Source organism: Megalobrama amblycephala, linkage group LG21 (assembly GCF_018812025.1).
Source record: "Megalobrama amblycephala isolate DHTTF-2021 linkage group LG21, ASM1881202v1, whole genome shotgun sequence".
Taxonomy (NCBI): Eukaryota; Metazoa; Chordata; class Actinopteri; order Cypriniformes; family Xenocyprididae; genus Megalobrama; species Megalobrama amblycephala.
The window spans coordinates 20109900-20254078 of NC_063064.1; the positions used below are offsets into that span (position 1 = coordinate 20109900).

The 144179-nt window shown below is 36.2% G+C and overlaps 6 protein-coding genes and 2 long non-coding RNA genes across 17 annotated transcripts in view; 2 read left to right on the top strand and 6 right to left on the bottom strand.

Annotated features, from left to right (window-relative positions):
* Positions 1-5342: 5342 nt before the first annotated feature.
* Positions 5343-22787, bottom strand: ppef1 (protein phosphatase, EF-hand calcium binding domain 1). Of its 4 annotated transcripts, none has more exons than XM_048173083.1 (23): positions 22061-22787; positions 21711-21782; positions 21221-21351; positions 20942-20974; positions 18640-18767; positions 18474-18534; positions 15452-15621; positions 13567-13681; positions 13100-13146; positions 12764-12930; positions 12530-12566; positions 10962-11111; positions 10341-10715; positions 9597-9782; positions 9125-9267; positions 8911-9017; positions 8651-8814; positions 8466-8550; positions 8024-8373; positions 6282-6447; positions 6021-6194; positions 5660-5824; positions 5343-5484 (listed from the first exon to the last, which is right to left on the bottom strand). In XM_048173083.1, exons 3-19 carry the CDS (start codon positions 21273-21275, stop codon positions 8174-8176), a joined length of 2223 nt encoding a protein of 740 aa, XP_048029040.1. In that variant the 5' UTR covers positions 21276-21351; positions 21711-21782; positions 22061-22787; the 3' UTR covers positions 5343-5484; positions 5660-5824; positions 6021-6194; positions 6282-6447; positions 8024-8173. The 4 variants fall into 4 exon arrangements, with proteins under 4 accessions (XP_048029040.1, XP_048029042.1, XP_048029043.1 ...); XM_048173085.1 differs by having other exon boundaries at positions 21711-21827; XM_048173086.1 differs by lacking the exon at positions 21711-21782.
* A 2929-nt stretch (positions 22788-25716) lies between these two features.
* LOC125256513 lies at positions 25717-26487 on the bottom strand. The gene is made up of 2 exons (XR_007182124.1): positions 26085-26487; positions 25717-25997 (listed from the first exon to the last, which is right to left on the bottom strand). It is a non-coding gene; the product is annotated as an uncharacterized LOC125256513 (long non-coding RNA).
* Positions 25897-50924, top strand: LOC125256514. Its single transcript, XR_007182125.1, has 7 exons — positions 25897-26032; positions 26867-26939; positions 27470-27609; positions 27763-27946; positions 28941-29104; positions 31547-31653; positions 50736-50924. It is a non-coding gene; the product is annotated as an uncharacterized LOC125256514 (long non-coding RNA).
* On the bottom strand, positions 26898-34440 carry rs1a (retinoschisin 1a). Its single transcript, XM_048172570.1, has 6 exons — positions 32039-34440; positions 31766-31791; positions 31565-31688; positions 28974-29115; positions 27785-27980; positions 26898-27595 (listed from the first exon to the last, which is right to left on the bottom strand). The coding sequence occupies exons 1-6, from the start codon at positions 32091-32093 to the stop codon at positions 27443-27445; spliced, it is 696 nt and encodes a 231-aa protein (XP_048028527.1). The 5' UTR covers positions 32094-34440; the 3' UTR covers positions 26898-27442.
* On the bottom strand, positions 36598-70592 carry cdkl5 (cyclin-dependent kinase-like 5). 3 transcript variants are annotated; one of them, XM_048172567.1, is made up of 19 exons: positions 70054-70591; positions 68738-69012; positions 68574-68608; positions 52362-52407; positions 51565-51701; positions 51333-51453; positions 50851-50910; positions 49767-49857; positions 47505-47694; positions 45729-45809; positions 45377-45543; positions 43992-45093; positions 43506-43607; positions 42684-42789; positions 41853-41976; positions 41133-41238; positions 40386-40508; positions 38146-38361; positions 36598-37558 (listed from the first exon to the last, which is right to left on the bottom strand). In XM_048172567.1, the coding sequence occupies exons 2-19, from the start codon at positions 68799-68801 to the stop codon at positions 37181-37183; spliced, it is 3249 nt and encodes a 1082-aa protein (XP_048028524.1). In that variant the 5' UTR covers positions 68802-69012; positions 70054-70591; the 3' UTR covers positions 36598-37180. The 3 variants fall into 3 exon arrangements, with proteins under 3 accessions (XP_048028524.1, XP_048028525.1, XP_048028526.1); XM_048172568.1 differs by lacking the exon at positions 43506-43607 and having other exon boundaries at positions 70054-70592; XM_048172569.1 differs by lacking the exon at positions 40386-40508 and having other exon boundaries at positions 70054-70589.
* A 658-nt stretch (positions 70593-71250) lies between these two features.
* On the top strand, positions 71251-104376 carry scml2 (Scm polycomb group protein like 2). 2 transcript variants are annotated; one of them, XM_048173079.1, is made up of 15 exons: positions 71251-72198; positions 75980-76058; positions 76158-76229; positions 76337-76407; positions 77822-78056; positions 79115-79203; positions 79479-79722; positions 91097-91395; positions 93254-93365; positions 93610-93813; positions 94628-94804; positions 97186-97311; positions 99461-99703; positions 102545-102708; positions 102846-104376. In XM_048173079.1, the coding sequence occupies exons 2-15, from the start codon at positions 76037-76039 to the stop codon at positions 102966-102968; spliced, it is 2181 nt and encodes a 726-aa protein (XP_048029036.1). In that variant the 5' UTR covers positions 71251-72198; positions 75980-76036; the 3' UTR covers positions 102969-104376. The 2 variants fall into 2 exon arrangements, with proteins under 2 accessions (XP_048029036.1, XP_048029037.1); XM_048173080.1 differs by having other exon boundaries at positions 71253-72198; positions 99461-99694.
* A 4301-nt stretch (positions 104377-108677) lies between these two features.
* Positions 108678-114631, bottom strand: si:ch211-161f7.2 (retinoic acid-induced protein 2). The gene is made up of 2 exons (XM_048173245.1): positions 114438-114631; positions 108678-110199 (listed from the first exon to the last, which is right to left on the bottom strand). Exon 2 carries the CDS (start codon positions 109842-109844, stop codon positions 108786-108788), a length of 1059 nt encoding a protein of 352 aa, XP_048029202.1. The 5' UTR covers positions 109845-110199; positions 114438-114631; the 3' UTR covers positions 108678-108785.
* Positions 114632-121913: 7282 nt separating this feature from the next.
* The window catches only part of nhsb (Nance-Horan syndrome b (congenital cataracts and dental anomalies)), a 73018-nt gene continuing 50752 nt past the window's right edge, over positions 121914-144179 (bottom strand). The window contains exons 2-11 of one of the 4 annotated variants that reach the window (XM_048172562.1): positions 136458-136610; positions 134319-134458; positions 133734-133778; positions 132795-132839; positions 132303-132365; positions 130015-130210; positions 129784-129915; positions 126595-129621; positions 125860-125983; positions 121914-125681 (exon numbers count right to left, since the gene is read on the bottom strand). In XM_048172562.1, the coding sequence (XP_048028519.1) occupies positions 125078-125681; positions 125860-125983; positions 126595-129621; positions 129784-129915; positions 130015-130210; positions 132303-132365; positions 132795-132839; positions 133734-133778; positions 134319-134458; positions 136458-136610 (4529 nt within the window). In that variant the 3' untranslated portion in view covers positions 121914-125077. Of the gene's footprint in view, positions 125682-125859; positions 125984-126594; positions 129622-129783; positions 129916-130014; positions 130211-132302; positions 132366-132794; positions 133605-133733; positions 133779-134318; positions 134459-136457; positions 136611-144179 lie in introns of those variants that run through there. The other 3 variants (XM_048172564.1, XM_048172565.1, XM_048172566.1) reach the window with 3 other exon arrangements.

The following is a 144179-nucleotide window of genomic DNA, read 5'->3' on the forward strand; positions in this document are numbered from 1 at the left end:
ACTTTTTTCTCGTAATTTAATGAGTCTATTCTCGTAATTTAATGACTTTATTCTCAACATTTTATCTCGACTTTTTTCTCGAAATTTAACATTTTTCTCATAATTTAATGAATTTATTCTCGTAATTTAACGACTTTTTTCTTGTAATTTAATGACTTTATTCTCAACATTTTATCTCGACTTTTTTCTCGAAATTTAATGAGTTTGTTCTCATAATTTAACGACTTTTTTCTCGTAATTTAATGACTTTATTCTCAACATTTTATCTCGACTTTTTTCTCGAAATTTAATGAGTTTGTTCTCGTAATTTAACGACTTTTTTCTCGTAAGTTAAGGAGTCTATTCTCGTAATTTAATGACTTTATTCTCAACATTTTATCTCGACTTTTTTCTCGAAATTTAACATTTTTCTCATAATTTAATGAATTTATTCTCGTAATTTAACGACTTTTTTCTTGTAATTTAATGACTTTATTCTCAACATTTTATCTCGACTTTTTTCTTGTAATTTAATGACTTTATTCTCAACATTTTATCTCGACTTTTTTCTCGAAATTTAACAACATTTTTCTCATAATTTAATGAATTTATTCTCGTAATTTAACGACTTTTTTCTCGTAATTTAATGACTTTATTCTCAACATTTTATCTCGACTTTTTTCTCGAAATTTAATGAGTTTGTTCTCGTAATTTAACGACTTTTTTCTCGTAATTAATGACTTTATTCTCAACATTTTATCTCGACTTTTTTCTCGAAATTTAATGAGTTTGTTCTCGTAATTTAACGACTTTTTTCTCGTAATTTAATGACTTTATTCTCAACATTTTATCTCGACTTTTTTCTCGAAATGTAACATTTTTCTCATAATTTAATGAATTTATTCTCGTAATTTAACAACTTTTTTCTCGTAATTTAATGACTTTATTCTCAACATTTTATCTCGACTTTTTTCTCGAAATTTAATGAGTTTGTTCTCGTAATTTAACGACTTTTTTCTCGTAATTTAATGAGTCTATTCTCGTAATTTAATGACTTTATTCTCAACATTTTATCTCGACTTTTTTCTCGAAATTTAACATTTTTCTCATAATTTAATGAATTTATTCTCGTAATTTAACGACTTTTTTCTCGTAATTTAATGAATTTATTCTCGTAATTTAACGACTTTTTTCTCGTAATTTAATGACTTTATTCTCAACATTTTATCTCAACTTTTTTCTCGAAATTTAACATTTTTCTCATAATTTAATGAATTTATTCTCGTAATTTAACGACTTTTTTCTTGTAATTTAATGACTTTATTCTCAACATTTTATCTCGACTTTTTTCTCGAAATTTAATGAGTTTGTTCTCGTAATTTAACGACTTTTTTCTCGTAATTTAATGACTTTATTCTCAACATTTTATCTCAACTTTTTTCTCGAAATTTAATGAGTTTGTTCTCGTAATTTAACGACTTTTTTCTCGTAAGTTAAGGAGTCTATTCTCGTAATTTAATGACTTTATTCTCAACATTTTATCTCGACTTTTTTCTCGAAATTTAACATTTTTCTCATAATTTAATGAATTTTTTCTCGTAATTTAATGACTTTATTCTCAACATTTTATCTCGACTTTTTTCTCGAAATTTAATGAGTTTGTTCTCGTAATTTAACGACTTTTTTCTCGTAATTAATGACTTTATTCTCAACATTTTATCTCGACTTTTTTTCTCGAAATTTAATGAGTTTGTTCTCGTAATTTAACGACTTTTTTCTCGTAATTTAATGACTTTATTCTCAACATTTTATCTCGACTTTCTCGAAATTTAACATTTTTCTCATAATTTAATGAATTTATTCTCGTAATTTAACGACTTTTTTCTTGTAATTTAATGACTTTATTCTCAACATTTTATCTCGACTTTTTTCTTGTAATTTAATTACTTTATTCTCAACATTTTATCTCGACTTTTTTCTCGAAATTTAACAACATTTTTCTCATAATTTAATGAATTTATTCTCGTAATTTAACGACTTTTTTCTCGTAATTTAATGACTTTATTCTCAACATTTTATCTCGACTTTTTTCTCGAAATTTAATGAGTTTGTTCTCGTAATTTAACGACTTTTTTCTCGTAATTAATGACTTTATTCTCAACATTTTATCTCGACTTTTTTCTCGAAATTTAATGAGTTTGTTCTCGTAATTTAACGACTTTATTCTCAACATTTTATCTCGACTTTTTTCTCGAAATTTAACGACATTTTTCTCATAATTTAATGAATTTGTTCTTGTAATTTAATGAGTTTATTCTCAACATTTTATTTCGACTTTTTTTCTTGAGTTTTTTCTCGAAATTTAACAATTTTAATCTCGAGATGGTTTTATTTTTTTTTATTATTGCTTGGCCGTAATCCTCTTCCATAAGACTTTCACAAATCTTACCCTGTGCATGCAAATCTTTTAGGCATCATTTTACAGTCATACTGATATGGGTCAAGAATTCAATACCCTGGGGTGACACCAGGGGGTGATGTTGAGTCTTGTAGGCATTCAGGGCTGAATCAACACCACAGCTGGTTTGCAACTAAAACCATAAATCTAAGACACACAGGTCAAGGATGCATAAACAAGCTTTTAACCTGGTGTCAAGACCACCTCATAACAGAAAAAAAAAAAAAAAAAAAAAAAGTAAACAGCATTCCAAAAGTGGAAGACCTATAATCACTGGAGTCTGGCTGTCGAAAGAATGCTATTCCGTGGTCGTATTGCAGACGTAATAACAGTCAATAGATAACCAGATTAAATGTGCATGTGGTTCCTCTCTCACCTCGACAGGTGCGGTGGTCCTCCAGAAGCAGAAACCCTGGTTTACAGAGACACTGGGCGCGATTCTGTTTGTTGACATGACAGATCTGAGAGCATCCTCCATTGTTTAGGTTGCAAGGAGTTAATTCTGCAATTAAAATAAACATATGAGGAATTTAAGATCCAGCTAGTTAAAAAAAAAAGGATGATCCAAGCCATTGAACATGGAAAAAATTATGTTAAAAAGTATAAAGTATTGCTTATGGAACAGAAAGTGACAGACTAAGTGGTCCCTTTCAAATAATATAATTTAATTTGCATGCTATGGATTAAGTTTAAAGAACAGGACATGATTTGCTCACTGCTGAGAATGAAATCCCACATCCGCAGTGGTTTACAGATTCTCAGACCTAATGAATTTACCTTGTGTAGACAGGAAACGCTTTTGACAATTACATGATTTTAAAAATTACTTTTTGTTTAACAGAAAGAGCCCACTAAAGCACAGTGGTAAACTTAATCCGATTCAACAAGATACATTTATGTGCATTTTTAAAATAAGATAATGTGTTTAACAGAACACATGGTTAAAACAGTAATATCCACAAGTATAAACATATTTCCAGATGTGTCTGATGACATTTAAAGCCATTCTGAGGCCATCTGCCTGTCACCTGTTTAGAGGAATGATGAGCAGGATATTACACAGATGTCAGATATCTACGGGCATATAAGACTGGAGTGTGTCAGTGTCAGTATGAGGAAAAAAAGAGCCAATACAATAAATAAAAAAAATCAAATAAAAAAAAATCAGCTAAACAGGCTTATGAACAATAAATCTTCCCATCAATTTTCATGCCTTCAGTGAACATGCGATACAAACCTATTAAATGAACCCTTTCTCATTAAATCTATAAATAAATAAATGAAGCATTCTCTCCTTAGGATGAATCGTTGGACATATTCCTGATAAATACACAAGACCATGCTTTGGTAAATCAAAATTATGACATAAAAAGTCATAATTAGTACATAAAAGTCAAAATTATGAGATACTAAGTCATAATTATGGGATAAAAAGTTCATAATTATGACATGGCCAAATTATGAGAAAAAATCATGACAAAAAATTTGATTACAAAAATTTAAATTGTCAATTACGACTTTTAATCTCACAATTATGTGACTTTTTATCTTACAAGAATGACTAAGTATGCCATAATTTCAACTTTACCAAATCATGATTTATTTCTATGTGGTGGAAATGGGTTCCTTAGATAAAAGAATACATGTAAAAATGTTAAAATTATGTTTTGCGCACTATATGTTGCACTTTCACTGTCTAACGTTCGAAATTAATTCTCAGTTTTATCCTAAAAAAATAACTTTATACAATAGTTGCAATATGTTTCACATCTTACCCAAGCAGAGAGGTGTTTGGCCACTCCATTGTCCATTGTGTTGGCAATAGCTGTAAACATCACCACTGGTCAAGGTGTATCCAGGGTAACAGGCATATTGAATGTAATGTTTATACTGAAGTGGGCCGGGATTCTTTATCGACCGAAAGTAGAATGTTCCGTGAGAAGGAAACGGAGGGTAGGGACACACTGGACGTTTCCTGGTTGGCAATCTTGGAAGATCTTGCCATGCTGGAGGATTAAATGTTTGTTTGGGGTCACTCTGATTGATTCTTTCTTTTACTTGATGATCATCAGTAATGCCAGTGAAGCGGTGAACGCCTGTTGGAGCCTTCAGAAGCCGGCCAGACGTTAGGTGGGAAGCTGTCGTCAAGACCGCCATGCTAGATGATGTATGTTCAATGGGATCTAGTGTTGGAGATGATTCCTGATGGTCTGGTCTTTGTTCACAGAGTTCTCTGCAGGTAGATGTTGACTCTAGATGAGGCGTAGAGGAAACAGACTCATGTTTAGACACCATAAAAACAGGAAAGCTTGTTGTTGGAGGTGCAAAACTCTCAGTGGTGGCTGCATATGGATCTTCTGTGATGAAAGTCCTTGACTGTAGAAGGTCATTTGTGCCCAGTGTGTTGATGTTTGGTGCAGGTGTAGTTGATGTCCAATGTGAATGATTTTTAATGTATTCTGGTACATTTTCAGCAGCTAAAGTGACTGAGGCTCTTTGAAATAGTTTGTCTGTACCAAGCGTGGACTGATAACCTTCTATATTTCTTCTGTATGGTGTGGCACTAATTGACTGATCCATGATCTTGATTTGTTGAGTGTCCATCACTGGAGTAATGAAGCTGGTTGGAGTGGAGGTCAAAAATGAGGATTCATGAAAAGAACTGGCTAATGAGATTGTGTTGACATCAGTAGGTACAGGTTTCTGAAGATCGGAGTTCCTGATTGGATCCTTGAAGTTCTCAGGGTTGATGATTGGCTCAGCCCTTCTGCTATCTTGTGTTTTGTCAAACAATAGACTCTTTGAGGGCTTTTTCTCAACTGGTTTTCTAATATTTTTCTGCTTGTCATCTGTAAAGTCAAGTCTGATGTGAGGGACCCCAAGCAATGTTGATTTGAGAAAAGCATCCTTGGGAGCAGTGATTGCGAGGGTGTTTAAATGGCTATGCAAGCGAACTTTTAGATTTTTAGGAACATCACGGCCCTGCGCTGAGACAGGACCATGTAATGGTTCTTGATTCGAATGAAGAACACTCATGATATCAGCCACTGTAAGAACCAAGAAACAAACCATAAGGAGAAAAATGAAGGAGCCAATGCAAACAGATGGTCAGTTGTACAGGAAGTCACTGCAGCAGTGATTTAAAAGCAGTAAGGCATAAAAAAGGTATGTAGTAACAGATCAAACAGTTTTGGAATTATACGCTTGATTCAGATGACATACCTTTGCAGACAGGCTTAGTGCCGTTCCAGTTTTTCCCTTTGCAGTAAAGCAGCGCATATCCAAACAAACTAAATCCAGCATCACAGCTAAAGAAGGCCAGAGATCCGTCTTCAGACACCTTAGTACTGCCATGCAGGAGATCACCAGGGCTGGGGCATCCTGATGCTGGGGTACAAAACAAATTTTGGTATGGCTGTAAGTATCAGTATTATATTAGAGACCCTATAAAATGCACTTCAAAATCAGCTTATTTTTACCTAGCTTCAGCTCTTGACAAATCTCATCTGCTTCATTGATAAATGTCATAGAAAAGAATTTGTGTATAGTCACAAATATCTACAAAATACATGATTTCACTAACCCACACACAGCGGAGGGTCTCTGGCCCACTGTCCAGACACACAACTGCTCGTACGGTAACCGTGGATCCGGAATCCTGGATTACAGGTGAAGGTAACATACAGTCCTCCATACCGGAAAAACATACGGCCATTTTCCAAGTGCCCGAAACCACTGCAGCCTTTATCAGCAATGCCTACGCGAAAACCATCATAAAACCTCCATCTCAATCAATATAAAATGTTAATTGCAAAACATAAGTGCCTAAATCATGATACTTTACCTGGAGTTAGTATCCAGAACTGGGACAAAAATACACACAGCAGTGGACCTCTCCAACCTAGCATGATTGAGCAAATTCCACTGTATAAAAGAGGCTGTTGAAATCCTGAGAGTGTCAGACTGTAGATGAAGATCACTCAGGAAAACTGAACTCTAGAGAGTCGAGTCTTGAGCACATGGAGTAAAAAGATGAGGGGAAGGGAGAGGAAAGGGGAGGAGACATGAAACAGAATAACAAGACTTTAAAACCTCCTGGACACTCCTCTTCGAAACAGGATAAAAACAGAAACAGACAGTGTTTTTTTCTTGTTAAGGGGAGTAACAAGAAGTCAGCTCAGATGACTTCAGATGAAAACACAGCATAAAACCCAAGATTTTTATTTTAATTTTACCTGTGTGAATAGTATTAATAATATGTAATATATAATATAGTAATATATAATAATGTTTTTAGTATTAATAATATACTAATATAGTATTTATTTCTATTTTGAATTAGTTTAGTTTTTATTTGTATATTTTCATTTTAATTTAAGTTTTATTTTATTGTGTTTGTCATTTTTATTAGTTTTTGTTTTTTATATTTATATTTAGTTCTTATTTCTTTTTTATTCCGTTTTAATTTGAGCAATTTTAGTATTTCAGCTTATTTAAGTTAGATGCCAATGCAACATATTTTTTAGTTTTTGTTAATGATAGTTAAAGGTGCTATAGAGGATGTTTTGTTTTATACATTTTTGCAATATTACTTGAAACTGTCTTTACTAACTGATAAAAGACTATTTATTAGGTGCACTGAAAGGAATAATATTAATATACATCATCTGTGCACGAGGTAGGGCCTTAAAAACATCAGCCAATCGTTTACGTGATCATCACATAAACAATTGGCCCTCTGGCTTGTCCAATCACTGCCATTACGTTCCTTGTGAGAGACGTGCGCTCCAGTAACTTTCTACAGGCGCCGCATGCAATATTTTTGTCAGGAGTAACAACTGCAGATTATGAGTTACCTGCGGTGAGTCCGACATAATGAATCCACTAACACGACACAGCGAAAGCCGGTGGTAAACAAACACTCGTGTTCCAATACTCGTGCACGAGATTTGGGAGGCGTTCCCTCGAAATGAGCTGTGAAGGAGGGGGGTTGTTCTTATGCATGCGCTCATTTAAAAAAAACTCACTAACAGTCTCTGGTTTCTCAGTCGTCGAAAACATCCTCTAACACTAAATGTGAAAGGATATTAAATGTGGTCAGATTTATGTCATCAACATCTACATGTTAAAAGAAAACTGACCATCTTTTGGAATTTTGCTAATTTACAGTATAAATACTTTTATTTTGAAAAATTGTTATATAGTTAATCTATAAAGCAGGATACAGGTGGTTTAGTCTTTATATAACCAATTTAAATGAAGTATGCGGCATTACTAGCAATTCAAGCAGTGGAAGAGAAAACTAAAATTCCCCACAGAGTCTGATAATAATAGATGTTACGTTGTAAACTACGCACAAGATGAAAACAGAGTGGTTAATATCAGAGAAATATCTACAACAGAAATGACTCATGACTCAAAGTGAAGTCACAATTATAGGGTTATGCACTACCAAACAATTATTCTGCACTTGTGAATTATAGTGCTACACAATAGCTGTGACTGCATTTAATCTGTGTATTTTTCAGTATATTTTAACATTTTACTTCAAATTTATTTTAGTAAAGTAAGCTTGAAACCTCTTACCTTTATGAAAAATGCAAATCCTGGAAAATGATGTAAAATGATGTACTATGAGTAACTGCTTATTGCATCCATGAGATGTTAAAAAAAATAAAGATGAAGTGCCAAAAATGATTTGGAATTCTGTCTTGTCTGTGATCGGATCATGCAGAATTAACCCTGCTGCTGCTCTTTGACATCTAGTTTGTGCACCACCCTGAAAGCCTCCAGGAACTCATTAAAATCAATGCTGCCATCTTTGTTAAAGTCTATGCTTCGAGCCATGTCGTCTATCGCCTGGTCATTCACAGCGACGCCCAAATGAGAACTGAAGAGCTTCCAGGTCTGACGAAACTCCTCGATGGAAATCTGACCTGTGTGTAAGCGTGGAGAAGTGGGTTATAATTAGCATACAATAACCAGCATTACAATTTCATTAAACAGACAGGAAAAGTGTGACACCAACCTGAGTGATCCTTATCAATGATGTTAAATATTATCTCTAGGTCAGTTCTGTACCTATAAAGAGTTTCAGCCAAATTTGGTGTTACCTAAAATCAAACACAAAAAATCCAGTTCAAATGCTGAAAAAAGATTTTGGTCATACTGTCAAACCTTACAGAAATAAAAAATATAGATTAAGATGGTGACCGGAGGGATGGGCTCTCCAGGGCTGATGTCTTCAAAACAGGATGCATACTCCACGTTGCCATCTGCACCAAGACGGGCCAGGCGTTGGCGCAGAGTTCTCCACGGCAAATCCAATCGCAGAACAGACTCCACCACCTGAGCCCACTCGCTAGTGGAGATGCGGCCTGTGAAAGAGAGAAAACATCATTTTATTTTAGTAACATTTTAATTATAATATAAAATAACATAATATATTATAATGTAATATAATACAATACAACCTGTGTTGTCTATGTCATACTGCTGAAAGGCAGCCATCAGCTCAGATCGGTGAGCATACAGCTTCTCTTTCAGAGCCCTGAGTGCTGAACCTTCTGCTACACGAACCCTAAAACAAATATGTTTGTTAAAAGGGACACTTCCTCAGAACCTGACACACATATTCATATACTCAACACCTATTTGTTATTGAAGGAGGTGAGTGAGTGAGAGTACCTCTGATGGAGGGTGAGTTTTCTGGTGCTTCGACTGACTTGATACTGGAAGAAGCGTGGGACAAGTTCAGGCCCCAGTTTGACATACGCTCCACGGTTACTGCCCTCTTCATAGTAGTTAGACGCAGAGAAAATTGTGATAACCTTTAATAAAAGGAAGACAACTGCTGAAAAAAAGGCTAATACTAAAAATATAAGAGTTTAAAGACCACATGAGATCAAAACTGAAGTGTTGTGGTGTTTCATCCATGTCTGTTTGCTTTGAGGTCATCCATTTGCAAATGTACTGTTAAAAGAATATATTCGCAAATAGAAACATTACCACCATTTAACAGGACTGTAACAGATCTCTTTTATAGGAAAATTGGACGCATGCAAATATATGTATTTATAAAGAGAAATGCAGTACAAAAATATAAAAAGTGATGTTGGCATAATGACAAAATGGATCATGTTTCAATGACCATGTTCACCTGACCATTGTGGCAGAGCTCATATCCCTCCTGTTTGCACTCATGTGACCTGATAAGCAGACAGAGGCCGTGTTTCTGCAGCAGCGTCTGAGTAACGTCCGGCCCAAAGTAAGAGCCTCCACCACGAAAAGAGTTCGGACTGCAGCCGTTCTGATTTTTAGGGTCACTCCAAAGGATATCGACAACCTGTATCAGACAAATTATAACCACTGTTCAAAAATGCTATATAGTATAAAAATAAAACTCAAAGAAGAGCATTTCTAGTCAAATAAACAATTTAGAATTGAGCATAACTAGAACATTCTATATATACACACACTATAGAAATACTACAGACATTTCCATAACTTTCTATGACTTTTCCAGACCCGCAGAGCACCATTTTGAAATTCCCTGATTTTCCAGGTTTTCCAGGACAGTGGAAACCCTGTATGATACAAGTTAACTTTATATTCCTTGGCTATGTGGTTCTTGATTTATGATTTCTAAGCACAAATCCCAGGCACCATGCTTTTATAATTCATAAACAACTTATTTTGTGGAAGTTCAATAGGTTGGTGTAAAATTCTTATATCTCAGAACAGTTTTAAATGACTGTTTTGACAAAGTGAGTCATATTATGTACCGGAGCTTTAAGCCAAATGGAGTTCCAAGGCAGAACGTTTTCACATTCAAGATAGAAGCTATTTGTCACTCACTCTCACCAACAAAAACACTCATTTGTTGGGAACCATTTCAACTCACTTGCTGCCATTCCAGTTCTTCTCGGGGTGGCTCGGGGGGCTCTAGGGAGACAAAGGAGTCCAAGAAGGGCACCTGGAGCACATCCGTGGGGCTCGGCAGACTGGGGGAAGGAGGAGGTCGACGTGGAGTGTTTCGCGACGAGACACGGGGGGAGCACTTGGATGATGAGGAAGAAGAAGATGAGGATGAAGATGAGGAGCAGCTGCCCTGCTTGGTGAAATTCTTCTTCTTCCTGCGGGAGGCGCGGCTGGTGCGGCCTGAGGAGCGAGGGCTGTCCAACCTGGATCTGCCGCTGTGTCTGCTGCTGCTGCGACTGCAGGCGCGAATGTTGAGATGATCAATGCTGCGTTTGGGCAACCTGAGAGCAGACTTCACCTGCAAAGTAGACATACATGAAAGAGACATTCTGCTTATTAAAAGAATACTTACCAAATAAATAAATACATACTGAAATTATTTTATTATATAAGAAAGCCTATAATCAGAAGATGATTTATGGGTCTCAACTGTGCTCAAAAGGTTCATAAATAAATGGATGTGAGCTATAGATTTAAACCTAAATAATTTTATTACGCAAGAAGAAAGACTATAAATCGATCAAAGACAATAAAAAAAACCTACTTTATGCCTTTCAACAGTGCTCAGAAAGTCCAGATCAGTTTTGTCTGATATGCCACCATGAACAATAAGGACTTTGTTGTCGATGACAGTTGCAAGAGGAAGCAGGCTGAACACATCCTGTAGAAGTTGAAGGATTTCTCTGCCATGAGTCTATTGAAAGAGCAGGAAAAATTAATTAACATTCATTTAAATGTCCAGTAGGTGGCAGTAATGTATAATATTCAGAAGTGAACCTCACACTAATCTTTAAGCAATAAATCTATTAATATTAATATCTATAAATGTTTTGATTATAGGTAAGTATTTGTAAGTAATTAAGTAATTTAATTTAAAAGAATTATATATATATATACATACATATATATATATATACATATACATATATATACACATATATACATATACATATATGTATATATATATATATATATATATACACACATACACATACACACAGTACAGTCCAAAAGTTTGGAACCACTAAGATTTTTAATGTTTTTAAAAGAAGTTTCGTCTGCTCACCAAGGCTACATTTATTTAATTAAAAATACAGTAAAAAACAGTAATATTGTGAAATATTATTACAATTTAAAATAACTGTGTACTATTTAAATATATTTGACGAAGTAATTTACTCCTGTGATGCAAAGCTGAATTTTCAACATCGTTACTCCAGTCTTCCGTGTCACATGATCCTTCAGAAATCATTCTAATATGCTGATTTGCTGCTCAATAAACATTTATGATTATTTTCAATGTTGAAAACAGTTGTGTACTTTTTTTTTTTCAGGATTCCTTGATGAATAGAAAGTTCAAAAGAACAGCATTTATCTGAAATACAAAGCTTCTGTAGCATTATACATTACCGTTCAAAAGTTTGGGGTCAGTAAGAATTTTTATTTTTATTTTTTTGAAAAGAAATGAAAGAAATGAATACTTTTATTCAGCAAGGATGCATTAAATCAATCAAAAGTGGCAGTAAAGACATTTATAATGTTACAAAAGATTAATTTCAGATAAACACTGTTCTTTTGAACTTTCTATTCATCAAATAATCCTGAAAAAAAATATTGTACACAAATATTTTGTACAATTGTACACATTAAATGTTTCTTGAGCAGCAGATCAGCATATTAGAATGATTTCTGAAGGATCATGTGACACTGAAGACTGGAGTAATGATGCTGAAAATTCAGCTTTGCCATCACAGGAATAAATTACTTTGTGAAATATATTCAAATAGAAAACAGTTATTTTAAATTGTAATAATATTTCACAATATTACTGTTTTTACTGTATTTTTAATTAAATAAATGTAGCCTTGGTGAGCAGACGAAACTTCTTTTAAAAACATTAAAAATCTTAGTGGTTCCAAACTTTTGGACTGTACTGTGTGTGTGTATATATATATATATATATATATATATATATATATATATATATATATATATATATATATATATATAAGCAATTACTTACAAATACTTACCTATAATCAAAATTCTATTACACATTCAACCTCTTTGTTTTGCATAAAACATCAAACTTAAGCACACATAAAAATCTACCTTGTACTTCTGCATGACTTCTCTTGTGAATCCGTATCTGCAAGAAACAAATGCTTTTTTTTTTTTAATTCAGTTTGAAAAAAGAAAAACTGAGGGCATCTAACTCACAGTATACCATTTGGAGAACATTATGTTTTTCCCCACCAGAATGTATTGACCATGGAAGAGCTTTTAATTAGTTCATTAAAAGTCATGCCTTCAGTAATCCTTTGAATGGGTGATCTAGCATGTTACCTGAGGTTCATGATGTGGTCCTCATGGTTGCCTCTGTTCAGATGCATGTGGTCGGGGTAGAGCAGTAGGAAGGCAAACAGAATGATGATAATCTCTGTAGATTTTTTTCCTCGATCCACAAAGTCTCCATTGAATACGTAGGGGTTCTCAGCAGAGGGCAGACCGTTCTGAGTAATAAGGCAATACATCTTGATGTAATAAGTCACCAGTGATGCCCAAGTGGCTTTAATGAACTCATTCTCTGGCTTTGCTTAGGTGCATTACCCCTGCACCAATATGCTGAAATGCAATCACTAGAAATGATATTCTACGTCTAAACAATCAATCTGCATTTACCTTGTAAAATATAAGCAGTAAGTCATCCAGGCTACCATGCAGATCGCCTGTGTGAAAAAGAAAAGTCGGCATATAAAAGATGTTTATCATTCCAGGAAATAAAAATATGCAAAACAGAAACACTTTAAGTGGAATAACGTGATCTCTTTTAGAGTATTCCAAGATGGGAATTCAGTTATTCATGCATGCTTTTCTGTACTAATTGAATCTGGAGCGCTGTTGAGTATGAAATGGTGCAGGATGGCTGTGATGAGCCCATTGAGGTACAGTGAAGTGCTTTATGAAGTGCAAAATAAATAAGCACTCATTCATTCATGCTGTTATCACTTTCTTCCAAGCAAGAAATCAGAAAAATATTGCACATATCTCAAATGCACTGCTGCAACTTATCAGAGATGGATTCTATAGAAATATCAACTATATTGAAATGACTATTCTAGTATTTTACTAAACACATAGCGTCTCACCACAGATAGTTATTTCTTTGGCATAAGATGTCGACAGGTATATGACATTTGGCATCTGTTTCAAGAACTTCTTTGTTTCATATAGTAACTGCAGCACATATTTCCCATGAAGAGTCTGAAATGAGATGTAATCATATATTTACATGTTAATGCATTATTAACTTGGTTTGCAGTTCCTAAAATAAACATCCGGATGTTTAGAATAGCAGACAAAGTTTTGAAGCTTTAGTTAAGCTTATGTTTATCAAAATATATTTTTAAAAATCATCTTGGAAAATAAGTTAATAAATATACACTTCCATTTAAAAGTTTGGGGTCAGTGTAAACATTTTTCTCAAAAGATTTAAAGGTGCCCTAGAACTTTTTTTTAAAAAAGGATGTAATATAAGTCTAAGGTGTCCCCTGAATGTGTCTGTGAAGTTTCAGCTCAAAATACCCCATTGATTTTTTTAAATTCATTTTTTTAACTGCCTATTTTGGGGCATCATTATAAATGAGCCGATTCAGGGCTACTGGCCCTTTAATTCTTGTGCTCCACACCCACAGAGCTCGCGCTTGCCTTGAACAGTGCATAAACAAAGTTTACACAGCTAATATAACCCTCAAATGGATCTTTACAAAGTGTTTGTCATGCCTGCGGCATGCATGCGTTGGATTATGTGAGTATTGTATACTGTTATATTGTTTACATTTGATTCTGAATAAATTTGAGGCTGTGCTCCGTGGCTAACGGCTAATGCTACACTGTTGGAGAGATTTATAAAGAATGAAGTTGTGTTTATGCATTATACAGTCTGCAAGTGTTTAAAAATGAAAATAGCGACGGCTCTTGTCTCTGTGAATACAGTAAGAAACGATGGTAACTTTAACCACATTTAACAGTACATTAGCAACATGCTAACAAAACATTTAGAAAGACAATTTACAAATATCACTAAAAATATCATGATATCATGGATCATGTCAGTTATTATTGCTCCATCTGCCATTTTTCGCTATTGTTCTTGCTTGATTACCTAGTCTGTTGATTCACCTGTGCAGATCCAGACGTTACTGCCTGCCCTTGTCTAATGCCTTTTATAATGTTGGGAACATGGGCTGGCATATGCAAATATTGGGGGCGTACACCCCGACTGTTACGTAACAGTCTGTGTTATGTTGAGATTCGCCTGTTCTTCGGAGGTCTTTTAAACAAATGAGATTTGTATAAGGAGGAGGAAACAATGGGGTTTGAGACTCACTGTATGTCATTTCCATGTACTGAACTCTTGTTATTTGACTATGCCAAGATAAATTCAATTTTTCATTCGAGGGCACCTTTAATCATTTAATTCAGCAAGGATGCATGATATTGATCAAAAGTGACAGTAAAGACATTTATAATATTACAAAAAATATAAATATTTAAAAATAAATCTATGAATTGATAAAAAAAAAAAAAAAAAAAAAAAAAAAAATCTACCACTGTTTCCGCAAAAATATTAAGCAGTACAACTTTTTTCAACATTGATAATAATTTAAAAAAATTCTCTTGAGCACCAAATCAGCATATTAGAATGATTTCTGAAGGGTCATGTGACACTGAAGACTGGAGTAATGACTGCTGAAAATTCATGAAAATTAATAAATTACATTTTAAAATACTCAAACAGAAAACTATTATTTTTATTATTTTAAATATACACCATCTGCCTTGCACATACTGCAATGACCATTCAGTGTTAACATTAAAAAAAAGCATTCTGAGAAAATAAGGTACAATATAGCATATATAATTTAGCACAATTTGGAAACCATTTAATGCTCGCTAGACAGAGATAAATAATGCACAAGATGATGGCTCATATTTTATCAGACGATTAGTGAAAGTTTTATGGTGTTGTACCTGCTCCTCTTTAAAGGCACTGAGCAGGGCATTGGTATCAGTCACGCTCAGGGGGAAGGAGAGACGAGGGCCGCTGTACGACTCCGGCACGACAATCTGCTCATGCTTCAACTGCCTGACCTCCTCAGTTAAAGGGTCAACCACAGAGTCCAGGAGGTGAGAGATCAAGTCTGGAGGAAACAGAACATGACCATATGGGAAGTATAAAAGAAGAATCATATTAAACCAGTATCACGTACAACTTATTTAGTACGAATTGGTGTAACAGCAAAGCAATACATTTTGTGGCACTTGGATAGTGGAAAGTGCTATGGAAAAAGCATTATCTCTGGAATTACAGTCTTTTAGACAGATTCAGTGATAAAATTATTCCAACCAACCATTTAAAATTAAGTAGAAAAGGCAAAATGCCATTAAAAATAATGAAAAACCATGAAGAAATAGTCATTGTTGGTTACAGGACCCGAATCAACACACTTTCCTATATAAAGTCATAAAAATTTTAACCATTAACATGTCATGTGAGAACTATCCATTAGTATAATGTGTTAAAACATAACACTGATAAATTAATGTAAATGTGAATCACGAAACACTCTGAAACATCAAAAGGTTTGTGTTATTGTTAAGCATGGCTGAGCACGTGGCAAAATGAGCACACAGGAACATCAATACAGGCGGACAGGCAATATATGTTTCAGTTTTCAGTTATTAAATAAATGATTAATTCTCAACCTAGAGTCTATTATGAAAGGCCTATTTTGATTGCCCATCAAAATACCCAGCACACAGTGCCATAACACAATGTACCATACTTCAATTTGCATAGCGTCTGGCCCTGCACAGGGATTTGAGGACTGCTGACCCATTGTGTCATTCTTCAAAATGTAAATTTGCAGTGTTTCCCATGAATTTATGCAGCGAGACTTGAATTTCAGGAACAGATGTTTGTATTGAAGAGAGAGCAAATGCAGCATTATTTTTTCTAGCCTTGATTTAGCCAAAATCTCCAGGAAATCATTCACTGCTTCCTTAGATTGCTACTGATAAATAAGCAATATTAAGCTCTATTTGGTTCCACATAAGGAGCTCTAGTACACTCCTGAGCAAAAAAATGGGTCAAGCCTAAAATGGCTAAACACTAAGCTTTTTATTGTCTTAACCACAAATTATTGGTAAAAAAAAAAAAAAAAAAAAAAAAAATTAGGAAATTAGCTAAACTTAAGCAAATACAAGAAGCCATTATGGTCTCAGAAAACCTCAAAGACAGAATGAAGTTTTTAGCAGAATATGGGAAGTTGTGTGTAGAGTGATGAATCACATTGAAACACGAGTTACATGGTCATGCTCCAGAGCGGTGTCTTTAAAAATTTGGTGAGAAATTTGCATCTCTACCACAGTGAAGCATGGATGAAAAGGAGTCATTGTGTGAGGATCCTTTTTAGCTGCTGGTATTGGTGAGCTTCACTGTGAAAAAATCATTTAATGCTTTGGAGTACCGGAGAATACTGCAGAATTACTTGCTTCCCACAACTGAAAAGTTATCCAAAGAAGACTGATCAGTTATTTTTCACAAAGACAATTCTCCTGCCCAAACTGCAAAGACAACTAAGAAGTGGCTTGAGAACAAGTCCATCAGGCTCATGTTTTGGCCTGTTCAGAGTCCAGATTTGAACCCTATAGTGAATATTTGGTCTCACATTAAACTAACTGGTAGACATTTTTCAGCTACTGTTTGAAGCCATTAACACTGAATGGAAAAACACTGACTCTTCTTCCTATAAAAAGCTGTATGCAGGTTGGGGAAGATGCAGGTTTCAGTATTTTTGTGCAATTCTTGCTAATTTCCTGTCCAGTGATTTGTGATTAAAATGGTTAACACCATTGAAAGACTGCTAAATATTTTGCCATTTTGGCCCAATCTTTTTTTCTTTCTTTTTTTTGCCGTCCAGGAGTGTACTATCTGCTAAAATCAGAAAGATATTTACATTTTGTAGTCTGTAATGCTGTGAAAACGCATTTAATTGATCAAAAGATATTTCTTACAAAATGCAAAATGAGATTACAAATGATTTCTGAAGGATCATGTGACACTTTACTATAGCTGTGATTGCAGACCTTTCGATATTTAACCTGAGATACTGTACACTTTAACATACTTCCTAATTGACAACAGCCAAAGATTCTGGAGCCACAGAAACAAGAAGCTGAACATGAAAACCATCAACTCCATGATATCCATGGATACATGATTACCTGACATGACTAGTCATGTGCACTCTCAGCCCACTCAATGGGAACTGATTAAATGCAGTTTTCTCCAAGGAAAGCCAATTTAGCATCATAACAGGCTGAAGCAAAGAACCCCCATGTGAAGAATATACAACAGTGAAAAGAACATTCAGTTGGTCAAAACAACTCAATGTACCCATGTTTTCAGTACTATTACGGCTCTTCAAAACATTGTAAGAACATTCTATTCAGAGTTTCTCTTAAGCTTTTCCTACTGTATTCTCGGTGATCTCATTTGGGATCTCTGTGATCTAAAGATGGGACTAATTGTCTTCTGTAATTCGGACAGCTGCCTGTGGAGGCTGGTTGCTGCATTTCTGGCTCTCTCTGCATTACCACAACTCAAAATGGGATCTCCCAAGGTTGCTAAGCAACTGTGTTTCCATATAGTGTGGTTTTGGAATCACTGAAAGGATAGGTGTGCAATCCTCAAGAGGGAGACTGTTTGATGCTAAGAGTACAAGGGGCTTTCCAAAGGTGTGTCGAGGGACTGCCAAATTCAGATGATAATGAAGTAAAAATCACTAAATATAATTCTATTTGGCAATATCAAACCAATATAGCCTGACAAACCACCATGGCTCAACCAATAGTGAGTTCAGGGGACCGTTTGTCCGACCAATAACTAATGGGAGAGTTTGAACTGGTGATGCAAAAATGACACATTTTAGCTTTAAAGAAAGAAGCTTTATATACAAAATTTGTATATACACAACACTTCATTCATTACCTGGTCCATTTCCATTTATTTGTGTGAAGTTGTCCAACATGAAACTGAAGAAACTGGAGAGCTGTAAAAATTAAAAAGATGCAAACTTGTGTCAAAATGAACCATCCAATCATCTTGCAGAAAAGCCGAGTTTTAACGTGGCCATGAGAACGAAGTGGTTTTTTACCTGTAGCTGGTCCTGTTCCCCTGCATACTCAATGGACTGAAAGATGTTCCATGTATAGCGTCTTCTCATCTCCAGGCGAGCAACATAGCGTCTGTACCAACGCTGGATGAGTATGGCAGCTTTTATGGCTAAATATGTAAAGAACACAAAAATGCAAGTGGCTGATATAAACAATCCTTGAAACCATAGTTGTGTAACCACAGTTTTTAGACAAAGACTAATTGGGAAGAGAAATGCCAGCAATGGGGGTTTTCAATGCACCACATGTGCACATTTGTAAAAGCAAATACTTGTAGCTGACTGGTGTGTTCTAATAAGGACAAATCACTCATTTCTACCTGCATCTATGCATACTTCCCTACTTAAAGGGATAATTCACCCAAAATCGATTTACTCACCTTGTTGTATTTTGAACCCCAAAAAAGTGCATCCATCCATCATGAAAGTAATCCACACAGCTCCAGGGACTTAATACAGGCCTTCTGAAGCGAAGTAATAGATTTTGTAAGAAAATATCCATATTTAAACTTTATCACCCAGTTTCACAGGCAAGGCTTAAGTTAGTCCTAGACTAAAATGGATGTTTGAACTGTTTTAACTGTATTTAACTTGCACTGACATACCTTAAAATATGTCAGTGCCATTGATTTGTGTACACCAGAAAGGTTTTTTTCTTTGGTACATTTATAAAAGCTACTTAAATACCCTAATTGAACTAGGCCCTAATCCTGGTTTAGTCTAAGCCCTGTCTGTGAAACTGGGCCTATAAACTATAATAACTAGCTTCCAGCTAACGGCCATACACAAGTCGAGTTGAGGCAAGAGTAACCTCTGAACCAACACATGATGTATTGATGTATGCGAAAGCGCAGAGGATAGAGCAAAACAAAACACCAGACACAAATTAGAAGTCTAAAACATGTCGGAGGATTTCAATATAAGAGAAGAGGAGCTTGAGTCTGTTGCACAGTCCTATTTGTTTCGTTGGGTCATACGTTGGGTCAGAGGTTTCTCTTTTGCCTCAACTCGACTTGCATTCGGCCGTTTGCCGGAAGCTATTTATTATAGTTTATAAAGTTTGAAATATCAATATTTTTCTGACAAAAACCCATCGCTTCACTTCAGAAGACCTTTGTTTACCCCCTGGAGCATAGATTACTTTTATGATGGATGGAAGTTTTTTTGGGCTTCAAAATACAATGCCCCATTCACTACCATTATAAAGCTTGGAAGAGTCAGGATATTTTGTAATATAACTGATTGTGGTCATCTGAAAGAAGATATACACCTAGGATGGCTTGAGGGTGAGTAAATCATGGGATAATTTTCATTTTTGGTTGAACTATCCCTTTAATATGCAAAAAGCGATAATATGTCTACATATGCAGTAGGCATGAGACAAGACCCAGGATCATCTACTACATGCTCTGAGATTTGTAAGTGTGTAACCATTGGACACTTTGCTATCCCATGGGACCATGGGAGCTGAAAAGTTGAAAAATAAAAAAATAATAAAAAATAGCTGTTTGGCTAAATTTTAAGTGCTTTGGTATAAAGAAAAGTGCTCCTCATGGTTAAATTATACTTGTTATATAAATTATTTTTGAGAACATAAAGGTCAAAGGACAACGTCAACAGATGTAGTACGTCCATGAAAGATTTAGAAATTTCTTGATTGCACATATACAGGGAAATTAAAGATGAATGATTAAAACCAGTCCACCATAGCAACCCTGCAAAGATGTACTGTACTGTTGCTACAGCTGATTCTCATTTGTCTTATCAAGTTATTCACGTTACCATGCTAACATCATCCTTTAATGCACATACAGCTCTTGGTACAGGGACACTTGCATCTCTTCCAGAACACTTGAGTGCAAAGACTGTGCTAAAAATAAACCTTGTCTCAGGGGGTCAATATCACAGGTGCTAATTAAAGAAGTGCAAGGAGCAGTTAAGGAGAAAGAACACAATACAGACGTCAGAGACTAGGCTTTGCTCAAGAGTACACATCCATAGAGAAATTATGAGCTGCGTTCGAAAGGGATGGAAGAATTGCTCATTCGTTTATTTAATCTAAATGATCACACTCGTGGGTTTGTGCAAACTGGATTTAAACCTGACAAAAGTCATGCTGGCTATTACTTTACCTCAAAAAAAAAATACGGTAAACCATCTCGTTCTTTTAAAATATGTAAACATTTCTACATTGCCGAATCGTGCTTTCATGCCAACTAGTACTTCTCTATAGCCACAAATGGGACACAGACAGTGATGACAGATGCTGAAGAAAGTGCCTTACTCAGAGCTGGGCTGGGCTGCTTGATGGAGCCATCTGTGTGAGAGGTGATTAAATTAAATTGAGTAATTTGAGTAAAACCTTGGGGGTGGGAAAAAAAAAAAACAGGAAAATATGGATAGAACTGGGGACTAAATGCAATGCAAGCACTGCAATATTTTTCAACAAATAAATAATGCAAACTTGTTGAAACCGGGGTTGTTGCAAAGGGGAGAGGAAAAAGGGGTTAAACTTATATTGCAAATGACTTTAAAGCAATAGGGATAAAGAATCAATATTTACCCGTCTCTGAGGGACGTGTTTGGTTCTCAACGGCAATGGATGTGCCGCATCCCATGATGGTACTGCTTGCTTCTGGTCATGAATCTCTGAAATTCTTGAGGTTCTCTTCTTCATTTAGTATCCAGAAATGCCTGTGCAAAGACATAATACAGAATAATTGTTAATGAAATAGCTTAAACTTCATCTGCACCAAGACTTTAACATATTCAGGTTTGGGGGTAACAAATGAAATAGTTTCAGTTACAACAACAACAAAAAAAAACATACATAAAATACATTTTAGTTGAATACAAATTTGAGTATTGAAAAGATGCATCCTCATGGCTATTGTTACCACTAATAAAAAAAAACAGACTTCATATTTAATTTCAGTGCTGTTTTGATGTTCATAATGAAGTGAAATGGCATTAGAAAAAAGCAGTACTGTTTGAAACTAATCCAGCATCGCAATAATGTGTCTCTGTAGAATAAAGCAACAAAAGATACTTACTGCAAATCATGCTGGACTTTAATCTGTGCCCTGAAGAGCCTTTCAAAAGGCCCTTTTAACACTGATCAATCTCTGGGAGCGGGCACAGGGAGAGAGATGTAGACTGTTGGTTGTCATCTTCACAGCGTTATAATAGATATAATAATAATAATAAAGTAATTATAGTTGACTGAAGTTCTGTCTCACCAAAGATGCTTAATATTTTTAAGTTACGCGAAACTCTTAAATAGGTATTTAAAAACATTATGAACAGAATTTATTCCTTAGCAACAAAAAAGGCAGAACAAAAACGCAGGAATAGGAACACAGGAACATAACACAACGCATAGGAAACGATATGCACTAGTTACCTTTCCGTTGTCCATCATTCAGTACGACACGCATACGTTGAGAAATTAGGGTGGAATAAGACGTTTATGATGAACAGCATTCTTCTTCTTCTAGTGTTTAATGGCGGTTGGCAGACCAACTAAAAAAAAAAAAAAGTCAAACATTCATTTCCGAATGTGGAGGAACAAACACCACAGGTGTCAGATGAGGCTAGCTTGTATGAAACGCCGAGGCGGTTTTGTTTGACGATGTGAGAGCACCTCTCGCTGACTCGGGTGAGTCTAGTGAGGGGGGGTTTGATTCACCCCGGTGACTCGAATCATTTGGATCAGTTCAGTAAAAAGAGTCGTTCACGGATCAGTTGCGACGAACACAGTGTATTTTTGAGTAGTAAATAAATCATTGAATTGACAATAGCTGAATATGTTGTCGAGCCATAGAAAAATACAGCATGTCTAATAATATTATGAAAACATCCTTCTCATTTTAATTATGTATGGTCATCAGTTGTGTTTACAATTTCATAATTCTTTCGCCTTTTTTCCAACCATGCTGTGAACGAGATTGATTCAGGTGACGAAAAAAAAAAAACCGTTCAGTCTGTCTGTACTAGAAGATCTTATTTTTCTCCCGTTCGTTTACCGTCTCCTTCAGTCTCACCTTAAAGTTCACCCAAAAATAAAAATGCCATTAATTACTCATCCTCATGTCGTTCTACACCCGTAAGACCTTCGTTCAAGGTCCAAGGTACTAAAAACATATTTGAAACAGTTCATGTGAGTTCAGTGGTTAATATTATAAAGCGACAAGAATACTTTTTGTGCGGCAAAAAAACAAAATAACTTTAACATTATCTAGTGATGGGCCGATTTCAAAACACTGGTTCAGAACTTTACGAATCGAATCAGAGAGTCAAAATCACGTGATTTCAGCAGGGCTGCGTTACACTCATAGACAGTGTTCCACTCCAGTTTTAGACACGCACTCGCGAACTTCCATACACACTTCCCCTCGGGGGAATCCCTGCCGCCATTTTGAAGTGCGTTCCACTTCGTGAAGTGGACGAGGGAAGTTTACATGGACAGACCCTCGCTCCCTCGATTTTAACCGAGGGAGCGAGTCTACTTCATATGTACACTTCAGGCAGCTCCATAACCCACAATGCAACACGATGACGTCACCGCATATCGCGTTTAACTTACCCTACCACAAACAATTCTGATATATTAATTATTTTTTAAAACATTTAAAACACACATATATACATATAGAATGCTGTATTAAACAAATTTGTAAGGGGAAAAAATAAATAATAAATCAGCTCCATTGCGGATTCCAAGTGATCAAGGGCCAGGGGTCATCAACTATATTTGTCCAAGGGCCAGAATTTTTCTCTGCAGACACTGTAAGGGCCAGATACTCGTAATATAAAATAAAATTCGAATTGTATCCTAATATGTTATTATTTGATATACTAATTCTAATTCCAAATTTATGTTATTTTTTACATATTACCTGTACTGCAGCAAGCCACCAGGGGGCGATAGCGATATTTTAGGCTTCATATTTGTGAGGGTGTCAAGCTGTCCATCACTGTCACGCAATTGTGCGCAAATCCCAGGCAAGGAAAATTTTGACATTTGTGAAAAAATGAGCACGTGAAACAATAAAAGATGTTCAATGAGAGCAATGCGTTTATCGTCATTCTTGACTGAAGGCAGGCTATGGCACAAGCTACTTTTCAGAAGGCTTTTTTTTCTCGTTAGATTTAAAAATAAATAAATATGGAACGGACCCGAATATTCGAATATTCGTTCGGTGGGTATATTTGGTCGATTTGAAAATTTGACATTCGAATATTCGTTTTTGTTTTATTTTTTGCACACCTGGGATCCCCCGCGAAGCGGTTCTCATTCCCCCTTGAATAAGGCCGGCGACACACTGGCTGCGTGAGTGTCTCAGCTGCGTGGAGCCACGCGGAAAACGTGTGCATGCTAGAAATAGAACCGACTCGTGTTCCAGCAACGGGAGTGTTCTCTGGCTAGAGCGCAGAACAGCAGAGTTTGTATGGACCGAAGTGCATGTCTGAGCTTGTGTTTTGTTGCTTTGACATTGTGGAAAATAGAATAATAGAAACAAAATGTATTAGCATTTTTTACCCGTTATTATCAGTCTAAATTAATCTTGTTTTTAATTTAACTTAATTTCGTTTTTGTTTATTTAAATTTTGTTTTTCTTTATTTAAATTTTGTTTTTTCTTTATTTAAATTTTGTTTTTTCTTTATTTAAATTTCGTTTTTCTTTATTTAAATCTACCCTTACTGTGCCAATTTGTTAGTCAGAAAAATATTAGACTACCTTAAAAGTATTGCTTAATTTAACAGACCTGTGTGTGTGCATTTTATATCACTAGTGCAGTGTCCGTTCTCGGAGCATAAGCCCTGCCTGCATGAGGTGCGCCGCTTCCCGCTCGCGCTGTTCTGACTGTAGTTTACTAAAAGTTTATTAATTCTGAATGTGTCGCGTCTCGCGTGTCCATCTATATTGCACCAAATGCGACACTGCACTCCCTTGTGAAGTCGATTGGATGAACGGTTCTCGAAATAATAAAAATGCAAACGGACATACAGACACAGATTCCTGCCTTTATTAGAGAGAAAAATATGTTCAGCCCCTCTCTCCGAAGCTTCAAATAGTCGATGTTCATTTCTACCGAAGCTTCGAAGCTCAAAAAATGGTATTCGGACCAGCCCTAAACTTTTTCCTCTTACAAGGCTATTCCTGAATTCAGTATTATTCTGGGGGCCGGATGGAAATCTCTGGCGGGCCGGATTTGGCCCGCGGGCCACCAGTTGACATTGCATGGCTTAGGACGTTCCAGTTCAGCCCATTGCAAAGGTTCCGCCAGAAGTGGGCACTCGTGCAACGTAAGCAATGACGTACATCCGAGTCAACGAGACCGAGGGAAGTTAGCTAGGGAAGGGCATTTAAAAACCAAACTGGAACGCAGCCCAGTTTTTAACCGTTTGATTGGTGATCCGAATCACTAATTTGAAACAAAAGATTCATAAAGCTCAGAAGCTTCATGAAGCAGTGTTTTGAAATCGGCCATCATTAGATATTGTTGAAGTCATCATTTTGTTTTTTTGGCACACAAAAAGTATATTCTTGTCGCTTTATAATATTTAGAACCACTGAACTCAAATGAACCGTTTCAAATATGTTTTTAGTACCTTTATGGACCTTGAGAGTTTGAATGGCATTGCGGTCTATGGAGGCCTCACTGAGCCATTGGATTTCATCAACAATGTCTTAAAGGGTTAGTTCACCCAAAAACGAAAATTCTGTCATATTACTTACCCTTATGCCGTTCCACACCCGTAAGACCTTCGTTCATCTTCGGAACACAGATTAAGATATTTTAGTTGAAATCCGTTGGCTCCGTGAGGCCTTCATAGGGATTTCAACTAAAACAATCTTAATTTGTGTTCCGAAGATGAACAAAGGTCTTACGGGTGTGAAACGGCATGAGGGCAAGTAATAAGTGACAGAATTTTCATTTTTGGGTGAACTAACCCTAACAGCTCACATTCAAATTCTATTGGTTTGTCAATCTTTGACGACAGGAAGTTAGTCACGCGATTTAAAAAGGTAGATAGAGACTCTACACGTGAAATTAAGCAAAATGATTTTATTATTTCAACAAATAAATATTTACAAAATCAGCTAAAATTGTTATATACATTAAAAGCTTAAACTAAAAAGTTTCAAGGTTCAGGCGCCAGCCAGCGCAGCGGGATTTCTGCGGCGTCTCAGTTGATTCCAGGCCTCCAGAATCTCCCTCCGCGTGACGATTCTGTGGCGGCTGAAACAGGAGAGACGCGCGGCCTCTGACCCCACTCTCTGCAGCAAATATCTGCTTACGCCCCTGGACTCATGGACGCTTCTTACTGCTGACTGGAATTCAGTTGTTTTATGTGCAGCCATTTCAGGTAAATTTTCAACAAATGTTTAGTTATTTATTTGTGGACCTATAAAACACACCTGTTGTCGGGCCGTGTACATGAACGCAGCGTGTCCTCTGGTTCTTGATATGGAGCTTCTAGATGCAGTGCACCGCTTGCTTTTAAGACCAGGCGCTTTCATGACGGATAGGGCAGAGAGTATACAACAGTCGCTGAAGCGAAACTACAATTTAAGGTATTTGTAATCAGTCCCCTAATGACTAACAAGCAGGTGCATGCCTTCTCAATTTGACGTGAGCGCATGCGCACTGGGTCAAATAATAACTAAACTAGAAATGGCTTCCACTGAAAGCGCAATTTACCATTGCAGCCATGAACCTTATCTTAATCTCATTTCAGTACTTTTTTTTTTAAAGTACAAAAGTAAGTATCTAACAAAAGTATTAGACCACTGGGTTTAGATGACACCTTTCGAAAAGGGGCTAAACACTATGAGGGCATGATGTATTTGTTATTATTTTAAAATAATTATTAAATACTATATGAATCCAGTAAAATGGCATTTTAAACATATTTATTTTTCAACATCACTTTTTTATTACAATTAAATTATATGTTTATATTATATAGCAATTAATTAAATTATTATAATAAAAAAAATATTTAAAAATGCATAAAATATGATGCAAATGTTTCATATCAGCAAATGATTATTTCCCCTTATATTGGATGTTGAATCATCCTGTGCATGTACTGATACATTTTGTGCCTCTATCACATTCCCATTCATATACATTTTTATATATTGACAATTTTTATGTATATTTACATATTAATTTTTTAAAAATTATTTTTGTATAGTATCCAAATGAACTGTTGGACATACACAATGTACACAGAGAGACGTTCTTTATTCAAGGGTGTTGTTTCTCAGGTAAGCCACAAATACAATTAATCAATATAGGCTCACAAAAAGGAATTGGACATAACAGTGGGAATAAAATACCCTACATCACCATCACAAACCACATCAGATCACACAATAACAACATTCAGTACAACTCCACAAGATCTCCCCACCTCTCTCCAGATAAGCTAACCTCTGGTTTAGCCATATTACCAAAGTTGCCGCCTCTGGCCTCAGCTTGCACCAGATACCCTCTTTTATATCTGATTTGCCAAAGCAAAAAAACATTTTTGTACATGAATCGAATACAAAATGACAGGGAAAAAAAATGTAAAGAGAAAAGGAAAACATCTTTAACACAAATAAATGTAACTAACACAATTCTACTGATAATTTCCTCCTTGAAAATACCATAAAATAGAAACAAGTGCAGTGAGTTTATGCAGTGATGTTCACTTTGGCATGTTGTGATACAAGAAAGGGGGCAGTACAGGAAATAGTTGGGTATGGCTTTTCTGGAGTGTTCCAGATCAGGTGCATTTATTCGTGCATAGTAGCAGCTCCATACGGATGGCGATGCGAGTGTGCCAGCCAAGAGGGATGATACGGATGTAACGTGCTACGATAGGTGGACGCAGCAGGTTCTGGACTGTGGAAGAACGGTCAGAGTTTCCATAGAACACCTGAGGGAAAACAAGTAAGTGTAGAAAACATAAAACCATGGACTAGACTGAATTAGATACTTCAGTGCCATCTTTACAAGTTGCAATACTATAATTACAGTGACAATGATTATGTAATCCTTCAAATAAATAGGCAAAGTGATTTTTGTCTTGAACCCTTATTCCAGGATGGGCTGTTTGTCTTCTTACCCTGTTGTTTCCAGTTTGGTCCTTATAGTAGATCCAGTTGAGTTTCTCATTGGTGCGGTACTGCACAGAGTACTTGGTTACCCACTCATCAGAGTCACAGCGCCCCTGGGTCAGGATCCCAGAAACCACTTTGACCAACTTCAGGTCAATCTGAAGCCACTGGTTAGTATCCTGGAACTTAGACAGCCAGGCACAGCTGGGACATATAGTCAAAGTCTCTTTAAGACTGAAATCTCTAAAACTGCTGGTCAACAGTATGTTTCAATAAGTATAGCATTCAAAAGTTTGGGGTCAGTAAGATTTTTTTCAAACCAAAGCTTATAATATTGTGAAATATTATTGCAATTTAAAATAACTGTTTTCTGTTTTAATATATTTTAAATGTATTTTAATTCTTTGATGTCAAAGCTGAATTTTCAGCATCATTACTCCAGTCTTCAGTGTCACATGATCCTTCAGAAATCATTCTAATATGATGATTTGGTGCTCAAGAAACATTTATTATTATTATCAATCTTGAAAACAGTTGTGCTGCTTAATATTTATATATAAAGGATTTTTGATCATTAGAAAGTTCATTATATAACAGCATTTATGAAATAGATTTTTTTTTTAAATGTCTTTACTGTCACTTTGGATCAATTTAATGCATACTTGCTGAATAAAAGTATTAATTTCTTTAAAAAAAAATTCTTACTGACTCCAAACTTTTGAACAGTAGTGTAAGTAAACATTTATTTATATAGCACTTTTTAAAACAACTAAATGAATGGAAATAAATTGCCTAAAACATGGCAGGCCATTCACCTAATGTAGTTTGCACTTAGTACACTGAAAAAAATAAATGGTGTAGAAACAATTTTCACTCAGAAATTTCACAAATATTTACAAAGAAACGGCAAGTAACACATTGAATTAAATGTGAAATTTTAAAGTATAAAGACTGAAAAAGTAATCCAATGATCTTTGTTTTATTTACAACCGCAAATAATAAGCATTTAGTATTTAGATTGTTTTTACTTTTATTTTGTAAAATTTTTAACAAAGTTAAATTGTTTGAGGAACATGTGAAATCAGCAGTAACATCTGTCAAAAAAGTTTATTTAACTGTATTTTATTCAATTTAACTGAAAAGACAAGACTTTCTTTCTTACAGTCACCATACTGAGCAGTATTTCAAAGAACTCACCCAAATCCTTGGCTGTTGAGCCTTGCCTTGCTTGCAATCCAGGAGGAGAACCAGCCTGTGTACTGGTCTTCATTAGAGCAGCTCATCTGATCTGAAGTCACAGATCCTGCCTCAAAACCCAGGGGCTTATGGTAGGGACACTCTGGACAGTAAATTAAGAATAGACATTGAGAATAGATTTTCTTTGCATATAATTTGAAGTGAAATTATAAATATGCATCGGTTCAGTTCAGGGTTTCTGACTTTGAATCACTAAAATGTGGACAGGCCCATTCAACAAGAGCCTGCAGGATGTCCGACATGTCTGACAGAGGGCTTAATGAAACATTAGTCATGCGATCAGAGAGATTTCTTTGTCCGGCTGTTATAAAAAGGGAAATGGACAAAGCGCTAATCTGGCAGCTCTGTAATTCTGTGCTTCCACTCGTGACTTTACAATCCCAAAAGCTTTAGTTCCCCATAGTGAAAGATCAACATCCATTAAGACTTTAGGTTGACAGATGGTCACGTTCCACACTTAAGCTCCAGTCCTACATCAATGTTTTTATATAACAGTCCCTCTTTTCAAGGATATAGGATACTCTTTTTGACATACACTCAAAAAAATGAATTGTTGGATTTACTTAAAAAATAAGTGTCAAGTGGTTCCATGCAACAATATTGAGTAATTTTTACAAAAAACTATTTAGTTGAATGAACAAAAGAAATTTAAGTAAGGCTGACAAAATTTCTTTGAGTAAATACAAATCATTTGAATGTCACTGTTACATAATATTTATATGTGCAGTTTACTTAATAATGTTATGTTGATTACGTTATTATTATTTTTTTTTTAATAATAATTTAAATAAAAAGGATACAACATATCAGAATGCAGCCCCTCACCCCAAAATGCATTCAAAAAAATAACTAATTGAACAAACTCAATTGAATTGAGAGCAGGAATTTCATCCTATAAACATGCGTATATGAGTGCGCACAGCCTAAACACAGGCGACACTCTTCTGCATGATGGTAACCACAAAATTCAAAAACATTACAGAAACTACTCTAAATGTCCAACATAACTGAACATTAAACACTAACATAAACTAACAACATCTTTCCCTTTACTGAAAAACACATAAAATAACACTTTAATCCTTAAATTTACTCTCCTAATGCAGTCCCTTGCAAAGCATGCTGGGAACTATGGATCCAGTGCACAGTTAGTTATGTCAACAATAATGTGTGTGTTTCACACAGCAATGTTAAGTTGACTGAACAAACACTTACTAAGTAAAGCTGACAATACTCAATTTTAGTAGAAACAACACAGTTAAATTACGTTCATGTAGTTACATGAGTTTTTTAAGTAATGTGAACAAGGGTGGTTTGAGTGAAACTAACAACAGTGAAAGTTCATTTTTTTGAGTGTACCCTCCTCTGGTTTTGATTTGAATGAAATCAGATGAAAATAAAAGGCATTCTGATTGAGAAATCATGAACTTTGATCTGAATTTCTTCTTTTTTAGAGAAAAAGTGTCTTTAAAAATGTCTGCAAAAGTCAACACTTAAAGGGACAATTCACTCAAAAATCTTTAATCTACTCGCCCTCAAGTTGTTCCAATTTTGTTCAACAAATTTCTTTGTTCTGCTGTACACAAAGGAAGATATTTGGAAGAATGTTTGTAACCAAGCACATCTCGCCCCCCATTGACTACCACAGTAGTAAAAAAAATACTATGGTAATCAATGGAGGGGCGAGTTCTGCTTGGTTACAAACATTCTTCCAAATATCTCCCTTTGTGTACAGCAGAACAAAGAAATTTATACAGGTTTGGAACAACTTGAGGGGGAGTAAATGATGACAGAATTTTCATTTTTGGGTGAACTATCCCTTTAAGGGTCAACATAATGGGACTATGAACCTGCATCCTGTCCATCACTGTGATTCTTAAGCCTTTCATTTATTTTTTCATCTCAACTTTCCTCCCTTTCATTTGATTCTAACACATAATTCTCAGAGGACTCAGAACACAAGCTGGTCTGTGTTAATGGAGCATGTCTGCCCTGTGGTGGTGTGCCAATGGGATGCGGTGATGGCACACATGGCCCAGGTGAAGCTGCAACCAAATGATTAATGACTTTTTGCACCGCTGCAGGCGGGGGCTTGTCCGGGAGCCAGCTCATTCGCACATGTCCTGCCTTCTGTTTCCAAAGGGCACCAGCTAGTGCTAACCAATCCATCCATCTCAATTCCCAAAGAGTAATGTTAGTGCAAAGCCCCATTCAGAAGTTTCACTCTCCTGACAAATCGAGCATAAAGGATTTCAGTGGTATTTGATTCACAATTCACCCTCAGCCAGTGAAAACGGTTAACTGTCCTATTTAGGTAATGAAGGAAAATGATTCATTTATATTTGTTTGACACACGTTTTGAATCAAAACACTTCATAGTGGCAGAGCGGAGATCATCCAAAACTAGGACAAATGATGAGAAGCCTACAAAACACTCACATTAACACTGTCACAATAAGTGCTTATTACATTCTATTAAATGCTTTTTTTTTTCTCTCTCATATTTCATTCAGACCGTTTCTCTTTCTTACCTGGCATGCAGTCCATCTCCTGCGACCAACTTGATGAAGAACCTTTGGAAAGCAGTTTGCTAGAGGATTCATCGCAGTCACACTTGCAGGTTTTCTCAGCCCATGTGTCGTTGCCCTCGCCATCCTAAGCACATATCAACATAGTTATCAATATCTTGTCTTTTAATTGTCTTTATGCCAATATCAAATGTTTTTAATTACCTCTTGCGCTTGTAACCCAACAAAACCTGGGAAAATGTGGAAGAGTAAAAGACTTTTATTATCTCATTAGGCTAAATGAACTGTTAATACAGGTTGAATAGAATTTACTAAGATTTAAATTCACATTATACAACTATAATTCACAATCATATTTAGTTTATCGTTAACATATTTTTCAGTGTTTATTTTATTTAAATCTGATGCACTTTTTAAAAATGTAATCATTTTCTGTGAAATAATTTCTGCTAAATTAGTGAAAATAATGGAACATACCTTCAGACACCAGCAGGATGGCTAACAGTAACGTGTTCTGCAGTCTGTACTCCATGATGGTTTATTTTTCGAGTGGTGGACCACCGCACTGATATTAAAGGGGCTGGATTACTGTAATCCACGGAGCACTAATGGCCTTATCTAATGCCCTTTATCTCAAAGCTCCTCCCTTTACTGCTAAAAGCTAGTTTGAAATTGTTCACATCCTAGTCCGACCCTTGTCTGTTAAAAAAGAGAGAAATAGCCAAACGATCCCAGATTATAAAGCGGGACGATCACCTTCTGTGACCCAGTTAATGGTTCAATGCATACAATTAACTCAATTCAACTTCCCTGGCAATCTGTTGATGCAAATCACTACATACAATATGCCATTTCATGGAGAGACAAGTCGAAGGTTGGTTTCTTTCTTTTCAGTGTCGTTTTTCTTCTGTAATTGCTGCGATAATTATCCATTTATTATTTACCGGCCTCCATCGTTTTGTGTCGGTGTTTGCAATGAAATGATGCATGCTAGAACATAGTTGGGTAGACATTGTTTTAATTGTTATTAATTACAGCGGAATATACATTATAAACGCTGTTGGAGTCAGACATGCCTGGACTTAAATCAAACAACGTTAGGGTGCTGTTTCCCACTTGTACCCTAAAGAGAACACACAGACAAATAGTCTTCACAAAAGACATAGACAAAGTGCTGAGTGAGTGGTGATGATTATGTTTGAGCTAAATGTTGTGCATTGGTGATGAAAAAGTTATAAGCAAATAACTTTCCGTTTACAGACTCAATCGATTGGATAGAAGCAGGCCCAGATGGGAACTGCAGACTTTTTTCACATTATATGTGGTGATTTTAGGATAGGTAAAAGCATGTTACACATAACAAAAAATACAAGACACTTATTGGTAACCGAAAGGAACATTTCAAAATTTTAGCAGTGAGGGACATTGAAAGAACATTGAAGATCTGCGCGGGCCTGATAGATGTATCCAAAGTGATGGCTGTTGTCTAAATGGAAGTCACATTCTGATTGGTTGGTTGTATTGACAACTGTTGTATATTGTTCATGTCAATCCTGTCAAGCAGAAAGGGTAATACAATTTGGGGATGGACCATGTTCTCAATTCAGCAAACAGGATTCAAACAGACTGCGAAAACTCAGCAAAACAGTTCAACGTATAATAGGAACAGTCTTAACATTTAAATAAAACAAAAACAGATGTCTTTCTAAGTACATTCTATGACAGACTCAGAAGTCAGTCCACTAAAATAAAGAGAATGACAGATATACATCTCATGGAACAGACAAATTGAATGCTCACATGACAGAATAAACGCTTTTGTTCCTGATAGATTGTAAACCTTTGGCCTTGCAAGACTTCACAATGGCTTTAATTGGCACAACAACTGCTTTAGACACAAAATGTGGCAGTGATTTCAATACTTAAAGGTGGAATAAACATTATGAAATGTCTAAAGTAGAAAAGAGAGACCTGTTTTCGATAACCATGAAAGATGCAAACTGAGCCTTATTTGCATTAAAGGCTTACATTCTTATGCAGACGTAACTGGTAAACTGATAAAAGAGTTAAATACATTACATTCTAAAAGGACACAGCTTTTACTCATTGCCAAGCCAGAGAGAGAGAGAGAAAAAAAAAAAAGAGAAAACGAACAGCCATACGCAAATGTGAGAGTCAACGAATACTGACTAATTGTCTAATATATTTCATCTATTCTGTGGGATGAACCTGAATGTTTATATCGCTGCATTCAACAGCTGACAATGAAAAGTAAATGGGCATCCTCTTTGGATGATAGATGCTACAAGCCAATATAAGACAAGCTGTCTATGGCTATTAAACCATGACAGATGAGTTGTCAGTACCTGCAGGTATACTTCAGTATGGCAGTGAACCAAGAAACACTCAGAAACACCTTCACAATATCCTTCAGCATACATTTAAGGCAGTCAAAACCCTGCTCATTCAGTCATCTAAGGTGAATGAAGGTAAAGTGGGACACAATTTGTCAGTGTCATTACATTAATATTAGGTTCCAAATGGCTAACAATGTTCAGAAAAATCCACTTCACCTACATTACCGTTCAAAAGTTTGGGGTTTTTGAAAGAAGTCTCTTATGCTTACCAAGGCTGCATTTATTTGATCAAAATACAGTAAAAATAGTAATATTGCAAAATATTATTACAATTTAAAATAAGTTTTCTTTTTTATATATTTTAAAATGTAAGCTGAATTTTCCACAGTTAATTTTTCCATTTCTTATTATTATCAATGTTAAAAACAGTTGTGCTACTTTTTTTATTATTTTTGTGGAAACCATGATACATTTTTTCTTTTCAGGATTCTTTGTTGAATGGAAAGTTCAAAAGCATTTATTTGAAATAGAAAGAGAACATTATAAATGTCTTTAATGTCACATTTGATCAATTGAATCCATCCTTGCTGAATAAAAGTATTCATTTCTTTCAAAAAAACAACAACTGACCCCAAACTTTAAACCGGTACTGTATATTCACCCTGGCTAGATCACACGACTATCAGGCTCCATTTTGACAAAAATGTTGGTAGACGCAGCCCTTGGGAGATCAGTTTGCTATTTGAACACTTAAAACACGCTTTCATAATATTTTAGTACTCTAGTATAGTGGCATGTTTTGCCCTGATCTTCTGTTAGCATGATTCCACACCAGTCAATTTAAAAGTAAAAAAAGAAAAGTGACAGTATATCAAAATCAAAACAAATTCAAATTCAGAATCAGTGACATTCTACATGTTTTGTAGTGGGTTAACAAGGCTGGTCATAGATTACCACTCACAGACGACCTCACCACAGCTGGCGACAACCAAACTGTTTATCTTGGCAGTCCTAACAGCTGGCTGATGGGAGGATTACCTGGCACCGCGGAGACAGACTGTGCCAACGTACTGCAGATTAAAGGATGTCAGAGCATTTATGGACAAGGTGTTAATCCAGTAGTGATGGAATCACATTCTAATACTCGGGAAGGATGAAATACTCTCAAAAGGAAAATCAGCAGACCGCATTACTCAGGAACAAAGTGTTTCATGTCACTAAAAGTAACCTGAAAATACTCAACAAGGAAACAAGAAGTTCCAGAAAGTGACTTTCAAACTTTTTGAACGAGCATAGAAAAGATTCACCATCTCTTCCCACAAAATAAAAATCAACAGTTGCATGGCAGTTTAACCATGAAAGACAACACAGCAGAACATAACTGAACATAACGACTGAACCTGATTGCTGTTGCTGAAAATTATCTACGCATAGCACACTGAAATAGTGCTGAGACAACAGAATCAACAGAGATATAAGAACAGATAAAAAACATGACTTTTTGATGTAAATGCCTATAATCCTAAACAATACTGTATAGACTGTACTTGAATGCGTAACTTGAACATGAATAATCTTAATCCAGTCCTGTGAAAGACAGAGCTCATGTACTGTAGGTAGATAAGGTAGAAGTTTTAATCAAACACCATATCAACACAAACACCTGTGAGAAATGTCTGTTTAAAGTGCACCATTGAAACAATACCATTTCAAAAACCAAAAAGAAACGTTTTCGTAAAAATATTGAAGAACATATTTCACTAGAGTTACTGAAAATGCTCTGTCTCTTTGGGGGGGATTTTATGAGCAACTTCAGTCGTTGAGCAAAGTGCCTGTCATGATAATAAATGTAAATAAATAAAAATGTAATACTCAGAAGCAACTCTATGAAGGATGTTAAATTCACCTCAAAGTCATGCTATATTGCTCTGTTTGCATTGGTATTCAAATGCCAGGAATCCTTAATAATACAGCTATTTTGCATATTTTATATCCATCTAATTTCAAACTGTATTTGTAAAATATAATTTGATGAAATGTAAAGCGAAAGCCTGAATGGAAATGTGCTGCGTTTCAGGGGCCACTCAAAAATCTCACCGCGTCTCCCACCTGCGCTCCCCGCTAACAGATCAATAACTGCATTACGTCTTTGAAACCCTTTTACCAGGTCCCGAGGCAATGCTTTTATCTCTTCAAAAACATGCCGTTAAACGGATTAAAATAAAACCGCCAGTTATTCAGTTTGTTAAATGAATCATGCGCACATGCACCCGAATCCCCGCCAAGCGACCGCTGGAAGTCACGTCAGGACGGAGATACAGACTTAACTCTCACAACCTTGAGCAAAGCTGCTTGTAAACTCTCGCTCGTGCCACAGGCAAAGTCACACTTATTCACCAGCTGGTGGGGTCTGGATCGCAGAGGGAGACACGGAGAGGCCCTAGGGGCCTCTGCTGAAATTCATTATTCACAGGAAATCCAGCTCTTCAGGGATCTGGGCTTTAATGAACTGACGCCAAATACAAGCACTATCTGATCTCAGTGTTTAGGTTAGTATCCTGTTTTGAATGCCAAGCTCATGGGAAACATTGTAAGACACCGGCTACAGGTAAAGTGAGACAAATAGCCATCACGGGACGTTGATTTAATGGTCTCGCATGAAAAGTAACACCGAACCTGTTTAGGAAGCATCAGTTGTATGTTTTATATAGGGATGATTCAATAACCTGCAGTATGAGTGTGAAATATAGACCTAATCTGCACTGAGAATTCATATCAGAAAACAATGCTCGATAAAGAGAGGAAAATAATTCAGAAACAATAAGTACTTTTGTTACAACCATAAAATGCACTCTGTACATTATAACTATTAACACACCAATAATTCATTAAATAATCTCCATGAAATATAGAATTATTACACATTAAATATTTATACATTCTCGTGTATAAACTAAAGCTCTTACAATTCCACAGATTTTTTTTTGTGTCCCCATCCCTAAGTTTCCATATACAAATACATAGATTCATATCATCGTCAATAAGATATATTCAACAGAAAACTGAACCCAGATGTAATGAACAATAATACAAATTCTATCAAATGTGGATGCTTTAAAAAACAAATCTGAGACATAACTATTGCCACCTTCTGGCCAGAAGTGGCATTGTGTACCACTGTATGAACAATAGCATTCCATAGGTAGCCAGGAAGGAAAAGGAGAAACCAAGTACACTAGAGGCCACAAGGGGTCCTCCTCCTCTAAAGAGCCGTTTCTTTCAGATCGTTGAGGTTCGGCATTCTCGCGCGAGCGGCTCTGGTAAAGCCGATACCGTTCTGCCCACCTTTGTTTGCCATTTGGTCTGGGTACGGTGCGCCCTCGGCCCGATTCAGAGCGGAGACGTGCCAGCTGGACTCGATCTGCCCTGGCAAAGGGTAGTTGTGGGGTTTGCGGCTCTTGGTATTGGGGGTGACGCTGCCTGCTGGGTGCCCTCTGACCTCGTTCAGGTTCCCTTTGGTAGGGGGGTTGGGAATGGGCTGGAAGCGCAGTTCTGCCGAGCGATCCGGAGGTGGGGGCTGATTGGACGTAGCAGGAGAGGAGAGGTGTAGGAGCTTCCGCAGGGATTTCAGAGGCTGGTTCTGAAACGGGGAAGCAAGATTAAAAATTCAAGTCTGTGTGTTTGGGTTTGCAATCATAAAAAAAGATCAGGGAAGTTAATGGATACACATATTCAGCAAGGATGCATTAAAGGATTAGTTCACTTCAGAATTAAAATTTCCTTATAATTTACTCACCCCATGTCATCCAAGATGTTTTTGTCTTTCTTTCTTCAGTCGAAAAGAAATTAAGGTTTTTGAGGAAAACATTCCTGGATTTTTCTCCGTATATTTTCTCCAAATTGCAGTTTAAATGCAGCTTCAAAGGGCTTTACGCGATCACAGCTGAGGAATAAGCTAGTGAAAGACGAGCATTTATAGTGAAAAAGTATATAAATTTGTATTTTTTTTTTTTTTTAAGAAAATGACCATCGTTTCGCTAGATAATACCCTTATTCCTTGGCTGGGATCGTGTACAGCCCTTTGAAACTCCAGTTTGAACTGTTGAAGTCCACTATATGGAAAAAATCCTGGAATGTTTTTCTGAAAAACCTTACTGACCCCACACTTTTGAACAGCAAGAACAAACAAACAGATTTTACTATCAGATGGTCTGAAGTTTTTCTTACCTGAGGCTGCACATCTGGCTGCTTTTCAGGCGGCCAAGTGTTGTCCCTATCACGATCGCGATCCCTCTCACGGTTTCGATCCCGATCACGCTCCCTGTCCCTTTCCAGGTCACGTTCCCGGTCGCGATCTCGGTTGCGGTGTCGACTGCTGTGATGAGACGAAGATTTGACTGGTCTCTGTATCACTAGCTGCTCCTGCTGGGCCTCACTAGGAACCTGGCACACAGATCAAACCACAAAACCAGTGAAATCACCTGAACGTTGGGATTTATGTACAATTTCCGCCTCTCTCAACAAAAGTTCACCCATAATCACGTGCATTAGGCCAGAAGACTGGAAACGTTCCAGAATACAGCCCTGCGAACCAGCTCACAGCCTCCATTTGTTTATGACAGAAATAATTTAAGAATTAAAAAAGGATTTAATTCCAATGACCAGCTGTTTCCGGAGAAGATGGATTATTGAAGATATATAAAGAGCTGTTTCGGGACGTGCCCAGTTTCCGACCTTTTGTACCAAAATGTGCAAGTGTTTTTAAGTGTGTGTGTACAGAAGACAGAGTTTGTATGTTTGAAGACATTTTTGACCACTTCTCCTACTCTCTCTCTGGTTCGGAGAATGGTAGATGAGAAAACGTGCATCCTCTTTGAGCAGGCGCTGCTAAAGACGGTCATGAGGTCTAACATGCATCTAACAGAACACATGCTGATGCTTTTGCGATGCTAGCAGTAACCTAAGCGATGATGTGTAAAACACACAGTACCAGATCTGTTACTTCAACAACTAAAAAACTAATTTCTTGACCTAATGTGGTCTGAAATTCATTATCAATGATTTATTATATAAGACAACATGGAATATTAAACTAAGTTTGTCTGTGCCGCCAGCTATTGAGCCCATAAATTAAATGCGTGTGGTGTGTGCAAAGATGAATTAGGCTTATTTAGGTTTTGGCTGTAAATTAAAATTGAATATATTAATTTACACATTAGCACAATTAATTATGTAAAAATAACACGAAATAACTAATTCTTTTTGGTAATTTTCTATGATTTACTCATCTGACACATTAAATGTATTTTCATTCGTATCCTTTGAGGGAAAAAGCCCTAGAATGAAAATATATTTATTGAGGCAGATGTGCATATATATATACACTATATTATACACTTCCCGGCCAAAAAAAAAAGTCACTGTTTGGATTGTAATAGGCAAATACTTAATCGTCTATGAATGGATCATTAACCTCAGTGTAAGTTTTTGGGATGTGCTGGAGTAGACTTTACAGAGTGCTCACCTCTTGCATTGTCAATACAAGATCTTGACCAAAACATGATGCACATCTCTATGGAAATAAACGTTGTGATGTTATTTCTATCAAGAGGTGCATCATTTTTTGATCAAGATCTTGTCTTGACAATGCAAGAGGTGAGCACTCTGTAAAGTCTACTCCAGCACATCCCAAAGACTTTCAGTGAAATTAAGGTCTGGACTCGGAGGTGACAATTCATGTGTGAAAATGATTCTTCATGCTCTCTGAACCATTCTTTCACAATTTTAACCCTATGGCCATGATGTGTCTTCCTACATGGTTGTTTAAGAAATGAAAAGCTACACACTCCATCTTTAAGGGTTAAAAGAACCATTGCTAAACATATAACATGCTAGAAACATAATCATCACTGTAATAATGATCCATTCATAGATTCTTAAGTATTTGCCTATTAAAATCCAAACAGCGACTTTTCACATAAATAAAAATCAGCCTATAGTCTGAACAGGTAATACACATGTGCATGACGTCACAGTTTTCAGAAATTCACGTTTTTGTAGTTTACATGAAGACGATAAAGGTATTGTTTTCAAAAACTTGCACTTTGAATCTTGTTTTCAAAAGTTTGCATTTTCAGACCCCCCAAACGTTGTTGTCATGTAAATGAACGGCCAAAACATATATAAAGTTTTCCGTTTTTAGTTGAAAACAGTGTCGTGTAAACAGCCCCTTAGATTTACCCACAATTTTTGAAACTGCATCTATCTAGCAGTTGCTAGAATGAAAATACACATTAACATAGATCTGGACCTGATGTTTTACTTGTTAAAAAATGGCTCTGGAAAAAAAAAAAATATCTAAAAACGACAAAAAGACATCCAGTCATAGAACACCTATAACATTTAGCATGACATGCAATGGAGATGTGTTTATTTGGTAGAGCGGCACGGTTTTATGAGAGCAATACCATGGGCTGCGGGACAACAGGGAGCACTTTGACAGAAGAGTTATGCTTTAAGCTATTCTTTGAGTTAAAGAGGGGGAAAAGGCTTTTCTTGATGCTCGGGTTCCTTCCCGCGTTGCCGTCCGTCTGCAATATAAGACGCACAAAACCCCAGTAGCTCATTCTATTAACACCAAACATCTTTTGTTGTTGAATACAGCAGATGAACATACGGTCCTCTGGCTCAATATTTGTGGTCAGAGCACAGTAGAGGCAGATTCTGCCACACACATGCTGCTCGGGTCTGTAATGGTCTCCATATGGCTATTATGGGGAAATACTACTGAAGGCACTGAACTGCACTGAGAGTCATGTTGGATTCTGTTGGGCATTAATTGGACAATAAAACAAGTGGACGGCCTACTTTTTGGGATGATACGCCCAATTCACCTTCCTTTTCACACTGAACGCTAAGAGGGTAAAGGTTGTCTATCAATTTAAGCCATAAAGGGAGACAGTATTCCTCTATCTTATACTTCTACCTTGTGTATAACATACATCATTTAAGTTCAATGACTAGCAGACAGACATACACAAACACAGCAGCTAAGCAACACGTATACATGTGAAATAATAATAATTAAAAAAAATGCACACACAAAAAAGGTCTCCTGGCTAAAGCATTACTCTCTCCTTACTGCATTTGATACCATTTTTGACAGTTGAAAAAGAGAAATGTAATGAGTAAATGAATGAATGGGACATTCTTACCGGCTGTGACTTCTTCTTTTTCTTCTTTATGGCTCGAAAGAAACCTTGTTTTTCTTTTTGTTTAGGGACCTCGGGTGGGTTCATGACCATGGCCTCTGAATTATTCCTAGAAATGAAATCATTAAAAGTTGAATCTCACAAAGAAATGCAAAGAGCTCTGGGTCAAACTTCAAAAAAAATAAAAAAATAAAATAAAATAGAAAAGCACATTTCCTGTCTAAATTTTCAAATAAAACATAAAAATGTCATAATACAGACATGAAAATCCAGACTTTTTTTTTTTTTAAAGCATTTTTTGTTCATGTGTTTGATGGTGAAATAGAACAGACATGTTTTTGATGTCTTTTTTAAGACTGACCCTATTACATAAGAAATGAACAGCCATATTATCTGAGAACTGGATTATGAAAGCAAATCAATAAAAACACACTAAAATTATCATACATTTCTGCCTATGACCAGGTTTGTTGAATTTAGAAAGAATGCGAAATGGGCATGCTTTATTATTTTCTGCACCCACTGTTGCCAGACATCTCAATACCGTTGAGAACACTACATATTTTTACCTTGAGTTTCTAGTTTTTCATTTGAAGCCAAATATTTCATGTTGTCACTTCCAGCTTATCAAAGCATTTCATCTAACAGTGGATGTATATGGGCACAGACTGATTTATTTGTCTCGATTGAGGGTGTGCTGCCTCAACAAGCGTGTGTGCTCACCAGGGGTCAAAATTGGTCTGACGTTTAGGGTGGTTCGTCATGGCTGTGCTTTCTGCCGCCACCGCTGGCACTCGGCTCTGTCCGGCGCTTTCATGGAACGAGTTGTCAGGTCGAGGAGAGGGGACTGCACAAAAGGACAGAACAAATAAAAGCTAGAATCAGAGCTTAACTCAAATATTATTACTCCACAAATAAATAAATACATACATACACTAGCGTTCAAAAGTTTGGGGTCAGTTTTTTATTATTATTTATTATTATTAAGAAATTAATACTTTTATTCAGGAAGGACACAATCATTTTAACAAAATGCTGTACTTTTGGAAAAACAAAAAAAAATGTATAATGGTTTTCACAAAAGTACAGCTGTTTTTCAACAATAATATAAAAATGTTTCTTGAGCACCAAACCAGCATATTAGAATGATTTCTGGATGACTGGAATAATAATACTGAAAATTCAGCTTTGCCATCACAGGAATATATTACATTTTAAGAAAACAGTTATTTTAAATTGTCATGATATTTCAAAATATTACTGTTTTTAACTAATCTTTGGTCACATAAATGCAGCCTCAGTGAGCATGAGTCTTCTTTCAAAAACATTAAAAAAAAAAAATCTTACTGACTCCAAACATTTAAACCATTGTGTACATAAAAATTGAAAGTTTTTTAGTTAGGAACAAACCAGCACACCAGAATCCCATCCTAACACCCCAACATATGCTTTTCAAAACAGTAGTCATGCATGGTATTTTAAGAATTATCAAAATGCACAGATTAAAACAACAACTTAGCATCTTGTTTTTCACAGAGTTCATTTTTAGGGTACCTCTGTAAAAACTTCCCACTCTACGAGGCATCGAGTCACTGTAGATGATTCTGTTCTCCTTGGACGAGGTTCCATCCTCCATATGAGTGTCATGGTACATCCCAGCCTGAGTTACAAGAGGATGGTCACACTACAGGACAGTATGAGACTGTAGTTCCTACAACTTTCTGTACATAGTGTTTTACTGTAACTGAATATTTGCTTGGGGAAAAAGGAATGATTAAGAAAAAAGAAACAGAGGTTAAATGGATAGTTCACTCAAAAATGAAATTTCTGTCATCATTTACTCACTTTCGTATCATTCTAAACCTGTGTGACTTTCTTTCTCCAATGGAACACAGAAGCAAAGAATTTTGGCTTTGGAATTTCAGTTTATTCCACTATTGTAAGGCATAGAAAATATGCTGTATATATGCCATATGAATCACTTTTTAATTTTGTTTCCTTTCTGAAGCTTGAAAGATTATTTCCCTACATTGTAATTGCATGGAAAAAGAGTATAATTTATATCACAGAAAAAAGAAAGTCAAATTTAGAACAACATGATGGTGCGTTAATAATGACAAAAAAATTATTTTTTTATGTGTGAACTGTCCCTTTAATTGAGAACCTAGATATTTAATGCTGAAGACAGGAGCTAGCAGTTAATGTAGTGACATGAACATTTACAAAACATCCATATCAATGGTCTGAAAGCTAAATGTGATTTGCTTTTATGATCAATGCATTAAAAAAAAAAAAAAACAAAGCGGCATGAAAAACAATAGCATCTTGTGAGAGTGTGAATGGATGCGTTCTGAGGGTCCTGTTGAGACCTCGGACCTCGTTTTTTGGGCGTTGTGAGTGGAAGGAAGCTGTGTTGTCCCTCGTAGAATCTTTAATCGGGGGGCGAGAATGAGGCTTCTCTTTGGGAGACTGGTCATTCTGCAGACATAAACACACAGCAAAATAAGCAGACACTGGGAGACACTGGGAGTGTGCATGTAATAATCAGATAGAATGAAACAAAATGCATGAATGCAGGATGCAGAAGAGCCATATCTTAAATTAGATCACATCCACACACGCAAGCATATCACAATCGAATCTCCTGAAATTATTATGGCGAACAAGCCCTTTTTGTATTATTGCTGTTTGCGAATGGTAGAGAAAATTTGGGAAAAAACAATATTCGGACAAAGATGGACACATAGATAAGAGAGTATCCTCAAATGCTAATCAAAGGAACCAACAGAGATTAGCATTTTAGCGAGATCACCGCCTAATACACCACAGGACACGGAGATAAAACGAGAGCAGGTCACTGACCCTGCTCAGATCTTGCGTGAGTTCTTCTCGGGAGGAACTGGTGTTGTGGCGTGGGAGTGTGCGATGCTGGAGCTGCGGCGAGAGGAGCTGTAGGCTGCTGGCACGCGTTGGCACTCCCTGCCCGACCACCAAATTCGTCTCCTGGCCGTGCGGCCGGTGTCGCTCTCTACGCACGTACATGGAGTGGCGATGAGGTCGCTGCTGCGAGGAGAACGGGCTGGTGTAGCCGAGACCATAAGGATAGGATTCATGTGGTGAGGGCAGATTGTGTGGATGGCCCCCTGCTCCTGCGGCCCTGCTTGGGTCCAGAGTGTCAGAAGCCTTCGGTTCATCCGGCGTCTTTTTCCGTCCTGAAGAACGTCGCGAGTCTAGAGTGCCCCCTTCTAGGCGCGTGTTTCCTCTGCCACTAGGGCTGTGGCCCTGCCGCTCCGCCCCAGCGTGCCGTTCACCTCTGGGGCTGCCAGGAGCTGCGTTTAGATCTAGACAGCTGGACGGGAAGTAGCGGGAACCTGAGCCCGATCCCACCATGGGATCGTCCAGGTGGAGTCGTGTCTCTGCGAGATTGTTCACGGACTTGGCATCATTCAGCGCCCCATGACTCTTGGACAGGCTGAGGAAAGACGAGGAGCTTTTGGAGGAGGACGTGGAAGGCATGGATCCGTGCGAGGATTCCATGTAGTTATGGCGACTGTGCTTGTCCCCAGACTGCAGCGTGCTGGTCTTCCCTTCCAGGAAGGATGAGTGGCGGCCTGATTTGGACGACTTGAGGTACTTGCCTGTAGAGGTGTCCCCTCCTACAGTGGCACCTCCAACTTTAGGCCCCAGGTTGAAATCAAACTCAGTCTTTCCCTTCGAGTCTTTAGGGCTGAGGAGGTGCGGAAGGTTGTTGTTGGCCAGATCTTTGCTGCAAGAGGCTGAGCGGCTCAGGGTCTGGGCCTGGTAGCTCTTGGGGTGTAGCGTGGGACTCAGGGTGGATGAGGTTGGCATGTTGCTGCCGTTCAAGAAGCTGTCGGTGCTCCGGTGGAGGTCCTCATGGCGCGGGAGAGACGAGCAGTCCTTGCTGTTAGCGCGCCGGTGACCTGAACTCTTACTGCCGTGGCTCCTATAGGGATAAACACGAAATGTTTATATTCTGGACATTCTTTCAACCAAAATCAAGAGTTACATCCTGGGGTGATTTTTAAATGATATTGAAGGAGTGCAGTACCATTGGGTGGTAGGTCTTTCTGTCTTGCCTTCATAATATCTCGTCCCTACTTACTTTCTTACTTGGGAAACATGTTATGAAACAATCATCATTTTGACAATTGCATATGCTGCCTCTATTTGCACGAAAATAACACATCTCACCTTTAACCTAGTATATAGAAGTAGCAATTACTGACCGGCTGGGTATGGTGTTGTCTCCGTGGTATGGTTTTCTCTTCGAGGAGCGAGGTGGGGTGGGTGATGGGGCAGCTGGCCGCTCCGGCCCTCTCAGACCCTGAAACACTGGGTGGTTCAGACACTGTTCTGTCAGAAAGCGTTCGGTGGGGTTCAGGCACAGCAGGTTCTGATACAGTGAAAAGAGAATGAGGAGAGGCATGCCACTGTAGAACAATAAAAACCCATTCAAAGTCAGTCTTAGATAACACTTTGCACTTGGGGGTAATATGACATCTGCAGTTAATTTTAAAATAAATCCACACCAAATAGACCACAACCATGTTCTCTAATGAGTGTTGCAGACTGCTTTACCTTCATTAAATCCAACATGAGTCCATTGATAATGCCAAGGTACCTTCTATCAAGCGTCTGAGGATGACTTACAGAAGGAAACTGTCACAAAAACATATAATACATAGTTAAATGCAGACAGAGGGAGAACTAAAGAATAGAGCAGAAGAATTGCATATTTCATTACGAATATGGAATACTTTGGTTAAATGCATTAAGCGGTGAAATTCTACTAACTATAAGTAACTTCGCAACTGCATGTCAAATAACTCTCATTAGAGTATTAGTAGACTGTAGTAGACTGTTAAGCCCGGGACACACCAAGGTGATGATTGGCCGTCGGGCAATGTCAGACCATTTTTAAGTGTCGGCCGACTAAGTTTTCCCGGTGTGTTCTGCACTGTTGGCTCTAGTCGGAACCCGACAGCCCGAGACCGATTCTATGTGCTGAAAAAACTGACTTTGCTGTTGAAGCATGAGAATAATAGCAAAACAATGAGCAAACAAGTCAAGGTGGTACAGACAGAAGGCTGTTCTAATTTTACACCATGTACCTGAGTGTTCCTGGGCGAATGTTTAATATTAACGTGAGCCGAGTGGAATATAGAAAGTGATCAGAATTAATGTTGTTTACAGTTTGTATATCTGCAGCCTGCAGTGCCGGTGTTGTGCCAAATTTTGACCCCCTGCCAGATTATTACCCCCCTAGTATTGGTAGGTTTAGGAGTAGGGAAAGGGGTTAGGATTAGGGGTGGGATTAAGATTAAGCAATCAGGTAGCAACTTCAATGAGAGGGGTAATAATTTGGCAGGGGGTCGAAATTCAGCACAACACCGGTCTCCCTTTCTGAATTATGAATATAGACAATATACATGAAAAGCGGTCTCCTTACATGCAGACGCAGAACACGCATGCTGGCTGACAGTCGACTGTAGTGCAGTTTTTTTGCCCTGACGCAGGTGATGCAAGATTGACAACAAAGTCTGCGTTTATCGTGCTAGTTCTTTGGCTTCGATTTGGTGTGTCCCTACCCTTAGGTTAAGGTTAGTTGTTAAGGTTCGGGTTAGTAGAATAAGTTGACATGTAATTGGGGGAGCATCAAAATAAAGTGTAAGCAGATATTAAGCAGACAGTATACTAATGCTCTAATGAGAGTTAGTTGATATGTACTTGCAATGTTACTTATAGTTAGTAGAGTGTCTAAAGTGGACCATCAAAATAAAGCCTTACCTTTAAATACACTGTATGGCAACATACCAATTATAGGCTGACTTTCTTTAATGGGCTAGATTTCGTATCTTTAAGCTAATCTACAAGTAAGATAAAAAATGTAAACTTTCATATTCATCTATTTATAAGCAGCAAGGTAATTAGCTAGATAATATATAGTCAGCTAGTCTTTACTGCAAAACGAATGCCTACAGGGTGAAAATTAATTGAAAATATGGCTAAGAAAAGAAAAGGTCTAGCATCATTAATTTTTTTGTAGATGCCACCTATGATAACAAAACATAATTTAAAATGTGTCTTGAGTGTCGAAAATGTCCAAATACTTTTTGAGGGTATGTACTGCATGTGTGAGTCTATGTGCATGTGTGTGAATATTATGTACTGTGATCAGCCCTGTCAAGGCAAAGCCAGTTGTGTTTCACACTGGCACACAGCGATACATGAGTCATAGGCAGCCACTTATTCAGAATACTGGGATCCGTGCCATAGGAAAGGAGAGGAGAGAAGAGGCGAGGAGAGGAAAACGCAGAACAGGACAGAGGAGTGAATCAGAAGACAGGTCCTTACTCTTAGTCCGGCGAAACGAGGGTTGTTGTAGAACAGCTTCATCTGCTCTGGTGGTAAGGGACCCAACACCTTTTGAATAGTGAAGAGCTGGTCGATTTCACTCTCGCCTGGAAACAGGGGCTGCCCATCACTCAGTTCTCCCAAAATACACCCCACTGACCACATGTCCACCGCCTTCCCGTATGGAGCTCTGCGAGAGCCAAGAAGACAAATATAAGTCAAGTAATGACCTTCATTTGAGTTTTCCAATTCCTTATCGATAATTTTTATTTCAAATACATATCGTTTAAACATTCAAGCTGTTTAAACAACTATATTAGTAAAATAGTTTGATTGTTTTTGTCTTTCATTGACAGACACAAGACAAAAAACAGTTTTCCTAAGAAAATGTACAGTGCTTGCCCTTGGAAAAGCTACCGTCACCAGAGTAGAGAGATGAAGATGGTTGCCAGGGTGTTGCTATGCAGTTGTTATGGCATTTAGAGGGGCATTTTTTAGCATGTTGCTTTGTGATTGCTAAGATGTTCTGAGTGATTTCTGAGGATGTTGCTTGGGTGGTTTCTAGGGTATTAAGGTGCTAAGGTGTTCAGGGTTATTTCTAGGGTGTTGCTAGTTTTTTTTTTTTTTTAAGATTCTCTGGGTGGTTTCTATATAGGGTATTGCTAGAGTGTTCAGGGTTGTTTTTATGGTGTTACTAGTATGTTCTGTGTGGTTTCTATAGGGTGTTGCTATTTGGTTGCTTTGATGTTCAGAGGGTTTTTAGCATGTTTTGTGGTTGCTAAGTTGTTCAGAGTGGTTTCAAGGGCACTGCTAGGTTGTTCAGGGCAGTTTCTAAGGTGTTGCTAGGTGGTTGCTGGGGAGGTTTCTAGGGTATTGTTACTCGGTTGCTATGATGTTCAGAGCATTTTTTAAAATGTTGCTTTGTAGTTGTTAAGGTGTTCTGGGTGGTTTCTATGGTGTTGCTATGCAGTTGCTATGATGTTCCAAAGATTTTTTTTTTTTTTTTTTTTTTAGAATAATGCTTTGTGATTGCTAAGGAGATCTGATGGGTTGCTAGAGAGATGATTGCTTACTGGCCAAAGACAAAAGAGCCCACACCAAGTCACTATAATGTTCTCAGCAGGGACATTCTCAGAAATGTCCTATTTTAATTCTTGACTTAAAATTTGAAAAGATTCTGCATCCTAAGTGAAAATACCATGGCTACTAAACAGATAGGATAGCATTCTAACTTGATGTTTCTGTGATACAGTTTCCCTAAATATAGCTCCTTCAAAGTAAAGTACCATTTAGACCAAGAACGATAACCTTAAAGATGACCATAACAGCGTCCGCACCAACACACAATATTGTTCTGTTTATTATAAGCACATGCTGCAGTTATGTTTTCTGGTAACTGAAATGCTTGCACTCTTTAAAGCAGGATGGATTCTGATTGGCTGTCAATGTTTTTATCGTTCATCAGCTGGAAAAAAAATCCTCGTGAAAGTGATTCCAATGATATTGTTTCTCTGTGCCGTTATCGTTATAGTTGTGATGTGAACTCTGCTATTTATAAAATGATATCTTTATCGATATTGTCCTTGGTGTGAAAGGGGCCTTTGGTCTAAGGATTTTTTTTCACCCGTTTTATCATCTGAAGTGCAAAAATCATAAATCTGATTGCTTAGAAAAGTAATAGCAATACTTTTCAAAGCTGCACATTCATGTCTGTAGCGTCTGTAGATTTACACACCAAACTGTCATGCTTAGAGTTAAGGTTTTGTTCAAATCCCTAACTCTAAGTTTGAACAATGGCACCCTTAATAATGAAAGAGGGATGAGGAGAGATGCATGCAGAGACAGAGGCAGATAGATAGACATAACACTGAGACACAGATCTTTGCACTAACAGCAAGAGGGAGGGAGAGAATATTTGTGTGGGTGGAATTTAAATGGTGAGAGTTTCAAAAAATGTTCCACTGCATTCATCTAGTCTAGTGGCACACACTAGAAAATAACGCTTCAATGGAGACAAGGACAAATAATCATGCACCTCACTCCTGATGTCACATCTAATGGATATATCAAATCAACATTTTTAAAAAGGATGTGCCCTCAATGCATATTAGCACTTGTGTTTGAGGAGGATTTGATTTTTTCATGCCTTTTGGCTTTACAGAAAAGATTATTTTTCATTTTTCAGATATTATGTCTCTGGAAACAAGGTGTACTAGAAATCCCCTTGAAAATAGAGCAGGAAGTACATATATCAGGACTTACCCCAGGAGCAGTTCAGGTGAGCGGTACCACCTGGTCGCCACATACTCAGTGTAGTTAGCATCGCTGCCTTCCGAGAGATTGCGGGCAAAGCCTAGGGGGTGACCAGCCCGGATAGACAGATGAAGGGAAAGAGGAAAGCGAAAAGGTATTTTGGCATGAGCAAGACTGCGCACAACATTCAGAGATCTTAATTAATCTTGCCATATTCTTCCCTCTAAAAATAAAAGTCTTAGAGAGAAGCCTGTAGAGTGAGTCATTCTCAATTTCCATGGCATTCAGTGTGGAGGCAAAATTTAACCCTGAGTGAATAATATATACATTCCATCAGGAGCAGAACCTGGAGGCTGGGAAGTACAATATGTGATTTATCAGGTACGGAGATGACAGCCTGTGTTTTGATTGTATCTTCTAGATTCACAATACTACCAGCCAGTGCTGGGGAAGCTACTTTGAAGCCGATTCTCAAGCTACAAGCTACTCATAATTTAAATTACAATTAAGTTATCATTTTGAAAAAACAAAGAGTATTTAACTATATTGAAGCTACTAGGCAAGTTCAAAGTTATTTCAGGAGATAATATTGCTAATACATAAAATATATGATGACATTTATAATTATTCTAAAAATATATTCATATAATGTGTCTATATTGTTAATTAATATAATTATATCACCTTAATTTATAATTCACAATCTGCACTACTCTTTGAAAAAAAAAATGGAAAATGAATAAGTTACTCCCCTACACTGCTAACAATGTCCTTTTCTGTGATAAGAGTGGGTATTTCAGTCGTCTTCCATTTCAGTCTATGAAATCATATATCTGGGACGACCCAAAATCAACTTAAAATTTGCATTACAGAGAATAAGCGCTTTCACTAAAACCTTTCCATACTGTGTGATTTGGACAAAAACTCTTTAATTCCCTTCCACTCAAATCCAATTTCAGATCTTTTTTTTGTTTTAAGACGTCACAGCGGGACTCATGACGCCTGGAAAGGAGACCAAGCATTCAGCGAGAGAGATCAGTGTGAATATGGGGGTGGCGGGTCCTGAATCAGACGAGTGAAAGCCTCTGCTCACCAAAATCACACAGCTTCAGGATATCATTGGCGCTGATGAGGAGATTTTCAGGCTTGATATCTGCAGATTAGATAAAAAGGATGGATATTTTCTTAGTAAGCTCAATTTGTGTTCACGACTCCATTTTGTACGCAAAGATTACACGAGCAATAAATAAGGAATGTTGAAAATGACATAAAATAAAGCCATGACAGATCTTATCATATTTGATTCCTAATGATCTTTAAATCACAACTTCCTTAAATACTTCAATAAATTACAAAGAGAACTTCATAACAGAAAAACCCACATACTAACATTAAAAAACACACACATATACACTACTATTCAAAAGTTTGAGCTTTGTAAATTTTAAAAAATCTATCTATGCTATCTATATATGCATTTTTATGTTTTTAAAAGGTACAAAGTACAAGTTACCTTTAATATAGTGTCAAATAAATGAATATAAGATAAATTAAGAAATCTATAAATTGGCATACCCCTGTGAACGATCTCATTCTTGTGGCACCAGTGAATAGCTTTGATCAGCTGAAAGATGTAGCTTCGTACTTTATCAGGTGGCGCACCATTGGGCAATTCCTCCAACAACTCAAGCATATTCTGAAATATATAGCAAAAGACTATCTGAAACACAACACATGATTATCATCATGTCATTTGAACTACAATTCAGACAAGGTATGAAAGTAAAAAAGTCTGTTTTGAGCTGACCTTCTCCACATATTCAAACACTAGATATAGTTTTCCCCGTCGACGAAAAGCCTCTTTCAGTTCTACGATGTTGTCTTGCTTCAGCGTACGGAGCATCTTGAGCTCTCGTAACGTCGTCTCTTTAACTTCCTCATTCTCTGCGGGAACACACAAGGGGGTTAGGCAAGATTGAGAGGGGGCTAGAGTTTTCTAGAGTAAAATAAATGTGCTATAGAGCTCTCAAAGGAAGGTGACATTATAAAAAGGCACTTCACACAAATAGTGTACACTTTGGGGTGCCATTACCTTTTTAAAGTATTCTCATGTCTTTTTGTTGTGAAAATTAGATAAACTATCATTAAACTAGCCTAGCATGAAAATAGCAAATGTCTATTCCCCTTTAAAATGATGACATCAATTGGATCATTTCTACAGCCTGATGGGAAGACAATCTCATGCCAATTCCTTGAAAGCTCAACAATTATTTCTATAAAATATAAATATCAATTTAATCCAATTCAGTTACTTTTTTAATAAAATTTGTCCATTTAAATTTGATTTTTATTCCATGCTGTTTTCTATAAAATAAAAATCACAGAAATCAGGTTTAAAACTGTATTTATATTTTGTAAATAGAAAAATTTAATCATTGTGTAAAGCGTATATACTGAATAACAGGCACTTGGGGTCTACGATAAATAATGTAAATTACACTTTATGTCATGGTAACCATGAGAGAGTTATAGTTCATTTCAAAGTCTCCAACCAGTAAATTACGTGGATGAAAAAGCAAGCATTTGGTCGTAGCAGTCTTTTACCTTCACTGTCCTTGAACTTCTTAATGGCCACAAGCTCTTTTGTCTCCTGCAAACCAGATATGTAAATCAGTTTGAGCGCTTTCTCAAACACAAGCTTTATTTGCAAGCTGTTAATGGACTCAATATGTAAAACAAACAACTGAGAGTTGCACAAAAGAACTGAACCTTAGACGAACCACTTCCCGGCTGTATCAAATAAGCCACAAAGGGGTATTTTTCATGACAAAGCCCCCGACAATGCTTCCGCTAAATGGAACAATGTGCCTGTTTTCAAAGAATAGATAATAATTTTATATTAGGATGTCTAATTATTAGGCGGAAGTATTGCGTGCACATATTTAGCCATGTGTTCAGCAGCCCATGTGGTGGAGAAATGTTCACCCACTGTCAGTCACACAGAGTCCCTGTCATCTGTGGTGTTGGACGGAGCCTCTTTTGCCTATCTTTGTCATTCAGAGCTCTCAATTTGCACTACAGCGCCCTTCACAGTGAAAGCATTAGCGGTATGATCACGCTAGCTGCTAAAACCCATCCATTTATCACAATTCTACACAGTAAACACTCACTCAGGAGAAATTCCAGCCAGTATTATAGACTATAGTGCCCAGATAAATGGATATTAAACCATTATTCTTCAGGAGTCTGTGTATTCTGTTGCCTGTGTATTTCAAAAGCAGTATAACTGACAGCAGCTAACAAGTCTGATATAAAGAGAAACATCTAAATTGAGAGAATTATTTGGCATAGCTACAGTGTCACAGAAAGGTTGTGCAATACAAGAAACACATTCAATTCAACACATTCAACAAAAAAGTACCATGGTTTTACCATGTTTTTGGACATGTACCAAGGTTAAACAATAGTACTCTTTGAAATACTTAAGAGGGCCATGTAAATACCATTACATGTGAATATGATATTCAACTAGTATTATGGTATAACCATGTTTTTTCACGAGAAAAAAGTCGTTAAATTACGAGAACAAATTCATTAAATTACGAGAAAAATTTCGTTAAATTTCGAGAAAAAAGTCGAGATAAAATGTTGAGAATAAACTCATTAAATTATGAGAAAAAAGTTGTTAAATTACGAGAACAGAATTTGTTCTCATAATTTAACGACTTTTTTCTCGTAATTTAATGACTTTATTCTCAACGTTTTATCTCAAATTTTTTTTCTCGAAATTTAACAACTTTAATCTCAAGATGGTTTTATTTTTTTATTATTGCTTGGCCCTAATCCTCTTCCGTACGGTACCACGATACTACCATGGTATTTTTGGAAGTCCCATGGAGTACTAGGCCTGTCACAATAACTACTTTTTGTTGTGCGATATATTGTTCCAGAAATAATTGCGATAAACAATATTATTGTAATTTTAACACCATTTTATGCCACTGAATATATAATCATAATATAACAGCATAATAATGCAAGTAGGCCTACACACTTTCAAATGACAACAACCATTTAATTCTTCAGATCATGGAAAAGAAGGATCAAAAAAATGTAATATCCTAAATAAATGGTAAATATAGTCTAAAAAAGTGCAAAGTAATGCACAAAAGGCACTATGGAGATTTTACATTTACAGATTTTTGCCTGACCTTCTTTTCTCAATAAAGTAAGGGTGCATTATTGCTGAAAACACAAACCCTACTTAGCAGTCAGATGTCCGTATGAACAAAGACATTTATATTTGCACCAGAACAGTGGATTGTGGCTTTGAAATCGAGAGCATTCAGACTTGTTCTTCTAAACTGTCTGTAGTTGTCAGGAAAACACTATAACACCTCAAATAACGCCTTTTTTCACCTGTCAGTGACTGCTCTGTGTAGAAACTGCAGATAACAGCGTGATCGGCAAAATGTTGGTGACATTCATTATCATGTAAGCATAATGGGTGATATATTATGTCACCAAAAATTATTGAGGTCATGTACATATATTGCACGATATATTGATTATTGATCGATATATTGATTATTGCGACAGGCCTATGGAGTACCATATCAAAAAAACCTATACCATACATACACTACTTTACTTCAAAAGTCTGGGGTCAGTAAAATATTTTTGAAAAGAAATTAATACTTTTATTTAACAAGAAACATTAACATTAAATTGATCAGAAGTGACAGTAAAGGCATTCATAATGTTACAAATATTTCAAATAAATGTTGTTTTGAACTTTCTATTCAACAACAAAATTGTGTTATGGTTTCCACAAAAAAAGCAGAACCACTGTTTTCAATACTGATAATAAGAAATCTTTCTTGAGCACCAAATCAGCATATTAGAATGATTTCTGAAGGATCATGTGACACTGAAGACTGGAAGTATTAATGCTGAAAATTCAGGAATAAGTTACATAAGTTAGGAATAAGTTACATTTTAAAATAGAATATTTTTTATTAAAATGATAATATTTCACAATGTTACTGTTTTCACTGTATTTTTGATCAAATAAATGCAGCCTTGCTGAGCATTAGAGAATTAAGAGAGACATAAGAGTGTTACTATCTGATAACATCACTGTACCATGGTACCGCTACACTACCTTTTTATAAGGGTTATCAAGTCAACAAGCAACACCAATGCACATTTTTCTGATTTCAGAAAATCCTCCAACTAAAAGACATGTTTGTCAACTCTTGGATGAAATCCATAAAATGCCCAAACCCTGCAGATTTCAGCACATTGCTGAGGCTTGCATTTGAACCAGCTGCAATTAAACTGAAAGAAAATCCCAACTGAAACTCCCACAACAAGGCTGGATCCAGCTAGCACTACCTGACGCCTCCGGTCAGTAGCAAGTGCCTCGAAGGCTTCCTCATACTTCTCCTCCGCAGTGGAACTACAAGTCATTTTCACTTTGAGCACAGCTTGTCATGAACAGATATGATTCATGATCAGAAATGATTAAGAGGCACAACATGTATGTGGGGCTGGATAAGGGAGTAGCTTTTCCATATTGAGTTACCCGGACTCCTGCATGGGCTACTTGCTGAAAGACCTGGCTGCTTTAATTACACTGCATGGTCAGGCTTTCCTTTGGTATTAAAAGGATTTTTGTTAGCATAGTACAGTGGCACAATGTTCCAATATGGGGTTCAGGTTCACACTGAACAGGAAGTCTCTTTGAAATCACAATCAGAACAGTTCTGCAGGATGGCCCTGTCTCTGAATACGCCTACTTCCATAGTACGAAGTATGCAGAAAGCTGCACATTAAATGAGTACATTCAGTATTATATTTGTTGACATTCTGAAGTATGCAACCAGGGAACATTAAGTTAAAAAAATACACATTTCAAAGCCAACATGGTGGACGTAGTGTGTTTAAGAATGTATTTATAATACATACTTGCATATCTACATACATTTGCATATGACTTCCTCCAGAGCAAGACATCAACGAATAGTTATACATCATCGCACCATAGGCCCCACCCACTGGCATTCAGTTGCCTAATTGGTGACATTTGCCTACACTGGATGGGAGTGTCACATTGTGTCAAAAACAAACAGAACCCATAATCACTGACGCTGTCTACACTGGATACAGTACATAGATGCGTGTTCAGTTTTTGGCATACTCCACGAACTTGAGTCTGTCAACAACAGGACAAATGGAAGAGTGAAGGAACATTTGTGTTGACGAGTCCAATTTAAATTGCTCTTTTGCATCTCTGTATGGACTTCAGGAAGATCCCAGCATCAGAAACTGTTTCCACTGAAATGATTTTAGCCAATCATAACAGTGGCCATTTACTGACAAGCCTTAAAGGAGCCACCCCTTAAAAAAACAGATAATTTTTGTGCAAAACTTTATTAACATTATGAATAAACCTCAAGGAACATATTAAAATAATTTTAAAAAATTCATGTCATGACCCCATTAGGTTTTCCCCTTTAGTATTTTTATGTGCTTTTGAATTTTTTTATTTATTTATATATATTTCTTTTTACAATTTAAAAAAAAAAATTACTATTTAGGTTTAATTTATTTTATTTTCAGTTAGTAGTAATTTTAGTACTTTTAACTAAACATATTCTTAATGTTGCCTTGGATACTAATTGAAATACAAAGTTCTGTCATGAAACTCTAGATGGCACAACTCAACCTGCTTGCAATTACATCATTCTCTATAGAGCACAGCTGATTGGTTCCAGCTGTATCAGTAGCCAATGAGCTCGTGTACTCAACCTTAAATACTTGGTTAGCATTTGCCTTAGCAGTGCAGCGCACTTTCAGAAACCCTCCACCTTCCCCAGCTCCACCTGTATAGATCAGCTATGGCTAATTCATGCTATATTGTACAGCAGCAGCATGTCTTGCTTGCTCACAGCAGCGTTTTTTATTTTATGCATTGGCAGTAGCAAGTCCCGAACTTGCTCTGAGGCAGCAATAACAAACAGCAGCACTGGCAGCGTAGCAGATCTATTCCACCAAGACCAAATATATCAACACTGTAATTTAAATTACCATGCCAAACACTCTGAGAGTTGTCATGACAGAAATAAGTTTTACATCTAATATTCATATTTTATTTTATTTCTGCATTATTTCAATTAAGAAAAAGTTTTAGTTTTTGTTAACAATTATAACCCTGGTCCAATGTCGTCTGGACCACACTGACTTTCAAAACATCTCCTTTTGTGTTTCACAGAAGAAGGAAATGCATACAGCTTTGGAACAACACGAGGGTGAGTAAATAATGACAGAACTTACATTTTTGGGTCAAGTCCATACTATACTTTAAGTGCATAATATGAAAGTACGGGAATTAGGATGTAGTCTGTATCCTACATTCAGGGTGAAGAAAATTCATTATAACCTGTAAATATTTGCTTTCGCATTCCTTAACAAACTGAAAAAAATGTGACATCATTTAGGAATCAGATATTTTTAGCGTCTTCACTTACTTGACAAACCTGTCTGTCTCTCGGAGTATATATAGGGGGGTGAATGAGTCATGGACAGTGAAGAAAGCGGAGGGGTTGGGGAGATCTGAAAGGTGTTTATGGAGAAGCTGAGACTTTCACAGCTTCAAAAACCCACCACACACACAGCGTCCGTGTCTCATATTTCAAATAACCATGGAGACCAACCCATAATTCTATTTACAAAAGTGCATATGCGCTAAAAATATGCCTTTACCTTCCAGACAGAATCCTGTGATAATACAGAGTGACATCAAACAATGACATATTTGATATTTGGTGACAGGTAATCCGATCTTTAGCTTGTTGTTTCCGTTTTGGATTACAACATGTTAATGTATAGGTCAGGTGTACTTGTGAAAGATGGGCTGTTGACTTGGTTTGTTGATGGGAAGCATAAGGGCCGCTGAGGGACCGATGGGGGTCCAAAGCACTCAGAGCAGTCAATATATCATTACGGTCACTCATGAGGGGGGTCCATGAGAGCCTGCATGTCTATAACTCTAGCAAGGGCAGATAGTAGGATTACAAGCGGCAAGCTTGTTGTTTTAATTCCTGTAGCTTCACAGCTTTCTTCACGGCCATTGTGCCATTCAGAGGGTGGGAGGTCGGATCATTTGAGAGGGTATTTCTCTCAACATGAGAGCAGAAAGTCAATAGTTTAACTTCACAGAGGCCAGTGCATAGACATGTTCTCACTTAATGCATGGTACTGTTACTGTAATGTTTAGGAAATAATTAGATGCCATTTTAAAAGACAGCTAAACCATGAAACAGAGCAGAACACGTAGTCAGTTCAGCCAACTTTTAGTATCGCTTACTTTAATAATGATGTTGGCATTCGTTCTAACATCCGTACGGTTGGAACAACTATGCTGTTGAAAAACAGCACGGATCTAATTTCATATTGCCAACGAAGCTGGCGCAACCTTAATTGTCCTTGCTGCTAAGACAGGAAACAAAACATTTATCATGCCAAGCTGGGTTCTGAGCTGGCAAGGTATCGTGAACTCAGGCCCTGTCTGCCTCCAGGAGAAACAGAGTAGATCACAGCTGAATTTGATATCTTCTCCATTCATGGGGTCTTTATTAAAGAGTCATCTGTATTAAATCCTCTTACTTTTGTCAGCACTTGTTTAAAGGAACTCTATAAGGGAGAGTTTTTTTGTTTTTGCTTTTTTTGCTGTAATGAAGAAAAAGAGTGAGAATTAAAATATAAACTATAGTAATAAGTACAAATTTTTTATTCCAATTCACTACTGTTAAAAGGTTTTTGAAAAAAGTCTTCTATATGCTCACCAAGAGTGCATTTATTTGATCAAAAATACAGTAAAAACAGTAATATTGTGAAATAATATCACAATTCAAAATAGCCGTTTCTATTTTAATATATTTTAAATATAATTTATTCCTGTGATGGAAAAGCTGAATTTTCAGCATAATTATTCCAGTCTTCAGTGTCACATGATCCTTCAGAAATCATTCTAATATGTTGATTTGCTGGTCAAGAAATATTTCCTATTATTATCAATGTTGCTTAATATTATTGTGAAAACATTTTCCACAGGATTCTTTGATGAACAGAAAGAACAGCATTTATTTGAATAAGAAATATTTTGTAACTTTAAAAAATGTCCTTACTGACATTTTTTTCTGTTTAATTGGCATCCTTACTGGCATTCTTGCTGAATAAAAGCATTATTGTTCTTAATACAAAAAAAACTTGCTGACCCCAAACTTTTGAATGGTAGTTTCTGATTGAAATAAATTAAAGGTGCCCTAGATTTAAAAATTGAATTTACCTCGGCATAGTTAAATAACAAGGGTTCAGTACATGGAAATGACATACAGTGAGTCTCAAACTCCATTGCTTCCTCCTTCTTATATAAATCTCATTTGTTTAAAAGACCTCCGAAGAACAGGCGAATCTCAACATAACACAGACTGTTACGTAACAGTCGGGGTGTACGCCCCCAATATTTGCATATGCCAGCCCATGTTCCCAACATTATGAAAGGCATTATACAAGGGCAGAACGTCTGGATGTGCACAGCTGAATCATCAGACTAGGTAAGCAAGCAAGGACAATAGCAAAAAATGGCAGATGGAGCGATAATAACTGACATGATCCATGATATCATGATATTTTTAGTGATATTTGTAAATTGTCTTTCTAAATGTTTCGTTAGCATGTTGCTAATGTACTGTTAAATGTGGTTAAAGTTACCATCGTTTCTTACTGTATTCACGGAGACAAGAGCCGTCGCTATTTTCATTTTTAAACACTTGCAGTCTGTATAATTCATAAACACAACTTCATTCTTTATAAATCTCTCCAACAGTGTATCATTAGCCATTAGCCACGGAGCACAGCCTCAAACTCATTCAGAATCATTGTAAACATCAAAATAAACACTGCTGCATGACGAACACTTTGTAAAGATCCATTTTGAGGGTTATATTAGCTGTTTGAACTTTTTTATGTTGTTTAAGGCAAGCGCGAGCTCGGGGGGCGTGGAGCACGAGATTTAAAGGGCCACACACCCTGAATCGGCTCATTTATAATGATGCCCCAAAATAGGCAGTTAAAAAAATTAATTAAAAAAGAATCTATGGGGTATTTTGAGCTGAAACTTCACAGACACATTCAGGGGACACCTTAGACTTATATTACATCTTTTTAAAAAAAAGTTCTAGGGCACCTTTAAAAAATAAAACACTAAAACAAAAATCTGTTATTTTAAATGCTACAAGTGAATTTGGACATCACAACATTATAATGTACAGTATGAAGAATGGGTATTAATTTTTGGATTTGCTAAAAATTACAAAAAATATTTAAATAAACTTAAATGTTAACTTTAAGTCAGCAATGGATAATCTAATTCGGAAATGATGGAAATAATTGGAAATGATCATTTGTTTTTTGGAGAAACAAGCACTGATGAATTGTGCAAAATAAAAGCAGGACTATAAATAGTGTAAACTTTGATTTCATGTTGACTCAAATCTAAAAGTTGACAATTTGAACATGAAATTCAAAGGAAAAGTGTATCTAGCATAGAAAGAAGAGGACTAAAAAATGGCCTCTCTTAATGCATCTAAACACTGCAAACAATACCACATTGACCCAAAAAGATTTTACTGACCAAGCTGATTCAGCTTTTTTCACCGGGATAAACGCTAAACTGTCCAACAATCCTAAATGGTTGCGTAAGCTCTGGGCAGTAGACTATACAGCATTGCATGTTGTCTTCCATAAGATCCATACAATGGAACTGGAGTGTCCCACATATTGATTGTGTTCCATTGACAAAACAGCTGTTGTTCTATTAATACCACAGACATGTTTACATTAGACACATGGTGGGGCAGCTTAGCCTTGAGAGCCACACAATGACACAGAGGCACGTTTAAGTGCTAAATAATATCCTGTAAATGGATATTAGAATCCATTTTAAGCCTTCATGATGTTTTCAATTTATTACCAGGCCTGACGCTGGATTTAAAGCACCATTCCTGCTCATAAAATAAGGTAAGCACTTGGGTGAAGGAAACAAACACTATTTAATTTATAACATGGGCTCAATTGTTGGTTGCAGATTAAGCCTGGCCTGACAATAAAATTAATCACTGCTCACAATTTAATTTGTGTTGGCAAATCTGGTGCTTTAATATCCTTAGCCCTTAGACTTACATATTTTGATGACTGGCTTAAATTTATCTAAAATGTATAAAAAAGAAATTATGTATTATGTTTGCAAAAAGTCAAAAAGATATCACACCAAAAAATGAAATTATCTAGTTTACCATTCAAAAGTTTGAAGTCAGTATGATTACAAAAAAAAAAAAATATTAAGTTTGTAACATTAATGTTATTGATCCCGGACGAGCCCCCATTTTTAAAGAAGTCTCTTATGCACACAGAGGCTGCATTTATTTGATCAAAACTACAGTTTAAACAGTAAACTAATAATTTCAAATAACTGTTTTCCATTTTTAAATATTTTTCCTGTAATGGCAAAGCTGAATTTTCAGCAGCTATTACTCCAGTCTTCAGTGTCGCATGATCCTTGTAATATATACAGATTTGCTGCTCAAGAAACATTTCTTATTAACAATTGAAAACAGTTGTACTGCTTAATATTTTTGTGGAAATTTAGATTTATGTTTGATGAATCGAAAGCTCAAAAGAACAGCATTTATTTGAAATATAAATATTTCGTAACATTATACATGTCTTTTCCTGTCACTTTTGATTAATTTAATATGACTTTGATAAATAAAAGTATTAACTTCTTTAGAATTTTTTTTTTTTTTTTTTGAACAGTAGTTAATATATGTTTGGGATAAGTAATTGGGTTAAAATGATTGGGCAGAATGGGCACCCATAAAGGGATAGTTCACCCAAAAATGAAAATTCTGTCATCTATTACTCGCCCTCATGTTGTTCCAAACCTGTATCAGTTTCTTTCTTCTGTTGAACAAAAAAGAAGATATTTTAAAGAATGCTGGTAACAAGACAGTTGATGGCATCCATTGACTTCCATAGTATTTTTTCCTACTATAGAAGTCAGTGGGTGCCGTCAACTGTCTGGTTACCAACATTCTTTAAAATATCTTCTTTTGTGCTCAACAGAAGAAAGAAGCTCATACAGATTACAGTACAGTAATGTCAAAATTTTCATTTTTGGGTGAACTATCCCTTTAATGGATTTTAGAATTTTAGAAAATAAACCCTATCCAAGATGTTTAAGGAATATCAGTATAGTTCAGTTATCATACTTGATCATCCAATCCACAAACAATAAAAACATTCCAAATCAAAGCAGCAAATTTGAACATAATAACACCCTGTTATCCAGCTTCACGTCCAAAACGTTGTCTTTCCTAACAAAACAATCTCTCCATCTTGGCATTTCTGTCACACACAATCTCACCCATGGTGCCTTGCACAGTCAGTCCACAACCACAACCAGTGTTCCCACTCAAGGTGACCTATTTAATGCTAATGCACACTCACGTCCCCTCTTCCTCCTCTGCCCTCAATTCGACTGATACGCTACAAAAATAAATATTCCTCTCCAAGGGAACAAGCTTTTAAATTCAGATGATCCCCGTCACTCACATGACTGCACAGGCCTCACGCGTCTGAAGAGACACCCTTATTGAGCTTCACATCAACAGCAAATTCAAACAGTCATTTAATAGATCTTAAAACATGAGATGTTCAAATGCTAATCAGTGTGGGTGTGATTGCACATTGCTGACAAATAAATAAATTGCTGCCTAGCTTCATGCATTTGATGTCTTTTCACTCATTTTAATGAAGCAAGCTTGAAAACAACGTGCAGAGACGCTAATAGAATTTAAGTGACCACTGCACTAGACCGAAGGACATTCAGACTATCTGACTGACAAATACACAAGAATATTAAAAGGGTCATATGATGCTTTTTACTGTTTTCATGTTCCTTTAGTGTGTAATGTATCTGTTTGTGCATGTATAAGATCTGCAAAGTTACAAAGCTCACAGTGAAAGCGATTTAGTATTCCATCTAACAGAAAACACTGCTCCAGACCTGCCTAAAACACCTTGATTGAACTCTAGATAATACTTCTGCAAATGTCTACATCACAATGTGAAATATTAGCATAATATAAGCGTAACTGTGCAAAACCCCTTTGTTTGGCTTTGCGAAAATGGATCAATGGTTAAGATTTATTTAGTTAGCTTGTGTACAACGCATTTTATGGACCTGCAGAGCATTTTCTCCCAGCTTCCTGAAACTGGGCAGTGTTGGGGAAAGTTACTTTTAAAAGTAATGCATTACAATATTGCGTTACTCCCTAAAAAAGTAACTAATTGTGTTACTTAGTTACTTTTTATGTAATGCATTACTCACCTGGGCTGGGCTTGCTTTTTTTTTTATAACAACAATAAGAGTTCTATTTTTGGCAAATGTTAAGGTCCTTTCACACCAAAAGTGAAATAAATAAGCCTCAGGCTAAAGGAAAGGAAATGCCTGTACAGTAGAGGGTGCAGCTCAAACAAACCTTTCAGCTGTGCTGCCATTCTGGATTAAAGAAGAATAAGATACAGGAGAAGTAAGTTAAATCTAATCTAAAGTAATTTTTGCTTTTTAGTATGGTTGAATTAGATCATTGAAGGTCAGCAGCAAAGACACTGGTTAATAAAGGGAGATTAAATACATAAAGTACATTTGTGTAATTTAATATAGTTCATTATTGAAGGATTGCTTGTAGTTATTTGTAATGCATTACCCTCAACACTGAAACTGGGAGAGTACAACACTGGCTATACACACCTAAATAAATAAGACCTATACACTTCAGAATGTTTTTAAACTGGATTTTATGTTGTCACTTCAGGACAAAGTTGTTACAGTCAGAAAGACAAATTATAGCGTTATTACACTGTATCTGAAAGATAAGAGAGTTACAAAATAATGAGTGTTTTCAAAGTTTGTGCTGCTTGATCTGCTTGATCATCCACATTTTCAGAATATCATTCAGGCCTGAACTGATATGGTAATACCAATGAAATTATTAACTTTGTGTTTGCAGTTGCTTTAGAAGCCTTGGAAGCAGAAGCTCTCAATTATGATAAGGGACGTTACATTTTCGACACACGCCTGAGGTTTTTGGCTAATCACAATGCACTGGGTCAGCTGGCCAATCAGAGCACTCTGGGCTTTTCAGAAGGAGGGGCTTTGTAGAAATCAGTGCGTTACACCCGATCAACAAAATAACGAACTTTTAAAATAGCATCATAAGACCCCTTTAACTGCTTTTTGTATATTTCAAATGCAAAAACTACTAAATAAAAGGTACACAAGATTATCTCAACCAAAGACAAGTACAAACAGCAGTTTTTGTGTTTGGCCAAGCACAAAGGGCCTTTCATGGCCCCTACTCGCTGGGATAACATCACTTGGGTAGACTTGAGAGAAACAATAGAGAAGCCTGTGCCAATAGTGAGAAACAAGAGCGTTCTCAGTGAAGAGGGAAGAGCTGAACTTTTTAAAGGTTTGCTGGTACAGTTTACATCTCAGAGTATTCTAGAGAAGTACATAACGTAACTAAACGGGACACAATGAATATTCTTTGCTTTACACATATTAATGATTGTAAACAAGATATAAATAAATAAAATATTAAACCTAAGATGTTGTTTTAAGTTTATTCATTTGTTCATCACTGCATGATATGCTAATCGGATAGTGTTTCGCTTTGTAAAAACCACTATGACTCTTTCTGGAGTTAATAATAACAACTCATCTCTCCAGTTCCTCTATCAACAGTCACTTATAAGACAAGCTCTAAACATGCACCTTCTAGTAGAAGATTCAAGTTTTCCCCAAGCAGGCACAGATTTAATTTCGGCCTATCAAATTATTGAACGTGCAATCTCCATCGATGGATGTGTGACGATGGGTTTTTTGTATGAATGCACAAATGGATTGCTTATTTGAGGATGTGGGGATTTGGGATGCAAACTGTAGCCGTATATAGTCAAATATGAGAATGGGATGTGCTTCATCAATATTTTTCAATATTGATTTTTGTTTCAATATTGTACAGTATTACATTCTGTTCTGTTCTATTCTATTCTATTCAAGCAATATGCAAAAGTTTTGAATATCTGCATGGCTTAGTACAACAGCACAAAATTGCAAATTTGGTATTGATTGCTTTTATGCAACAGTTTTATAATCAAGAAGATAATATTGAGTAACTTACATTTTTGACAATTTTGGGTTCAGTAAGATTTTTATGTTTTTGAAAGAACTTTCTTATGCTCACCAAGGCTGAATTCATTTGATCAAAAATACAGTAATATTATGAAATATTACAATATAAAAGAAATGTTTTCTATTTAAATATATATTAAAATGTAATTTATTCCTGTGATGTCAAAGCTGAATTTTCAGCATCATTACTCCAGTCTTCAGTGTCACATGATCCTTCAGAAATCATTCTAACATGCTGATTTGCTGCTTAAGAATAATTTCTCATTATCAGTGTTAAAAACAGTTGTGTTGCTTAATATTTGTATGCAAACTATAATAATGAATTGAAAGAGCTGCATTTATTTTGAAATATAATTTTTTTGGAAGCAAAAAAACCTAATTTTCCCCAAATTTTTGAACCATAGTCTACATGAAAATTGTTGCAATAGAAGCCAAAGCAGAATTAAAGTAATATTTACAAGCAACAAATTGTAACGGCTCAAACACAGACAAACAGAGTGAAAAAAACTCCCAAAAAAATTCCCAGTGCTGTTATAAGAATTATCAGCACTCTTGAAATGCCGCACATCCAATCAAATGAAATGACTAGAGCTAACTTTATTCTATTCTGTTCCATTTTATTTTATTCTATTCCATAACAAAATCACCCAATGATAAGCAACAGCTCTACACAACACCAAAAGTCACCAACAAATTTAATCTAGTCACCTAATGAGGTTTATCAGCCTTAACATACTGTTCTTAATCAGGTATGTAGCGAAATCCAAGTTTAGCACAGTTTCCTGGTGATCAATGCTATTCTGGATGTCTGTAAATAGATTGTAGGCATATTTGCGTTGGAGAATAATGATAGGTGAACGAGAAATAAGACAGAAAACAACAAAAAAGAAACAGTCACTCTTGATTTGAGCTGCAATTTTGAATGCATTTAATGAAGGAGGGAAAGCGCTGACTGACCAATTACTAAAAGCACAAGCCTGGATTTCTGTTCTGGCACACACTGAGGCGTGTACTTGCTGCTGAATTTATCTGTCTCATTATCATAACAATGATGCATGGGAACTTGGAGTGGAACAATGTAATTATGCACGGAAATATGATTGGTTTATTTCCTTTCTATCATCAATTCTCGGCCATTCTAATCCACACTAATTATTTAACATAACTTCTGTCAAAATCAATAAATACACCCATAAAGACACTGAAGATATGCAACTTTACATGATTAAGTGACAGTTTAAACAAACAAACTTTTGACTTTCATTTTGACCTTTAAACTGTTTCCGGAAAGATATATGTAACTACATGAATCTGTACAGATAAGAGCATGAATACTGCGCATGGTATCAGTGTAACTCCGAGGTGTGTGCGTCGAGGTCAGTGAAATCTAAAGTGTAATGAGCCCTGACCATTCTGTTGCACTGTACTGTCATTCATCATCTAGCCAGGCACCCAGCCACACTGCTGCTGTCTGCCCAGGCGTGAAGACACATCCTGGGCATGCAACCATGACTCAAATACCAACAGCATCAAAGACACACAGAAAGGGACTGTGAAAACGACCTTAACAGACAGGTAGTTTTGATAATAGCAAAATTTTATCTAGTGGTTTCGAATTTTGATTTATATGAATGTGGTAAAATGTGTTTAAGGGCCTGTTCACATCAACAATGATAACTATAGTGATAACTATATTTGCATCCACACCACGTTGTTTATTTTAAGCACGTGCTGCAGTTTTGTCATCTATTGCTTTAAAGGAGACCAATAATGCCCCTTTTACAAGATGTAATATAAGTCTCTGGTGTCCCCAGAATGTGTCTGTGAGGTTTCAGCTCAAAATACCCCACAGATCATTTATTATAGCTTGTCAAATGTGCCCCGTTTGGGTGTGACGCTGTTTTTATGTGTCCCTTTAAATGCAAATGAGCTGCTGCTCTGGGCCCCCTTTCCAGAAGAGGGCGGAGCTTTAACAGCTCACGCTTCAGTTGCTCAACAAAGCTGGAGAATCTCACGCAGCCAAAATGACGACTGTTGGACACTGATGGAGAGACTCAGGAAGAAGTTACATCTTTTAGAATGCATCTGGATATTTCTGAATGGTTAGTGGATAAATTTATGTAGTTGCTGTGGAGTTGTTTCAACTCATCGACTAGCATGTGCCATCATGTTAATCTTTTGTGCAAATCCAGCGTTGAATTGACTCTCGATTGTGAAGCAGTCTGGCGTAAAACGACAGCATGGTAGCAACGCTCTACTACAATAACTCTTCCTCTTCTCTAAAGCAGCCCAACATGGCCTCACTCCCTTTGTTGTGTGCTCCCAGGGGCAGGGTTCATGTAAATTTTGGGGTTTGTGTTGTCACTAACCCGGGAAGAGGCTCATTGTAGTCCCTACCAGCCGTGATTTCTGTAAAAGAAAATATCTCCCTTTGCATTGAACTTTGAGCATCGTAATTTTGCAGATGTTTAAAGTAGGATGGATTCTGATTGGCTGTCAATGTTTTTATCGTTCATCAGCCGGAAAAAATGGTTCTGAAAGTGATTCCAATGGTATCGTTCTCTGTGCCATTATTATTATATAGTTGTGGTGTGGACTCTGCTATTCTTTTATATTTAGAATGATTTTTAGAACTATATCTTTATTGTTGTCATTATAGTTATCATCCTTGATGTGAATCTTAAATCTTATTAAAAATATCCTCAAACTAAATCTGGTATATGCACTTTAAAGACTGTGTCATTGATTCAGTTCAGACTGAATTTTGTATATCGAACCGACACATCAATAGCAGTGTCATAGGCTAAATCCTCTGGATAAGCATGTATTGAGCATGTATCACTGCATAATGGACGATACAAAAAATGGCCTGCACCTCCCAACAGCACAGCGGCAATTTCAATAAAAGCAGTTTCTACTGGTTGAAAATACGCCCATATTTACCTTATTGTGAGTTAGTCTAGCGATGTTCGACTGTCTGAAAATGCCTCCCAAACAATGAAGCAAATCTGCCAACTAGGCCACAAGCAATACATTTGGAGAAACCCACAATTTTAAAAGAACCAGTTGCTAGGGAACCATGCCATATTACAATTGAAAATATATTTATAAAGGAAATATCTTGACAAATGTACCGTTTAAGGTGTTTAAACATGTTGTGCAACTCTTCTGGGAAAGTTATAGTCACAAGCCCATAAAGGTTAAGTCAGTTAGGCAGTTTTTTTTCTTACGGGGAAAATGAGAAACTAGCCTCACCTCTACAAATGACATTACCAGAAAGGAATTTTTGTTTTCTGCATAAACAATATAGGTCTATAGGTGATCTTCATCCAGATGGATATGAACTATATATTACATTTCAATAATTATCTAGTTTCCAAAACACATCTAATTTGCATGGATCAAATAAGCTGTACAACATATTTACATAGGACTTTCTTCAGTACTACTTAGCATGCTGACCAATAGCTTTCCGCATAAATATGTCTTACCTTGTGTCTGCATTTCAGGACCACCCCATAGGCTCCTTTGGGAAAAAAAGGAAAAGCTTTGTATGTTCAATTTACACAGTTTACAGCTTACGCACAAGCAGCTGCTTTATAAGCAATGACATTATTCGTCTTTACTTAATGATATTAACAAAAGATGCACTTACCTTCTCCTACAATCCCAAGGACCTCAAATTTATTCATCACATTACCGATGTCAGGAATCTTCATCAAGTCAAAAGATGGTGAAGTGGTGCATGTCTGGGCTGAGAGGAGCGGAGGGCCAGAGGATGGGACAGAAATCGGTGTTTGAACGGGTCATTGCAGCAAAAATCTGCTCCCGGTTGGTCACAATGCTCTTCTCATAATCCACACACACACACTGACACACATTCCTGCAAACTAATACACTACGCGCACACACACACACTTGCTTGCTCACCTGAGGAGGAAGAGTGCAGAGATTTTGCAGAGAAGAGGTCAAATAGAGTTATTCATGCATACTGTATCTATATCATATGTGGCACATCTAATGTATATTTCACATGAATATGCATCATATGTATGATGTGGTATAGATAATGTTTACAGCATATTTCACATGCATATGCATGAAATGATATAGATTACTGCTCATATTCTCTCATTTTACTGAGAATGAATATTTTTAGGATTGTCATCATTATAATAAACAAGGGTCTTCAAGACGGATCATCATGAATTTTCCAATAGTTTTGGGAATAGCAAAACGACAGCTCTGAAAGAGATTTACAGGTGGGTGAACAAGGACAGCCTGAGAATCCTCTGCCAAACCAGAAGTCAGTGATGTAATGTGCTGAAAACACAGATGGACATCATCTCAATCACCTCAGATGTGCGACAGGTATCATCTGCCTTTTATTTGTGGGCAGTACCCGTTGCTTTTGCACTAAAATGCATTTCCATATGCGTTTCGAAGGTCATGTCGTGATACCGACAGCTACTTGTATGTTTGTGCATTGTGCATAAAAGCGGCGCATGTCTGCATCTGATGTGTTGTGCGGTATGCGCGTGCGTAAGTGTGTGCGCGCGCTGGAAATATTCGTAGGTGGATGAAAGTTCTATCATTATTTTAAGCATCTTATCCACCTGAGAGTATCAAGAAATGACTGACAGCCCACAGCACTCACACCCACTCTTAAATGAACAGTAAAAATACGGTGAGGTAAAAAAAAAAAAAAAAAATCACAAGGATTTTTACAAAGTACCCAGCCAATATAAAGACCATTTACATAACCAATACCGTCTTAAACGCACGACATAATTGATAACAGGTGACTTCGGTCTCCTGGAGTGTGTGGGCAGGAGGTGGTGTGCGTGTTTGTGCGTTCACACCAGAAACACCAACGATGTAACAGCCACAAACATCTAACATCCAACGTAAAAACCAAGCGCACTGACAATATCGTTCATTTATAGAAAGAGCTCCAGCCAGAATACTCACTTATGTCCAAGACGACGATGCGCAAACTGTCCTCTCGCCTCGCCAAGTAACGATGTTTTCATTTTCACCTGCAGTGGTAACCCATCATCACAGCTGCAACAGTATCCACCTTCATTCTGAGCCATTGACAACCTAACAAGGCGAACTTACGGATCGCAGTATGGCGAAGGCTCGGTTCATGAATATTAAGCACGTCACGCTGACGTTGCCTGGTAACCTTGCAGAAGCGTCCAGTCACGTAAGCTAGTTATTATTCATGAGCCAGGCCTTCGCAGTAGTAGGGTGTATAAATTGGCGATGAGGCGAAGCGGCACCAAGCTGAGTGAGTGGCGGACTGCTCACACCAATAGCGTCCGAACCGAACCGTTCTCTGGCCAATCACAATGGAGGAAAGCTCAGAATGGTCCAGAAGCGAAGGATCGTGTTTGGCTGGGTTCGGTTGAGCAATGATAATATGCATTCCTGCTCGGATGTGTTACATTTCATACATGCATACATCCAAATTGATGTGCTCGTTTGGCGAGGCTGTGTGTGTGTGTGTGTGTGTGTGTGTGTGTGTGTGAGTGAGTGGGCTGAGCTGAAAGATCAATTCAGCAGACAGCTCACACTGTTTATTCTACTGAGAAGAGAAAGAACAAGCGTACAGATCATGACTAAATTATTATATGCATCTATCTATCTATCTATCTATCTATCTATCTATCTATCTATCTATCTATCTATCTATCTATCTATCTATCTATCTATCTATCTATCATTATTGGCATTGGATATGTGTTAGCCTCTATGTTTTTAACTTGTGCCTTTAGGTTTTTCCTTTTTGCACGTAATCTCTGACCTATGTAAAATTGCGATTGATCAGTTTTGTAGCTATAAAATATTTCTTTTTTTGTATTATTTATTATTATTATAATTCAGAGCATTATAGCAGAATGGAATATAGCATAATATGTGACTCTTAATAAGCATTATATGCAAAAATGCTAAGTTCTTCTGGAAAAATCAGCGAGAAAAATGTAATATAGGAAAACTCGAGACAGGCAGGCTGACTGACTGCATGGAGTGATTCTTCAGGAAAAGCGCGTGGTGCCATCTAGCGATTATTTCCATCTGAAAACTATCACATGCAATACATGAAACTTAGAAATAAATTAATAAAAAAAGTTATTGTTTTATGTTATTTACAGAAGTCACGCTTATTTGTGACCCTGGACCACAAACCCAGTTATAAGGGTCAATTTTTTGAAATTGAGATTTATACATTATCTGAAACCTGAATAAACAAGCTTTCCATTGATAGGATAGGACAATATTTGGAATTTGGAATCTGAGGGTGCAAAAAAATCAAAATATTGAGAAAATCGCCTTTAATGTTGTCCAAATGAAGTCCTTAGCAACGCATATCCATTCACACAAAATAAATTTTGATATATTTGCGGTAGGAAATTTACAAAATATCTTCATGGAACATGATCTTTACTTAATATCCTAATGATTTTGGCATAAAAGAAAAATCGATCATTTTGACCCATATGTATTGTTGGTTATTGCTACATACCCGTGCTACCTATGACTGTTTTTGTGGTCCAGGGTCGCATTTAGGCTAATGTGAACCCATTTTACACATGAGTAAAACATTTTTTAAGTTATAAACAGATCATTTGAATCATTTAAAACAATACTTAGATGTGATGATAAAATATGCAGATGTATTATTAAACCAGATAATGAATGATCAAGTAGAGTACCTTAAAGGCTACATTACATTTTTATAGTTAAATTATGTTTAATTGTAACTGCAATGGACATTAAACACCTTCATTTGATATTCCTCACATTTTTTTCTAACACAAATAATTAATCTGTAAGCAAGATAACACAAATCCAGTTAAATTTCATCCTTCTCCATCCTTTTTAGAATGTCGCTCGAATTCAGTTCAAATGGGTTCAACGTGGATTTGTAAAGGAATTCTGGGAGTTTGAAATTCAATTTCACCCATACAAGATGATCTGTAGTTCTTCGATGTTCCATTGATAGAAATTTCAAGGCACAGATGCTGCTGGACATGCGCGGATGTGCGAAACATGGCGGCCTAGTTCCAATGGAAAGTAAAGCAGAACAGCAGCACTGTCCGACCTTTCACGGTGAGCAAACATCCGTTTCATATTTATTATATTGAATTAATTGTGCTGCGGTGTATTATGAATGTATTCGCTCGTTTAGTATCTCAGTAGTCACACTGATGCGGAAGTTAAATGTATGTTTACATATAGGATGATGTTACGTGCGCGCGCGCGTTGTGTTTTCCTGCGTCTGTTATTCCCTGACCTAAAACAGCTCGCTGCCTCTCTCTAATTGGCACACTGGTGTTGAGTGCATGCGAAAAGCTATTTACACCGCATAAAAAAAGTATGTCAGATATGTGTTATTTATTATATGCATACATTTGCTTTAAAAAGGCAATAACAATAATATTTAACAATCTACATGTTTATGACACTGGCATCTGTTCCACCCGTGACAGAAGAGCAATTCAGTGTTTATGTGACACTCATTGTTTCAGGTTTTTTTTTTTTTTTTTGTCTCAGTAAAATGTATTCAAATAATTTACAGATGCAATTTATTTTTAACATGCTTATTATTTAATTCAGTTAAAGGTTATTTTCAGTGCGCATTCATGTGTGTGGAATATACGGGGAAATTAATTCTAGCATTTTGACACATGAAAACAGAGAAAACAACATGAAAACAAAATATAATTTTCTTTTATTTATCAACACTCCTTAATGAATCCATAACTTTTTTCCCATCACATAAATGCTTGATATCAGGAAAATTCAATTACAGCCAATTCTTGACATTCTCTTCATCTCACTCATTTGCGAGTTCAAAATATCCATATTCATGCCATCCATGCTTTAAAGCAGCCATGTCTAAAGAGAAAGCTTCTTGTCTGGGGGGTGTGGTGCAAGGGCCTTGAAAAGACAGACAGACTGAGAAAGACCACAAAATGTAGACATCATCTGTTAATGGGAGGTGTTGGAATCCTTTTCATGTACTGCTGCAGACTCCCACAAATGTACACTGGCTATTGACCTTTTTACGGCGGTTTGGAATCTTTATGACGAGTCTCTGAATGGGATTCACAGCTTAAGACAGAAGAATGAGGAGGGGGGGAGAGAGAGAGAGAGAGAGAGAAAGAGAGAGAGGCTGTCTGCTATCTAGACAGAAGTGGCTGGTAGTTTCAGAGCAGAAACATTGGTGTGACATTAAAAGGATTGCATCATTCTTTCCTCACGAGTTGGACTTGTTTTCAGAATTGTCTTTGGGACTTATTGGTTTCAGCATCATCTGGAGTTTTGGCTGGATAAGAAAGTAAGAAACAAAGCAAAAATACATGTTTTTATTGCATGTTTCTTGAAAAAAAAAAAAAAAAAATCCCCAAATTACATTTATATATTATTTTAGACATTTTATCCTAATTTAATATTCGTGAATATATTTAAATGCAGTGTTGTGTGTAATGCATTACTAAGTAAATAATTACTGTAATTACTTTTCCCTTGAAAAAGTAAAGTAAGGGATTACTGGTAGCACTTTATTTTATAGTCCTGTTCCCCATGTATGTACAATGTACTTATTACAGTAATAACTGGGTAATAACTAGGTACTAACCCTGAACCTACCCCTAAACCTAACCTTAGTTACCTTATATTACCAGTATTTTCTTAGGTAAGTACACTGTAAGTACACATAATATCAAATAAAGTGCAACCGGATTACTCCTAATTTTTCTGAAATTTAATGACTTCTGATTTGCATTATATACTGTATAGACTATAGAACAATTCTGTATAAAACAATACTGCTGCATTTAACATCAAAATTTAAATATTTTGATGTTTAAGAATAAGTTATGCAGTTTTATATTATTTATTTCACAGAATTAAAAGAGCAGTTTCATGTTTATCCTTGTATTGTTCAACTAATCGAGGTTGATATGGGATTTAGAAAATAATTTGTAATAATAAGTAATGCCAATACTTTTTAGAGAGAGTAATTACTATCATAATCTAATTACACTGTTGAAGATGTCATTAGTAGCTAATAATTAATTAACTTTTTAGAGTAACCCAACACTGTTTACGTAGTTGGACCTTAATAACCACCTGGTGCTTATATAGTCCTGAATTCATTTTAAGACCTAACTTAATTGGTTAAGCAAATTAGAGTAGATTACAATTTATTTATTCTCAGTTCACAAATATTAAATATTGAAGGCTGTAGTATTTTAACATTTCACTTTTGCATATTATAAAAAAAAAATAGTAGACTATTTTAGAAATGTCATTTATTTGTTAATGGAATTAAAATGAAAAGCCAACACCCCATTTGTTTTTTAGTTAGCTTTGTTAAATCCCATTAAGAATCATTTAGTGGACTAACAGAGGAATAAAAGGGAAGTCCCTCATCCCACTGTCAGTTTGCACAGGACGTCAGCTGCAGCCAATTTCCCCCAAACTGAGATGTGACTTATCACTTGCTGAGAGAGCCGAGGCTTTGATCAGAGAGCCCAGGGTCCCTCAGAAGCTCAGTAACTTATTATGATGTCAAATAGAAGAAAAGCTTTTCTTAGTCGAGTGCTTTGATTCTCCAAAGGTATTTGTGATTTAGTGATAATCTTTTTTTGCTTAGTACAATGTTGGTGGAATAAATTGCACTCAGATGCCAGTAGGGAGTATAAAGCATAATCCCTGTCTTCCATAATGCTGTAATATGGTTTCCGGGACGAGTTCATGAACTCTGGGCCAAAGCTGATCTCTCTTGTGATAAAAGAGGAGACTCTTATTTACTGATAATAATATCTCACTAAAACTGATTTGAATAGAAGGTGAGATTTGCGAGTCTTGCTCACCAGGGCTGCATTTATTCGATCAAAAATACAATAAAACAGTAATATTTTGAAATGATTACTATTTAAGATATTTTAATGTTTAAAATTAAAGAGAAAATTTCAGCATCATTACTTCAGCCTCATGATCCTTCAGAAATCAATGTAATTTGCACAAATATATATTTTTATTCTTTGAGTAGAAAGTTCAAAAGAACAGCATTTATTTGAAATAGAAATATTTTTAGATAATGATAAAAAAAATTCTTAAAAAAGACAAAATCATAATCATTATAAATGTCCTTCTTACAGGTCATTTTTGATCAATTTAATGCATCCTTGCTGAATTAAAGAATTTAATTTCTTTCACAGAAAAATCTTACTGACCTCAAACTTTTGAATGGAATTGTTTTTTTTTTGTTTGTTTTTTTTATTGTTTTTTTTTTTTTCATATGTTCAGATAGAAAAACATAATAGTGATAAAGCCAAAATATTAAATAAATAAATAAAAAAATCTTTCTTTCAGTATCTTCATTGGATCTCAGTATGTCTCCATGAGTGAATTGTTAAATTGTACACATTTTCAATAGTCAAAAACCAAATATGGCTTGGTTACAAACATTTTTCCAAATATCTTCCTTTGTGTTCAGCAGAAGAGAGAAATGTATACAGGTTTGGAACAGCTTGAGGGTGAGTAAATGATGACAGAATTTTCATTTTTGGGTGAACTATCCCTTTAAGCAACTTTTCTTTTGGTATGTCCCTATATGGTTTATTCCCAGACATATGGGGATCTCAGTGTGGTTCCATGTGCAAATTGTTGAACTTTACCCACTTTCAATGATCGAAAACCAAATGTGGGTGACTTTTCAAAACAGCTGATACTTATTGTATTTAAAGAGGAATGTCTGTCTGAAGAACAAGAAAGAAAGAAACAGAACAGAATATACTAATGGTCCCTTTCTTTCTTTCTTTCTTTCTTTCTTTCTTTCTTTCTTTCTTTCTTTCTTTCTTTCTTTCTTTCTTTCTTTCAGTTGGCTGTTTAGGATCTGTCCAGTTTCTGTCCACTTCATGTGGTGCTCCAGGTCATCATGGGCAAAACCCATCAGAAAGGTCAAAACTGCTTTGTCTGCTGTTAGTCCCTTTTCATAATGAAGCAACTTAATTGTTATTATTCTCTACTTTTTTGATTGACTGTCTTTTTAATTGCAGACAAAAAATACAGTAATAAGGAGAAGTCAGGGAGGAATAATGAGGATTCACTCCCTTCACAAAAGCTCACTGGTACAGCCTACTCTTTCTCTATTAATCTGTAAAGAAACAAAAACATGTACTGTTTACTCTAGCCCCTATTTCCTGATGTACATTTGACTCCCCTGCTCATTCCTCAGAGCCGTTCAGCTGGGAAACATACTTGAGAGAGACTTCAGCCTGTCCTGCTTCCCCCAGCTGTTTCAGACAGGTAAGTTGCTTTTCTGCCAATATTAATGAGTCTGGATACCAAAGTTATGAGTCATTTAAATTCCAATTAAATTTCTGATTTTGAATCGAGACAGCAAACAAATCTGCATTGATAGTAATAAGAATTAATAAGAATAAATATTTCTTAAACACCAAATTAGCATATTAGAATGATTTCTGAAGGATCACATGACACTGACTGACCCTACACCCCTTATATATATATATATATATATATATATATAGTACAGTCCAAAAGTTTGGAACCACTAAGATTTTTAATGTTTTTAAAAGAAGTTTCGTCTGCTCACCAAGGCTACATTTATTTAATTAAAAATACAGTAAAAACCGTAATATTGTGAAATATTATTACAATTTAAAATAACGGTTTTCTATTTGAATATATTTCACAAAGTAATTTATTCCTGTGATGGCAAAGCTGAATTTTCAGCATCATTACTCCAGTCTTCAGTGTCACATGATCCTTCAGAAATCATTCTAATATGCTGATCTGCTGCTCAAGAAACATTTAATGTGTACAATTGTACAAAATATTTGTGTACAATATTTTTTTTCAGGATTATTTGATGAATAGAAAGTTCAAAAGAACAGTGTTTATCTGAAATCTAATCTTTTGTAACATTATAAATGTCTTTACTGCCACTTTTGATTGATTTAATGCATCCTTGCTGAATAAAAGTATTCATTTCTTTAATTTCTTTTCAAAAAAATAAAAATAAAAATTCTTACTGACCCCAAACTTTTGAACGGTAGTGTATAATGCTACAGAAGCTTTGTATTTCAGATAAATGCTGTTCTTTTGAACTTTCTATTCATCAAGGAATCCTGAAAAACAAAGTACACAACTGTTTTCAACATTGAAAATAATCATAAATGTTTATTGAGCTGCAAATCAGCATATTAGAATGATTTCTGAAGGATCATGTGACACTGAAGACTGGAGTAACGATGCTGAAAATTCAGCTTTGCATCACAGGAATAAATTACTTTGTCAAATATATTTAAATAGTACACAGTTATTTTAAATTGTAATAATATTTCACAATATTACTGTTTTTTACTGTATTTTTAATTAAATAAATGTAGCCTTGGTGAGCAGACGAAACTTCTTTTAAAAACATTAAAAATCTTAGTGGTTCCAAACTTTTGGACTGTACTGTGTATATATATATATATATATATATATATATATATATATATATATATATATATATGAGTGTGAGTGTGTGTGTGTGTGTATGTGTGATGTGTGATATATATATATATATATATATATGACACACATACACACACATATATATTATATGTGTGTGTGTGTGTACTATATGCCAGTATTCATATATTATTCACAGTATTTCATTAACATTTCATGGTAATGTTTTCTCTCTCTCCAGTCCAGAATCCCTCCCAGTAATGATTTTAAAGTAGGAATGAAAGTGGAGGCTTGTGACCCGAGGAATTCCACCTCTGTTTGCATCGCCACGGTGATGGGGTTAATGGGTGTGCGTCTGCGGCTCAGACTGGATGGCAGTGACAACACCAATGACTTCTGGCGATTGGTTGACTCCTCTGACATTCAGCCTATAGGCACGTGTGAGAAGAGTGGCGACATGTTGCAGCCACCACTGGGTAAATTCTGCACTGAAGCATTCTGGGATATAAAACGGCAAAATAAGATGCATTACATAAAAACATGTTTTCCAACTAAAATAATGTAAACACAAAGCTAAAATATCAGTGTTCAGAATATTAGTTAAAAGATTCGACAAAATACAGTTTAGGTATGAATAAATTGGTTTTGAGATCAAATTGTTGTCAATTTTAAGTGTTTTGTGGAAAACAGAGATCCTATATGATAGTTATATCATTATTATGAAAAAAAAAAGCCAAGTTGATAAGAATCTAGTAATATTTTCTTCTTTAAAGAGGTCCATGATTATAACTTCACTTTTTTAATCTTAGTTAGTCTGTAATGTTGCTGTTTGAGCATAAACAACATCTGCAAAGTTATGATGCTCAAAGTTCAATGCAAAGGGAGATATTTTCCTTTACAGAAATTGCTTTTTTAGGACTACAACAAATGGCTGGTAGGGACTACAACAAGTTTCTTCCCAGGTTGGTGACATCACAAACCCCAAAATTTACATAAACCCTGCCCCTGGGAGCACACAACAAAGGGAATGAGGCTATGTTGGGCTGCTTTAGAGAAGAGGAAGAGTTGTTGTAGTAGAGTGGTGTTACCATGTCGTCATCAGTGTCTGACTCCGGTTTGAACAATGTAAGGCAGAACACCGTTACTGACAATCGTCATTTTGGCTGCGTGAGATTCTCCAGCTTTGTTGTTGTTGAGCAACCGAAGCATGAGCTGTTAAAGCTCCGCCTTCTTCTGGAAAGGGGGCCGGGAGCAGCAGCTCATTTGCATTTAAAAGTAAACATACAAAAATGGCATGTTTTTGCTCACACCCAAATAGGGGAAATAATAAATGATCTGTGGGGTATTTTGAGCTGAAACTTCACAGACACATTCTGGGGACACCAGAGACTTATATTACATCTTGTAAAAAGGGGCATAATAGGTCCCTTTTAAATAAAGCACAATAATGATTTGAAAGTGAACTTTTGTCATGCATACAATATGCTTATTTTATATTCTGTTCATAATCTATTGCCTGTTTATATATCTTCAGGGTTCAGAATGAATGCTTCTTCATGGCCCATGTTCCTCTTAAAAACATTAAGTGGGGCAGAGATTGCTCCAGCCTCAGCCTTTAAAAAGGTAATTGCTTCAAATGGCAAACCATGTTAACAAGCTTTTCATGGATCTATGAATAAAGCTTTGGAAGAAACTGAAAGTGGAGAGTTTGTTGCACAGCACAAATTTGAATAATGTAACAAACCTTTCAACTGTTTAGAGCTTAGCGTAAACATTGCTTTTTAAAAAATGAAAAAGATATCTTTTTCATATTTTGAGGAATCAAAATTAATTTGCTATATAGCATATTTTGAAATTAAATTTGTATATGAATGATCTGTTTCCTGTGAATGCCTCAGGAGCCGTCTAAACCCACTCAAAACTACTTCAAACCTGGTATGAAATTGGAGGCAGTGGACCGAAAAAATCCCTACCTCATCTGTCCGGCTACCATCGGAGAAGTGAGAGGGGACAAGATATTCATCATGTTTGATGGCTGGAGAGGAGCGTTTGATTACTGGTGCCTGTATGACTCCAGGGACATTTTCCCTGTGGGCTGGTGTCAGCTGACCAACCACAGTCTGCAACCTCCTGGCAACTGCTGTGAGTACAGTCTCTGACCACTAGGGGTCACTACAGTTTTGTTTTGTTTTGTTTTTCTTCAGCGTGTGTACAGAGAAATGTCATTGCCTCATGTTGTTTGGGAGATGTATTGGGGTGGGGGTGATGTGATCAAACAAGACCTTTTTTTCTCTATAAAGTTTAAAGTCTGTATTCAAATATTTAGTGTCTTCAAGTCCAAGTGAACAGTGACTTTGACACAATTTTGTAGTTGTTTGCTTGCTGATGAAACATTTATAATATATAACAAGTTTTCCAAGGTAAAATCATTTAATTTGATAAATTAATAATTGTTTACAAAATGAAAATAGACACTTTTTTTAAATAAAAAGATTGTTGTTTAGTGTTTATTACTATTATTTTAATAGATCACTGATGTTAAATGTATAAGAACTGCTATAGTTTTTCAAATGTAAGAGATATGCTATCGTTTTTGGCCACAGTTTATACATTTTAAAGGCTGTTCACACCAAGAACAATAACTATAATGATAAAGATATTGTTCTAAATATAAAAGAATAGCCACACCACAACTGTAACGAGAACGGCACAGAGAAACAATATCGAATCACTTTCAGAACAAGTTTTTCCAGCTGGTTATTGATAAAAAACATTGACAGCCAATCAGAATCCATCCTGCTGGAGCTCGAGCATTTAAAGCTGCAGACTACAAAAGTGTGTGTGCGTGTGTGTGTGTGTGTGTGTGTGTGTGTGTGTGTGTGTGTGTGTGTGTGTATGTATACAGTCAAACCAAAATATATTCAGGCACCTTGAACATTTCATTCATTAATACAGTTTATTCACTATAGTTTAAAAAAATGGTAATAGAATATGACAAGATCTCATCAGTTAAACTGTGTCAGAACAAAATAATCTTAATTATGTCAGATAACACTTAAGCAAAACATGGTCAGGTCAAAGTGTCTGAATAATTTTTGGTTCCAAATTTTTATCAATTTTACTGGTAATCCACTGTATGAAGAGTTTTTGGGTATAATATGTCACACTTTACTTTATTTTGCTATCCTCACTTACATAAATGAACTACAGTATAGTGTCCTGCACCCACTATTCATTTTTGCAGATTTATTAAAAAAGAAAAACTGAAATATCACATGGTCCTAAGTATTCAGACCCTTTGCTCAGTATTTAGTAGAAGCACCCTTTTGGTCTAATACAGCCATGAGTCTTTTTGGGAATGATGCAAGTTTTTCACACCTGGATTTGGGGATCCTCTGCCATTCCTCCTTGCAGATCCTTGTACTTGACCATCTTTCCCTCGATTGCAACCTGTCCCTGCAGCTGAAAAACACCCCCACAGCATGATGCTGCCACCACCATGCTTCACTGTTGGGACTGTATTGGACAGGTGATGAGCAGTGCCTGGTTTTCTCCACACATAACGCTTAGAATTAAGGCCAAAAAGTTCTATCTTGGTCTCATCAGACCAGAGAATCTTATTTCTCACCATCAACTCCATGCGGACTTTCATGTGTCTTGCACTGAGGAGAGGTTTGCGTCGGGCCACTCTGCCATAAAGCCCCGACTGGTGGAGGGCTGCAGTGATGGTTGACTTTCTACAACTTTCTCCCATCTCTCGACTGCATCTCTGGAGCTCAGCCACAGTGATCTTTGGGTTCTTCTTTACCTATCTCACCAAGGCTCTTCTCCACCGATAGCTCAGTTTGGCCAGACGGCCAGCTCTAGGAAGGGTTCTGGTCATCCCAAACGTCTTCCATTTAAGAATTATGGAGGCCACTGTGCTCTTAGGAACCTTAAGTGCAGCAGAAATTTTTTTGTAACCTTGGCCAGATCTGTGCCTTGCCACAATTCTGTCTCTGAGCTCTTCAGGCAGTTCCTTTGACCTCATGATTCTCATTTGCTCTGACATGCACTGTGAGCTGTAAGTTCTTATATAGACAGGTGTGTGGCTTTCCTAATCAAGTCCAATCAGTATAATCAAACACAGCTGGACTCAAATGAAGGTGTAGAACCATCTCAAGGATGATCAGAAGAAATGGACAGCACCTGAGTTAAATATATGAGTGTCACAGCAAAGGGACTGAATACTTAGGACCATGTGATATTTCAGTTTTTCTTTTTTAATAAATCTGCAAAAATGTCAACAATTCTGTGTTTTTCTGTCAATATGGGGTGCTGCGTGTACATTAATGAGGAAAAAAAATGAACTTAAATGATTTTAGCTAATGGCTGCAATATAACAAAGAGTGAAAAATTTAAGGGGGTCTGAATACTTTCCGTACCCACTGTATTTGTATTTGTGAGCAAAAAGCAGTGACACTGCAGACTCCTAATTCTTCTTGACAGCAACTTTTACTTAACATGCGTACTTTGCTGGACTACACATATCATTTCCTGATGTGTCGTAAATCTGGGATGTGATGGTTTATCGCTGTCTGTTGGTGCTGTTCAAATGTTTAACCCGTGCTTAAGCAGTTTGTGTGGCTCTGGCAGAATAATTGATGTGAAGTGAATGAAAATTGACTTCTTGATGGATGGTGGTAGTTACGTGTCTCCTATCAGTTCTTCCTCCTCTGAATACTTTCGAGGCATGTTTACTGCTCTCTTCCTGCTTTTACCAGAGCGGACACAACCAGACAGAAAGGATATTGGGTGTTGGGAGAAGTTTCCCATTTATCCTAGTCAGACATAAGGTTCTTTAAGTATGAAGTAGTGCTGCACAATTCTGGAGAAACTGAGAATCTGTGGTCCTTTTTTCCCGTTATTGTACAAAAGCTATTGTTTCACATACGTCCTGATGCACTGAATTGAGAAATTGTGTGAGATAGCCAGAGATTTTGGGAAAATACATTGAGTTTGATATAGTTCGTTCTAATATTTATTTGTTTGTTTTGTTTGAAAGGCATTTTGGAATATTTCTCCATTAAGATACTGGTTGAAATAAATATGGCCAAAATAAAGTGATTGTGTATTTGAGACTCAACATAGTTAGAATTTTCTCACAGCCATCAGTTGGCTTTTCATTTGGAACTGTTGTAAATTATTGACAGAATGATTACAATTCACTGCAGAAGCTTTACTGAAAATGCTTGGATCAATCCATGACTCTGCAGTAATTTATTGTCTGAATGGTTTAAAAGAGCTTTATTCAACAAAAGACTCCTGCTTTCAAATTGCTCCTTTTTGACACCACCAGAAAATTCAGAACTGATATCTACAAGTCCCTTTGACTTAAAAGAACAGTCATATATGCTGTATCAGTTATGTTTTTTGTTTGTTTGTTTTTTGAGTGCTAAATTTAGTAAGACCACGTAGACTCATTTTATACAGTCAAACTAAAATTTATTCAGGCACCTTGAACATTTCATTCATTAATACAGTTTATTCACTATAGTTTAAAAAATATATATAGATAAAAAATAATCTTAATTATGTCAGGTAACACTTAAGCAAAACATGGTCAGGTCAAAGTGTCTCAATAATTTTTTGTTCCAAATTTTTATCAGTTTTACAGGTAGTCCACTATATGAAGAGTTTTGGGGTATAATATGTCACAGTTTACTTTAATGTGCTATCCTTACTTACATAAATGAACTATAGTGTCCTGCACCCACTAGTAAAAAATATATCAAAAATGTCTGAATAATTTTTGGTTTGACTGTACATAAATATGAAAAAGCAAATGGTTAAAATAAATTCTGATGATATTTTGTAAGTTGAATGGAGGCATGAATGCAGAAACTAAGTTTAGATTTTCCTTTTAATTGTGATTTGTCTTAATTTGTCTTGCATAGTCGTTTTAACTAATCATTAGTGAATACCACCTTTCTAATGAGCAATAGAACATGAAAAAAACATGTCTGTTAGTGTTTGAAGGATGTCTTATTTTTTTTCTGTATTTCTAGTTTTTCTTGTTGGGTTTTACCTCAGGCGCAGAGCACATTGTGTGTGCGCAGATGTGCATATATTAATAATGTAGCAAAGAACAACAGTAATAAGTGCTTAGTACAAAGGGAAGGCAAGCTTTGGACACAAGACAAAGGATTAGCTTGCGGTTCAGATCTTTTGCAGTTAGTTACAGATAAATTAAGCATTTAATTATTCCTAAAAAGAAAAGTGTTCTCAGTTTTCCTGTAATCTGAGAAGACGTTGGAATATCTGGAGTGTGCTAGAAAACATCTTCTGAGAGTTTGTTTTGTTTCAGGTCGTCAGTTCAATTTATGTTTCTCATGTACTATTACGAAAGAGCTCAAAGAATCAGCCTCTGGCTATGCCACATAGGAAGCACATTTATAACAGCGTTTAAGAAAAATTGTCTGTCACATCGCCACACGTTATTTTTTCCCCCATCTCAGATGAGAATTTGATACAATATATAAAAAAAAAAAAAAAAAAAAAACTTCCCCACTGAGTTTGGCGTTTTTTAAATTCTTTGGATTGAATTATTCATTTAAAAAGTAACAATCAGCCTGTCTACTAATGTGCAGAACAAACTTTAATGGCTGAATTTAATAATTCTTTAATTTCCCACATACCTTCATTTGTTTATATGATTTTAATTATATTGTTTCCTTTGTAATTATTTGGGAAATTGCTTTTTAAATAATAATAAAATGCTTTTGTCCAGAGCCTAAAACAATAATCCTTTACAAATGTGGTTATGTGGCATGCTTTGCCTAAATTACCTTCTTCATGCCTCATTTTAAGTTATTTTAGAGGTGTTTATTAGCACTAAATATATGCATTCACCTCTGCTCTTGTTCTCACACCTAAAGTGAGAACAACAGGGCAGGTTTTCTTAATGAGTGTTGGTGCTTTAACACATCTCACACACTTAGGTGGCTTAATGCATTTAAAATAAATGTGTGAGACAAAGCAGACAAATCCAATTTGCTCTATAGGTCTGTTTGTGTATTTGAAATAATCTCCACTATACACTTACTTCCAAGACTTAAACTGGGTTTGTTTGGCTTTCTGAACGGGGTTTGGGATTAGCCTACGTCCGATACCAGATTGAGACGTGGGTACCAGACTATACCCGTCGAGTGTTTAAGAAAGCACATAAATGCTTCCAGCAGGAGCATCATTCATGCCTCTCTGGACCCGTTTGCTTCAAACTGGGCGCTCTGAATCTGATCTTCATTAACCTTTTACCCCCTTCAGCCCTAAAAGCCTGGGAGGAGCTTTGAAATGGCAGGAGACTGATTAGTATGGGATGTTGAATTTAAATGTGATAGTTTGTCAGAGTTAACAACAAGCCCTTTTGTGCCCGAGTTAAATAACATTTTAAAAAATTGACAGTGATGTCTTGTTTTTTTTTTTTTGTACATGTGGTTTTAAAAAATATATATTATTGGTAGTAGTAGTAATAGTAATAATAATAAAAGAATTATTTATAAATGTTACATCAAAATGTAGACTAAATCTTAAAGAAAAATACTATTACTACTACTACTAATTGTTGTTGTTATTATTATTCATTTTTAATATTTAGTTTTAACATTTAGTCTACATTTAGATGTAACATATATAATTACTTAATACTCATAATTATAAATAATCTTAAATATAAATATTTTTTATAAATGTTAAATCAACATGTAGACTAAATCTTAAAAATCTTAATCTTAAATATAAATGATATTTTTATTTAATAAAATACAAATAAGCTCTTCTTTGATATAAATATTAAATATTTTATTGTATTTTAATATTAATGTCATTTGGCGCCCAGTTGAGGACTGTCAACACTGGCTGATAACATGAATACCCCGCCCCCCCACCGTCTCCCTTCTCCTGCTCCCCCGCCTCCTCCTCCTCCACTCCTCGTCCCCGCCTCCATATTAATCAGATATTGCCCGATCAGGGCTCCACCGGCACAGGCTTTGTCATGCGCTTCTGCCGCTACCGCTGCTGTTCAAACCGGGTGCGAAAGTGAGCGCGAGCTCCGGTTGTTATATTGCTTTAAAACCAGACCTTCTCAACCAAGGGAAAAATTTACACCGGATTCGTTGGAGCACAACGCGGATATAGTTGAAAGTTGGCGTTTTGGTGAGTTCCTCTGGCATATTCCGAGGCTTTTGTCTCTGATGTCTGTTGCTTTGTTTTAGTGGCTTGTGCATTAAGGTCACATGAGTTTAAATTGAGTGTATTTTTGCAAAGGTTTCTTTCATGTTGCGTTCAGTCATGCTCTTCCTCTTGTAGTGGACTAACACTTTAATTTCTCTATTTATGAAAAGCATTCATTGAGCTAAAAGACTATGGCAAGCCGTTTTGGTATTTATTTCGTTAAACCAACCAGTATCTTTGAGTAGTATTGTTTATTTACAAGTAATACAATAGTGACTAGTGTCTTTTTAGTGTCAAATTCACTAGTAACTATTAATTGGGTATGAATACTTACTCAAATAGTAATTAGTATCTATTCAGTTAGTCGTTATGAATATTTATAAATACTGTGAATGCTAGTACATACTACTTGCAACTTGCTTTTATTGCAGCATGCAGTGAGTAGTCAGAATGGCTACTACATGGTTTAGTTAAATCTTATTGAACTGAATAGATATCAGCAACATTTGGAATACTAGTCTGAAATGAATAGTTAATGTCTGAACCACAGATCACTATGGAATTCCGTAGGAAAAATCTGTTACAGTAACGAAGGAATAGTTAGTTGTAGGGCTGAACGATTATGACCTCAAATCAAAACCTTGATTAATTGAACATTTTACCTCGATTATGATTAATGAATGATTATTTTGTTTCTGGGATTTTTTTTGCCCTCATAGTTCACTTACAAGGTTTGTACTGTAAATATGATTGACTATTAAAGGTGGGATATTTTTTCCTACTGAAAGAGTGATCTGACATAACAGCTCACTATCAGCAGTTATTTTATCTAGGGTTTGTAACATTTCTTACAGATTTCTGCTCGTTGTAAATCAGATAAAGATAAATTAGCACAGTACCAGTATGTAATGAGAGCGATTGCATGTGTGAATTATACCATCTCTAGAGCCGTTGGTTTCTAAATAGTTCCTTCAAAAGTAGAAAAATATATGCTATAATAACTTTTGAGTTTCTAAGCTACTTTAGTGATAAATCACAGGACAGCACTGACAACTAGTTTCTGCTCCTCTCTGTGCGCGCGATCTTCACGTTTTGCGCAGCTACTGTTTGTTTGAGTGTTCGTGCCACAATGCAGCTGCGTGAGCATGGTAGCTTGATATAATAATACACATCTGATCGTCTAAATCACTTGAATGCCCAAATTGGCAAACCTTAAAGGTGCTCTAAGTGATCCTGGGTGGAGTAACTTCCTGTTGATGTTAGAAGTGTTGTCAAACAAAACAGAGGCTAGCTAGACCCTTAGAGTAGACTAGAGTTTGTTTTTATTGCCGTTTTCGGAGCTTGTGGCAACTACAGAGACTGCATTTTTTTTTACAGTGTGTTCAGGGGACAGGCAGCTAGCGGATAGTGAGGAGATGTTTGCTGTATGTGACAAAAAATGACTTTAAAACACATACAACTGACAAAGTTTAGTGAAGATGCAAGGCTCTGCGTGTTGACTCGGCGATCACCTGCGTGTTGACTGGACGGGGCGAAGTCACATGGCTACACACGCGGTAGTATGTTTTTAAGTGGGAAGTATTAACAGGATTAAAAAAACGAAATAGCCGACATGGGAAAAATTACATCGGTTAGAGATTCTGAATTTCGGTTTCGATTAATTTCGATTAATCTTGCAGCCCTAGTTATTTGTCAATATACCAACAACGCAATAAATATTAGCATGCAGGGAATAAGTATTAGCAAAGACTATAGAATAACACAAGACGTGTCACACGTATTGTTTTGAATGGGAGAAAGTGTAACGCACAATATGGCGGAATAAGTCCCGCCTTCTAAATAATATTGCGTCACTTCAGCGGCCGTTAGAATCACCGGTTTCTATAGAAACAGTCTGAAGCGCGCCTCCGAAGAGACGCGCACTTAGGTCTGCGCATGCGCATTAGCTTGATCCAGCCTGAAAAATACAGTTTTTTTTTTTTTTTTTTTTGGTCATGATTCGAGCGTTTAGAAACACAATTTATGAGCCGGTTGTTGTTAGATTTCATTGGTGATTTCAAATATGAAATTTAATCGTAAGGTTGGCGAACAGGCAAGGTTTTGGAGAATTTGATGTTTCCCCATTCAAAGAGATTGCATGATGCCCAGGATGCCCGAGAGGCGTTTCAAAGATGGCCACCGAGTGAAATGACTTGTCTTAAAGGGACTTTGGTATTAGTGTGCAGTAAATAATTATTAATGACCAGTTCAATAGTTGCTTATCACTGATGGATTAATTACTAAGATGCTAGTGACTATTGGACTACTTGCTAGTAATTAAAAAATAAGTACCTGTAACATAAAATGGATAGGATTAAATGATAAAATGGCTTGCCACAAAAAGAGTCTTTAAATCCCTTTTGAGAAAAAGGTAGATTAAATTGTATATATATGTGGTCAGTCATAAGGTCATCTATTGATAATATGACTAAAATGTTTATTAATTTCTGTTTTATGTTTTGTGCTATGTTGAATTTACTTCTCACTTTGATTTGGCAAGATAATAAATATATATGCATCGGTTATATTCATTTAATAACTGATAAGCTATAACTTTCAGCAGAATGGAGATCTAGTAGAATTACAAAGGGAAAGTTTTTTTTTTTTTTTTTGTACAGAAGCTGTACAAATACTTGAATGTAAATACTTAAAGGTTTAGTTGAACCGCTGTACCTGTTTTGACTTTAGCTCTTTAACAGATTGCATTGTTTCATTAAATTGCCTGGGGCTTAGGGAACCCTATATCTCCTTTTACCACACACACACATATGCATGCGCACAGACACACACACACACTCTTTTTCGGCGTTACTCCCCCACAACATGTGGTTCTAGTTCCTGCTGAGTTGAAGCCGCCGTCAGCCGTAGACAGATTGCCCGGGCTTTCGGGTCTTGTGTGGGGCGAAATGTAAATATTGTGGAAGAGATGGAGTAATTAGACTGGTTTTGCCCGGTCACTTTTGTTCCACATCAGTCGCAACCTCTCCCCTGACCAGACGGCCAGAAGGGTGTATGTCTGTGCACTGGGAGTCAACTTGGAGGTCACTGGGTCACGCTGCAGCAGACCGTAGAGTTTCAGCCACTGGGTTAAAAATACAATTTGGGTGATTAGGTAAAGTTTGTTTTTACATTGTCCGTGACCATGCCTCTGAAACTGTTTGCGTTTGTTTTACATGCCCATTGTGCATATGTGCGCTTAAGCTTGATTCCTCACGTGCCTACTTATATTCATAGGATATTTGAATGAGAATCACCCACTTCCCGACCTTCAAATGAATGAAAACACTTGTCCATTCCTCGCACGATTTCTGTCCACTCCTCATTAAACGTCTGCGTGGCTCAGGCTTCATTTCTCTTCCCGTTTCCCTCTCGAGGCCCAGGAGAGCAGCTGCACGTAGGACTCTGTGAAAGCTCCCAGATGTACTTAGCAAAGCCGGCTTCTGCTGACCGCCCGTTAGCCGTCTTGTAATATGAGAAGTTTATCTGATCTTAGAGATGGCCCTTACAGAAGCAATAATAGGGGGATTTGGTGGCATTGGTCTAAAGCAGGTGTGTATGTGTTGGGTTTTCACTCCAATGTTGTTTGATACTTTAAAGGCGTTGACTTGTGCTTGTGTGTTACATCTTCATTGATGAATTTGTTGATGCTGAGCTGCAGATATTCATTGTGGGTTTTTGAGGAGACTGAAAAGAATTTGTGGACATTTAGATTATTTGGTTTGCAAGGAGTGTGTGCAGATAAATTTTTTATTAACAAGCTCTCATTGAACTTAAAATGAACTTATAACTAAGAGCACTTTAAGTCTCTTTTTTTTTTTTTAGTCTTTTTTTCTGTCGTTTCTGCTTGGCAAATCACTTCTTTTTTTTTTTTTTTAAGAACAGATTTTTAAAAAAAAAAAATCAGTAAATTACAGATGCCGCCTTTTAACACTCATGCATTACTTCTTTTTTTTTTTTTTTAGAAAATATGAAGCGCTTTAATGATGTAGGGTGCTTCAAACAAAAACCATAAGGTGCTCTTTTAAATGAGACTATAAAGTAGGCACTGCATTTTAAACCAGCAACAAAATGAATAATACATTAACTTGCCTGCTCAGAAATATTCATAGAAAATTGTTTGTTGCTGTATGCAAGATAAAATTGACTTGGATTCAGTTCCTTCCATAGCCCTTACATACTCGTCACATCTTGTCCCACAGCGTGATAACGCACTCATCCAGGTGGAGAAGGGGGTTATTCTTTCTCCCTATAATGAGGATTACCTGTTGGCCACAGAAAAGAGGCCTTTGACCAGAAAGCCAGTGGGGGGAGGCCCACAAAACAATAGGGTGCTGAAAAGCACATGCCTCCTGTGGGGCACAATGGCCAGCTGAAACAGTCTCTCCTTGCTCGGTCTTAAAGAGGATCCCTAGACAACTCAATTTTTTCGCTCCCCGTTTTTAAACAGCCGCTTTCATGGCTGTAATGTGATGCTTCTAATATGCAAAATGGCCTCTGAGGAAGAGAATTCAGCAGTATGAAGAAGCGGTCAAATTCAAAAAGAAAAGATCAAAGTTTGTGGCTTTCCTCATTTAAACTGCAAAAGAAGTGACATTTTTCTCAAATTCTGTGTGTATAGTCGATTTTTCTTTTTTTTTTCTTTTTTTTTTATTATTAATTTATTTTACTATCTTTTGGATTTTTATAAATAAAGTATGAATGCCTGTAAGTTTGTGTTGGGAGGTGAGGTTTGTCTTTCTTTAATATGCATTCATTGCATATTATGTGATAGCCAATGGGACGATGGTTTGTAAGACACAGATGAGTGAAATTATTGCAGTAAGAGCTTGAATGTCAGTATAAATCATCATTCTGCTAACCAGTTGAATGATGCTAGTGTAAAACCAGTTGATTTTAGTAGTATGATTGAAACCATAACCATGTTCAAAATACTTTCTCTTACAAAAAAGTACTATGGTGGGTCTATGGTACAGTGATGGAATTGTAATACTTTAATATATACTATAGTACAGTATGATAACCATATTCATGTACTATGCATGGCATTTATTTACATTATACTAAAAAAAAAAAAAGCTCTTTCAGGGATTTTTTTTTTTTATGTCAAAAAAATTCTGAAATACCATGGAATGTAATTATCAAATTAATTGATATTTTACAGTTGTTATCATTAGATTTATATTTTTAATTAGCATGATGTTATTTGATTTGTATAATATTATAATACTTAAAATAACCTTTCATTTTTTTTCTCCCTCACCCTTAGTCAATTTCCCGAAGACTCTTGTTCCGGCATTGGGCCAGTCCAGTCATTCTTGGCGCCCCATGCAGTCCCCGTACCGCTTGCCGCACCCTCTGCCCCCTCTGCCAGTGCGTAAGGGGGTAAGAGGGAGGAGACCAAAAAGCCAGACCATCGCAATGCTGAAAGCAGCAGCCGAGGCTGCAGCAGCTGCAGCCGCCACGTCACCTAACGGCCAAACGCAGTCGAACGCAGCCAAGAGTCCCATGAGCTCACAGCTTACGCCCAAACCATATAAAAAGAGGGGACCCAAACCTGGCAGCAAGGTACAACTGCTTTTTTTTTGTGGTCAGATGGGCCAGTTAATGGGTTTAACTGGAGATTTATTTATTTTGATATTTACAGTTACAATCTTAAAGGGATAGTTCGCCCAAAAATAAAAATTGTCATTAGCAAGTGTTATTTTTATATATATATATATATATATATATATATATATAAGTACAGTCCAAAAGTTTGGAACCACTAAGATTTTTAATGTTTTTAAAAGAAGTTTCGTCTGCTCACCAAGGCTACATTTATTTAATTAAAAATACAGTAAAAACCGTAATATTGTGAAATATTATTACAATTTAAAATAACTGTTTTCTATTTGAATATATTTCACAAAGTAATTTATTCCTGTGATGGCAAAGCTGAATTTTCAGCATCATTACTCCAGTCTTCAGTGTCACATGATCCTTCAGAAATCATTCTAATATGCTGCTCAAGAAACATTTAATGTGTACAATTGTACAAAATATTTGTGTACAATATTTTTTTTCAGGATTATTTGCTGAATAGAAAGTTCAAAAGAACAGTGTTTATCTGAAATCTAATCTTTTGTAACATTATAAATGTCTTTACTGCCACTTTTGATTGATTTAATGCATCCTTGCTGAATAAAAGTATTCATTTCTTTCATTTCTTTTCAAAAAAATAAAAATAAAAATTCTTACTGACCCCAAACTTTTGAACGGTAGTGTATAATGCTACAGAAGCTTTGTATTTCAGATAAATGCTGTTCTTTTGAACTTTCTATTCATCAAGGAATCCTGAAAAAAAAAAAAAAAAGTACACAACTGTTTTCAACATTGAAAATAATCATAAATGTTTATTGAGCAGCAAATCAGCATATTAGAATGATTTCTGAAGGATCATGTGACACTGAAGACTGGAGTAACGATGCTGAAAATTCAGCTTTGCATCACAGGAATAAATTACTTTGTCAAATATATTTAAATAGTACACAGTTATTTTAAATTGTAATAATATTTCACAATATTACTGTTTTTTACTGTATTTTTAATTAAATAAATGTAGCCTTGGTGAGCAGACGAAACTTCTTTTAAAAACATTAAAAATCTTAGTGGTTCCAAACTTTTGGACTGTACTGTATATGTTAATTGAAATAATGCTGAAATAAAATGCAATATAAAGAAAAGTTGCAACTAACTGGGAAAAAAAAAAAAAAATTAGTTTGAGTTGAAGTACTAAAATTACCAAAACTAAAACTGAAATTTAAGGTTAAATTAAAGGTAAATAATTTTTAAAAAATATTTCTGAATATATTAAAAACGCATAACAAATGAAAACTGAAAATATAAAAATAAAAACTAATATTACCATGTACTATAATAATTCTATAAATAATACTAAAATAACTGTCATTAACTCAAACCTGTGTGATTGTCTTTTTTCTGAGGAACACAAAATGAGATATATATATATATATATATATGTGTTTTTTCTTTTTTTTTTTTTTTTCTTTTTTCTTTTTTTGATTAAATCTGATGTCATTGGTAGCCAACATAATGGGATTTTAATGTTATACAAAAAAAAAGAAGAGGGGGAAAAAAAGAAAATCGCCCTGGTAACTGATCATTATGCATCTTTTGTTTGATTTGAGGGTGGGTCATATGTCATGAGTGATTATCTAAATTAAACATTAACACATCTTCTATAATCCTTCCCCATGAATGGTACATTAAACATGCTGGATTCGCAATCAAGATAAGGCCTTTGTAGTCTTCTGCCATTGTTTTGAGATTTAGAAAGTGGGCAAACGATAATGGGGTTGTTTTGTGAGTGTGTATTGTTTTTTTTTTTTTTTTATGTCTCATTCTTTGTCTTCTGCCTTTACAGAGGAAACCAAAGGTTCCTCATTCACTTTCAAGCCCCACGTTGTCTTCCTCAGTGTCAGTTGGGAGACTGTCTAGTTTACAGACCACAAGAGACTCAGGAGTTGTGTCCACAGGTAGGCTTTTATCTTACTGCTTTTCAATAGAGTAAAATGTACTGTACGGTGTGGTCATGTATGAATTTATTTACAAAACTGTGGTTTTGTGAAATGTGGTTCATCAGGTTGAAGTAACACACTTTTTTCCAGACAAACCTCTGCATCTTAATATTCTACCAGACATGGGCCATGTAGTCCTCAATATTCTAGTTTTGCATTGTGTTGTTCGCGTCACCTGACCATCCACTCTCGCCCCCTCTAGTTTGTGTGTACGTGAATAAACATGGAAATTCAGGGCCGCACCTGGACCGTAAGCTGTTGTTGCAGCTGCCTGATCATTTCGGGCCGGGCCCAGTGAACACGGTTCTCCAGCACTCGGTCCAAGCCTGCGTGGACTGTGCATTTCAGCCCAAAGATCTGTTCAGCTTCCTGCAGTCTCAGTCTGATGGTGGAGAAATAATCCGAGGTTAGTTTGGATCTGCTTCAGAGTTTGTGTGATCTGCATTTCATTTCAACTTAGAATAAATACATTTAATTTTTAGAAATTTGGAGTTCATTTATTGCTAGCTACTGAAATCTACTTGACATGGCCATGACATGTGATGCTTGTTTTTACAAAGATGAAACATGGTTTGAAGGGAGGGAGTCAAAAGTGCCCCAACTGAAAGAATCATCCACAATCTAAAATGTTTTGAGAGCTGAATGGCATATTGATGTAAGACTTAAGCTCTGTTTGAATTAGTATAGTTGAGTGTTATTTTAAGGCTGTCAACAAGTGTGTGCTTTACAAAAAAGAAAAGGCATGGGTGTGTGACTGACCTGAAAAGTGTGTGTGTGTGTGTGTGTGTGTGCGCACAGCTGATGTCATCAGACTGCAAGTAATAAGAGATGACATCTGTGTGTAACCTGGTTTGGATCATTTGATTGGGATGTCCCTAGGGGAAGTGTGCGTATGTGTATGCGTGTCTATATTTGTGTGTATGCAGGGGGTGGGGCCCACGCTAGGTCTGTAGAGCCATCTGCTGCAACGCCATGGCCCCTTAATCGGCACCCATTTAGCCAGATCACCCCCCCCACACACACACACACACACCGAAAACAATTTATAAATGCTGTTTAGAAAATATAAGCATTTGGAGGGTTGGGACTAGATTTGTTTTTTTTTTATAGCACACGTAATATTTATGAGAAGCATACTAAATTATACATTTGCATTCTGTGTGACATGTTTAAGAGTAATACAGTGTTTTTAATTTTGCACCAAATTTACTTTCATTCAGTTCGCTCTGAAGGAGGAATCCACTACGTCAAGCTCCCAACTGCCTCCAGTGCATCGTTTGTTCTGCGCTTTTTAGAAACACTGTGTCACCATCTGCATTGTGATAACCTGTTCAGCAGCCAGCCGTTCAGTCCACTAACCACTAACACACACGCACCGTATGAAAGGAGCAAATCAGGTATGTTTGCATGTTTGTGTCGTTGTTGTGTTGTTACAGTAATTTAAATAAAGCTAAAATAAAATAAAATATAAATATTTAATGAAAAACTTAAAGTGCCTCTATTGTGCTATTTTAAAAGTCTCCTACAATGTGTTTTATTATAATAAAATGCATTAAAAAGCAGTTTAATTTTCTCATTGTATACATTGCAGCATTCACCTCTTTTCTCAGTGTCTGAAACGGTTCAATTTCTCTAAACCCCTCCTTTTTGCGAGCTTCCTCTACTCTGATTGGTCAGATGTCCCAGTCTGTTGTGATTGGTCTAACGCTTACAGCATGTGTCAGAAACCAAACACCCATTACCATAAGTGAATTTCAGCTCCGGAGGCTTCCTCAGCACTTGTACACACAGTGATACGAACAGTAACAATGGCGTCGGTTTTACCATATCAATTCCAGAGCGAGTCCTCATCCTTTGGAAGTGCATGCAAATGTCTCGACAACATGAACCAAACTCTTCCAGGGGCATATTCTTCATACCTCGCTTAATACTTCAAAATACTTTGGTTCTTCAAACGAATTTGCAGATTGGATTAAAATATCTGGATTAAGTTGTCTAAGATTACTGCGTGTTCTTGTGTTCCATGAAAAGGGCAGATGTATCGATACACGAAACCACGATCAGCAATGCAGCGATTGGCTGGGGTCAAGACGGCAACGTAATGACATCATAGAATGAGAAAAGACACCTGACTAAAAACTTGACGAATTTCTAGACATTTATAAGGAAACAGCCAAGCGAATAAATGACAGAAGAACGACATAAATGTTATAATAGATAAATGAAATGTGCACTATTTTTTTTTTTTTTTTTTTTTTTACATGATTACCCAATTATTTAGGCTATATTCACAATTTCTAGTATTTGTACAGGCAATTTTTTATTTCAATGTTGTAATTAGCAACTAATTTACCTTTGAAGCATATTTGACAGCATTAATTAAAGTTTCTTAAGGGTCAAGATCAAGTTATCTGCATCTCCTGCGCTTCATCAAGCCACTCCCATAATATCTGTCGCGGTTCAAATGCACAAATGCATGTACGGCATAGACATCTGTACATCATGTGTGTAAGACTCCAATAAAAATGATTACGTAATTATTCCCTCACGAATTATTCTCTCAAAGAGTAAAACTGTCGGTGTCTATATAATGACACTACACGGCATTATAGTATTATTTGCAAATTTATTTTTAAATTATTATTATTGTCCCTGGTTTACATTAGGGTACTCTTGTGGGAAAGTAGCAGTGGCTGGGACAGACTTTAAGCATCACCTCCGCTTAAAAAGATGCAATCTAATCCTGTTTACATGAAATAAGCCTGCTCCTGAGCAGGTTTGAGCTTACGGACCTGTTGCTATGACAGCAAGTCCAGGATGAGCGTCGAAGAACCGAACAATCCAAGATCATGCCAAATCGCCATCAGTCAAATCCAGCTAAGTGAGTTAGCGACATACGAAGAATATGCCCCAGGCCTGAGGGCGGGTCAGTATAGACGTTGATTCGGTGCATACAGTCAGACAACGAATACAGTCAGTCACAGGCGATCCACACTCCAATCCAGAAGGTGGCGCGTGCAGTAATGCAATGCTGTTTGCTAACCGCCACAGCAGGTGCAGAAGAAGAACAATCTATGCATAGAAATGTTTACGTGTAATCTCTCAACCACAGAAAGACATCATTAAAACAGCTTCAGAATAATATTTCACGTAGCATTACATTTACCACAGGCAAGTCATTTAGTGTCTACAGCATGTTAGTTCACTGGACAAATTAACTCTAAAGGGGAGCATTTCACTAAATATATGCACTATATTAGCTTATATATTCATTATATTTACTTTACCTTAATTATTATCTTAATTATTTAATGTTTAAATAAATTTGTCATGAAAACAAGTTATGACAGTAACTGTGCAAAGATTATATTTCAAAAATGAATTTGATTAATTTTATAATTATATTTAAAAGTTAATGCAAAACCTGCCTTGTGTGCAATTTACATGTTTTTTGTTTTGTTTTTTTTGAGTGTTGATTATTATATCTAAAAATAAATGGCAACTGAATTTAATAGTTTGGGCTCTGTTGTTAATTGTAACCTTTACTATTATAAAGAGACAATAACTGTATTTGTCATGCACTTTGATCTTTAAAATTTGCACTCACAAACCACTATATTACACACTACATGAAAAGTAATATTCAAAAGAGCATAATTAGGGCTTTATTTATTTATTTACAGAGTCATTTTACTAAATCTAGCTTGTGATTTTTTTTTTTTTTAAATCCTGTGGTCTTCCAGAAGTGATCTATATCTGCACTTTTCCTCTGTTGCAGTGAAAGAGGAGACATCAGAAGCTTTGTCAGTAGCGCGAGGTACCAGACGTTTCAACCGAGATTCAGCAGCCTACACCACTGCCCTGTCACCGAAACTACAGAGAACAGAAGCTCTGCCCTCAGACGGTACGATCCGTTCAGCTGTTCTGAGTGTTTTTGCTTGTTTGTATCTGTGAGTGAATGATACCAATTGAGTGTTTATGCCACACTAGCTGCAGCAGGTCTTGGCCAATTCTGATTGGGCAAACTTAAAGGATTAATCCACTTTTAAATACACTTTTCCTGATAAATTTACTCACCCCCATGTCATCCAAGATGTTCATGTCTTTCTTTCGTCATTCGAAAAGAAATGAAGGTTTTTGAGGAAAACATTCTAGGATTTTTCTCCTTACAGTGGATTTCAATGGCTACCAACAGGTTGAAGGTCAAAATTACAGTTTCAGTGCAGCTTCAAGGGCTTTAAACGATACCAGATGAGTAATAAGGGTCTTATCTAGCGAATCGTTCGGTCATTTTCGAAAAAAATACAACCGTTTATGCTTTATAAACAAAATATCGCCTTGAACGTACTTTCCGCTTCCGCATTCTTCATAACGCTAAACTGGCGCCGCGTTCTTTCCGTAACTTGAATAGGGAAGGCGTAGGACATTCAGCGTAAGCGTTATGAAGAATGCGGAAGCGGAAAGTACGTTCAAGGCGATATTTTGTTTATAAAGCATAAACGGTTGTATTTTTTTTGAAAATGACCGATCGATTCGCTAGATAAGACCCTTATTACTCATCTGGTATCGTTTAAAGCCCTTGAAGCTGCACTGAAACTGTAATTTTGACCTTCAACCTGTTGGTAGCCATTGAAATCCACTGTAAGGAGAAAAATCCTGGAATGTTTTCCTCAAAAACCTTCATTTCTTTTCGACTGATGAAAGAAAGACATGAACATCTTGGATGACATGGGGGTGAGTAAATTTATCAGGAAAAGTGTATTTAAAAGTGGACTAATCCTTTAAAGCGAACGGAGGACGGGGTTTTCTTTTGGTGGCGTTGGACGCCTCTGTTCATCTTATTAACCGCACAAAATAAAACTATTAATAATGCAGACAGACTCCTAATTAAATCGTCTACATTGTAACTAATTAATTGTCTGATTTTAATTGGGTGAAAATATCCTGCCAGTTTGGCTTATTTTTTACTGCTGTGGGTGATTTTATAATTTGCCAGACGTGGGTGTTGTGTGTTCAGCTCTCACTAAATGTCTCGTAGATAAAGCTCATGGACACAAGATAAAGTTAATTTTCCAGTGTTGTGTTAGTAGCTTTATAAAATTGCTAGTAGTCTTCACACATGTGTATTAGAGGACAATAATAAACTCTGAGACTTGTTACTACTTGTTAAATCAGATTTCTATTCATGCAGAACACAGGAATCCTGTACTACATTTATTTTGATGTGAGTTTGTGTTCGTTAAATACTGTAGGTGTGTAGACTTGTAGTCTCGAGCGTACAAGTAAAACCTTCTATAACCCTGTAATTGTTTATAAATTTCCAAATGTGTGGACACAACTAGCCATTCCTGATTATGACCATTTTCCATATTTTAAAGTCTACGAAAATGTGAATATATCACCAAAAATGTGACCAACTATCTTATATTTCAGCTTTATAAAAGCAGTGACAAGTAGCCACAGCTTCATTAAGTACATCCTTTTTAAACGGTATATTCATCCATTCAATTATGTCAAATTTGTCATGAAATTCATATGTAGGTGCAATATTTCTCAAAACTAATTTTAGATAGATATTCATAGATCATTTTACATTGTTACAACATGTTTCTATTTTAAATAAATACAGTTCTTTTGAACTTTCTATTCATCAGAGATTCCTGAATAAAATGTTTCACAGTTTCTGACTTTTCAATATTTGATAATAAAAATAAATGTTTTTTGAGCACCCAGTTAGCATATTAAAATGATTTCTGAAGGATCATGTGACACTGAAGACTCAATTCAATTTTGCCATCACAGAAATAAATTGGTTTTATATTTTAAAATGCAGTTATTTTAAATGGTAATAATATTTCACAATATTTAAACTGTTTGATCAAATAAATGCAGCCAAGGTGACCATAACAGTCTTCTTTTAAAAAAGAAAAAAGAAAAATTAACAACCTTAAATTTTTGAATGGAAGTGCATACATGTATGTATTTCAAATCATATATTGCCAAAGAATGACCTTGGGTATTAAAACATTTCACTTCGCTCTTCTTCGTGACAGAAACCATTGCCCATGCTGAAAATGGTGCCACCACGGAACAGCAGTTCTCAGAAGAGTCGATGGACTCTGCCTCCAATCCTGTCGCCCCCCGGCCCCCCGCACTACGGAGCACGTCTGACTATCACCCCCCGACCGGAAGCAGCCCGCACTACCCCTCTCACCCCCCACCCCTCCGCAGACTCTCCTCCAACCCCTCTGAGCTGGGGCCTGCACGCACACACAGACGAGTGGAAGGTAGGCTATGTAAGAACGCTTTGTTTAAACACCTTCTCACACACACACCATTAATAACATGTGAGATTGCTTGTAAATGACCAGACTTGTTTATATTTATTTATTTTAAATAGCCCTAGTGCACTCAGATTTATAGGTAACACCTTGCACTCTTTCATAAAATAAAATATATAATGTGTATATATATGTGTGTATGTGTGTGTGTGTATATACTGTATATAAACATTTATGTAATTCTAAACAGATCATTATGCACAGTTAGAATTGTCATGAAACTTTGAACTACTGATTTATATATAAGCACTGATTTTGATGATTTATTAATGATAGTTATGTAGTTGTCCAGACTTGTTTAATTATTTATTTTAAATAGACTTAGTGCACTCTGATCTATAGCTAACACTTAATAATTACTCATTCATAATATTATCAGTCAGAATGAAACGGAAGTTGTGGTAGTCTTTCATTCACTATTGTGACGTATGTGAGTGAAACGACTTCACAAACAGGGAAAAATGTTGGGCGGGACTTGATTTTGTCCAGTGGGTATTGATTGGATGGTTATGGTTTACGATTGCTGCGATCTCATATTGACTTGCTTGCTATTGTTATCTCGGGATTGACATGTGATTGACAGCTTGTCCCGCCCTCATGCCAGTAAACATATCATCAGAGAAGCAAGAGGGAAGTTATTTTAAATAAAGATTACAAAGGCACATGATTTTTTTTTTTTTTTATAAATAATGTGCAGATAAATCGTGTATATATATATATCGTATAAATATACAGTACAGTCCAAAAGTTTGGAACCACTAAGATTTTTAATGTTTTTAAAAGAAGTTTCATCTGCTCACCAAGGCTACATTTATTTAATTAAAAATACAGTAAAAAAACAGTAATATTGTGAAATATTATTACAATTTAAAATAACTGTTTTCTATTTGAATATATTTCACAAAGTAAATTTATTCCTGTGATGGCAAAGCTGAATTTTCAGCATCGTTACTCCAGTCTTCAGTGTCACATGATCCTTCAGAAATCATTCTAATATGCTGATCTGCTGCTCAAGAAACATTTAATGTGTACAATTGTACAAAATATTTGTGTACAATATTTTTTTCAGGATTATTTGATGAATAGAAAGTTCAAAAGAACAGTGTTTATCTGAAATCTAATCTTTTGTAACATTATAAATGTCTTTACTGCCACTTTTGATTGATTTAATGCATCCTTGCTGAATAAAAGTATTCATTTCTTTAATTTCTTTTCAAAAAAATAAAAATAAAAATTCTTACTGACCCCAAACTTTTGAACGGTAGTGTATAATGCTACAGAAGCTTTGTATTTCAGATAAATGCTGTTCTTTTGAACTTTCTATTCATCAAGGAATCCTGAAAAAAAAAAAAAAAAAAGTACACAACTGTTTTCAACATTGAAAATAATCATAAATGTTTATTGAGCAGCAAATCAGCATATTAGAATGATTTCTGAAGGATCATGTGACACTGAAGACTGGAGTAACGATGCTGAAAATTCAGCTTTGCATCACAGGAATAAATTACTTTGTCAAATATATTTAAATAGTACACAGTTATTTTAAATTGTAATAATATTTCACAATATTACTGTTTTTTACTGTATTTTTAATTAAATAAATGTAGCCTTGGTGAGCAGACGAAACTTCTTTTAAAAACATTAAAAATCTTAGTGGTTCCAAACTTTTGGACTGTACTGTATATATCATATAAATATATATATCATATAAATATATATATCGTATAAATATAATATATATATATATATATATATATATATATATTATATAAATTTTCCATAAAAAATACAAATTTTAAATTATGATTTCATGGTGATATTTATATAATGCTTAATAGATAATTTTTTTCATGCAGTTATAAATGTCATGAAACTTTAAATTACTGATCTGTATGTAAGCTTACATGTTTTTGATGATTTATTAATGATAAATTTGAGTTACTAATTTATTGAATCATTTTAGTCAATCAAGTCTTTTAGGGGTTTTGAGCTTTTTTTTTCGTGTCTGTGCTTGTTGGCATTACTCTTGTGTTTGAGCCCTAAAAGCAGAGCAGTTTCATTGTTCAACTCCCTTAGAATGCTTTCAGTCTGGCAGCTTGGCTTAAGCGATCACCGTTGCTCTTCGGAGACTTGGATCTATTTCTATCGTGGGATAAACACCCATATCAGTTCCGCACAGAGTGCTTGTGTGAGGACCAGATGTATTTTCTCTAATCAAATGTCAAATGGCACAATAGGCTTTGATATGGATTAAAGCCTGTTAACGGCTCAGGGGGCCATATTTATTTAAATAGCATCTCGGAGTAGGAGTGATGTTTGGGGTTCAGTTTTATTTTCCATATTAAAGCAAATGAGAGGACCGTCAAGGAGGCACTGATTCTAGACCAGCACTCCCAAAATTATCTTGGTCTTTTTTTTTTTCTTTTTTTTTTTTACCTGTAGCATGGAATATTTTCAGTTGTGGGCTATATTTGAAGCTAACATACTATTCTTATTGTTTCTGCTATAAGTGAATAATATTGTCATAATGTAAAATTTTTTGTCATAAACATAATTTCATTAGTTCAATAATCAGGTATTAATAAATGATTATTCATGTACCCTTTTTATTAAGTGTTACCTATTTTGTCATGCAAATGTATTTTGGTCCCCCTAGTGGCAATTATTATTATCATCCTATACTTTTTTTTTTGTAGTTGGCATATTTGTTACCCATAACTAGGATTGTTAATGTGCTATTGTTTTGCCATCTTATGAATGTTTGTTAATCTTAATCTTAATTTGTGTGTTTGCTAGCTGCTAGCTCAACTACTGGTCCTGATCATCAAGCAGCAGAGAAGGATCCCTCCAGAACATCCAATAAGTGTCCGTCATCCTGGAGTATAGAGGAAGTGATGCAATTTGTGCGCGATGCCGATCCACAGGCGCTGGGCCCACACGCAGAGCTCTTCAGGAAACATGTGAGATGATTTTCTTGATTTCTTTTGTAATTTTTTTTTTTTAAAGTTCAGACATGCTTGCATAGCTTTTTCAGAACAAGGTTTATATGTTTTATATTATATAGTAGATATTATAAAGGATTGATTGTTTTCCACAGGAGATTGATGGCAAGGCCTTGATGCTTTTACGGAGCGACATGATCATGAAGTACATGGGGCTGAAATTAGGTCCTGCTCTCAAACTTTGCCATCACATTGAGAGACTCAAACAGGTGAAATAGTGTCTGGAAACTTCTGAGCAAAAACACAGAGGATCCACTAGAGGGCAACGGAGGAAAACGCAGGTCCACTCAATTTCAGAGTCGACACCAGAGACTTCAGTCAAGATTCATGGATATTTATTACCTGTGACATGGATGGTCAAAGGTCTAACATACTGACCTACTTCACCTGTACTCATTCCCGCTGGGAAAAAAACTGACCAGCCAAATATTTTCCTTTTTTTTTGTGGCAAAAACAAATGCAAATATGAACATCACCAGATTGACTTTTCAAAGCTGCCTAACTTTGCATGGACTTTGTGTGCAACCATTGTGTACAAGGATGTTCACAATGGCTCTCGTCTAGAAACAAATTCAGTGTAAAACTGCAGCTACAGATCTCAGTACCTCAGTGATGATGCTCTGCGTTTACAGACAATGGTGGAGAAAGCTGAATCCCAAAGGATTTCACTGTGTTTGTGTTGTCTGTCCGGTACTGTCTACATGCACAGACAGCTTGACAAACGTTCACTTTCCACTGTATTTTACTCAGTTTACGTCTGTTGAGGATGTATTTGAATATGAAGGGTTCTGGTGCCGGTTAATCAAATTTAATTGTTCACCATTTGGCATTGTGTTTATTTAATTGGACTTATTTTCATTCTTTTTTTTTTTTTGCATTGCAATCCAAATACAGTCATATTTCAAAATGTACTTCTGTTTCATAAAGTAACAGGAAAAAAATAAATTATTTTTAAGTTATATAAACCAAAAATGGTTTTGTTATGGTTTATAAAAAGGCACCAATTTCACAAATTTTAAAAGCACAAACTTTTAGTTCTGACTGTTATTGAATTTGTCCTAACTATTGCTCAAGATAACTCAAGATAATTACTCAGGACACTTGTACAATACATTTTCATTTATTCATATTTTGTTGTCATGATGTTTTTTCCCCTCTAAAAAACTGACTATATTAAATGTCCACACCAGCACTTCAGGTGACCCCCATGAAGCCGGACATAATGTCACATGGTCCTGAAATGTAGAGGTTTATCTGCATGGAGAATGAGAATGATGTATGGAGCATGCAGCAATTCCAGAAATGTATGTGGTTTTGTTTGTGTATCATACAAATGTGTATTTAGTTCAGTATTCTATCATTCAGTGCATTTTTTTTTTTTTTATTATTATTTAATAGGTAGAAACTGTTGCTTTTTGAGCGCATCGTGTCTGTTTATGTAATTGATAACGGATTTTGTGACTTTGGGGGATGGAGCCTTTTTGTTATGATACACATTTATATACATACATTTTTAGCTCCTTTTTAGATACACTGTATTTACTTTGCTCTTATACTCAGGTTGAAATATTTTGTATTTACTTATTTGAACAATTTTCTACCATTTGAATAAATAATTTGCATTTATAAAGTTGTCATTTTCACCGTATTTTCAGAAAGGCATTACCTCATTAACCCCTTAAGCCCTGAGGGTATTTTCAGAGTTTTTTTCTTTTTCTTTTTTTTCTTTTTGAGTGACACACAAAGAAGTAAAGACTCGTAACTCCAAAACTATAGCAAGGAGAGTCAAAAGGTTTGTATTGTTTTAAAGGAAACTTTTTAAATTTTTAGATAAAAATAAATAAATAAATAAAACTTGGACATTCTCATGCTGAGAAACTGGAGAAAAAAAAAATCTCTACATATCTTTTTAATGTAAAATGGATTATCTCATGAAGGATATAAGGTAGCTGGATAATTCTTTTTTTGGCGATTGTTCCCTCTATATGTGAGCTGTATCTGGATCAGATTTTCTGGTGATTGCATGAAGAAATCAAAAGTTACATTTGGAACAAAGGTAGGCATTTTAAAAAAAAAAAAGTTTTCTGAGTGGCATGCACAAAAATAATGACTCAAATAATGACTCATAATAAAAATAAAAAAAAAAGACTCAAATAATGACTCCAAGTCTCTAGCAAGGAGAGTCAAAAGGTTGGTATCGTTTGAAAGAAAACTTTTTATATTTATAAAAAGAAATAATAATAAATTTGGACATACTAATGCTGAGAAACTGCTGATAAATACAAAAAAAAACATAAAAGTCTGCTCAAGGGAAATTTTATATATATACAGTACAGTCCAAAAGTTTGGAACCACTAAGATTTTTAATGTTTTTAAAAGAAGTTTCGTCTGCTCACCAAGGCTACATTTATTTAATTAAAAATACAGTAAAAAAAACAGTAATATTGTGAAATATTATTACAATTTAAAATAACTGTTTTCTATTTGAATATATTTCAAAAAGTAATTTATTCCTGTGATGGCAAAGCTGAATTTTCAGCATCGTTACTCCAGTCTTCAGTGTCACATGATCCTTCAGAAATCATTCTAATATGCTGATCTGCTGCTCAAGAAACATTTAATGTGTACAATTGTACAAAATATTTGTGTACAATATTTTTTTTCAGGATTCTTTGATGAATAGAAAGTTCAAAAGAACAGTGTTTATCTGAAATCTAATCTTTTGTAACATTATAAATGTCTTTACTGCCACTTTTGATTGATTTAATGCATCCTTGCTGAATAAAAGTATTCATTTCTTTTCAAAAAAATAAAAATAAAAATTCTTACTGACCCCAAACTTTTGAACGGTAGTGTATAATGCTACAGAAGCTTTGTATTTCAGATAAATGCTGTTCTTTTGAACTTTCTATTCATCAAGGAATCCTGAAAAAAAAAAGTACACAACTGTTTTCAACATTGAAAATAATCATAAATGTTTCTTGAGCAGCAAATCAGCATATTAGAATGATTTCTGAAGGATCATGTGACACTGAAGACTGGAGTAACGATGCTGAAAATTCAGCTTTGCATCACAGGAATAAATTACTTTGTCAAATATATTGAAATAGTACACAGTTATTTTAAATTGTAATAATATTTCACAATATTACTGTTTTTTACTGTATTTTTAATTAAATAAATGTAGCCTTGGTGAGCAGACGAAACTTCTTTTAAAAACATAAAAAATCTTAGTGGTTCCAAACTTTTGGACTGTACTGTATTTATTTCATATTTGACATGCAATTATTCAGAAAGGAAGGACAATTCTTTTTTGGTGATGTTCCTCTATATGTGAGCTGTATCTGGATCAAATTTTATGGTGATCACATAAAGAAATCAAAAGTTACAGCATTTGGAACCAAGGTAGCCTTTTTGTTTTGCCATTGGCGCCCCCTGATGGGCATTTTTAAAATCGTTCTTTCACGTGGAGTAACTCGTCATCGACGCATGGGATTATGTTGATTTTGGACTCATTTCAATCGGGAGCATCCACTGTAAGTAATGATGTTTCAATTTTCTACAATCTATGCATGCATCATTAAGTTGTAAGCTAAAATGCCACGTGATAGCTAAATGTTAGTTTTAATCAGCATCTGTGCGCCTGTGTGGTTTTATGTGTCATCATTCTGTGAGCAATATCTCGTGATTGGCTTATTGGATTATGCCATTAGACTCATTTTAATCTGCTGTAAATAATGATGTCCAATTTTCCACAATCGGAGCATGTTTCATGAAGTTACGAGCCAAAATGTGACATAAATGCTGCATAGGTTTAGTATGTACATATGGGTCTTGCAGGGTTTCATGTGCAAAAACTCACTCAAGTTTAGTCAAAGCTCAAAACAATTGTTCTTGTTGTATTCTACTCCGCGAGACCTTTCAAGTGACATATAACACATGGTTATCTGAGCTGTATGATGCTTTAGACACATTGGAGTACATAGTACAAAACAAATTCATAAATTGTTTTATCATTATTATTATTATTATTTATTATTATTCAGCAAATAACTCAGCAGTACTTAGGAGGTAAATCAAAGTGGCAACATTCATTGTAAAGTCCAGACTCTAAGCTTTCAAATGACACCTATTTTGTGATGATTAAGGCAGGAGTTTTGAAAAATATGATTATTGTGGCAGCGCGTAGCAGGAGCAGAGCAGAAGCAGCAGTGCCGAGATTTTTGCTGCACTGCTAACGCTCAATTAAAGTGAAAGAACACCTTTGATGGACAAAATAAATATGATTTCACACCTATTTATTTTGTGCTCAAAATGCACAGAATAAGCATATCTAGTGTTTTTTTTTTTTTAAACATGGTATTTTTATTAGAATTTTACATTTTACAAAAGGCAAAAGAAAACAAAAAAGACCTTTAGAAAATATATACGAATCAATGAGTGATAATATTAACAATAAAAACAACAATATAAAATATTATTAATAATTATCAATATCATCAACCATTAATAATAATATTTAAAAAAGAAGAAAAAAGAAAAGAAAAAAAAAAAGAATAAATAAATAAAAAAGACTGAGAACCAGGGCGCATATGCAATTCCAGTAGTAAAGCACAAACAAACAAGCATTCAGTAGAAGGCAGAGCAGACAGCATATTATGTCTTACATTACTGATCAGAGCTAGCATTTAACTGTTTAAGATGATCCAGAAATGGTTGCCATATACTGTAGAATTTATCAAGGTTATAGTGTTTTTTTTTAACAAGAATTGGAGTATGTCAGGAAAGAAAATTAATATTAAAATATATTTATAGAAGATTTACTCATTTAAACTTGTTTTTAATTATTCAGTTTGGGTTAAAGTAAGGTGTATTATAAAAAACTAAAGTAAATTAGCCAGGAAATATGATATATAAACATTATTTTAGTTTTTTAGCATATACAGTACAGTCCAAAAGTTTGGAACCACTAAGATTTTTAATGTTTTTAAAAGAAGTTTCGTCTGCTCACCAAGGCTACATTTATTTAATTAAAAATACAGTAAAAACAGTAATATTGTGAAATATTATTACAATTTAAAATAACTGTTTTCTATTTGAATATATTTCACAAAGTAATTTATTCCTGTGATGGCAAAGCTGAATTTTCAGCATCGTTACTCCAGTCTTCAGTGTCACATGATCCTTCAGAAATCATTCTAATATGCTGATCTGCTGCTCAAGAAACATTTAATGTGTACAATTGTACAAAATATTTGTGTACAATATTTTTTTTCAGGATTATTTGATGAATAGAAAGTTCAAAAGAACATCTAATCTTTTGTAACATTATAAATGTCTTTACTGCCACTTTTGATTGATTTAATGCATCCTTGCTGAATAAAAGTATTCATTTCTTTAATTTCTTTTCAAAAAAATAAAAATAAAAATTCTTACTGACCCCAAACTTTTGAACGCTAGTGTATAATGCTACAGAAGCTTTGTATTTCAGATAAATGCTGTTCTTTTGAACTTTCTATTCATCAAGGAATCCTGAAAAAAAAAGTACACAACTGTTTTCAACATTGAAAATAATCATAAATGTGTATTGAGCAGCAAATCAGCATATTAGAATGATTTCTGAAGGATCATGTGACACTGAAGACTGGAGTAATGATGCTGAAAATTCAGCTTTGCATCACAGGAATAAATTACTTTGTCAAATATATTTAAATAGTACACAGTTATTTTAAATTGTAATAATATTTCACAATATTACTGTTTTTTACTGTATTTTTAATTAAATAAATGTAGCCTTGGTGAGCAGACGAAACTTCTTTTAAAAACATTAAAAATCTTAGTGGTTCCAAACTTTTGGACTGTACTGTATATATATATATATATATATATATATATATATATATATATCAGATTTTAATGCTCTATATTATGACTACAGTTTATTATAACATGGTTGCCTTGTCAAAAAAAAAAAAAAAAAAAGGTTTTGAAATAGTCTGCAAAACTAGTTCTATATACCATGTGCTTATTTTCGTCTATTTTCTGGGCAGAAAAGTCAGATTCTGTTTCTTATATGTTTTCCCATACATTTTTTGTGACCAGTCCCTTTTGAAATGTACACTTCTCTGTAGTTCACTACAAAGAGGGTAAGCTCTGGATGATCTACTAGAGCTGTCCTGTGGCCCATTATCCTGGCTCCTGTCTGGTTTCATGGGGAAGTTTATCATGTAGTCCTGTGAGAAACCTCTTCGTTTGTCACAGAAAGGGGCAAGAACGGTCTCTGTGGGCGACACGAAGACTTTGACTGTTTGAGTTGAGTGCACAATCCTGCCATTGTAGTCTTCATACTTTGAATCTGTGATGTTGTTTCCATTGCCTTCATGTATTTCCCCTTTGTATTGTGTGTTTTGTCCATTCATATCATCATGCCAACATCTACCATTTGAGCTTACCAAGGATAGATCCAGTGGTGAATTTGGTGAAGCAGATAACAGATGTTCCTGCTTGGTTTGGGTTGCTTTAAGTGAGAGGTCTAGCACCTCGTCCTGAGACTCTGTTGGGGTGTGTGGAAATATGGGGTAAGCCATGCTACTGGTACAGCAAGAGATTGTAGGTGAGGTCTGCATGCTTTTGTCAATCATATAACCAGTTCTGGAAGTTTTAATAAAAGCTTTTGAGTCTAAACTCTGATGGATTTGGATAGGGATTGGGATTGGTATGGGCAACGGCACTGGTAACGGGACCACAACTGGATAAGGTACCAACAAGGTTGCTGGAGGGATCAATGAGGTCATTGGTGTGCTAGTGGGCTGAACAGTTTCATGTGGCAAGAAGATTGAAGTTAAAGGGATTGGCTGGTCTGGACCAGTGAATTGATTCTCTGACAAAGCATAATTGGTCAGAGAAGGTTGTAGATCTTGCAAACATATAGCAGTTCCAGGGTTTTGAAACATTGGTACGTCTGTGTTGTAAACCCAAGCTTCTGGTTGACTCAATAGCAGATTTTCAAGCAAAGCACTTGTCTGAATATTGGGAAATGGACGAGAGTTTGAGGAAGGTGGAAGATGGGAGTTCAAATGCCGATCTAGGACCATGGCTCTTGTGCTTGAAGCAGGCACAATCAAAGGAGAAAACCTGACAAACCCCCAGCTAACTGAAGGTGAACAGGCAGTACAAAAAGCCTGTTTCCAAGACAGACAGACTGCAGCAAAGATGTGGTCACTTCGAGAGCAAGATTCACTGAGTGTTTATCAGAAGGAATGAATTCAGGTGAGATTTTTGTGGATTGTTCTTTGGAATTGACTTAGAATAGTGGTATTTCTGTGTTGGTCTGATGTTTCTTTACCTCTTTTCTTTGAAGGTCCTCCATTGTAGACTCATAAGACATGGAGTTTCTACTCAAAAGAGATGCCAAACTTCATAAAAGTCCTTCTGATTGAGCATGTGTTTCTGGTGGGGAAAAAAGAGGTATCATCAAAACAATGTTTTTGCATTCCGTGTCAATGGATGACTTAAACAAGAGACTTGCAAATATAAACAGCAGAATTATTTATAGATTCTTCTGTTGATTTACAAGAAATCTCAAGGACAACAAAGTAATTTGCTTAGTTTAGTGAAAAATGTTTCCAGGATATTGTCTCCGATATTAAGTCACCCCGAGGACAAGCAAGGCAGACAGTTAATCCATAATAAAAAGCAAATCCCTTTAGCACACACACACACACACACACACACACACACACACACACACACACACACACACACACACACACACACACACACACACACAAAATAAAGAGTATAAACATTTCACACAGCCATCTTACTGGTGTTTTTTTTTACGTACAGACAAAAAAAGTATATTATAAACTTGAGTTTGTGCATCAGGGAACAAATTTATTTAAAAAATAGAGCTGCAAGCAGCAATTATGGGGCCAAGCACAAAAACGGCATAAGAAGCCAGCCAACATGGCTGGGAGCATCATACCAACAGCAGCAGTGAGCAATCAAAGACTTATTAAGATAATTTTAGGCAAAATAGCTGAAAAATGATCAAAAATGAGGATTTACTGGTTCATCACTTTCGACCAATAGGTGCTGCTGTGACCAAATTAATGTGGTATGGTCAGAGTAAGGTGACAATGACACTTGCAAAGTTTGGTGTCAATATGTCAAAGCATTGCAGAGATACAGCTTCAAGACTGGGTTTTGCATGATGTCTCAAATTCATTGCTCCGGTATACAAAAACGGTTTGACATATCGACTTGAAATCAATAACTTTTTGTCTGCATGGTCTGAAGATGATACGGTTCGAAAATTCAAAATGGCCAACGGCCAAAATGCCCGATATGGGAAATGGGAAATTGGTTATCATTCGACACGGCATGATGCCGAAATGCCAAATTTATGATTTTTGGACAAACCCATCAGAAGTTATAAGCAAAAATAGCCATTTTTCATATCTCCACACCAGTAGGTGGCGCTGTGCCGAAACAATGCATGATGCCTCAGGTCATGCTTGTGATGACATGTACCAAGTTTGGTCAGAATACAACAAAGCATTGTGGAGATACATCCTTATTTCTATTTTCGCAAGCACTACATACAATTCGTTCGCGTGTTTTACGAAAACGGTTTGAGGAATCGACTTGAATTCCATAGCTTTTTGTCGGCATGGTCTGAAGATGATCTGGTTCAATTTAGATTTTTGAATTTTTGAAAATCGGAGTTACGGCCTAGGAGGAGTTCGAAAAAGTAGTTTTTTCAGAAATTTAGGGTGCATTCGAATCGGCTTGACCCAAGGAATCAGAGGAAAAAAGAATTTTGTTTCTAGCCCTTACAGTTCAAAAGTTATTAGCATAAACACAAGTGCAAATTTGGACAGCTGGTGGCGCTAGAGGGATTGAGTTAGAGACTCCAAATTTGCTATGGACAAAGGTTAGACTGTCCTCTAACTGTGTACCAAATTTCACAACTTTCCCGCAAGCGGTTCTATGGCCTGCCATAGACTTCAAGAGCGGAAGAAGAAGAAGAAGAAGAAGAAGAAGAAGAAGAAGAAGAAGAAGAAGAAGAAGAATCGAAAATAAAAAGAACGCCAACAGATACAATAGGTGCCTAAGCATTACCAAATTTTGGTATAGTTCATCCAAAAGCAAAAATTTTGTCATTTACTCTTTTTAAATGGTGATGAGGATGACCTGAGGGTGAGTAAATTATCATTTCTGTCTGAACTATCCCATAAAAGGCAGCTCTGTGAATCACAGAAAGCTATTCTGAACCACACGTTTTATAACAACAAATTCTGTGCAACTGCAAACCTGATGCATGTTATGTTGTTTCAACTTCCCATTTTCAATTTGGTGGACTAGTATACAGTTTCCACACTGGAAAGAGGCACACGATCATTCCCCCTCCTCGAATGGTGTCTCCAGCAGAGGAGGTTAAGCCCAGGGTAATAGTCCATATGAAACTGTTTAGTGGCTGAGGAGCCATGCGGTGCATTTGTCTACACAAATACATTCACACATATAAAATAGGAAACATCCCCAAATAATCTGGAAGCATTAATGTAATACATAAATCAAGCTGATGATAGTTCAGATTGCATTAGACTTTCCTGCTAAATAAATATTTTTGGTCTTGCTGCTGTATGGGATATTTTCTTGTGGCAATGGTCAGAAACTGCAGTTTGAACACAGTGGCCTCAAGTGAAGATATAGTCGACTTAAATTCGGCCTGGCGATGTTCATCCGACAGCTTAGCAATCCCCGCCACATTGAGCTCGCCGGAATCGCCTTCAGCGAGGTCCGTTTTGGTTTCTTTTCTGCTTTGCTTACTCAAATTGGAGGTCATGTTAACGAAAGAGTATAAATTTCGTCCACGTGGTCAGTTTGAAAATGAAATAAACATAGAGTGGCTCAAACAAAACAGTAAAAGCGGGAGCCTTCTGCCTTCCGGAAGTCAACCCCTTATGGGATATTTTACATGAAATACAATGAGAATGAGATACAATATTCAATCCAAAAATTAAACATAATGTTCTTTTGTAATCAATAACAATTCATTTTGTATTTTTTATAATTATTATTAATACTATATTATTAATAGCACTGCAACTGAATCTACAGTGCGAAAGAGACAGCCGTCCTCTTAAACAGTGCAGTCTGATTCCCTAGTGAACGACTTTAACGAGACAGCACTTTTTGTGAATCAAATATACAGCGCAAAGTCCGATTCCCGAACGAATGATTGTTTTGTTTAGTGAATCACTTTTGAATAAACTCTGTTTAAATGCTATTCTTCAGAAATTTGCAAGTGAATAAAATAATGTTATGAAATTGTCATCCATCTCTATTTGTGTAAACCTTTGGAAAATAAACACCATTAAAATGCTTGCCAAGAATGATAAATAAACAAATTGGGATCTCGAGCAGGAAAATTACAATGTCATTCACTGGCTTTGGCAATGCTTAAACTGTAGACCGAGACAGAACCTTATAAATGCCAAAACCTTAAAAAAAAAAAAAAAGACACAAACATTAAAATGATCTATACATTCATTGGAATTAATGCTATGCTTAACATAGGGGAGAATTTATTGATGTTTTGGGAAACATTTTAGCATCTCTTTCAAAAGCATTTAGAATGGTTCTGGGCAGTCGATATGTTTTGGGAAATTTAATCCACATAAAAGCTTGGTTAGCAATAATATAAATGAATAATATTGAGCAGATGTTAGAGCTGCTTCGGGTTACATTGCAAAGAACAAATCTGCAAGATGAGAGGAGACGGGTCTTTCAAACTATCATGTCTGTGCTTTGACAATTCTTTAAAGATCTGCAGTGGGATTTAATGCAATCATGAATCACATACGGTCAATGAAGAGAAATCCTTCTTTCATTTTTCAGTTTTATAAAATAGGATATCAGTAGATAGTAGCTCAGAAAGGGCACAGAGGCAAATGTCTTCTCAAACCTTCATTTAATCTAGTGAGAAGTTACATAAGCCAGATATGTTCAGTGTCATGATCTAGATCTAGGTCTAAAACCTCCAGTGAAAATGCTTGTGTAAAAATTTCTTTACAAATTAAGTGGAAAATGTACATGAATTTCAGAATGTCTTTTAGTACTTCCAGGTTAAATATTTTTTTTTAAATATTTTCCCATTCAATTTCTTCATCTATAAAAATGGATGACTTTCAATCTGGCCTCCATAAGTTTATTAACCTAAACTTTACTTCTTGAACAACATTTCAAACAACCAATCAGATTTGAGGGACAAGTTTACAGTTTATGTCAGGTTTAGGCTTGCAGCCAGGGTTAGGTGCTTCTACATTGGTGTTATTCACCTATCATTTCTCTCTGATTTTAGGGAGAAGTTATGGTAGGGTTAGGTTTAGGGGTAGGGATGGGACTACATTTTCAGACAGGACTGTTGTTCCAGGATCAACAAAATATGTTAATCCAAGAACATGTTTTACTTGGCAAAAATACAAGTACTGAATGCTAGAGATGAAACCCTTTGACACTGACATTGAATTCTTGCAAACTGAGACACATTTCAGTGAAACTATCAAGTTTGAAAGGCAAGTTAAAGAGATAAAGTTAAATACATTTAATATGTCTTTAAAATGCTCTTTAAATCTAATTTACAATAATCTGTTAATTGTGAACAGAAACACTCTTACCTTTTTCAGAAGGTGGCAGTTCAGGTACTGTTTTAATCAATCCTATTGATGTTGTCAAATTAATTTAGTAGCAAATCTCAATCACTGGATAAACAGCAGTCTTGCAGAAGAGTCGGCTCAGTCTGTCTGATAGCTGCAGATCTGTGAGAAAGCACCCTGATGTAGTGAATTAACTTTAGGACGGCCCATTCTGTGCTGCTGTATCATCTGAATGAACTCTTAGAAGAAAGTTTTGTCCACATTATCGACTTGACTACCATTTCAAGTGACAGAATACACAAACTGAACATGCACCAATTTAATTCTACAGTGGAGTTTTAAACTGGGCTTTTTGAAGTTTCTTTTATTAAGATCTCGGAGTGTCACTGGAACAAAGAGTTTGTCAGAAGTGATGGTGGTCTGTTGCCTCATGTCATCTCTGGTCTCCTGCCTCTGAAAGACCCATTGTTCCACATTCAGCCTCAAAGACTGCCATGACCTTCAACAATGCTGTGCGCTAACTTCAGGGGCCAGAGGGTCCTCCTCTGACTAACACCCTCCAGCCATATCTTGTCCGGCGCTTAATCACTTATCAATGGCTCTTGTCTAATCTCTTATAGAAAGTTCAAAAAGCCTCATGGATCATGAGGGCTTTGTTCACTTTCTCTCAGTGACATCTCACTCACATATGAATACAGTTCAGTTGTTAAGTTTTTTTATTTTTCATTTTCTTTTTAATAATGTTATAACTGAAACTAGCCATATAGTGTGTTCTTATGTTTGGATCTCATTACTGTTAGGCTACATTCACACTGTCAGTCCAAATCCGGATATTTGTGTATCCGATTGGAATCTGATCTAAAATTATTGACTGTCCACATTGTGTATCGCAACTGTTCATATCGGCATTGGTTTCTATGGCAATGACATTGTGTTGGTTGGTACCCACGTAGAAGGCGACGTTCTCAGGACCTTGTGCAACATTCCCTAAAAGTTCTCTAAAGGTGACGAAAATTCAGAACCTTTACAGAACATTCGGGACATTCTTAAAATGGTTAAAAATTGGTAATGAAAGTGCTGCAGTTCAAGGTTCCTTATATGACTTTTGGGGGAAGTTCTCTTTTGGTTATTTTATGGTCGCACAAGAACGTTACAAAGAGAACATTTGGGAAGTTAAAGAACGTCCTATAGTAATAGTCTACTAAACATTCCCAGAACGTCCTGAATGTTCCCTGAAGGTCCACCAAAATAACGTCCAAAAGAGGACGTTTTAAGAACGTCCCGAATTTTCTGTAAATTTTCAGAATTTTCGTCACCTTTAAAGAACTTTTAGGGAATGTTGCGCACGTTCCTGAGAATGTCGCCTTCTATGTGGGAGGTTACCCCGCTAGAAATTTTATGTTCCCAGAACATTCTCAGAACGTCCCCACTGGTGTTAAGGACATTGTCTACTAACAGAGATGGTCACGATGTGGAGTTCTTTTAAGGTTTGGGGGACGTTATTTGGTGGACCTTCAGGGAACATTCAGGACGTTCTGGGAATGTTTAGGGGACTATTACTATAGGACGTTCAGAAAAATTTCCAAATGTCCTCTTTGTAACATTCTTATGTGACCATAAAATGAACCAAAATGGAACGTCTCCCTAAAGTCATATAAGGAACCTTGAACTGCAGCACTTTCATTACCAAAAAAGGATGTTTTATGTTCCAAATGTTCTGTAAAGTTTCAGAATTTTCGTCACCTTTAGAGAACTTTTAGGCAAAATTGTGCAAAGTCACGAGAACATCGCATTCTATGTGGGTGCTTCATAGAAAATAATAAAGTTTGAAGTCACCATTATGGAGGTGAGCGTTTTCTTCAGATGGGCTCTTGATTATTGATATTTTAATGTTAGATTTTCTCTGGCTGCTTTAATAGTTTCCAAAACATGATTGTTACAGCAAAAAATGCAAGAGAAATTCTGATCAGATGAACTGGGTTATTTAGTGATGATGATTCGCTGATTTTTTTTTTTTTTTAATTCATTATACTGAGTTCTGAGCTGTGTCTTTAAGACTCATTCAGACATCATGAATCAGTGTATGAACCTCAACAATGGTGACCATAAACAATTTTTTTTTTTTTGTGACTTTAGTAGCTTGTTTTGTGATGTTCAGAGTTAATCTGTTTATCTGAAAATGTTGTCACCATTGTTGAGGATCATACGCAGAATCTTGATGTCTGTGTAAATCTACATGACACTAACTGAATAATTTCTGCACAATGATAAAAACTTTTTTTTTTAAATTTCAAAGCAGGACAGGATTTCCTGCAGTATCTATAACAACATGAAAGAAAGTACAATATTCAGAGATCATTGAATAAGACCACTGTATGATGATGATATCAGATGATTTGTTTTTAGTATCAAATGCTTTAGAATCACACAGTTACAACAATTGAAGAAAAAATAAGGTCAAAAAGTCAAGGGTCAGGAGCCCAACTAAAGCAAGCGCTTACCTCCATAACGGTGACATCTAGAAATTTTGATAAAACAACAGCTCCTCATTAAGAAGATTTGTATGAAAGAAATAAAGTCAGAGTGGTTTGTAATAAGTGAAGATGCTGAGATCTAGAGAGATCTGTTAGTGTTTAATGTTCTGTTTCTGTTATCTGAGTTTTATGAGGTTATCATTGTGCTGGAGAGCAGAGCCTGTGCTTCAGTCAGTGATGATCCAGAAACACTGATGTTCTGCTGCATGTTGCTTTATTTAAAGGTTGCAGTAACTGTGTAGTTGCTGATGCAGTGATACAGCCGTTACATTGGCTCATGTGTGTGCTGTTGTCAGCCAATGACTTACTGCAAGAGATTTGCATTTAAAAAAAAAGGTTTTATAATAATAATCCAGGAAATACCTGTAAAGGTCTTTTTTTTGTAAGACAACAGTTTTTGTTTGAACAGCTCAAATTTTCAATTAAATTTTTTGACAAGGTCCTGAATGTTCCCAGAAGGTCTGTCAAATAACGTCCCCCAACCCTTAAAAAAACTCCACATCATGACCATCTCTGAACGTTCTGGGAACGTTACTAGGCAACGTCCTTAACACCAGTGGGGATGTAAAATTTCTAGCGGGGTAGTCGGTTTTGTTCTGTTATGAGATTTCAAAGATTTTTTCCATTACGTGATTTCAAGGATGCTCGTTTTTTTTTTTTTTAGTTACGACATCTCAATGATGATTGGTTGTCAGTGTCAGTCAGTTTTGTTTTGCTATGAGATTTCAATGGCGATTGGTTTTGTTGGGTTAAGATTTTAATGACGGGCGGTTTTATTCGTCTACCAGATTTTAATAACGTCTGTTTTATTCGGTTATAAGATTTCAGTAATGTCTGCTTTTGTTCAGTTATGAGACCTCAATGACGATCAGTTTTGTTCCTTTACGAGATTTGAGAGTCAGTTTTCATTGTCAGTCAGTCAAATTTTCATTTGTTCATTTACGAGATATCAATAGCTTTGTTTTGTTGTGAGATTTTAATGATAGTCTGTTTTGTTCAGTTTTAAGATTTCATTTTGATGGTTTTATTGTTACGAGATTTTTTATTAGTGTATTATTATTATTATTATTATTATTCATCTATTTATTTTTATTTGATTATTTTTATATTTTAATTTTAAGAAATCATTTTATTTAGTAAGGATGTGTTAAACTAATAACAAGTAATAGTAAATGATTATATTGTTAGAAAAGATTTCTATTTTGAATAAATTCTGTTCTTTTTAACCTTTTATTCATCAAGGAATCCTGAAAAAAGTATCACAGGTTTAACTGTTTCCAATACTGATAATAATCAACATATTAGAATGATTTCTGAAGGGTCATGTGACACTGAAGACTGGAGTAATGGCTGATTAAAATTCAGCTTTGCATCACAGAAATAAATATTTTAAAGTATATTAAAAGAGAAAACCATTATTTTAAATTCTAATAATATTTTACAATATTACAGTTTTTCTGTATTTTTGATCAAATAAATGCAGGCTTGATGAGCATATAAGACTTCTTTCAAAAACATTAAAAATAGTAATGAAAAAAATACCTAAAAATAAGAGTGTTTCCAAGTTGTAAGACAGTCTATTAAAGTATTATATCATTTGTAATGTGAAACTAACTAATGAAGGGATTATTTATGCCCTAGGGTTACACCCCTTATTTTCTGGGGTTTATTTTAACCCTTTATTCAGTACAGTTTATGGCGACTGTACTGGGGCGTTGGGCAGTATGTGATGTGCTGTATGGACTATTTTACACCAGGGTGACACCCTTTATACAGTACAGCTTATTGCGACTGTACTGGGGCGTCAGGACCCACTCAGACAACAGGTTGATCAGACCTGCTGGCCTTTCTAACACCTCTTCCCACAGCTACCCAGCCTACCAGGAGGTCTCCCATCCAAATATAGACTGCGCTCAACCCTGCTTATAGCTGTGCCGGTGAAAGCTTCAGGTTGACCACTGCAGAGCTACCCCCACATAAATCTGAACGCATATAACACATTTAACACATGTAACACATTCACGGTAAGAATTACAGCAGATTTCTAGTTCCCAGCATGCTTTGCTTCTGACTGTTAAAGGAAGTGTCAATGTTGAAATTAAAGGTCCCGTTCTTCGTGATCCCATGTTTCAAACTTTAGTTAGTGTGTAATGTTGTTGTTAGAGTATAAATAAAATCTGTAAAATTTTAAAGCTCAAAGTTCAATGCCAAGCGAGATATTTTATTTAACAGAAGTCACCTACATCGAACGGCCAGTTTGGACTACATCCCTCTACTTCCTTCTTTAATGACGTCACTAAAACAGTTTTTTGATTAACCTCCGCCCACAGGAATACACAAGAGTTGCGTTTGTAGAGTGTGTTTGTCGCCATGTCGCCGAAACGCTGTTATTTTCATCCCGCAGTCCAATCACCGGGTCTGATTCCGGATCAAATTGATAGGGTAAAATTAAAGACATGTTTACAATAACACTGAGCGCGTGCATCTCCACGTTATGGTAAGAGGCGTGACCTTTCCGGGCAAGGTGCGCTAAGCTGCTGTCGAATCACAACACAGGAACCGCTGGCACAATCAGAACTCGTTACGTATTTCTGAAGGAGGGACTTCATAGAACAAGGAAGTCATCAGCCCGTTTTTATGACAGTGGAAACAGCGGTATACAGATAAGTAAATTATGTGAAAAATACTGGGGTTTTTTACACGCGAAACATGAACACATGTTATATTGCACACTATAAACACAATGAAAGCTTCAAAAAACCACGAAAAATGGGACCTTTAAGTGTTATTTCATGTGTTTTACTTAATGTTAATATAGGGGGATATCTGTTAGTGTTTAATGTTATATCATTTTGGAATTTAAAATGATTTCTGGTATGTCTGAGTTTTTTGGGGTTACCATTGTGCTGAAGAGTAGAGCCTGAAGTACTTAAAATCATTTGTTATTTATGTTAAAACATGTAAGATTATAATTGGTGGTTGTTTTAGTACATGCAGGTGTGATTGTGCCATTTTTGACTAGATATATAAAAGATGTATAATGGTAAAATTCACAGAGTTTAAAAGAAAAAAGAAAAAAAAAAAGGGAAAAATGAACATGGGTTTAAATATAACACTTTTTTTTAAAGTCACCATACAAGTTACATACAGTTCTTACAATAAGTTTGTTTGTCAAACACATTTGCAGTAGCAAAGACAAAGTGAGATCAGATGAGGATATTCAGCTATTGATGATTTTATAGAATAATCATCATGAGCTCAGTTAATATATTTATATTACAAACCTGGTGTGACTGCAATATGAGATCACACAAAGACATCAAGAATCAGCACATGATTCTCAATAATGGTGACAATCAAAAGTGTCATGCCGCAATGCATGCTGGGAACAATAGTACAAAACTCCCAGCATACATCAGAGCATGAATAAATTGCACAGCTGAATTGTCCTATTATTTTCTTTAATTCTAACTATTTGCTTTTATTTTTTGCCGTGGTTTTTGTTCTCTTTTAGTAGCTTTTTGTGATGTCCAGAATTTATTTACTTTTATTTTGTTGTCACCATTGTTGAGATCGAGATTCATATGCTAATCTTATGTTAATATGTTAATCTTCGGAACACAAATTAATATATTTTTGTTGAAATCCAATGACTCAGTGAGGCCTCCATAGGGAGCAATGACATTTCCTCTCTCAAGATCCATTAATGTACTAAAAACATGAGAGTGTGAGTACAGTGGTTCAATATTAATATTATAAAGCGATGAGAATATTTTTGGAGTGCCAAAAAAACAAAAACAAAATAACGGCTTATTTAGTGATGGCCGATTTCAAAACACTGCTTCAGGAAGCATCGGAGCACAAATGAATCATTGTATCGAATCTGCTGTTCGGAGCGCCAAAGTCACGTGATTTCAGCCGTTGGCAGTTTGACACACGATCTGAATCATGATCGACACACTGATTCATTTATGCTCCGAATCTTCCCGAAGCAATGTTTTGAAATCGGCCATCACTAAATAAGTCGTTATTTAGTTTTTTTTGGCGCACCAAAAATATTCTCGTTGCTTTATAATATTAATATTGAACCACTGTACTCACATGAACCGATTTAAATATGTTTTTAGCACCTTTATGGATCTTGAGAGAGAAAATGTCATTGCTCCGCTACAGTCCTCACAGAGCCATCGGATTTCAACTAAAATATCTTAATTTGTGTTCCGAAGATTAAAGAAGGTCTTACGGGTGTGGAACGACATGAGGGTAAGTAATAAATGACAGAATTTTCATTTTTGGGTGAACTAACCCTTTAAATGTATTAAAGGCACAACACAATTATTATATGAAGTTAGAGCTAAACTCTGCAGGACAGTGGACCGAGTTTGGACACCTCTGGTTTAGACTATGGACAGCGCTGGCACCGCATGGTGAAGCTTTCACGTTGAGAGGGACCAGGATGTTGTTTTCTAACAGCATGCGTTCCCTTTAATGTATGAGCCGAATAACAAGCGATTTGTTCAATTCACGGAAAAATGGCCTCCTCTTGTGGCGTGTTCCGGAATTTCAAAAATGCCTTCTACAAAACAGTCTAACTAAAGACTTGAAAGAAAGATAAAAATAACAAACCTTGTAGGATTGTCGACGGCAATTACATTTTCAGGCTCAAATCACCTCAATGGAGGGTGTCATATGCAAATAAGTGTTCAAATCTAAAAAGTCATATATTGACCCTCAGTCCCAAGTAGCAAATCATCAAGCAGTTCACTTAAACTATGCATCTCGTTATTTATGACACAAAAATCTTCAACCTCTCACCGAGAAGGACAATAAATCGCTTTTGGACATTCGATAGGCTACTAATTAAAAGAAGTTTTTTTTTTTTTTTTTTTTTTTTTTTTTTTTGAGTCAGTATCGAATCATTGAGTGCATGTAAATATGTAAATCATACTTCAGGCATCCATTCTTCAATGCAGTCACATTTATTGGCTTTCTCTATGCACAGTTACTAAGCAGTCACTTGAGCCGGCAAGAAATGGTTCAAATTTACAATGGAATTTTCACAATGTTTACTAAAAAATAAATACAGGACTGAGAGAGTCGCACAGCTCAAAAAATATACAAAGGCTTGGAATTAATGTAAACCTTTAAAACATGTTACAAAATGAAACATTTGTGTCTTCTCTTTTTTAACTTTATAAAGGATCATATGTACATGTTTATACAAAAATACAAAATGGATTCAAATCTCTTGAAGCGATATGCAGATTGAGATTTGTTTCCTGATTATTGTAACTGAATGAGATGCAGCTTGACATGGACATTATCATTTTAACCCTCTTTTTTTTTATTAATTCATCAATTAATTTATTATAATTTGCAATAATTTCACACCAAAACACATTTAAAACCATTTGGCAAAACAGACTGTGCTTCTCCATTAATGTAATTCAGCAAAAATGTGTCTAAAAAAAGAAAAAGAAAACAAAGAAACAGTCCAAGATGGATTATATTTCAGTTACAACAAAGAAAACAATAAAATAACTCTTGTGTAGTGTCTTTTGTTTTCTTTCGTTCGTTCTTTATTGATATGATTTTTTGTGTAGTACCTTGTACCTGTTTAAAACAGTCCAAAACTGTGTTGAGGTAAAACAATGATACAGATAACACACTTTGTGATTTCCCTTCATTTTTTCTTTAATATTTTGCAAATAAGGCCTAAACTGACTGGTTAGCTTCACTACAGGTAACTGGGTTGATACCTCAAAAGTGGCTACTGTTGTATGAAAAATAAAATAAAAACAAAAGACATATTCATTGCTACATATCTAAATGTTGTTGTCACGAGTGTTGTTTTCATGACTGCTTTTGCATCACAAGTACAGAGAGAAAAGTATGAAAAGGAAACCGATGAAGTCAATGACATTTTTTCCCCACCATATGGCAACAATGACAGAATATGGCCTGGGTATAGAATTCAAAGCACCAAAACATTTAACTACAGTTGTATAACATATAGAATAGCTTATTTGTTCAGATGCAAGTTTACAGCTAATTAGAAATGTTTACAAGTTCGCTATCTTCATCATTGGCTGATACACCCCTGATATGAAACATTTTTTCTTATTTTATTTAAATAAAGCTTTATCATTATTCTTTTCCAAATTCATTAACAAAATAATTCTCTGGATAAAATATCCCATAATTAAAAATACTTTTTTTTTCTATTAAATGTTGCAATCTAAAAGAAGATTTTATAGATTTAGTTCTAGTATATGGACATAAGGGAAAAAAAAGTAGTCTGTACTTCCAAAAGTCTGTAGTTATAAAGCAATGCTAATTGCAACAACCATCAGACAGGGTTGTATTAAAGGAGAAATAAGACGTGGCACATTGCAGCTCCTATTTAAGAGAAAACATCAGTTCTGTTAGTGTCTCAGAATATCCTGGAAGGTTCCTCTACCGGTATAAAACAATAAAAAGAATTCAATTCTCAAACCTCTTGGACATGACAGTACATGACAAACCAACAACAGTTCAGAAAAAAGGCTGAAATTTTATGTTTAAGTCAATCATCCATGTATATACAGATATGAGCAATGAATTTTAAACTGCTGCCTCTTTGCAGTTATTTCATCTATATATCCCAGAGATTGAGATATCAGTTCTCGCATTACATTAATCCCTAAATATAATTCTATCATCATTTAAACAAAATGGCCCCTCGCGCCTCAATCCGTTCTTTCAAAACTCAGCTGTACACGAATAGTGCTTCATTAGATTAGATTGTCCGGTTCCTCCACTAAATGGAAAAAAGCTCAAACTGTGTATACAGTGATGTAAAACTACAAATTTCAAACAAATCTTATACATTTTGTACATTTACTGAACATAGCACATACTCAACAAATTCAAGTGAAGGTGGAAATACATTTTAAGTGGAGATGTGACATGTTCTAGTGTTTTATTGCATGCTGTACAGAGGATGAAGAAACTGAATTACGACCACAGTGAAAGAGCGTTAATCAGATGGACGACCAAAAATCGATCTTTTCACAGCTTGTCACCTTCCCTTCAGTGGCACAGTGTAGGCTTGACAAATTAGCTAATTCCTATGAGTTTTGAACTCTGAGAAGACTTCCAACTCTGAAGAGTTTCACTTTAAAAGCGAATCCATTCTTCTTCAAATGTACAGTATGCTTGATTTTAAGGGTATTCACAGAATACATTGAGATTGAAGTAAATTTCTCTCTGAAGTCCTCATTTCTTCTGCAGTCACACATATTTTCCATGTTGGGTTTTTAAGTAAATATACACGATGACACCTGAAAAATGTGACAAAAATGCACAACCCAATTTGGGTCTTTGAAGAAATGGTAAACTAAACATAAAAAGGGTTACTTTTTTTTTCATAACAGTTGTTGGAATACTGTTTGAGAGTTTGAGATTCAAACAGCATGAAAAGACACAGACACACACCACAGACGTTCCATTACTCTAAACGAAAAACTAAAACTGGATTACTTTTTTCAGATCACCTTGTTTTTTAACAGTACATCCAGGTTGTATATTTCAAGGTATAATTAACCAATTAAGTGCAAAAGAATAAATGGTTTTGCATACCAGTCCACTTTTAGAATTACGTTCATGACATTTCTGGCTTTTTGTCTCAGTAGTCTTTCCCCTTGCACACTTAGACACCCTGCTAAGAAAGGCCATGGTGCGATGATTGTCCTCAGAAAAGCTTCATGTATATTTGTGATGGATGGTGGAAACAGAATTGTTTTTTTGTCATATTAAAAAAGAAACAAGTTACCTTTTCAATATCTTGTTAAGGAATGACAACTGATTACACCTTATTTTGTGAGCATAAAAGTGTGGGATTATGATTCCTCGATTATTGGGTAATGCAAAAATTCATGTACGTCTTCCAAGTTTTTAGTTGACTTATAGTGTACAAAAGGAGCTTAAAGAAACCAATGTTTTTTTTTTTTCAAACCACAAACTTCAGGGGAGAACACTAAGGTAAATCATAATATGTATACAGCACTCTCACACAGTTCAAACAGAATATTTTCATATTATAAAAGATTTATCATTTCGCTAAGTGGTTAAAAAATTATTATACCACTAAGAGGAGCGGTCATCATGTGGACTTCCATCTGAGTTTTCAGTCTCTCCTTCTGATATGGCCTGCATCGGGGCAGTGTACAGCCGACTCCGCGTGCTATAGCGACTGCTGTTTGCAGCAGGTGGAATCCTAGAACGTCCCTGTCTGGAGGCAGCTGACATGGTAAGTGTTTTTGGGGAGAATCCCTCACTGTTGGCCTTAGGGAATGAGCTCGGAATTGGATCATCATTGCTAGTGGAATCCTGTTGGGGTATGGGGGGCTCCTCTGTTTGCCTTGCAGCCTCTAATAGCAGCTCTCCTTGAGTCTTGGGTGTGATGGGGCTCTTAAGGATCTCTGTAGCAGACATGCGGTAACTCGAGTCTGAGCGACTACCCTTCTTTAGCAGCAGGAGTTTAAATTCCTCACTGGATGTACTGGACTTTTTGGCACTCCTGTAGATGGGTCCTGAGGCTCGCTGGGAGTTGTTTGAAGGGACTGAGGAAGCAGGGGTGACAGGGCATACAGTAGGATTGCTGACAGGGATGGTTGCAGGTGCTACACCAGGCCGACTTTTTCCACTCATCTCCCCCGAGTCTTTACGTCCCAGCACTTTCCTTTTAGATCTGCAATAATTTAGTTGACAGTGTATTTCGGTCATATACACGTGCATTGTATGACATAATCAGTTTCCATGACTGCATGCAATGTCATCATCAAAACCAAAAGCCATAGAGAACATATAGAATGATTCACAAGACCCTGCATCGGTATGTAAAACAGGCTTACCTGTTTTAGGCTTACCTGTGTATCATAGCAAACAGATCTTCAGTTGTGCGTAGTTTGTTGGGGGATGGAAAAGCATTTTCATCATCAGGTTTAGAGTCATCAGTCAAAGGAGAGGATGAATTGTCACTAGGAGTTGATTCTGTCAACATGCAGAGCATTAATACATCAAGCTCAACCTCAAAGATATACATTCAACGGCTTTAATGTGAAATCAACCTTGTAAAAAATGTATGCTATGCCTACTACAGTTACATCATGTGAAATAGTTGACCAATATATTGGTTTTACTGATTAATCAGCACCTACAGTATGGTTGTATAGTTGCATGGAATAGCGGCCTCTAGAGGTGAAATAAAAACAATCACTGACTCTTCCTGGAGTTTGTGTCTTGTGACTATGCTATGCACTGATTTAAAACATTATGGCCTGGTTTCACAGACAGGGTTTAGCCAGGATTAAGCCTTATTTCAATTAGGATATTTAAGTAGCTTTTATGAACATACCCTAGAAAAAAACATTACTGGTGTGCATCTTAAGAAAAAAACAATGGCACTGACATATTTTAAGATATGTCAGTACAAGTTGCTTTCAGTTAAAGCAGTTCAAACATGCATTTTAGTCTAGGACTAGCTTAAGACTTGTCTGTGAAAACGGGGGTAAAAGTTTAAAGTACTCGTTATCATTACATACAGTCATGGTACAATAAATCAATCAAGTTTAATATGTTGCCGTTTTTTACAGGACAATTACCCTTGCTGAAGTAGTCCTCTGTGTCCGGGGTCGACTCTTCTTCCCTCATGTCCTGTGAGGCACTTCTGGTTGCGACACCTGATGTCTCATAATCCTCCTCTCTGCCTTGTACATCGCCGATTGTGTAAATGTGCGATGCCTCTTGAGTTGAAACAGGCACTTTGTCAGGACTGTTGCACAGTACAAAATTGCTTCTCTGTATTTCACTATAAGCCGGAGGCGGCATTGTACTGGCCAAACACACGGGCTGTGCTGAAGGGTCTGGCCGCGACAGGTGATTTATATCTTGTTTTAGTCTCTCTGGTGACATGGTCAGTTGCACATCTGGGTTCCTTCTGCAGTCTTGTTCTTGCTCAGTACTTTGACATGACCTTGTTGAAGAGTCTTCTTTTTCAGGAGTAGGATCTACAGGAGTTCTGAAAGCAGTCATTGCCCAGTAAGTACCAGGACCAAGCCTCTCCTGTTTCACTCTCACTTCCTCCTGGGGAAGAACAACGTTTTCCACCAGTGGAAATTGCGATTCACAGAACTGTGCCGAAGGGGGTTTGTAGGCTGGTGGTTTTCTGTTGTGCCTGTTGCTAGAGGACGGGGCGTCAGTTATTACTGTGGGGCACTTAGGGCGAGCCACTGGATTTGCACTGGCCAGAGCATAACCTTGGTTCCCCTCAGATGGTCTACAAATAGATCGCAGTTGCACTGATCTAAGAACAGTTGGAGTGATAGCCAAATGGGCTGAGCTGGGTGCTGTGCTTGTTGCAGACTCTGAAGAGGAAGCTGCAGCTGCAATGCGAGCCTCTGCAGCAGCGGCAGCAGCGACAGCTGCAGTGCGAGCTTCTGCAGCAGCAGCCGCAGCTATGGCAGCTTTCTGCTTATTCTGGTGGAGGATGTGCATCTGATTTCTGTGAGCAAAGTGCTTACTGTGAAGAGCACTTAGGTCGAGGTGACTGGGGGGTATGGCATGGAAGTCAGTTTCCCTCCTGGAGGAAATGCCTGGGTCTCTGACTAAAAGCTGTGGCTGTTGTAGGGAACAAAGTGAGGACTTCCTTTCAGGGACTTTGGGTTTCCTCTTGCCACTGGTTGGAGACAGAGGCCCTGGGAAGAAGGCGGAAGGGAAGGAAGATGTAGGTGTTTCAGACTGACTGGAATATCCACTGGAAGGGGATGCTAAGCCTGCCAGCTTTTCAGGGGAAGCCAGCTTGAAGTAACCTTCAGGTGGAGGAAGAGTTGGAGAAGCAGGTCTGGACCTGGGTTGACAGGCTTGCAATTCTGTACTTTCTGATGACTTGATGCATTCAATAACAGTTGTACCCGTAGCAGCACTAGAGTTGGACAGAGACCGGTAAGGGTCATTTGATTTCAAGTCATTGTGGAGCCAGAGGTCTGCATAGTCTGCTTGCACAGCACCTTCATCCTTAAAGGAATGTGTGTCTGAGGAACTGAATGGAGAGGAGCAGTCAAGAATGTCCCTGACATTCTCCACTCCCCATGCGCCAAGTGACTCAAGACCTGCAGTCTCAAGGTGCCCTGCAGAACCAGCCAAGTCAAGCTGCAGTTTCATCTCCCTGGAAGACAAGGGCAGCGGCAACTCGCACGTAATCTTTGGTTCGCTCGGCTCTAGAACATTCACACCACTGCTTGTTTCCTTTAATGAAGAGCTACGTTTTGGTGGGGGTGGCTTGGCCTTTGGTTTTCTTAAGGAGAGACACGGTCTGCCCAGTGTCCTGGTGGCTCTGTACTCTGACTGAGGGTATTCACCCATGCCAGGTGCTATATTCCCACTTGGGCCACAGTCTGGGTCAATGGCTGCATAGTTGTAGTAGCTTCTGCTACCCTTAAGACCACAGTCAAAGTGCATGGAGGAATAGAATCCTTCAGTGTCAACGATGTAGTGCATCTCAGATTTTCTAGTGGATGCCTGGTCACCGAAGCTCTCATAAGTTTCCCCACTCGAATAACTGGGGCAGCTAACGCCACTCTCATCCTCTCTGGAATGCTTTGGGCTGAAGTCTTGGGGGCAGGGCTGATCCTGCTGGTCCTGGGCACAGTTCCACTCACCATCACTAGCAGTGCTGACCCCAGCATCATCCATCTGATCAGTAGCCGATGAGGTAAAAGAATTGGATCGTTGCCCCTGTCCTTGTGGCTTTTCCATGTGGTAGGGATCAATTATGAAGCCAGTGGTATCATCAATGACATGGGACCCAGTATTGAGGGAAAGTTCTGAATCACAGTGCGAGGATCCAGTCAGGGGAGGGGAGGCAGCAGGCGGAAGAGTCTCAGACGTCTGCGATGGGCAAGTGGAGCTGCTTCCGCTCCAGTTGCCACTTGAGGACTGGTGATCCTCTTTATGGTCGATCTGGCTGCCAAGCACTCCTGTAGTAGAGGCAGAGTGGATGGGGCTGCTGAAAGTATCTGAGCTGGATGAAATCTCACAGCTTCCCATGTCAACTTTGCGTGGGAGCCTGGATCTGCCTCTCTCGATCCAGGCGTGGTCAGGGCTCTCTGAATGCTGCATACGTTTGAGGCTTCCAAACTGTAGCTCTGGCATGGCTTGGTCATCAGTACTCTCTTCCTCATCCTTTGGAATTCTCTGTCCTGGACCTGGTAGGAAGTCCTCAGCTTCATATGGAGAGAGCTCCTCATCTTCCTCTTCATCATCTTCATCATCATCATCATCATCATCACTGTCATCTTGGTCCTCATCCAGAAGTCGGCCACCCTCTCGTGGTAGACTTCTTGAACGAACACGAGTGGCTGTCGCTGCAGCATACACAGTATCAGAGCGATCCGGCAGAGAGGTGATGTTTCCAGTGGAGTGTGAGAGAGAAGCTGGAATTCCCTGACCCCTTTGGGCACGGATACGCCTCCGGGATGGAGCAGCAATCAGGAAGTCATCTGTCTGACAGCCAGAGTCCTTGGTGTGCAATACTCGGCCACTCAGGGAGAGCTCCTCATGCCACAGTGACTTGTGTGGGTTGGCATGGATGATAACTGTTCTCTCTCTAGCCACAGGTGATTCATCAGAATCTACAGGTAAATTAGAAAATCAATAATTAAACAAACTATATCCAGATATAATTGAAGAAAATGTGATATGCAAATGTTATATGTAAAATGAAGAGAAGTTTTGATATAAAAAGTTCCTTTGATGAACTGGAACTTTAGATGGAAAGTATCTGTTGGCTATACCCATGTCTTGTTGAACCCGTTTGGGGATTCCAGTGATCGTTTTTCGCCTCCTGAGTTTCCGTCGTCTCTGTAGAACCGACTGTGAATGAACAAGAGAGCAGCGAGCACTAGCTTCTCTGTCAAATCCAACACCTGTGAAGAAAAATAATATAGACCCTCAGTACTAGCAAATCATATGTCGTAGTCTTCTTTTTGTGCAAGTTTGAATTGAATCTGAAGTAGCTGCTTTACCAGAAACATTTATTGGAATGATACAGGATGAAATCACTTGAGAGTCATTCTTTATTCTCTCTTCTGGCGTGGGAAGAGGCAGGGCTTTGGACCAGTTGGTCTGTTTGTCCAGGGTGGTAGGTATATTGGGAACAGGACATTTAGGCCTATGGCTCATCACTGGCAATTCTCCATCTGTTTCTGTGTTGGTACCAGCCTAATATGGGATGATGTTAGAATGGTTAACTGTATTTAGAACCAGATTGATGATTTAAGATGTCAATCCAAATACACAGAATGTAAACACAGTTGAATGTAAGAAGAAAATGTTATCTATAGGAACAGTTTTTATTCAGTGGCCCCAAAAACTTCTGGAAAAAAAACCCTTCTTACTTAAAGGTGCAGTAAGCAATTTGAAAAACGCTGTTGAAAAGTGGATCGGACCGAGTACCAAAACACACTTGTAGCCAATCAGCAGTAAGAGGCGCATACACTCCTGACGGGGAGGAGAGAAAGCTCAGTGCACAAGACAGACAAGATGACTACTGAAAGAAAGAGAGATGGCAGAGAAAATACAAAAGAGGAAAAGGCCAGGGGAATATAACTCTAAACAGAGGGGTTACGATCAGGCAAGAGGTATGACCCGCGTTAATATCAGAGAAGCTTTCCAGCACTGGAGAGACCTTAAGGAGCAGGAAGGCCAACAGCAGAAATTGCTTACTGCACCTTTAATGTACAAATTTCAGAGAAAATATACAATAAGTATACAAAATAGCTAACCAAGCGGCAACTGATGCTTGACCTTTTCCTCAAATCTAAGACATTCATACATTTAAATAAGGCTTAAGTGTCCAAATACTTTTTGGCAGCAACAGTATGAAGTAGTCAAGTAAATACAGACATGAATTGTCAAATTCTGTGTTAAAAAGAAATTCAGCTTCGATTATGAGGCAGAGAGCAATGGAGAAGACATACAATAGATATTTTGTTTTAGAACAAGAAAAAAATGCATGCAAATGTATAAAACATTGTCTTCATGAAGGTCAGGTTTCACCCTAGAGAGTAAATAAGCTAGAAAGGAAACCCATGGAAAAATCATGAAATAAATCTGTTTTACTCACACAAAATTTAGCAGAATAGTATTCAACATCAAAGCAAAAACTACAAGGAAGGATCTTACTATATTAGATCTCTGTGTGCTATGTATGCCAAATGCAGTATATCACAGAAATATAGTAATATATTTATATATTATATATGAATATTGTCCCAAATGATACTGAGATGCACCATTTAAAATGCTGTAATTTAAAGGTCCCGTTCTTCGTGATCCCATGTTTCAAACTTTAGTTAGTGTGTAATGTTGTTGTTAGAGTATAAATAAAATCTGTAAAATTTTAAAGCTCAAAGTTCAATGCCAAGCGAGATATTTTATTTAACAGAAGTCGCCTACATCGAACGGCCAGTTTGGACTACATCCCTCTACTTCCTTCTTTAATGACGTCACTAAAACAGTTTTTTGACTAACCTCCGCCCACAGGAATACACAAGAGTTGCGTTTGTAGAGTGTGTTTGTCGCCATGTCGTCGAAACGCTGTTATTTTCATCCCGCAGTCAAATCACCGGGTCTGATTCCGGCTCAAATTGATAGGGTAAAATTAAAGACATGTTTACAATAACACTGAGCGCGTGCATCTCCACGTTATGGTAAGAGGCGTGACCTTTCCGGGCAAGGTTCGCTAAACTGCTGTCGAATCACAACACAGGAACCGCTGGCACAATCAGAACTCATTACGTATTTCTGAAGGAGGGACTTCATAGAACAAGGAAGTCATCAGCCCGTTTTTATGACAGTGGAAACAGCGGTATACAGATAAGTAAATTATGTGAAAAATACTGTGTTTTTTTTACACGTGAAACATGAACACGTTATATTGCACACTATAAAAACAATCAAAGCTTCAAAAAACCACGAAAAACGGGACCTTTAACAAACATATGAACATTTATATAATAGCGCATACTCAATAACTGATTCTGGTTATAAATACAAAAATATCTTATGAAATAATTTACTTAATTATCATTAGGATTTACACGTCCATAAAACTATGATGATGTTATAAGCAATCCCATTATGAATCTTTACAGATTCTTTGCAAAAGAAGAGCAAACAAACTAAATAACTAAACAGACATATTTGCATATGGAGGAAGTCTTGTCCTAACCTAATCATGTTAGAAAAAGAAGGAGAAACAGAAAATGTTAGCAGTTAGAGGTAACAGGCTGTCTTTAAGAGGGCAAAATACCTTTCTCATCCAAGGAATGAAGTAACAACACTGAACAGGGGAGGAGGAACGGGAGCGCTGATACTAAAATTAAAAAAATGGAAAACAGAACTAAACCAATGACAAAAAAAAAAAAATGGCATCATGTGTTTGATTTCATAAATCAAAATAAAAAGCTGATGTGATGTTTTTATGAAGTCCATGGTGTGCTCATGCTGTCAGGAAACAGGGACGACATATACACACAAAACAACATAGACAATGCTTTTTTTTGGAAGCTTGTTTTGAACCAACTGTTTTCTGTGAACAACTGAGATGCTTGTGGTTCACATCTGCATCAAACAAGCTGAAACGAAAGGTAATCTTATAGAGAAGGAATTTATTAAATTTGATTGCTATGGAAGGATTTGAATCAATCTGGCATCCATCCGATGGTCTTGTCAAAACCTGTACTTTGGGGGGAAAATGAGGTCAGAGTCCTGTTTTTACATCACAAAAAATTATGTCATTTACCTTTCTGAGGACGGGTTTGAATTCAGCCTCCTTGGCTGGTCTCTCCTGCAGCAGTTAAATGTAAGGAACAAAACAAATTCACCCTTAAAATCACATGCAGCCGCCCATTTCATGTGCATGTCACCTTATGAAAACATTCAAAAGATGTAAAACAGAATGACAAAAGCAAATTCTAAAAAATAACCTCCTCATTCCAATCACCTAGCATACTGGACAAGTTGTTTAAGATTTTATTAATCTATGGTATGTTTTCAGACCAATGTTTGAGTGTTCCTACACAAATTTACTTTAGTGACATTCTTCACTGTACATTCTCCAATGCACTTAGCGGTTGGACTAAGTAGCATTTTAAGGCCAATTCACACTGCACTGACAGACGCTGACCAGCGGCGTTAGTCACCAGATTACAGTACGTCACTTCTCAGACATTCCAAAACCCGACAAACACTGATTCGACGTTCGAATGGCGAAAACGAGAGCCAACCAATGCCGTCAGGGGAAACACACTGATCCGACAAAACCTGTTGCCGTCTATCAGTGCAGTGTGAATTGGCCTTTACACTTAGCACTTATGCACTGACAGTGTAATATTATAGGGCTTTAAACATGCATTATTGATTATTATAGCAATGTTTAATCTATATTATTGAACATGTTCAATAATATAGATTAAACATTGCTATAATAATCAATAATCTATATTATTGAACATGTTCAATATTTTACATGCAGTTAATGCCAGAAATTCTAAAAATAAAGATTTTCATATATTTTCTTGTCCCATACTGGACACTGAATACAGAATTAATGTAAAACAGAATTCAGGTAATTTGCCATTTAATATATATAATATATTTTATTGCATGAAACATGGCAAATTATGATATAATGGAGTGGTATCACAAAACAATACAATAAAAGCAAACAGATAGTCTTTACCTTCCTCTGGATAGTCTGCACATCACTCTCTCTAATGCTCCTCTCCTGGTGTGCATGGCAGGAGAGAGTGTGCTATCTTAGGCCAAAAATATTTTGTTGGTCTTATAACAGTTTATGTTTTGCAAGATAAACAGTTCTAGTACTGAATTAGGCCAGCACTTGACAGACAACATAAATTCTGGGTCCTTGAAACAAATCAGCTGAGAACCACTGATCTTTGGACCTCCTCTCTATAGAGTGGTGCAGGGATGACATCAAAACCCAGAAGACAGTGGATCCCTCAAGAGTTTTTATTATAATGGGGTTTTTCAGTTTATGAGTAAAACGCTGTGGTAAACATAAGTTGGCGATACTAGAGCATTTGTTTTACAACGCAAATAGCATCCAAATAGCATCAACTTATGTTTACCACTGACCTTATTTCAGTCAAATTGAAAAAGGCCATTTTAAAAACACCCAGTAAAACAATCTTTAGTGAACCTCTGAATTAGTGAATTAGCTGAATTAGTCTTCAGGGTTTTGACGTCATCCCTGCACCACTCTATATGTACTACATGAGTGGGGATTAAATGTTTTGTGCCTTACCAGGCGTGAGTGTCGCCCCCTCTGCTCCCGCCTTCTGAGTTTGTGAGTTGAAGGGAAGGTTGGCATGGGTGGGGCCACAGATATTGATATGGTGACCCGACCACGCTCTCTGCTGGTTGAACGCTGACGCTGCTGCTGGTCTGTAAAGTACACACACACACACAGATACACACACACACCCTTCAGTTCAAGTTATTTCAGTCTAAACTAAAATATGAATTATAACAACTTCTGTTTTACAGAATTTACAGACATGTTCATGTGTCGAAAGCCTCTAATGGATTTATTGCATGCTGACAATGTAAAATCAATGTTCTGGTCACATTTTATGTGAAATTAATGTAAGTAAAATTGATTCAAGGGAAAAATATAAATTATGCTATTATGGTTCACAGAGAGCTTGAGGCAATGCCAGATCAAATTTCATCATTGAAACACAAGGTGGCAGTATGAATCAGATGTTCAACACTAAACTCCCCTAACATCTGCCTCTAAAGGTATTTGATGAGTATAATTTTTTCCTTAATCACAGATAATTTAATATCTAATATTTTGTATAGACCATTTAATTGTTATATATACAGTACAGTCCAAAAGTTTGGAACCACTAAGATTTTTAATGTTTATATAAGAAGTTTCGTCTGCTCACCAAGGCTACATTTATTTAATTAAAAATACAGTAAAAAAAACCAGTAATATTGTGAAATATTATTACAATTTAAAATAACTGTGTACTATTTAAATATATTTGACAAAGTAATTTATTCCTGTGATGCAAAGCTGAATTTTCAGCATTGTTACTCCAGTCTTCAGTGTCACATGATCCTTCAGAAATCATTCTAATATGCTGATTTGCTGCTCAATAAACATTTATGATTATTTTTTAATGTTGAAAACAGTTGTGTACTTTTTTTTTTTCAGGATTCCTTGATTAATAGAAAGTTCAAAAGAACAGCATTTATCTGAAATACAAAGCTTCTGTAGCATTATACACTACTGTTCAAAAGTTTTTTTGAAAAGAAATGAAAGAAATGAATACTTTTATTCAGCAAGGATGCATTAAATCAATCAAAAGTGGCAGTAAAGACATTTATAATGTTACAAAAGATTAGATTTCAGATAAACACTGTTCTTTTGAACTTTCTATTCATCAAATAATCCTGAAAAAAAATATTGTACACAAATATTTTGTACAATTGTACACATTAAATGTTTCTTGAGCAGCAGATCAGCATATTAGAATGATTTCTGAAGGATCATGTGACACTGAAGACTGGAGTAATGATGCTGAAAATTCAGCTTTGCCATCACAGGAATAAATTACTTTGTGAAATATATTCAAATAGAAAACAGTTATTTTAAATTGTAATAATATTTCACAATATTACTGTTTTTACTGTATTTTTAATTAAATAAATGTAGCCTTGGTGAGCAGACGAAACTTCTTTTAAAAACATTAAAAATCTTAGTGGTTCCAAACTTTTGGACTGTACTGTATATATACATATCAACAAACATATATATATATATACATACAAACATATATCTCAACACTCACTTATTTAGTACAGAATTTATTATGGTCTGCATATTTTAAGGTTTACCTGCAGGAAAAATGTATTTCTGTATTTAAGTGTGGTTATGCAAATGTTAAATTATCTTAACAGAAAACAATCTTTAAATATATATACTGAGGAATTAAATAGATCTCAAAGGTGACATACAGCGAGATGCAACTGGAAGACTGACAGTAGAACTACAACAAAACCTAAATAAAATATGGTGATTGTAACCCAATGGTTAATGACCTCTTATTAAGGTCAGAGCTTAATTTCCAGGTAGACTCAGGAACTTGATAGATGTTTAGACAGATTGAGGACTACATAGAAACACTTTATTGATCTCTGAGGGGAACTCCAGGATCATAATTCTCATCTATCCTGATCTGTCACTTCTCTATGCTGATCTATCACCATTGTGGCCCTGGGCAGACCACTGAACCACAAGGGGAATTTGGTTACAATTGTTGTGATACAAGATACATCTGGATGAAAAGAATGTTATACAAATCAAATGGCCATTTTGACCCCACTACAGATTGGAACCAAAAAACCTAGGCCCAAAAGCCTCAGTCAGTACCTCTGTGCAGCGCCCGCAGGTTGAGCTTGGCATGTCGGTGTAACTCCTCCAGACATGGTGGCCGTGTACAAGTGTGGAACAGATTGTGTTGCTGATGCCATGAAGCCTGATAGTGGGATGTCAGTTTACTCTCAACATCCAGATTTGATACCGCTAGAGAGAAAGACAGAGAAATGGTCAGAAATTTGAAATCTGTACGGGATTCCTATTGGAACATCTAAGATCCCAATAGGGAAACAATAATATTCTATGAACAGAGTGAAATTCCAACATTTTTTATGCTTATTTGATTCGACTGAAGATTCTGTAATCTTTATCAGAACCCATTGTACTTGTATTGTTTTGGAATAATGTATAGCTATTGAATAGTTCATGGAAATCGCAACGGACGGATCTTAAACTGTAATAAGACTTCACAATATTACAGTTTTTACTGTATTTTTTTTAATCAAATAAATGCAACTTGAATGAGCAGAAGAAACTTTCAATATTTAAAAAAAAATCTTGACCCAAACTTTTAAATGGTAGTGTATGTATCTATATTCATTCAATGTAATCAATATTATGAATTACAATACAACAAATTATATTCTAGAGAGAGGAAAGGTGAAAGACGGCTTCATTAGTATTTCTCCCTCTATCTTTTTTTTCTTTTCCCCAGCTTCCTGTCTCCTATAAAGGAGCATCTGCCCATCAGTATTCAATGCACTGTGGTCCCCTTGAACTACCCAGAGTCATCTGTATCCAAGCAACCCTTCATATCTAATTTACAACGAATTAGCAGATCCTTATCAGGCTGTGATCAGCAGAATAATACCAGAAATGCATTTCCACCCTTAGAAGACCACAGACAAAAGGGTGGAGGGCTGATGATGATGGACGCTTAGGAAAACACTGGATTTTAAAGCAACAAACCCTTTGTTTTATGTAAATAGAACAAAAGTCATAGGACATATTACTTGAAAGTGTAATACAAAACAGAAGTGGCTTCTCAACGAAGGGTCTGGGAATATTTTTTCCCCAGACTCTGGTACATGAAGGGTTTTCCTGGAGGATGCCCCAAAGGGCTCTTATATTTCTGAAAGCTATGTCTAAATATGATGCAAATAGTTCAAGCTGACAGTCAGAAAGAAAACATTTTTGTGCTTATTAACCATGAGGTAAACCATGACAATAGACAAGTCTTTGACTGAGTGAGAGAGAGGCCTTGTGTTCATCTCTCTCACACACACACACACACACACACACACACACACACGGACATCTGGCAACCCAATACAAGCTCTTTATATAACCTTAACTCTAACCACTACCAGAGAACCATTAAAATGAACAGTGTTTTGAGTGTTTTTACTCAGCAATGCTAACCTGATACCTGCTTTTTACACTGTTAAATATCTTTTCATGTTTTACGTTAACGTGCATTGATAAATGAGACAGCTGAAGACTAAATGTTAGGAATGAGCACAATTAATCATAAATTAATTAATAACAAAGTGGCATCATGTATTTACAATTAAGCTACACTTAAAAAATAAATGAACTGCATTGCCGAGATTTCAGCGTTAGTATCAAAACACTCTTGTCTCTTAAAGACATCTGATTGACACATTACTGATGGATTCAGACCTGAGCCAGTGAGTGGAATTTAAATCTGGATTAAGTGCATTCATGCTTCAATTGAAATTAAGAGCCTCCCATTGATAGAAAGTCTACAATAATACTTTGTCTCTGGGAGTGGGCCAGTTTTTGTTTTTGCTTCACCTACTTAAGCACCTTATTAAATTTCCTTAGTGATTTTTCAGTCCTGTAAGCAATATAGAAACTTCACCGTCTAAGTGAAACTATGTGCAAGTAAACCAGTTAAGTAACAGATAAAAGCATGCCAAATGCTTAAAATAACATGTACAGACTGTAAAATAAAACATAGCCTACATATACCACAGTTCAAAAGTTTGGGGTCGATACAATTTTTTATTGTCTTTGAAAGAAAATACAATTTAAAAAAAAATTATAGTAAAAATAGAAATATAGTAAAGTATTATTACAATTTAAATCACCGTCAACACTTTACAATAAGGTCTCATTTGTTCAAATTAGTTAATGCATTAGTTAACATGAACAATGAGCGATATATTTTTACAGCATTTATTAACCTTTGTTAATACTAATAAAAATGTTCACATTCGTGTTAGTTCACAGTGCATTAACTAATGTTAACGGATACAAAAACGTATTAGCAAATGTTTAGACTGACATTAACTAAGATTAATAAATGCTGTAGAAGTATTGTTCATTGTTTAGTTCATGTTAACAAATGAAACGTTGTTGTAAAGTGTTACTGTTATTATATGTGTGTTATACCTGTGTTATTATAAGTGTATATTACACAGATAAGAGTATACTTATTATACTTTCAGAAATCATTCTAATATGCTGATTTGGTGCTCAAGAAACATTTCTTATTATTATCAGTGTTGACAACAGTTGTGCTGCTTAAACGTTTTGTGGAAATCATGTTACATTTTTTTTTTTCTTCATGTTACATTTTTTTCTTTGATGCATAGAAAGTTCAAAAGAACAGAATTTATTTAACATAGAAATCTTTTATAACTTTGTCTTTACTGTCACTTTGGATCAATGAATCCTTGCTGTAAAAAAATATGAACCCCAAACATTTGAACAGTATATATATATATATATATATATGCATCAGCATTATGTATCCTTTACAGAGTAGGCAATCCCAGAGTGCATTGCGACAACTTTAATGAAAACAATAAATCCAAGATGGAGGACAAGGTGAGAAAAACACCGGTTACACATAAACGTATATTTCATTAAATATCTGCTTTGTAAGAAATTGTTGGAAAGAAGTTGGTGTTTTCATCTCTGCCCTATCTCACATGCTCCTCATCCCCTCCATTTGGACGTGTGCTGTAATGATGTGTGAATGCGGTGAACAGACTATTACTCAGCACTGCTCTGCTGTTCTTTTCGTTTCTGCCCCACATTATCAAGTACTGATCCTCATGCGGCACATACATGACCTCTATTTGTGGACGGTCTGTAATCATTCCTTCCGCAATTGAATTTTTTGGACAAATCATTCAATTGTAAATGCATTCAGCCAAGGAGGAAGTATGCTTTGTATGTAACATAGTAGGGTAAAGTTACATATAGTATGTTGTAATATAATAGTCTGAGACTTATTATGCCATTAGTCACAGTTAAGATTATTTCTACTTGTGCATATAGGGAAAAAAAAATTCATGCATGTCTTCAATGAGCATTACAAAATTTAAATCACAAAAACATTGAAAGTCTCAATGTCCAGTTAAGTGCCATTGAAAACCACAGTTACAGGAGAGTTCGATTCATATAGAGGTCAGTGCTTAGTGAGCAAGCAGTACACTGCAGTATAATTGCACCAGTAAATGAGTTAAAACGATGGTCATCTATATTGTAGTTCATGGACTAACTGCATTCACCTCTGCAGGGAACCTAGATCACTATCCTTGTCTGAAATCTAGTTGTCTTACCTGTTGTGCCCGCTCTCTGGCCTGCGTTTTTACTACCCCTTTTTGTCCTCCTCCTCTTTTTCAAGCCACAGCCAGGTATCTTCCTCTGAGAGTTACCCATCTCTCCCTGGACTGAGCATACAGAACGAAGGAGTGAAGGATTCTGCTAGCACTACTGCAAGACTAGGAGAGCTGCTCTCTCTCTCTCTCTCTCTCTCTCTCTCTCTCTTTTTCTTTCTTTCTGTCTCCAGCAGGTGCACAGTCAGCAATGTGAGTCAGGACTCTGCCAGCAGCAAGGCAAAGAAAAGTACCGACAAATCTCTAATTAATGGTACAGAAGGACAATACAGAGAAAAAGTTTCTAATTAAAATAATGAAACTACCAAAATATCCACTGTTATACAAACATACCATATACATCGTGTTCCAAATTATTATGCAAGTGACATATCAGTAGAATTTCAGTACAATAAACATTCAGATTTTAGTTTTTCTAAGAAAGTGTTTGTTTGTTTATTTATCCATGTCTTTTTAGATAACTGGTATCAATCTCAGACAAAATAATTTGCCAGGTCTACTTAGGTAAATGGAAATCCTACTTAGAGGTTGTTCCGCGTTATTAAGCAAGTCACAGTTCTCATGCAATATGGGGAGGAAGAAAGATCTTTCTGAAGATCTGGTGCAATGTTGGTGCAAAAGGCATGAAAACAACTAATATTGTGTGAAAACTGAATGCAGATTATTGAACTATCATAAGATTTGTGAGTGATTTAGAGCACAGCAGAACTCGGTCAGATAAAGGCTTATTAATGAAAGTTTCTGTCAAACAAGTTAATTGTATTAAAAGGGCAGCTATAAAAATGCCAGTGTTGAGCAGCAAACAGGTATTTAAAGCTGCTGGTGTCTCTGGATTCTCAAGAAGCTGGCAGTTGTGTGTAAAAATTGCATTTTAGCCACCACTAACCAAACCTAACAAAGAGAAACATTTACAGTGGGTGTAGAAATACATTTTCAAACAGTTTTATTGCTGTGGTGTTTTTTTGCAGCATGGGGTAGTGCATAGTGCATTGTATTTCAGAAGGCACTATCCTTCTTTTTATACCATAGCTGAAAATTGATGATGAAGTCATTCTGACACCCTAAAGGGACCTTCCATCTCACTTCCCAATATTCCAGCCCAAATCATCACCCGCTGGCTCCCTGTTGACGTCACAGTCTTGTTGGAACGTGGTGGCCATTTACCAACCATCCAGAAATCCATCCATTTAGACCATCCATTGTAGTACGGCATTCGTCAGTGAATAAAACTATTTGAAAATGATATTCATGTATTTCGCAACCTGGTCTCATGGGAGAGACGTACCCGTGGGCACGTTTTCGCGAGACACAAAATTACGTACCGGCGCTTATGTCTCGCTGCAGTTTCAGACAGAAACGAACGCTAGAGGCCGGTAAAACATCAATGAGCGCTTTGGCTCGTTTTCACACACGGTTTCGATGACGGCCAGGGTCGAATTATGGATTCATAAAGACTCGTTTTGACGTCTCCTCGCGCAATATCATGTCACGACTTCAAAACGCTTAGAGTACCAGAGTGCCCGATTTGAAAACGAACGTACTTTGGACTTTCCGGCTCTATGCGTTTCGCTTTTTTTGGCCGCAACCAAGTTTGCTCGGTAGCTCAGCCGATACGGAGTTGGACTTATGACGAGGAGTCAATTCCCCCCCTGCCTTGGTACGAATCCCGTGAAAGGCGACTGACTGGGGCAAAAAAAAAAAAAAGAGATCTAAAACGAGCTGAAAAACGGTATACGATCGCGGATGCTTCTTACGTCACGTTTGCTTTTGTTAACGCCATTGGGTAGGTTTAGGCGTAGCGTCGGTGGGACGTTATTTTAAAACGAAACGGAGTGCAAATGTCAAATCAAGAACTGCGGCAATTCGTCTAAAAAGCAACGACATAAAAACGTACCGCATTCACCCTATTATCTGCTCCAGCAAAAAAAAAAAAAGGAACACACTTTTAGCACCGCTCAGTGGACATTTTGCATCGAAACTGCAGCGATATGTACTCACTAGTACGTATTTCGCGACTCACGAAAACGTGCCCACGGTTACGTTTTCGGCGGTATTTCTACACCCACTGTAAATGTTTCTCTTTGTGAGGTTTGTTTGTTTAATGCATCTTTACGCACAACTGCCAGCCAGCATGGAGAGCTTCTCAAGACTCCAGAGACACCAGGAGCTTCAAATACCTCTTTGCTGCTCAACATTGGCTTTTTTTTATAGCTGACCTTTTAATACAATTAATTTTTTTGACAGGAACTTTCCTTAATAAGCCTTTATCTGACCGAGTTCTGCTGTGCTCGAAATCACTCACAAATCTTATGATAATTCGATAATCTCTATTCAGTTTTCACACAGTATTAGTTGTTTTCATGCCTTTTGCATAACATTGCACCATTTCATGGTTTTCATCTTCAGAAAGATCTTTCTTCCTCCCCATATTGCATGAGAACTGTGACTTGCTTAATAATGTGGAACAACCTCTAAGTAGGGTTTTCATTTATCTAAGTAGACCTGGCAAATTATTTTGTCTGAGATTGATACCAGTTATATAAAAAGACATGTATGAATATACAATTAAACACTTTCTTAGAAAAACTAAAATCTGAATGTTTATTGTACTGAAATCCTACTGATATGTCACTTGCATAATAATTTAGAACACAGTGTACATCCAAGTATCCACTTTATACAACGATACAATCCTGCCTAGATGCATATGCATAGATTTTTTTTCTCTATAAAATTAATTTAGAATTTCTTTTATATTTAATAAACATTACGGTTCACAAATTTGGGGTCCGTACATTTTTAAAAAAATATTTTCTTTATGCTCATCAAGGCTGCATTTATTTGCTCAAAAATACTGTAAAATAATGTTTTATTTGTTTTAATATACTTTAAAGTATAGTTTATTCCTGTGATGGCAAAGCTAAATTTTAGCATCATCACTCCAGTCTTCAGTGTCACGTGATCCTTGAGAAATCATTCAAATATGCTGATTTGGTGAAATTATTCTTATTTCAGGATTCTTTGATGAATAGAAACTTCAAAGAAATGCATTTATTTGAAATAGAAATCTTTTGTAAAATTATAAATGTCTTTACTGTTACTTTTGAACAATTTAAATGTGTCCTTGCTGAATAAAAGTATTCATTTTAAAATTAAATAAATAAAAAAAAAACCCTAAACTTTTTAACGGTTGTGTATTGGCTACTGGTTGTGTATCAGTCTATACTGATTACAAAATAAACATGTTCACCATAAAAGTCTAGATCTCTAACATGCTTCATAACACAAACATTTAACAAATGTAGGCCGATAATGAACCACTGGAATAAAATAAATTATACATTATATTTTTTCTTTTTTAAATAAAAGTTCAAGTTGAAAATATGACTTTTTCAAATAAACAAAAAATGAAATGCCTGTGAATTAATGTTACGTCATGATTTTGCTATAAATATCAGATTAAAAATATCAGCCTATTTTACTTATCACCGTGATATCGCTAAAAAGAAAAAGTCACATTTATCAGCCAATATCAAAATGACCACAAATGTATTGGGCATCTATGCAAACTATGCAAGGAAAAAGATACCAGACTACATTAAATTACATTCCGCTACACAAATCAACGTTCTTTTATATACAGATGCTCCACTCATTAGCAGTCAGAGCGTTAGCATAGTTGAATCTAGGTCAAGCTTGCCTAGCAGAGAAAGACATTGCTGAGATCTTGCTGGGGAAAATCAAATTGTGAATTTATCTATTGGTAGACTTAATATTAAAGCACTAAATAGCATTAAACAAGAAACTTGAGAAACCCGCATGCACTAACTGATCAATGATAAATGCATTTATTACATAAAAGCAGATTTTTAGCTGTAGCAGTCCAGCTGCCTGCTGTACGGATGGAGATTGACTCTCTCTCTGATGGGGGCTGGGGACTCTGTGTCTCACAGCTGGTCCCTCTGCAGGAGTGCTTAATACCCATTGATACTACACAGCACTAACAACTCTACGGACTATATCTATCAATATATCTGGACCTCTTTGAGGAGCACTTTCCTTCCTTCTACAGCAGGGGATCCCAATCTTTACACCAGCTGAACCTCTTGTGACCTGTATTATT

Excerpts from the sequence above, each read along its gene's own strand:
- cdkl5 (XM_048172567.1), bottom strand. The coding sequence starts at position 68,801 with ATGAAGATTCCTGACATCGGTAATGTGATGAATAAATTTGAGGTCCTT. Across the intron at positions 40,509-41,132 it reads AAAAGAAGAAGTCACAGCCG|ACGGACGGCAACGCGGGAAG; the intron begins GTAAGAATGTCC and ends CTTATATTGCAG. Across the intron at positions 38,362-40,385 it reads CTGTTGTCCCGCAGCCCATG|GTTCCTAGTGAGGCCCAGCA; the intron begins GTATTGCTCTCA and ends TCTGTGTGCCAG.
- si:ch211-161f7.2 (XM_048173245.1), bottom strand. The coding sequence starts at position 109,844 with ATGGTCCTAGATCGGCATTTGAACTCCCATCTTCCACCTTCCTCAAAC.
- rs1a (XM_048172570.1), bottom strand. The coding sequence starts at position 32,093 with ATGGAGTACAGACTGCAGAACACGTTACTGTTAGCCATCCTGCTGGTG. Across the intron at positions 31,689-31,765 it reads TTGGGTTACAAGCGCAAGAG|GATGGCGAGGGCAACGACAC; the intron begins GTAATTAAAAAC and ends ATATGTGCTTAG. Across the intron at positions 27,596-27,784 it reads ACCAAACTGGAAACAACAGG|GTGTTCTATGGAAACTCTGA; the intron begins GTAAGAAGACAA and ends GTTTTCCCTCAG.
- ppef1 (XM_048173086.1), bottom strand. The coding sequence starts at position 21,275 with ATGGGATGCGGCACATCCATTGCCGTTGAGAACCAAACACGTCCCTCA. Across the intron at positions 9,018-9,124 it reads AAACTCACCCTCCATCAGAG|GGTTCGTGTAGCAGAAGGTT; the intron begins GTACTCTCACTC and ends TATTTGTTTTAG. Across the intron at positions 8,815-8,910 it reads GTATGACATAGACAACACAG|GCCGCATCTCCACTAGCGAG; the intron begins GTTGTATTGTAT and ends TCTCTTTCACAG.
- scml2 (XM_048173079.1), top strand. The coding sequence starts at position 76,037 with ATGGGCAAAACCCATCAGAAAG. Across the intron at positions 76,230-76,336 it reads CCCTTCACAAAAGCTCACTG|AGCCGTTCAGCTGGGAAACA; the intron begins GTACAGCCTACT and ends CTCATTCCTCAG. Across the intron at positions 93,366-93,609 it reads CTCAGGAGTTGTGTCCACAG|TTTGTGTGTACGTGAATAAA; the intron begins GTAGGCTTTTAT and ends CGCCCCCTCTAG.